Source organism: Homarus americanus, unplaced genomic scaffold, assembly GCF_018991925.1.
Source record: "Homarus americanus isolate GMGI-L3 unplaced genomic scaffold, GMGI_Hamer_2.0 scaffold1024, whole genome shotgun sequence".
In the NCBI taxonomy this organism is placed as follows: Eukaryota; Metazoa; Arthropoda; class Malacostraca; order Decapoda; family Nephropidae; genus Homarus; species Homarus americanus.
In genome coordinates this window covers 1315026-1439726 of record NW_024715228.1, presented here as the reverse complement: position 1 = coordinate 1439726, position 124701 = coordinate 1315026, and the positions used below count along the sequence as shown (strand labels likewise).

Genomic DNA, 124701 nt, shown 5'->3' with positions numbered 1-124701 from the left:
TACAATACACACACACACACACACACACACACACACACACACACACACACACACACACAGTATCTCATCTCATACCAAATACCTCTAAAAATACAATAAATTTAACGAAAAAAAATTACATACCATAATAAATTTTTCCCGGATATGTCACAGTTGTAGGAGACATAACCATTTAAAGTGTGTTGTTCTTGACCCTGCACTTGACTGACTGGCTTTGAATTATGTTAAGTGAGGCGAATGTTACCACCGATCTATCGTAGTTGTCGACACAGGTACACAGAACACAACTCTCTCGAGATTAATAATGAAGTCAGTTTAGTATGTCTGATCAGTTTAGGTTTATGGGTTATTGAAAACTTCTATCATGTGGTAAGACTTTGTTGGTGCCTTCCTTCTTTCATTCGTTCTTTCGTTCATTCTTTCTATTTTACTTCCTTTCTTTCTTCCCTTTTTCCTTCATTCTTTCGTTCATTCTTTCTGTTTTACTTCCTTTCTTTCTTCCCTTTTTCCTTCATTCTTTCGTTCATTTTTTCTGTTTTACTCTCTTCCTTCTTTATTTCCTTCCTTCTTTTCTTCTTTCTTTCGTTTTTTCATTCATTCTTTCTTTTTACTTCAATAAATCTTTCCTCCCTTCCTTCCGTCTTTCATCCTTCCTTCCTTCCGTCTTTCATCCTTCCTTCCTTCCTTCCGTCTTTCATCCTTCCTTCCTTCCGTCTTTCATCCTTCCTTCCTTCCGTCTTCCATCTTCCTTCCTTCCTTCCTTCCTTCCATCTTCCTTCCTTCCTTCCTTCCTTCCTTCCGTCTAGCTAGCATATAGCCTCACGCCCACCCACCTTCCTCTACCCTCATACACTTATTAGCGACGTTACATTCAACAAAGTGCCCCGGGGGAGGATGTCAACCATACTTCCTGTTGACGATAAGTCCCCATGTTACTGTTTACAGGTGACGTGGAGCAGGGGAGGGTATAGCAGGGGGAGGGTATAGCAGGGGACGGTATAGCAGGGGGAGAGTATAGCAGAGGGAGGTGCAGGATTTGGAGGGATTCTGTGCGTCTCAACCTCTCTAAGATAACTTGCTATGCTATCGTTGAAATCTCCGAGTTGGCAACAGTGTAACGAACATACAAATAAACACACAAACACAGACACTAACGAACACACACACATTAACAAACACACAGCCATATAAACATACACTAACAAACACACAAAACAAACATACACTAATAATACTAAAACAATGTGAGTAAAAATGTGTTCCAATATTATTTGCAGTCTTTTATAAATTCCTTAAAAGACAGACATTTCCGCCGCCCTTACTGTGACCTTTCGGTACAGTGCCCCCCCCCTCTCTCTCTCTCTCTCTCTCTCTCTCTCTCTCTCTCTCTCTCTCTCTCTCTCTCTCTCTCTCTCTCTCTCTCTCTCTCTCTCTCTCTACACACACACGTTATACTCATCATCATCATCTAACAAACAGACATATACCAACAGAGAGATACTGAGAGATAAAGAGAGAGATACCAACAGAGAGATACTGAGAGATAAAGAGAGAGATACCAACAGAGAGATACTGAGAGATAAAGAGAGATATACCAACAGAGAGATACTGAGAGATAAAGAGAGAGATACCAACAGAGAGACATATAAAGAGAGATAGACTAAGAGACAGAAAGAGAGAGAAATAGAAAAGGGGGAAGGTGAGAGACGGTCACACAACCTTCAGGAAAACCCAGAAGGGGCGACCAGGTCCTGTTACAACCTGTCTGACTGTCTGTCTGTCTGTCTGTCTGTCCCGCTCTCTCTCTCTCTCTCTGTCTGTGTCTGTCTGTCTGTCTGTCTGTCTCTCTTTCCCTCCCTTCCTCTCTGTCTGCCTGTCTGTCTATCTGTCTCTCTCTCCATCCCTCTCTGTCTGTCTGTCCCTCTCTCTCTCTCCCTCCCTCTCTGTCTGTCTCTCTCTCTTTCCTTCCCTCCCTCTCTGTCTGTCTGTCTGTCTGTCTGTCTGTATGTCTATCTGTCTCTCTCTCCATCTATCTCTGTCTGTCTGTCTGTCTGTCTTTCTCTCTCTCCTCCCCTCTCTCTGTCTGTCTGTCTGTCTGACTGTCCTCTCTCCCTCCCTCCCTCTGTCTGTCTGTCTGCTGTCTCTCTCTCTCTCCCTCCCTCCTCTGTCTGTCTGTCTGTCTGTCTGTCTGTCTGTATGTCTATCTGTCTCTCTCTCCATCTATCTCTGTCTGTCTGTCTGTCTGTCTTTCTCTCTCCCTCCCTCTCTCTGTCTGTCTGTCTGTCTGTCTGTCTGTCTGTCTGTCTGTCTGTCCTCTCCCTCCCTCCCTCTGTCTGTCTGTCTGACTGTCTCTCTCTCTCCCCCCTCCCTCTGTCTGTCTGTCTGTCTGTGTGTCTCTCTCTCTCTTTCCCTGGTCTCAGCTACTAGAGATGGGGGGTGGGTGGGTGATGGGAAGGAGAGGAGGAGGATGAGAGGGAAGGTGGAGGAAAAGTGAGAGGGAGGAAGAGGAAGGATGAGAGGGAAGGAAAGAAGGGTGAGAGGGAAAGCAGGGTGATAGTGGAGAGGAAAGAAGGAGGGGGAAGGAATGAGGGGGGAAGGAAGGAGGGGGGAAAGAAGGAGGGGGGAAGGAAGGAGGGGGGAAAGAAGTTGTCTTTGGCATTTCCTGTGGTGAGGTATCGAGCGTCCTGGACTTCCCTGGGTACTGATAGGTGCCTGGAGGCCTCTCTCACCTTCCAGGATACTGACCTTCCTGTATATACCCGGGGTGCTCTGTCTCTATGTCTCTCTGTCTGTCTGTCTGTCTCTATGTCTGTCTGTCAGTCTGTCTGTTTTTCCTTTCTGTCTGTCTTTCTCGATTTGTCTGTCTCTTTCGCTGTCTGTCTTTCCCTTTCAATCTCTCTCTCTATAATAATAATAATAATAATAATAATAATAATAATAATAATAATAATAATAATAAAAAGAAGAAGATCAAGATTAAGAAACAATATATGTATGTTGTTTTGTCAGAGTAAGAGAAACAATTGAGACCCTGCAATTGTGTGTAAATGAGGCGGAAAGTCAGATCAGCAACCTGGGACTTGGTGCCATATGGCAGCAGGGTCTACCATTAGACAACACATTATGCTAATGGCCGTGTGTTTAATTTTTTTTTATTATGATCGGTAACTGATTTTAATACCTCACGAGACACTGTTGGATGAGGTGGTGGGTGATGTGGGTGGTGGATGATGAGGTGGTAGGTGGTGAGTGGGGTGATGTGGGTGGTGGATGATGAGGTGGTAGGTGGTGAGTGGTGAGTGGTGTGGTGGGTGGTGAGTGGGGTGATGTGGGTGGTGGATGATGAGGTGGTAGGTGGTGAGTGGTGAGTGGTGTGGTGGGTGGTGAGTGGGGTGATGTGGGTGGTGGATGATGAGGTGGTAGGTGGTGAGTGGTGAGTGGTGTGGTGGGTGGTGAGTGGGGTGGACCGGTGGGGTGGTGAGGAGCTTGGTATAGGGTGGTGGTACAAACACCCGGAGGCAAGAGTGTCAAGATGTTTGTTTACCTCATCAGTCAAGAAACACACTAACTGGAGTCTTCTTAATCTGATCTTAACTATGATACTTTATTACATTTAAGTTAGTTATTTAAGTAAGTGTATTAACTATCTTTTACACTCTATTCTAGGCTCAAACAATACTCCCCCAGTCATTATCAGTGACTGTCTGACTAATGGCCGGTTACTGGCTAGTGGCGAGTGACTGGTGACGCGTATCCGTTATGGTAGGCTTGGGGTTATAGCTGTTGGTAAGAGTAATGGTGGTGGTGAGGGAGGATAGAGTATGGTGGGTGGTGTGGTGGCCAGCATGGTGTGGTGGCCAGCATGGTGTGGTGGCCAGCATGGTGTGGTGGCCAGCATGGTGACCACGGTGACCCTGAGCACGTGAGGGCCTTTACTGCTCACCAAGTGGTAATAACGACAGCCTTCAGTGATCACGGTGTGTATCAAGATCACCGCTTCTTCAGTCTCACACAGTCGTCAACAACACAACAAGGGGAGAGTATCATTATCGCATCTCAGCCTCTCGTGTTCTACGGTGTACCGAGAGAGTCAAGCTTGAGGGGCAGACCATAGTGTTAGGCTCACGCTCGTGTGTGCCTCCTACTGTCCATCCTCAAGTGACACGACATCCAGGAATTCTATGTTATTTTTGTATCTTAACTGGAGAAATCCGACATGTAGTTTCGATACAATCTTTGCCTTCATTTCAATGTTTAGTTTTGTGTCAGGTGGTTAAAGTGTTCTTAAATCCCAAGTAACGTGCTGATGGTTGAGGCTGACCCGGGAAGACAAGGCTGGTGAGTGTGTGTGTGCTGAACCATTACACTCCCTCGTTAATGTCACGTTTAGCCGAGCACAGCGACCTTAGCGGAGAATGTTCAGCGTGCAGTACGGAGCGCTGTCAGCGCCTTTCTCAGTAGTGAAGGCCAGCCCGCGGGCAGCGTCAGTACTAGGTTTTGTAATACTTTACCTCTTGATGCCTCTTTCCTCTCTCCTTTTTCTTAAGTTGTGTTGATTCGTTGATGAGGTCCCAGAGTAAATGTTGTTTAGGAGCATTGGGTAGGTCTTAGATATGTGAGAGCTGAGGTACACTTAAGGTCTTAGATATGTGAGAGCTGAGGTACACTTAAGGTCTTAGATATGTGAGAGCTGAGGTACACTTAAGGTCTTAGATATGTGAGAGCAGAGGTACACTTAAGGTCTTAGATATGTGAGAGCTGAGGTACACTTAAGGTCCTAGATATGTGAGAGCTGCGGTACACTTAAGGACAGATAAAGCGAGTGTATGGTATAAGTGGTGGAGAGGAGGAAGGCCTTGATGTAAAACAAAATGCAGAGGCAGTAGAATAACGTAACGATGTTGTTTGTGGTCAATTACTCCTGGCACTTTATATATGGTTGAGTATTATGAGCAGTGGGTCTGTAGGCTGATGATGAACGGCTGTGGTGAAGGAGTGGAGTAAACGCTCGGGACGATGAGGAAGTGAAGAAGGTCGATTGCAGTGCCAGCTTAGTGTCCTTATTGTCCCTTATTAAGCTGTTAGTCTTCTGTGGCTGTTCATATAAGACGAGCAACTTTAACTTCTTGGCTAAACCTGAAGTAATTGTGTGACCTGATGAACTTAGTGAGGAGAACCAAGGTCTATATGTCTATGAAAGTTGTAGTTCTTGTAACCTGATCTAACACCCTGCTGTCTATCATGGCTTAACCACTTTCACTTCTTGACCTAGCGTGGATATATTAGAACCTCACCGAACCTTTAGATTGACCTTTTATACTTTCATTTGACCTCTTCTGACCTGATATAGTGACCTAGCGTGGATATATTAGAACCTGACCGAACCTTTAGATTGACCTTTTATACTTTCATTTGACCTCTCCTGACCTGGTATAGTATCACTTAACCTCTTCTTGATTTATTGACACTAGGACAGTTTTTCCCGCGCCTCCTTCAGCCTCCCCTAGACCAAGTATTTATTCATATTACCTGACCTTAACCTATTTGAGTTACCCATATTGACCTGAATTTACCTGAGTTGAACTATCATGCCCGACTCAGAGACACAGGTGTAAGACTAACGTCGTGGTTTTAGTTCTTTTGTGAGATGGATGTGCTTGTTAGAGAGAGAGAGAGAGAGAGAGAGAGAGAGAGAGAGATAAATGTGTGAAAGAATATTCGAAACAGGATCTGAGAAAGTGTGGGAAATATTATATCATTAATATAACGGAGAATAACAGATAAAGTAAAATTGATGAACATAAATGAACAAGGTGTGAACAAGAGTAAACATGATGACCGACCACCCGATTGGCTAGTGAGCTGACAAGTGACGAAGAGGAAAAGGGTAAAAAAAAAGTAAACCTAACCCAATTATCATAACAATGATATACACTCCGCCCTGGTTACCTGCTTGTAGTGTGTCAGGTGTGTTGCAGGAGACATATGTTTGCTTACTAGCAGCTGGGAGGGGTACATGGAGGTGGTTGGTGGGGGGAGGAGGAGGGATAAACAGACGCTCTACAGGTTAGTAACAGTGAAAGTGAACACTATATTACTGCCTCACTTTCCCTCCCCACTTCACTTCCCCAAACCATCGCCACTGCCTCTGTTTCCGAGGAGACTACTAGCGACTGCTGGGAGCATTCTGAAGGGGGCGGGATGGTGAAAGGGGAGGGTGGGGTATGGAGTGGGTGGGAGGGTGGGGTATGGAGTGGGTGGGAGGGTGAGTGGGAGGGTGAGAGAGAGAGAACAGGAGCAGCAACAACTCCTATAGGTAACAACATAAGCCACAGGAGCAACACAAGACAACATCACCTCACGAAGGAAGACGAAAACACACACACCAGAAGACATAACTAAATTGATTTCCAAGAAGGGATCATCCTCGCCCTTTTGACCTTGATATTTGAGTTATTGAAATGTGGATACTGAAGGACGAGACGACAAACTAATACAGACATAGATAAACGAGTTTTCATGACCTAGACTCCCTCCTACCTTCACTAGGCTCGTCGTCAACAATAAGTCTTCCATGTCGTGTTGTAAAAGGTCAAGCGAAGAACAATATAAGACATTCCACACTCAAGTTCTAAAGGGACTAAAAAACTGTGCGTGTGGCCAAGACCTAAGACTAAACTGAAAGTCGCTTCTGTTTACGATCAAGTCACTAGATATACAGTACCTCGCTGATCTATACATACTTCTGTTTCAGTCACTCGAGTGAAGCTTATGGACAAGTGTACCCAACTACCCATGTACCAGAAGGTTTAAAGGATAAATTTCTGTAAAAAAAAGGCACAGAGAAGTTAGCCTTGGTGTTGGTTGTAACTAAATATATCTGTTTGGGTTTACGACACCAATTGTAAATATTTCACTACTTGTTAACGGACAAATAAAATGTACTATACTTGATATTAAGAAGTCATAAGAATATTACTAAGTATTCAAGAGTAACTATAACGTGTTCTGATTAATTCATTTTACTATTAAACTCCCAGCCATTCCCTAAGACTTACAAAAAATTATCTCCGGTAAATTTTACCTCGTGAGAGGTAACTGTCAGGAAGAAGTAAAAGAGATAAGATAAAGAGGAGAATAAACCTCTATCTCTTTATGAAAGAGAAACAATAAAAAGAAACAAAAAATATAAGTAACTTGCAATATTTAGACACCATCAACTTCTAAAACTGTTGAACTAGTCAGTTATGTGAGGTAACTGTTTGGTCACGAGTGGCAGAGCGGCAAATATCGTTAACTACAGTATGTTATTATCATTACTCAACGGATAATATTTTCTTAATTACCACGTTTTCTTCTCCAACAGTTCATTGATAGTTTTATTTAATTATATATATCTTGAGCTTCCATTTATTAGATAAGATGAATTACTCTATAGCTCACAGGCCCACACATCGGTTGACTCGCGGTGGAGGGCAGTGAAAGTTACTTGACACATTCCCAGTTCCGTTTCCCAACCTCATAAAACAATATTAGCCTCAACCACAGTACCGCAGAAGTCTCCCAACACAATGACTTTATTCATATTTAAGTGATGAATTTCCTTCTTGGTCACTTCTTGCCGTGACCAACTTTGTACTGCAAATATTACATAACCGATGAGTCATAAGTGTGGTGGCAAGACTCGAGTTAACTAATGTATTTAGACAAGATCAAATTTATTGCAGAATGTAAACAAAAGATAAGTATTGATTTATTGATGATGGTTGTACTTAAATATCAATAGGATTATATAGTCTCAACTGTTATGGTACTGGTGATATATTTTCCTTCTCTTAACGCTATAACTTTCACTTATGAGAGATTCTAATTATAACCACTCTTAGGGGAGACTCGAGATGCGTACGGCGCATTTCCTGATGGTATAAGATGAAAAGTGACAGGATGTTTCTCTCAAGCTGGCTGGCAACAACCTGCTAGACGTGCACCAAAAAGTCGGCTTCTCGCTCTCTACCCTCTGAGACATTGGCTACAAAAACTCTCGCAAATTGTTCCAGGGAGACAGACAGACAAGCGACAGTTGATTCTTCTCCCCAGCGCATCTTCCTGGGTATAATTTCAACAAGTAAAATCAACATCTGTTTTAATATTCACCTTGGTCGGGTTTTTTATCAGATGTTCCCTCCTTACCCTATTGTGACCCCCTTCCCCCGACGAGACGACTAATATGTAAACACGATGGTAAATCTATTTATAGCGCGTGTCTTCACTTTCACTCTCCCGCCGACCACTAGACTGTTGCCAGACACTCCCCCCCCCCCTCCCCCCGGACACATCCCCCTTTCTACCATTACCATCGATAGCACTTGACCCTAGTACTCTCTGCCTCTTACTCTGAGTACCAGTTATGAGGCGCAACGATGAAGAGTCTCTCTCCTCACATCAAAACAAAGACGAAGTAAATTAACTGTTAGCGTGTTCCTCGCCCATACATACGTCCACTGAGATTAGGTTAGGTTACCATGATGTTATGATTATGTATATAATTTGCCAGTGTACTGTGCTCATTTGTAATCCAAAAATTAGTTATGTAGAGAGTAGACTAATGAGTGCTGTTTAGTTCTGTAAAATTGAAGGTTCATCTGAAGACTTTACCCTCTTTTATGACCTCATCACTCTTATACTAACTTAATCTAACCGTGGGTCAGTGTTGTGGGGTAGTGGAACCGTGGGTCAGTGTTGTGGTGTAGTGGAACCGTGGGTCAGTGTTGTGGTGTAGTGGAACCGTGGGTCAGTGTTGTGGTGTAGTGGAACCGTGGGTCAGTGTAGTGGAACCGTGGGTCAGTGTTGTGGTGTAGTGGAACCGTGGGTCAGTGTTGTGGTGTAGTGGAACCGTGGGTCAGTGTTGTTGTGTTTCAGAACCTCCATCTCACCCTCTTCCTTCCCCCATGTCTCCTCTTCCCCTACCTCGTTCCCCTTGCCCCTCGACTCTCCCTTCTCCTCGCCCCCACCAGGCCAACAGGTGATCGGGGACTGGACAGTAAACGTGAAGTGGAAGATAACGTTGTGTGTTATCAGCTAAAACAAACTTGAAATTAAGCATAATTAACATGACCACGTGGATAGGGAGGGGGGGGGGGGTATATAAAAGGTATGAGACAGGGTGTACTTCGAAGAATATATGTGTCCAGGTAACAGGTAACTCAAATTCGTTAATAAAATCACCCGAGATTTTGACATGAAATCCAAAAAGGTTCTTGTATTGGCTTTGATTCAATGTGGTTTCGACTGTTTGTTCATAGTGGTACAGTACAGTGCAGTACAGTGGGTGAAGGGTGGGCGGGAGGCTTCGTAAACACCACAGTCATATACACCTTTAATGCTTCTCCCACGACACATGTCAGTTTTAAAACCTTACTTCCTGTTGACTACAGAGTACAACAGCCAACACTTGGGTCTGTATAACATCATCAGTGGTGGTGATCCACAACACCGCAAGTGTCGTGTGGAGGTGATGACGTCATTATTAACACAAATGGCAACATCTTCAGGGGTGAGTACAGACTAGAGAGAGTAATACAAATCAAGGTGTATATATACAGAGGAGGGTGAGACCAGGTCCACAATGGTCAGGTATTAGGTAATGGCCCTACTAATCTTTAAATAGCACACAACGGTTGGTGGTCAGGTCAGATGGTCAAGTGACCCGGCCTTCTCACCTGATCACAAATCTTCTTAATTACAAAATTGTCCAGCTTGTACATGCCGTTACTCAAATTCATGTTAAATGCTTCGGTATGTTTAATAAGACTAGATTCTATGTTTAATAAGACTAGATTATGCTCAAAAATTTGGTATGGCAATGGGTAATCCACTCTCACCTGTATTAAGCAACCTATATATGGAATTCTTTGAAAAGAAACTATTAAGTAATATTTTACCACCCTCAGCAGTCTGGTTTAGATAACATAAGAACATAAGAACATAAGAATGGAGGAAACTGCAGCGGGCCTATTGGCCCATACTGGGCAGTCCCGTTTACACCCAATCCCTATTGCTCATATGAGCATCCAACCTATGTTTGAAGCAATTCAGCGTATTCGAGTTAATGATGATATTTGGTAACTTGTTCCATTCATCCACTACTCTGTTTCCAAACCAGTGTTTACCTATTTCACGCCTAAATCTAAATTTGTCTAATTTGAAACCATTGTTACGAGTTCGCTCTGGCCATGTAATGAGGACCTAAAAGCTTTCCTGCCACAACTTAACAACTTAGCCCCCTCAATCAAATTCACTGTGGAATTAGAGCAAGACTGTAAATTGCCATTCCTAGACTGTCTGATACACAGAATAGGTAACACTTTTAAGTTCAGTATTTATAGAAAACCAACTAATGTGTGTTCATACATTCATTATTATTCTGCCCACCATAATAAAGTCAAACAGTCAGTATTTTCAACAATGTTTTTACGTGCCTTGAGAATTTGCAGTCCGGAATTCATCGATGAGGAATACAAATATATATATAATATTGGCTCAAACCTTAAATACCCTAGATCTTTCATAGACAAATGCTTAAACATTACTAAGAAAACTTTTTATAGAACTGATCCCAAGCCCACCCATGACCATAAGAATATCTTAATATTACCATTTCACAAAAATTTCTCACACATTCCTGCACAGCTAAAAACCTGGAACGTCAATGTGGCATTTAAAAACTCATGCACTGTTAAACAAATGTTAATCAAGAACTCCCCCAACAACACAATTGGTTGCATTTATAAAGTTCCTTGCAAGGAATGTAATATGTTTTACTTAGGCCAGACAGGTAAAGATCTTGCAACTAGAATTAAACAACACAAATACAGTGTTAGGACAGGCCAGGAATCCAATGCTCTGTTTGTTCATTTGAGGGATAACAAGCATTGCATTGACTGGGATAATGCCTCCTCAATATTACCATGTAATTCAATTGATAGTAGGAACATCATAGAATCTAGTCTTATTAAACATACCGAAGCATTCAACATGAATTTGAGTAACGGCATGTACAAGCTGGACAATGTTGTAATTAAGAAGATTTGTGATCAGGTGAGAAGGCCGGGTCACTTGACCATCTGACCTGACCACCAACCGTTGTGTGCTATTTAAAGATTAGTAGGGCCATTACCTAATACCTGACCATTGTGGACCTGGTCTCACCCTCCTCTGTATATATACACCTTGATTTGTATTACTCTCTCTAGTCTGTACTCACCCCTGAAGATGTGAATTACACGAAAGCGCTTGGGAACTTCGTGTTTTCTTCTTTCCTTGTGGTTATCAGCATATACCTGGATGACGCGCACCTACAGTGATTTACTTGCATATATATATATATATATATATATATATATATATATATATATATATATATATATATATATATATATATATATATATATATATATATATATATATATATATGGCATGGTAACTGTAAGAGGCGCAGTGCCTGACACACTATGCACCTCGAAGTAACAATGTTTACTTGGAATTACTTAATCACAAATTACTTTTGAAATACAAAATTTTCTAGTAAGAAACACATCTCAAACGAGCAGATCAAGAACTGTCAATTATATGCCATCTTAAAATAACCTAAGTTGTGGTTATCATAAAAAATCGTTGATCTTCTTGTTACTATCACCTATAAATTTCTAAATTCTCATTTCGTATTTCCAGGCAGGAAACAACTTTTACTTCATTATTTCAGAGAAATATTGTCGTCACTGACGACGCTTAACGAACTTCTTTAGAAATTTAGTTATAACGGGAGCTCCTTCACCCACCTTTGGCTTCTCACAATCCCCACCGAAGTAAGCGTGAACTTTGGCTGGCACGAAACGCTGACGCTCATCTATCATCAGGCACATTCCCTCGAAGACCTCCGTCATGTGTAACAGTGTGTCTTCCTCTCTCCACTGTCTTCCTTCCTTTCGTTTCCTTTCCAATAGCTTCATGAACGAATTTTTGAAGCAGAATCCTGCAGGAATTGGGATTGTCCAAAAGCGGGAGTCCCACCATGAAAATTGATTCTTCACTTCTCTGGGCATCCAGGGTTCAGCCTTCATGTAGGAGAGAAGAGACTTGCCAGCGAGGAACACCTGGCGCTCCTGAGGGTCCAGCTGCTTCACCACCTCCACCTCAGTGGCGGCGAAGCTTCCCCGCCATTTTTCATCCCCAGTGTTGCTGAGGTGGATGACCTGCGAGTCGCCGGGTGTGAGGAAGGGTCTGACTATCTCTTCAGGCCAAGCTGCAGGCAACACTGGCACTAAGTCTATGTCGATCAACAGCAAAGGATACTCACTTCCCTGCCAAGCCAGTGACAGTGCCACTCCCACCTGCGTCCTGATCACCCCAGGTGGCACGAGGCTTAGTCTGTCGTCCTGCAATACGTATCTGCCGAGGCTCTCCCTGACTCGCTCATACAGGTTACTCATCAACTTGTTACCTTCAAGACCTGGGTTTTTTGTCTTAATCTCAACATTTAACTTGTGGCCGCTGAGCGCGATGTCTTTTTGTGGCTGTTCTTCAACTGTAACTGTCACGTTAGAGAACTTCCTGATAATTAGATTAAAATCGAACTCATCAGGGCAGTAGAGTCTTGTGGAGTCTGCAGTACTTCCCAGCAGTGTGAGTCTACCTGTGTACGTCGTGTCAATGTCTGCTACTATGTCTGTAATGGCCTTCAGCTCTTTTGTTATGGCCTCTTTGACCTCTTGGGCCTCACCTTTAGTGTAATCAACCGTGATCTTCCGTACATCTTTCAACAAGTTCTCCAGGTCTTTACGTTTGAGAAGGTTCATCAGAGCACTTGTCTGGTCGTTCTCTATCTGTGCGTCCACAGTTTGGTCTGGTCCACATTTGTGATACATCTCCAGGTACCTTGTGAAGTTATTTCTCACTTGAGTTGGGGTCGTCCCGGCCCTACAGCGTGGTGCTTGCTCCTTTAAGAACTCTGCAAAGAGATCAAAGGTATTTTGGTGGAAAAACATTGCTGCCAGATGAGGCGGCGTTTGACCATAACGGTCTTGGCGTAACGACTCGGCGCCAAGACTTTGAAGAAGGAGGACGCTGCCAGACTTGCCATGAGAGGCAGCCTGGTGGATGCCGGTGGTGCCACTTGTTGAATCCACTTGTGTGTCAACTTGCACTCCTCCCTCCTTCACCAGAAGGTAGATCAACTGTAACATCCCACCTTGAGTCGCCACCAAGAGAGAATGAGCTTTGTCGAATGACTTTTGACATTCGGGTGTGTCTGTGTTCCTCCTGGTCCCAGTTATCTTGTTCCAGTAGGATTTGAAGAGAGTTTTTTGAACACGGAGAAGCTCCTCTACCTGCTGCTGGTCCACCTTGTCTTTCATCTTCAGCTGCAGCTCCTCCAGCTGGTTCCTCTCCTTGTGGTATATATTCTGTCGGTAAAAATAATAGTTAAATAAGTATTAGAGGAGAAAGTTGTTAAAACTCATGGTAGGAGTTCGGTATTAGCAAGAATTATGATTAAATCAATAAAAATCACTAAACATCATCAGATGGGATGTAAACTGCCCACGAACTCTTAGCATGGCAATGCTTGGTTAATTTTGGAGCCCTTTGCACCAAAAGTTGATGATGTGGACCTTGTCACATGTTGATCGAACCATCCAAGTTGGTACAAATCCACTAACTAACCCGTGCCTCCTCCATTTTAGGGTCACACCATTTATCAGTTTATCAGCCGTTCAGGTGGTTGGTCTATCCAGTGTTAGTACAGTAGGAAACTGGATTCGGGGAAACCTGTAAGGATCACACTGGATAACACCCATCTCACGTGTCTGGACCAAGCAGGACTCCAACTATAGTATGTAATATTTGCTATGAGTTTTAAAAGGGTGATGAGATAAAGACACAGATACACACTTGTTCTAGCTGCTGACGGAGATGTGAGGACATCATGGTTGTGGGCAATCGACCTCTTGAGTCAGCTACGTACAGACAGCCTCCCATGTTCTTAAGCATGTGTCTCGTCAGGCTCCAGTGCCCAGCCTCCAGGGCAGCATGTAGAGGACTCACACCGGACTTGCTACACAGGGAGGACTGACCACCAGCCTGATGGATGAAGCTGCAAGTCAAAGTACACTTGTGACGGGCGGCCTGGACCATGAGCTCTGTCAGGTGGACCACTGTCCCGCCACTGGGCCAGCTGGCTCGCCAAGGAGTGTCACTCTTTATGATAGAGATGATGTGATTAACACCTGCCCTGAGTTGTGGCTGGCGTGCCATTATGTCACGTTCAGCCTCCAGTGTGTGAAGGAAGGCCTGGAATATTTCAAATGTTAAAGTTTATTGTAACACCCGTTGTATGACGCATACTACATGATCATTTATACAGTAGTGTGAGGACCATCCTGCCAGTGTTAGTACAGGGGGACGCTGGTACACCCGGAGAAAACCTGCCATGTTCGGTGCTCTCGTGTCTTCCTGTACTAGTGCTGGGGGCTGGGGCCGTGGGGAATGGCCCTCACCTATAATTTATTTACGTAATAACAAGTAAGCCGTCGCCTCCGCCTCGTTGGTAATTAAAATTTAAATCATCAATGGACTGTGTTTGGTTTTATCAAGAGCGAAACACTGAGTAATTGTACCCTCAATTAATGGTTCGTTGCTACAAATATAAGCATAACAATTTTATGTGCATCATGTAGAGTTATCAGTCTCCCTTCACCTGGCGTAAGGAACAATGTTTCTATGAAGGTAGAATATCTTCATAGAAATGTTGCACTTGAAGTCAGGCTGAGGGAGACTCATAACTCTACATGATGCACATAAAATTATTCTGCATATTTCCCTAAAGTAAATGTTCTCAAGATAAGTCTGTCATAAGGATTACTATACTATGCATGTGTATTATGGGTGGTCGTATAGCAGTATAACTTATGAGTAAATGTAAGTTAGGTTGTTTTAATACTGTTACGGAGGTGTTACTGGGGGGGGGGGGGCATTAATAATCTGTCACTTCCTCTGGAGTGTGATGCTGTTCTACACCAACCCAGTACAGTTCTTATTGTGACTACCTGGTGTAAGGTGTACACTTACCCTCGTGATGGTCACCTGGACGGGAGGATTAACGTCAGGTGTGAGCCAAGCCAGGGCCAACAGGTTAAGGCCCTGGCAGGTGGTGGTGAGAGGCGCCCCAACTGCCAGCAGGAGACTGACAATTTCGCGTCGGTTACTCGTTATGGCGAGAGGTAGAGGCAGGGTAGAGCAACCATCCGGGTCCTCCAGAGGGGCACGAGCGTGTAACAGGTCACCAACTCGCTTGTAGTCGTCACCGAGGCTAATAGCAGACAGCAGCTGGTTGAAGAGTTCTCTGGGTGACCCTTGAATCTGTTTTAGGGATACACTTGTGTTTTATCCCAGCAAGAACACTACACCTCTCCTCCCTGACCCACACTTCACCTCTCCTCCCTGGCCCACACTACACCTCTCCTCCCTGGCCCACACTACACTAAAGAATTATAGAATGTTAGTTCGGTAAAGATGATACATTAATACTTACGTAATGGATATAAAATGCGGCCAATTATGGATAAGAACCAGTCAATTATGATGGGTACAGTGAATACAGAAACAATCGCCCTTATTTCGTTTATATTTTATCCATACTTATTCTCTGTTTTTTTACCTTACCTAACTTAACCTAACCCAATGTAACCTAACCTACCCTAACCTAACCTAACCTAACCTAACCTAACCTAACCTAACCCAATGTAACCTAACCTACCCTAACCTAACCTAACCCAATGTAACCTAACCTACCCTAACCTAACCTAACCTAACCTAACCCAATGTAACCTAACCTAACCTAACCTAACCTAACCTAACCCAATGTAACCTAACCTACCCTAACCTAACCTAACCTAACCTAACCCAATGTAACCTAACCTAACCTATCCTACCCTAACCTAACCTATCATTATAGCTCTGGTCAGTCAGTGAACCTTTCCTGCTTCTTGTAGTCTTACTCACCTGTGGGATATTGATCATGTGGTCATGAAGGATCCCGATTACTAGGTGATGACCCGCCCGTACTGCCAGGTCAAAGGGCGTCTCACCAGCCCGGGTCACTGAGTTCGGGTAATGATTTGACCATTTAAGAAAGGCATACACCGCCCTCTCCTGGCCGCCTGCCGCCGCCCAGTGCAGGAGTGTCCGGCCAGAAGCGTCCTGCTCGTGCTCACCTAAGGCGGGGGTGTTAAGTCTCAGGAAATCGAGGGAGTCGTCTTCTTTCATATCCTGTAGCTTGAGCAAATAGGCTGTTTCACAAGTCTCCAAACAAAGCTCCTGTAGACAGTAAGTTTGATCTGTTGTATCTTAAAGTATCAGCGAGACAATGTATTTACCTAAGAGGGTCATAATACAGAGCAAAAAAGGGGGGAAAGATCACACACACACACACACACACACACACACACACACACACACACACACACACACACACACACACACACACACTGTTAAACTGGGTGATGTTGACAGTCGCGAAGTACTGACTGGCATATTCAAGTGTACTTTTAGGGTACTGCCAACAATGCTTTTGAAGAGGCATCACACACCACAAGACATATTCTCCCATTTTTGTTTATTTTCGAAGGTTATACAGTGTGATGGTGGAAACAATAGAATTCAGCTGGTGGATGAAGAAGCCCAGATGAGAGATACAAGTATTATGTCTCACACGAGGGATCATGTCAGGAGGGGGTCACGAGGGGTCACAGGAGGGTCACAAGGGGTCACAGGAGGGATCACGTGGGGGTCACAGGAGGGGGTCACAGGAGGGATCACGAGGGGTGCAGGAGGGATCACAAGGGGGTCACAGGAGGGGGTCACGAGGGGGTCACGAGGGGGTCACAGGAGGGGTGGTGGAGGGGGTCACAGGAGGGGGCTCACGAGGGGGTCACGATGGGGTCATGAGGGGTTACAGGAGGGTCACAAGGGGGTCATGATGGGGTCACAGGAGGGGTCACATGAGGGGTTCACAGGAGGGGTCACTGGAGGGGTCACGAGAGGGTCACAGGAGGGGTCACGAGGGGGTCACAGGAGGAGTACAAGTTTTATGTCCTTCAGTGTTGCAGAGACTAATGAGCAGAGAAGCACCAAGTGACCAGTGGCTCTATAACCTCTCCTTACAGAGCCTCAGAGCAGCACCTCCAGACACAAGCTGTCGGCTACAGGCCTCACGTAAGTCAAGGTACTCAAGTGCAGATACTTATTCATTCCTTGTAAACAATGTAACAAAATTTATAATGGTCAAACTGGCCGTAATTTAAGTACCAGAACAATTGAACACAAGCGTGCTGTAAAGTATGGACAGGTGAACTCTGCCACTTTCAAGCATGTACAAAGTGAAGATCAGGCAATATATTGGAGTAGTCCTTCCAGGATTTTTAAGTCCAATTGTCTTCAGTAGAAAAATTATTGAATCTTCATCTATTAATTCCACACCCAACTTTAACTCGCCATATGGTCAATGGACCCCTGACCTGATCCTGAATACTGTCAAGAAGATTTTCCCTTAATCAAATGAACATTATTGACAGTGGCCAGATGATGGTAGTGTGGTAGAGAAGGAAATACGAGTAAGATATGGAGCTTTAATCCTGACGTTTCCTCACAAGACTTTGAAAGGCCTGGGAACTTTACACCCTTGTGCACGTGATAAATCTAATCGTAAATGCTAGTACAGTACTGGTTACTACAGTGTTTAGTAAGGAAAGGGATACTTTCATACCAAACCAACTCACCACTAGCACCACCGTAGCTGTCTCAGGAGCAGGTCTGGGTCGTGTCAGTTTCTTTAGCCACGACGCTACAAGATGATGGCCTCCCAGTCTCGCCTCATCCCCAGGTGTGCGTCCTGAGATGTGCTTAGCTTCAGGGTCGAGGCCGGCCTCCACCAAGCACTGTGATGTCTCCAGACCCCCCTTCAACGCTGCCACGTGCAATGCTGTGAACTGGTCCGTATTTCGAGCATGTCGATCACAACCGCTAGCTTTCAGAAGTAACCGCACAATACCATGAAAGTTTTGTGCAGCAGCACAGTGCAGTGGTCGATTACCACAGTTATCCTGAGCGTTAACATCAGCTTTAGCACTAAGGAGCATCTTGACAGACGACTCATCGTTAGAATATGCTGCTTGGTGTAAGGCCGTCCTACCTGTAACAAAACTCAGCAAATGTTGCCTTGGTCTTACATATTAAATAACAAAATACAATTTCATGAATTAACCGCTTCACATCCAGGACGTCACCATTAGTATTTCATTTGGCTAACGCCAGACGATTTTATTCAGCAGAGAGGGGACCCGTACACAAGGGGTTCATCATTGAAGAAAATAAAATAATTATTCATATTACTCATATCATATTTATTATTAATATTATTTACATAATCACACACAGACGTCTAGAGTTGTGGCACTAACCATCATTACTCGTGGTCCCCAGGTCGGCACCAGCTGTAAGCAACCACCTCAGCACTCTGGCATTGCTCCAACTTGTCGCGGCGATCATAGGTTTCATAGGTAACTCCTTGAAACCGTTCACGGGAGCTCCCGCTGCTAAAAGGTGAGGCACCAGGTGGTCGTGACTTGACATGATCGCCTTGCTCAGTAGGCAGACATAATGTTTTAAAGCAAAATTCCATATGACCGTGTTAGGATCAGCACCAAGAGTAAAGGCGACCATCACCATCACCTCGTCACCATATCTGACTGCTTTCTTCAGAACCTGTGTGACCACGGTAAAAATTAGCATTGATTGTTCAAGGAGGTGAGAGGTAGAGAGAGAGAGAGAGAGAGAGAGAGAGAGAGAGGATGTGAAGAAAGTCAAGAGAAGACAGAGATAAGGAAGAGAGAAAGCGTTAAAACATAAACGAAGGAGCCACCAAAACCCGCCATTTTCAATATAACGTTACGTCCAAGATAATTTACAGGATCAAATATGTGTGTGTGTGTGTGTGTGTGTGTGTGTGTGTGTGTGTGTGTGTGTGTGTGTGTGTGTGTGTGTGTGTGTGTGTGTGTGTGTGATAACAATAACTAACGATTTATTGAAAAGTACAACAGCCATGAACTGAAAATATACAAATAACGTAGTGGCACATAATGTATACTGTAAAGTAATTATGATGGCCTGGGGGAGAGGGTTATATACGAGTTGGTGATGATTTTTACAATGGTTGGAATCGGGATGTTCTTGTAGCAATCAATACGTGGTTGCATGGGCTGGATGAGGTTATGGTATCGAATATTAAATCGCGGACGAGGGATCTCAGATGGTAGCAAGTAGCGGTAGTGAGGATGGTGCAGTGGCTTCATCCCACACTGACATGAAGTCATGGTGATGGTCAGAGAAAGTTGAGAGGATAAGTATTGTGAGCCTCTTGATATGTGATGTGGGAGAGGGGGGATACTCCTGCACGCCCTCTGCTGCACTTTATAGGCGTCCTTGTTGAGTCGCAATTTAGGAAGAAGACCAGGCAGGGGAAGCATAAGTGAGTTTAGGAAGTATGAATGCTGTGTAAAAATGTCATTGGATGCAGGAACTCCAACGGACTTGAAACAACATAGGGTATGGAGACGATAGCTGGAAGATTTGGCAATTGTACACAGTTTGCTATCTACGAGTATATAGTGAGGCTGAGGAGCTTGGCCTGCAGTTCTTGATGTACGGGCTCTTCGTGCGGGTGGTCGTGGAAGCTGGAGAACTAAAAATATTGATAAGTGTGTACTACAGCCGACAGGAGGCATTGGTTGAGGTGGGAGGTACTCGTCCGCTAAGTCTGTTAAGATATGGTCAAGAGTGCTCAAAAGATTGACAACTGTATACATGTAACCCTGGTGGGGCGTGCAACCGCCTGCTCTACTCACGCAGGTGTAAAAGTGACTACGATTACAAGACACACTTATGAATACGGTTACAGAAATATAATGCAATCTATTACAACAATGATCACATGGCAACTTAGGATAACAATCGTGTTTATTTCTAAAAAGATTCTGAGTCGTATTTCGATTTCTAGTAATAAGAAATTATATGACGAGAATATATCTTTTGGTTTATTGGCATTTTGTCTCATAAACTTGGTAGAGTATAGTTAACATGATAGATAGATAGATAGATATGATTTATTTGATCCTATTATGGGTTTAGTACAAGTAGAAGCTACCGAGGAAAATATCTGCAAAGAATCATAACTGACGGCTGTTGCAACACTTACAGCAGTTGCCTTACTGTTTCTGTTGCTCATTGTTGATCTGCTCTAGATGGCGTCTTGAGACAGCGACATCCTTAGGCAGGGACAACACCACAGTAAGGACGTCGGAATACAATAGTCACTTGGGTATTCACATTCTACTTGTTATCACAGAAAATCTCAAAATTCTTCAGCTTAATTATTTTTTTTCTGTAAGAGCCACAAGTGTTGCCGCCAAGCATCACTACATAACCAAGACTGAGTTACTCCATATCTCCTGCACTTATCACAACGCCCGGATGTGGGATAGATAACACGGATTACCACTGTGTCCATTTAATGTTATTTCTAACTTAAGATCGTCTTAGTGATGTGAAAGTGTAAATCGATGTAGGACTTTTAATGCTAGACACGATTGTATTTTTGAAAACTCAATTTCCACCGAGTTGGAGGTACAGCCAGAGTCACACACTCACGCCCGGATGTGGGATAGATAACACGGACTTTAAAACCACTGAGTGTCCATATTAATGGTTGCATTTCTAACTGGTAAGAGTTCGTCTTACAAGTGATGTGAAAGTGTAAATCGATGTAGGACTAGATTCTTAATGCTAGACACGATTGTATTTTTGAAAACTCTAATTTCCACCGAGTTGGAGGTACAGCCAGAGATCACAGGCCTATAACCACACAATCACTGCCACATGACAAAGCTTAGGGTGTTGTGGATGATGAGTGTAAGTCAGTAAATCAGTTCATAGTTGTCATCAGTGAATGCAGAAGGACTTTTAATTGCTGGTAGAGCCTATTCGTGTCATAGGTGACTTTAAATTTTATTTTGTTTGTGTGCTTTCTCAAGGACTGAAACTGTGCCTACAATACACCATTCACAGGGAGATACATTTCTCTATAGGCAACAGAGAGTAGCTAAGTAAATAGGGTAGGTACAGTAAGAGTCACAGGCAACTACTAAAACAAGTGTGCCGAACGATGACAAATTAACTTTTATATTGTTAGGGAGTTGTACAGGTACAGGGACGGCTCCAGCGCAGGAACAATGTAATAGTTTTTGGAGTCACCGAGAGCCAGGCGGAGGGAACTGTGAGTAAGGAAACACACGATAAGGTGCTGTTTCAAAATATTTGCACAGAGGTTCTGAAGATTCCAGCAACCCCTCAAGATGTGAGGAGGCTGGGACAAAAGCAGGGGGCTAAGCCTCGCCCCCTCAGGATCACACTAGTGAGTGAGGATGAGAAATGGCAAGTTATTCGGCAGGCAAAAAATGCTCTGCTCCTCTAAGCAGGCAGCTGCTCCTTTTCCTGCCCCAAGCACCACGTCCTAACGACCCCAGCATACCCGTCCTGCCTCAGACGCCGCCCCCTGCCTAGCAGCACCCCCAACAAACTATGCCTGCACCAGTCTACCCGCAGTTACCACTGCAGCACCACCTCGCCCACAACATTTCTGGGCACCCTCTTTTCTCCCTCAGGTACCCCCTGCTGCTGTCTTACACCCTGCTGCTGTCATGCACCCTGCTGCTGTCATGGACCCTCCTCCTGACGTGACCCTCTTCCTGACGTGGCCCCTGCTCCTGATGCGGCCCCTGCTCCTGATGCGGCCCCTGCTCCTGACGCGGACCCACACACCCCACCAGGCGCTACTGAGGACTGTGTACCTGCAGCGAGAGAAGCACCATATTCCTCGCCTACAAAACCCTCCTTCTCCCTCTGCTTCTCCTACAGATCTTGTGTATCTAGACAAAGTTGTCTCCCTTAGCGGCCGGCTCATCCACGCCCTTGCTGTTATGTCTCACATGTGGGATACAACCCTGCAGACAACAAGTCTCCTACACCGCCTGGAGGGAAGGGGGAGTATTGTAGTGGATACCTCCCCTACAACCGCCGTTTGTCGCTGACTAGCTGACCCTCTTCGAATTCCCCAGCCTGTGCCTTGTGGTCTAGGTCGGCAACCAGCGCCGCCTAACAAGGCGGAGGTCAACTATCAACCCACGCCTACCCCCGCTATATAAGACCTCACCCCGCCGTGACCTCCCTCTTTCCTCTAGCTCAGCCGCAGCAAGCAACATCCCCTTCTTCTACCTACAGCCACGAGCAAGCAACACCTCCCACTCCCACCAACGACTATGGCGCCCCATAAGCTGCGTGTTCTCCTCTGAGCACCCGCACCAACCAGCTCTCTCTACACCACGCTTGTACCCACGCTGCCTTCCCAGCACCAAGCTGCATTGTATATCCAATACAATATGTATACAGAGAGCACATTGTGAGTTTCCTTTCTCCAACCCATCCTGAGTGTGAACCAATATCTCATAACCCCACAGTGCCAAGTGACTGGAAAATGGTTAATGTGAGTCCTACCCATGCACATTAGACTGCACGCGGGTCGGGTCGTGTTGCGACTCTGTAACAAAGCATGTTCGGCATGTGGGCCTTCGTTGTTGAGTGGCAGAAATTGGACAGTGATTACATAAGAACATCAAGATCGTCTGAGTGATGTGAAAGTGTTAATCGATGTGGGATTTTTAATGTTAGATGCGATTGTATTTTTGAAAACTCAATCTCCTCCGAGTTGGAGGTACAGAGCTGTCAGGATTATGTCTAGTTGGCAATTATGTTTATTGCAATGGTAATTACTTATCTATTTACGTGATAATTTCCGATAAAACTGATGGTACAATAGAAGCAGGTACTGTAAATATAGTAGGTGTTACAAGAAATATTAATATTTAGACAATAGATATTTTTTAAGAGATGATTTAAAGGAAGGGAGTGTACTGTAGTCTTTGCTCAGATGGGTGGGGGTAAGTTGTTCCACACCTTCACACCGTGATATTTTATGGAGGTCTGGGACTGAGAGGAGTGCATGGGGGGTGGTCTTAGTAGCTCTGAGTGCCTTAAGTTGTATCTCTGATTATTCCGGAACTGGAAATAATTATTGTCAAGCAAGTGATTGATAGATTTGTAAACAAAGAGGGCATTGCAGTAGGTGTTAATATCTTCTACGTTAAACATTTTCAATACTTGCAAAGCAAATTTTTCGTTTGTTAGATCTGTTTTTTTTCAAGTAGGTCATTGTCCGTACAACTCTGTTTTGTGCAGTAACCAGAGATTGTGTTTTTGAAGAGCCAGAGGCCCCACATAGTGTGTGACAGTGTAACAGGTATTGGTAAACAAGATCATGACAGATTTCTTTCATTGCTGTGAGAGTGAGTGACTGTCGAGTGTGATACATGTTACCACACTGTTTATAGACTTTGCTGTGAATGACTTGTATGTAGTTTCTCCAGTTAAGTTTCTCATCAACAACAACTCCGAGGAATTTAGTATTTTTGTTCACGTTTGAGGACTGTATTACCAATATACAGGGGGTCCAAGTCTGGGGGTAAGTTTTTCCTTCTGTGAAAGATCGTCTAGTGGGTTTTCTCGAGGTTTAAGGTCAGTTTATTACGTATTACCCAGGTCCTGACTTTAGTCAATTCAGTGTTCATAGTTCTCATCAAGGAATGGATGTCTGAGTTGCTGACTTAGAGATTACTATCGTCTGCAAATAATTGTATGATCAGGGAGGACACTCCACCACACCCACTCCGCGCTGGCCGCCCACTACTACTACTAATAATAAAAATATTAAGTAACTGTATACAAATAACAATGGTGATAATAATGTTAATAATAATGAAACATAAAAATGTAAACATTTATATTCATATTCCCTTTGTATTTTATATTATCTGGCTTGTGATTGGTCAATATCGGCGTGGTGTTTACTGGTGGTGTCGGGAGCCAAGCGGGAAGGCTTCTCGTGTATATTTATGTCCTATCTCCTGTATATCATCATAATGTAACGGTAGACTGTTGTGTGTAAAGGTAATTTGTTGAGTTAATGTAGAACCAACGTGATATAGATGTAGTACGAAGTGTTAATGGAATAAATATACTACATATATTATGGGTTTTAGCTGCAGACAATGGAGTAACCGAGTTTATATATATATAATATATATATATATATATATATATATATATATATATATATATATATATATATATATATATATATATATTATGAATGAGAACAGCACTATTACCAGATTTCGTTCATTTACTTGAACCGAATAGAATCTGACATAACTAACCAAAGAAACCTACTAAACCTTATCTAATTTCCTAGCCGGGGGGCTCCGCCCCCAGATCTTCGCCATATTTAACAAAAAGTACATATTTTGATACATGGTACCAATGAAAGCAACTTTGTTGAAATGTCATGGTGTAATTTTACGTTTTTGTGGACGTGGGTGTACGAACGCACTGAGTGGGTTGGATGTAAACAAACAGAGCAGACAACAACATGCGTTGATAGGTAAGGTCAGGTAGTTAAGTTTAACAAATTTATTGACAAAGCTTGTAGTACAGTTTGCCTATTCTGAGTAATTCAGTCAGGTCTTGACAGGTGGTATCACTTCTCACTGTCACGCAGGACAGAGGTTCACACACAAAGAAATACATCATAGTCATTAACAACTATAAATGTATATAGGTCAGGTTCATATGGATAATGTCACTGTTCACTGCCATGCAGGACAGAGGTTCGTACACAAAGAGTTGCATCATATTCATTGACAGTACATATACATATATGTAAACACACACACACACACATATACATACATATACGTATATACATACACATATACATGTACACGTACATATACATGCACACACGCACACATACATACATATACGTCGGTCAGATTCATGTGGGTAATGTCACTTTTCACTGCCATACAGGACAGAGGTTCGTACACAAAGAATGCATCATATTCATTGACACTATATATAGGTCAGATTCATGTGGGTAATGCCACTGTTCACTGCCACGCAGGACAGAGGTTCGTACACAAAGAAGGAAGGTAGATTTGTTTGGTTGCTTAAGTCAGGTCCTATTTGGTTCTAGTAAATGTCACCTCTAAAAATACTTATTATGATGATAACATTCAGTATTTAAGGTAAATTTTAATTTAGGACATGAGTTCCTAGGGGTTGACCAATATGTTTTTCCAATGCATTATGGTGTGTTTTAAACTAATCTGACCTTCATTTTTGGCGGAAATTGTTAGTTTTTGCCCCACCCCGACCCCTCAACAATAATTGGGAAAAGCCTGGGAAATTGTACTTTTTGGGTGGGGGAGAAAACAAAAACGAGACATCTAACCTAACAAAACTTAACCTAACCTAATCTAACCCAATCCCTAGCCGGGAGCTCCTCCCCCGGACCCCCGGTAAGCCTAGCTCAAACTAACCTCAATGTTTCAGTAGTTAAAAACTTTGGGGCGCACCATGTCCAAAAGCACAATACCTTAGTTAGAAGTGGAAGGACCGTGAATACGTAAGAATTGGATAGAATGATCATCTTTCTCGTAAAATGCGGCAATAAACTTAAAATAATCTTAGGAGCACAAATGATAACCAACCTCGACCACGGCCTTTGTGAGACTGGTCAATGAAATTGCCCTGGCTTTTTTTTTTTACGGGGATTAGCCCACCCGAGCACAGGTCACTGACCCACATCAGGACCTGGGGGGCGAAAATATAATAATAATATTAATAATTAATAAAATCGATAAAAATTATAACCCCAAATAAAACTAATAATAACCATAAATAAATACACAAACGAAAAAGTAAATTAAGAGTGAGAAACGATATGCAGCATGCTGTGTTGCCAGTAGTAAGAGAAACAATTAAGACCCTGCAATTGTGTGTAAATGAGGCAGAAAGTCAGATCAGCAACCTGGGACTTGGTCACAATTTTTGTGATGCCATATGGCAGCAGGGTCTACCATTAGACAACATATTATACTTCCAATATCTTCCCAGGCGGTAGTACCTCCCTGTTTGGTAGCTGCCTACTCCCTACTTAAGGCTGCTTCCTTTGAAAAAAAAAATCAAATGTAATTGGTCCAAAAAAAATTTGCATGATGATATCGATACATCATAGGTCACAACTGGATGACGTCAGTCAATATTGCGCATGCGTGATGCGCTGATAACATCTCCTCACAGAATGAAGACTGAAAACTTTGTAAAATCAATTAAATTAAATTGTGTAGCTATTATCCATTTCCGCCATGTATATATGGGGTTCAAAATGCTCAGAATAGTGAGTTCTAAATGTTAGTAGTAGTTTATAACTTTGGGGTGCACTATGTCCTAAAGTAAAATCATACCATATTTGAAAACATTAAGAGAATCCCTAAACTTATTCTTAGCGTACAAATCATGTACTGTAGAGACTCAATTTAAGTGTCGTATGATCATTTTTTTGCCCTGCAATTCCTCATCCTTCATACCCTGTGCACTACAGGTGATTTATGATTATAGATAGAGAAAAAGGAAACACAAATATTTATTAGTTAATATCATCCAAAGGACAACTGTGGAAAATATGAACGAAATATATAAACGCATTCTGGTGCTAACTCTACTTTTCCTTTACCGTACAGTATTGAGTTTAGTAAAGATGGACTCCACATTAAGCTAGTTTGGCTGTATAGTATCCATTAGAATATCAGAATATAAATATGATAGATTAAATACCGAAGAATTGTAGTGATTTTTTGGGTGTCATCTGCCAACCAATCGGCTGTCTTGCTATAAACTGACTGTAGGCTTCAGTTGCAAGCTTTGAGTGAACAGGCTATAGTTGGATTAGGTTTACAAGTTAATTTTATAGAGTAAGTATCCAGTGTCTGGAGTGGTGAGATGTACACAGAGTAGTTGGCCAATAAGATTCAATTGGCACACAGGTTTTTAGACTTTTTGACTGTTTTACTCATCTCTCAGGTCATATGGGTGATAAAGTAAGGGATTTTTATGTCCATCTGTGATTATGAGTTTGTAAAACCAACTCTAACAATCTACAGAGGAATGTGGTGTATAGTATAAGTATATGGGTGGAAGAATAAAGATGGTTCTGCTTCAGTGATATTTGGTAGTCATTTATGATCTTATAAGCCACAGGTGAGGGAATATGTCACTCTAAGGTGACTCATTGTCTGATGATGTGAAGAGATGATTCTATAATTGGTATTGTATTTGGATTACAGATAAAGGACAGTAAGGAGAATGACCCGAATTGCAGCTTTGAATGATTGGTCGTTGGGGAGCAGCGAGGAGGAGGATATTGGACCTACACGAGAAGCCCTTGAGGCTCAGGCCACAAAGTCATATAATGAAGCTATCAGGTATCTAGCTCACGGAAACCTAGAAGATGCTCAGGAATACTTCTGTCAAGTTCTTCAAAATCCTTATATTGAAAAGGTAGATACCCTGTACACTGTGACATTATTTATACAATATTTTTGTTTTCCTTCCTTCATTATCATAAAGGGTCAAAATATACTGTTTAGAATCAGTTAACTTGTCGTAATTAGCAGGCATCATACAGGTAGTTTCACTGCAGTTTGCCACAGTTGCCTAGTACTGCACATGTAGTTAATTTCTCATCAAAAGGTAGTTATGTAAGTCTTGAAACCTGTTTTTAGGTGTCTTCTTGATATACTGAGTAACCTCCTGATGTTACATGCTTTCCTTGGACACAAGTTCACTTTATTTATTTATCCACATTACAGAAGTTTTCTGGTCCCCAAATTTTCTGTTGATAGAAACTTAACTTAATAAAGTACTGTACATTACTTCTATTATTTGAGATATTTCAAAAGTAACTCCATAAATTCACAACCCATTAAGTCTAGACCGTGTACGGTATTGATGCCAAGGTGTGTGTAAGGTTACAGACAGCTGATTGTTTTGATATGTGCTGACTGGGTCATTAAGGTCCACTGTGGCACAGACAAAGATGATTACTCTCACCTTGGAAAATGCTACTGCAATAGGAGGAGCTCGTGTATATAAATATTTGCTTGTTTCTTGTATATTGGTGACAAACTGATCAACTGTGATATGAATAATGTACTGTATTGGTAATCGCTTGAAGAAAGACAGTCAGTTGTTGAATTGATTTACAGGAATACCTAGGTATGTACTCTTCAAATTTATGTTTACCATTGTTACATAATTGATTTTCCATCCAACAGATCAGTATTAAATAATTAATATAAATTCAAATTTACTTTACTGTACATTTCAGGCATGTTGGCCAGAGGGTGTTGAGCCTGGAGGTGTTTTACCTCAGGATTTAGCACTGCGATACTCGTGCCTCAAGAACCTTGGTAACCTTGCTGTTAAACAAGGTGATAATGATCAGGCAGCCAAATACTACTTAGAGGTACAGTATGCTATAAATGATAAGAAGCATTTTATTTATCATAGTATACACCACACCTCTCCCATTCCGTCTCTGTTTAGTTGTGTGTTTCTTGGTTGTCCGGATGATATCTGAGGCACATTTTTGGCTAGGAAGGTGAAATTTTAGCACAAATTGTATACACCATTGCCTCTACCCTGTTCCATCTTAGGTTTCACACAAAGAACAGACAATCTATGTTGAATGTACAGTACCACTACTTGCTTCATTTAGGTTTAATAGTCCACTGGGGTTGTACCGTGCCTTAACAACTGCGTGTCTGTTACTGTCCACATATTTGCTGTGTTTGTTTCCATATATTCGGGTTAAAATTATAGGAAGCCAAGTATTTTTATAGTGTAAAGCATGTTTAGTGTTTCTGTTCCACTCAGGCAATACTATCATTTAATATATTTAACTGTTTCAGGCTGTACAACTTGACAATACAGAAGTGACTCTTTGGCAGCGACTTGGAGCCACAGCAATCAAACTGAAGGACTTTGAACTGGCTTTAGTTGCATTTCAGGAAGTATGTCCAGTACTGTGCTGCTTTCTTGTATCTTTTATTTCTTATTGGTGAGGTATTTTGGTGAAGGGCAGAGAATGCTTCTTTTGGGGATTTTTGTGAAAATGGGTGAAAATGGGTTTGTGCTTAGCCACTCATAAAGTTGTGACGAAATCATTATATCGCAAGAGTACTGTACTGAATTTTTCCTTCCTGTGTGGGTAACATGATACATTTTAAGCAAATTATTTCATGGAATTATCAGGCATAATATTATACAGTACAGTACAGTACTATAGTCAGTGGTCATTTAGGGGATTTGGAAGTTGCTGGGAGGAGATGGTCCCTCCTGCCTGTTGCAGAATTTTTTTTTTGTGTTATTGTTTTATTTTCTTATTTTTGTAGGTTTTTATGCTAATGTTATTTTATTATTATTTTTTTGCACTTACCTCATCAGTCAGAAGCAATTTACCTTGTTTTCTGCCTACTGTGTTGCCTCCAGTTGGGTCGGGCAGGTGATTTTCATTTCCCATGTGCATTGTGCGGTTCAGTTTATCAAGGTGTTTTATTTAAGTAAGATTTATGTTGTAGGTTTATACAGTATACATACTGTATTCCTTCTGTTGCCCAGTACGTATAGTGTAGTATGTTAGAATATTAAGTCTTTCTGAAAGTTTTTAATCTGAGAAGTCACCACTTATGATGATTTATTTTTTTTCCTCACCACTTATGATGATTTATTTTTTTTCCTCACCACTTATGATGATTTATTTTTTTCCTCACCACTTATGATGATTTATTTTTTTCCTCAGGGCCTTAATGTCAACCCCAAACACTGGCCATGCCTTGACCAGCTGTTATCTGTTCTGTTCATTCTGGAGATGTACATGGACTGCCTTGGGCTGTCCATATCTGCTCTTCACCGTGATCCAGGCTACATCAAAGCCAATGCATTCAAGGATAAGATATTTGAACTTCAGCCATCACTCACCCAAGATGTCAAGTTCTTCTATCATGACAGGTAGGATCCTGTTATCATTACAATGCAATAGTTATATGAGAACATACAGCAAGATCAAGAAAGTACTATGGACCCAAGAGTACAGGGATACCCTTGTTAATAAATGTTTAGGTTAAGGCGCATCAATTTTATGAATAATGATGATGATAAAGCACAACATCAACTGGTTATGTATTTCTAATTATTTAAGTACCATAGCTGCTGTGCTGAAAGAAAGATGAGAATGGGTGATTCATAGTTCAAAAAAAGAAAATCATGAAAAATGGGATGTACAATATATGCAGATGGGATAATGGAGGACTGATGAACTATGTTGGTGGACATACTGTACTGTATTTTCCTATGCTTAACCTTTTTAATTAATTCTTCTTTTCTTACATGTGTTATTACTTTGCAGCTCGATCCTCTTCAAAGGGGTGGACTATGATAAAGCCATAGGAGATAAGTTCATAGCAACATGTGAAGCTCTGCGTCCTCCATGTAAAGTTCTGCGACCACCATCCCCCCTTCAGCTTCAACAGCTAAGGAAGCCTATGTCAAAGCTTTCATGGGCTGACCTTGGACAGGCACTTATCCTCACATATGATCGTCTTGTTGATGCTGACGGATTGGTAAGAGAGAGAAATTTTGTTCACGGGTGGCGGCTGATTATGACAGATGCCAATTGTGTATACTGTAGCTACTTAAGGCTTTGATTGGCCACTATTGGAATGATAAAATGTCAGTGATTTTCACACATGTACTGAATTATTACTTGACTTGTTCCAGCTTATTCACATTACACCATCAACCTGCTCAGTGACTTTAACAATGGAGTTACTGTAAAGTAAATTTTCTGTTCTTTTGCATACTCATCATAGAGGCAGGTCTCAAAATCACTGTTTTCATGGATGATTTAATTCTTATGAGCATGGTTTTGAAATACCTGGTACATATCAATATTATCCTGTCCATAGGTAGGATTTGAAAGGTTGGTTTGATTGTGAAGTTTTAGAGGGTGAGGGAGGGAGGATTTTAATTCTTGAATCTCACTGTGTGTTCCACAACTAAACTTCCGAATGCTGCTTCTCATTCTGAAGTTTCTGTTGAGGGATTTAAATTCAGTTTGGAACATCAACACAGAGACCATGTATAGTCTTAGCTGAGAGAGACGTAGTTAACAAGTGATCGCTGTTCATAAACTATTTTTTTTATTGTTAGTGTACACATTAGTACCAGAAAACTCAGATCTGAAGATACTATCTCTTTTCAGAGCACCACTTCTTATTCCTATCATACTGCTAAGAATTTCCCTGTACAGCTGGACAATCTTACAAAGTAGTTCAGTCTCAAGGAGAAACAAGCAATTATATTTTAAAAACTTGCATTCCATTTCTCTACCTAGAATATAGTCACTCCTTTGTATACCTTATGACTGTACAGTAATGCTTTATTATTCCCATGTTCCCTTCTGTGTTGGTCTAAGGTGAAACACAGATTCATCTCACGCTCTTGCCTTATCCACACAATTGCTTACTTTTTTGCCGGGGGGTGGGAGGGGGGGGGATACTCTGTGTGCTGCTGGGTTGTGTGAGTGACATGGATAAACTAGATGGAGGTCTTAGTGTCTTGAAGGGAACAGCATAGTATGACACTTAAAGAGATTAAGTAATAATAATGTGTGATAGAGTCTGTTTGATCTAGGTCCTGGCCATCCTGTACTATAGCAGGCCCCCCAAAAAAAAGAAGAAGTTTATCTTGACATTTAGTAGATGTAATAATTTATTCAATGAACCATGTTATAGGTATTGTTATTTTCAGGAATTTGCCGCAAGAATTGATGTATTTGACGCATTAAAACCAAAAGAAGAGAAAAATAGTGAAAATGATATTGAAACAAAGAAAAAAGAGACACTTGAAGATACTAATGCAGAGACAGAAGCATTTCAAGAAGGAAAAAGTGATGTTAGTTTACAAAATAGAGAGGAAAAAGAAATGGATGCTAACAATAGGAAAGAGAAACATGGTACTTCCAAAAATGATGAGGAAAATGATCCAAATCACAAATGTCAAGATGGAAAGAGAGATGGTAAACCAGAAGATAAAAATGATTTAGATAAATGCCTGAATAGTGAAGAAAAATGGAATGTATGTGTACCAAAATTACAAGAGGGCTTCCAGGGAAGTCCTCTTCGCATATCAAGCCGTAGATGTACTATTGAGCTCGGGGAAAGTCAAGATTCCTTCAGGGTCGGTGAAAAGAGGAGATCAATAGATAGTGACACATTTTCTCGGCCAGATGATGACTGGAAAGGCAGTGAAGAGGATGATAACCAGCCAGTGGAAGCTATAGTCACTGGTGCTGTTAAGAATGACTTGGAACATGCAAAAAGTGATTGGATGAACTCTCACAAAGACAGCATACAGGATATGCTTAAAGATGCAGAAGCATCAGGGAAGACTAGTCCCTCTAAATCAACTGGTGTAGCAAAGGAAATTACGCCAAATGAGGACTCCTTGCAGAAAAAGGATATTAATGTAGATTGTAAAGTTGATGAGACAGTAATGAAAGATGTGGTAACCAGTAAGGGGAAGAATTCTGAGACACAAGAATGTACAGGAGAGTTAGATTCATACAAAAAGATTCTCAATGTAAGTGTAGAGTCTGAAAATGATTTTCAAGGTTTTGCTTCTGGTGTAACTGATGAAGACAAATTTAAGAATTTGGTTCAAGAGAAATCTATTCTTGAGACTGTGGCAGTGAATAATAAAGAAGTAGAGAAGCAAGATGAAGGGAACAAAGTCGTTTCAAATTCTGAAGTTTTAAGTGAAATGATATCAGTGGCATTAAGTACAACTGAAAATTTTGAATTTCCCAAAAGTTTAAGTAAAGATGAGGACATTGATCACAAGGAAAGAGACATTTCTGAGGAAAATTTAAATGATATTTCTCCAATTGAAAAAGTTGTTGTCCCTAGTAATGATATAAATATAAGAAGTGTAGAAAATTATAAAGAAATTGAAAAAGAATCCAGCTTCCCACAAGACCTTGATAAGGAAAATAGAAACACCAGCTCAAAGAATCCAACAGATGATGGACTGAGTGGGGATGGTAACAAAATGGATCAGATAACAGAGGACATCATAGTGCCTGCTGACATACATGGGGAAGAGGCAGTTCTTTTGTGTGGAGGCTTTGAACTAGAAGATGAAGATGCTGAGGAAGTGGAAGAAGACAAACAAGATGAGGAGGAGGAAGAGGTGGAAGCTGAACCTGAAGAGGGGGACGAAGATGGTGGATCAGGAGAAAATGAATTGTTACAGGAAGAGGAGGAAGGCTTGGAAGAGGAAGGTGTGATGAGCTCGGAAGTGACAGAGACAGAAGCAGCTGTAAATGCGCTGAAAGGTATCATGGCTCTTCAACCAACGGAAATATTAGGACTTCCGGAGACAGACTTTGACTACGACAGCGAATACGTGGAATATTTTGACGGTGGTGTGTATGAGGAAGAGGAGGAGGAGGATATGGGTCAGGAAGATGTTATGGATGGTGAAGAAGGGATGGACCAAGAGGAAGGACTCAACCAGGGAGAAGGAATGGAGCATGAAGGTACAGATCAAGAAGAAGGGACAGAACAAGAGGAAGGTATAGAACAAGAAGGTGCAGACCAAGAAGAAGGAACAGAGCATGAAGGGATGGACCAGGAAGATGGAATGGACCAAGATGATGGGATGGACCAAGAAGGAATAGATCAAGAGGAAGGTATCGAACAAGAGGAGGAAGATACTCAGGATGAAGGATCTGAGCAAGAAGAAGCTAATGCAATGGAGGAAGATTTAGAAGAACAGGATGAAACAGAACGGGAAGGAGTAGAAGAGACTGAAGAGGATAGAGATGCTGAAGAGGAAGATGAAGAGGGCCAAGAGAATGAGAGTCAAGAAGAGAATAATGGGGAGACACAAATACTTAAAAAGAAGAAGCAAGAAGGAGGAGAATCAACAGAAGAAAACAAGAATGACTGTGAGAGTGGTACAGCTCACTTGGAGAATGACATGGGAAGCAAAAACAATGTCACAGAGAATCAGGTTGAAAAAGTAAAAGCAAATAAAACTGCAGAGGAAAAGTCAGCCAGTAATTTACAGAATGGGCAGCCAGATGCAGCAGATGAAAATGTTGTTGCAGAGGCATCTGACAAGACAGAAGAATCACAGTCACAAACGAGCGTAGGGGCCAGTAGAAAATCCAAGCGTCATAAACGAGGCTTAGAAAGAGAACTGGAACAGCTTGATTATTGGGGTAGACGACAAGAACGCGATGCTAAACGGCGCAGGCGAACAATCTCTTCCAAGTTACTAGGAACAGTTGAGGAGGCAGAGTACCTGACCTGGGGAGATCTCTTCCGGAGCTTTGTGCCAGCATCACTCGTGTGAGTATTTTACCTCTCTAACAAAATAATGTTAGTATTATATATTTTATTAATTCTTTGTTTGTGTTATTGCTACAGTATTGTGATTGTGTTTTTATTCATGCCCTAAGTTGAAGGTTCAAGAGAAATAACATGAAATGTAATGAAAATAATGTCCACCAAGATTATGAGTTTATCTTCATCTTAGAGTTCTGTTCTCTCTTTCCTAGTTTTATGTGAACTCAGTGGTAGTTGATTTGAAATATGCCATTGCAAGATGCATCTAATTTAAAACTAGTCATGCAAGTCAGGGGACCAGACCTGTGGTTTTCATCCCTGTAGATGTGGACTAACTGCAATTACCCAACCTGTGCTCAGGTATAAACTAAGATATCAGGATCAGTCCATCATTGTTGATGGTTTTGTTTGTTAAAACACTTCAGAGAATGTATGTATGTGTGTACATTTATACATGTGTGAATCTTTTTGTCTGTATGTGTACCATTTGCAGAAAAACATTTCCATTTCAGCTAGCAATGAAGTTCTTGTGCTAGTTCAGGCATTAATATAATCACTTATTTTTCCCAATAGGAATGTTAGCACTGACGATAAAACCAGAAGGAAGACACTGCAGCAAAATCCCCAACAAGATACCATCAGTAATTGTTCATCTACTCCTGCCGCTGTTAGCAACATTCAGGGCACCACAACTGACCAGCCTGGTGGTACACCTGATGGTCCATGTGACAATAAACTTGGACCTGTGAAAATTGTGTCCAGCAATACAAATAGTAACTGTAAAAATATTACCAATAATGATAGATCTGGTAATATAAATGACACAGTTGTAGTCACTAGTAACATTGACAGTCAAAATAACAATAGCAAGGAAGGGAATGCTGCTGAAGAGGAGAGGATTTCCCCGTCGGCTAAAAGTAAAGAGAAAATCAGCATTTCACCTGATAATACTGATCCAACATCCAAGAGCTTAGAAATGGACCCTGGTACAGTAAAACCTGAAGGCAGCACAACAGCAGAAGTTAGTGATGCTCAGGAAAAAATGGATGTACATGAAGTGCCTGTAAGTGAAACTCCTAAGAAATGCACAGCCAAAGATGAGTGTAAAGACAGTAATGCAGAGATCAGGAAAAAGAGAGACGAAGTCATCATTAATTCATCATCAGAGGAAGAACAGGTAGCTAAAATATTGTTTTTAGTTGACAGTCTGTCTGTGAAAATTACACATTCATAGAGTGTATATAGGAGGATTTAATATCTTCAGGCAAGTATAGTATAGCTCGTGTTGGTCTCCAATACATTATCTCTCACTGCAGTATTATTTTGCAAAATTTCCATGCATATCAGTTTCTGAGGGTTTGAAAGTGCCTATACTGTGTATTATTTTACTGGTTGTAAATTTATGTACAAGATAACCAGGCTAACTTGTCAAATTATGAAAGTGGTAAGCATTATTAATATGGTGTTTTCAATTATATTCTTTAGGTTGAAGCATTTCTTATGCGTCATGAGGAGAATGGTGGAATTCTTGACTTGAGTCAGCAGTTTTTGCGGATACTTTTGAAGAAACACGGAAAACTGTGGCCCGTCATGGCAGCAAAAATGTTCATAGAAATGTATCCTCGGGTCAGGTAAATGTCAGTGGATTGTCATCATTATTAAAGGTTTAAAAAAGTTGCAGGAGCCACATGTGAGTATGGTGAGGATACAGTCCTCCTTCTGGAGAGTGACCATGGAGGTGGTGAATGGTTTTGACAGAATGTAAGACAGAAAGAAGTTAACAGTAACTGTTAGGAAGAGTAAGGTTTGTGATTTTAGCTTTGCCTTAAAGCCAGATGGCTCTCATTACTGTTGTAGTTTTGTTTGGGCTGTCAAGATTGGATCATTGTGATGGTTTGGATGTGAGAAGGATACAAGAGTAGAGAAAAATAAAGAGGGTGTACAGGGGCATTGTAGTGGTTTAGTGGATGGAGAGAGACAGCATAAATCATAGGAGAGAAAGATTGAACAAAACATTCTGGAGAACACGGGGAATAAAGTAAAGGAAAAAAATCAGGGGTAGGGTGGCTTGGAAATAAGAGCTAGACAAGAGAGGCTGTAGGAGACCTTGCAGCCTGGTGACCTGCCATGAGGCAATCATGGCTAATCAACACGGAAAATTACCATAAAATGACCCCCTCCAAGAGGAGCTCTAGAAGAGTGAGACTCTGGAGACTAGAAAATAAGACTTTATACAGCTATGGGGTTTTAATGCAGGGAGTTATTTATTGAGTTGCTGTTTAACAACAGTGTATATGCTTTTTTGACTTGTAATATGCCTTGTAAAATATTTAATATTAATGAGTTTTCCAACAGAAATCACGTGTTTCATGGGTCAGCCTTGAGTCTGAAAGAGGACCAGATAAGGCTCTACCAGGATTCCATCCTCTCGCTTACACATTGGGAACTTGTAGTCAGCCTCCACCTATCCTCTAAATCAAGCCATACATCTGCCAGGTATCTATACATTTGTTTTCCTTCTTAAGTGTTACTCTTATGTAGGGTGGATCAAAGTAAACCAAAACCTCACAGAAAAATGGAGAATAAACAAGGGAGACGGGTGAAATACAAGTGAAAATAGTTCCAGCACAATGCAAAAATTAATAAAGATATCCTCACAAATGTACCCATATCCTCAACTTACCGGGTAAATGTACAATACAGTATGCAAATTGAATCCTTAGCGTTTACATTGATTAAAATGTTTTGCATTAGCTCACTGTGTGCATAGTTGAATCATCAGGTTTGTTCATGTTAATCCCTTCACTACTGGAACACCACTTTTGAGGTACTCTTTGGCTAATGCCAGATGATTTTATTCAGTTCAGAGGGGGACTGTACACAAGGGGTTGTACTTTGCAACCAAATGAGAGTTTACCTTGTTTACAGTAATAATAATACAGTATGTATATCATATCAGTACTCTTCAGTATTTAATAAACACTGTTTACTATTCAGTTATTGGCAACATAAAGAGAAAAGATGTACAAAACCTTTATCAATGGTATCTTAGTAAATTGAAAATTTTTTGGTTCTGAAGAAAATGGGAATCTTGCAGTTGATCTAGATTATTTGTTTTATTGTAAAGGAATGAGTCGATTTTATTTAACTGTTCGGTGATCTTTTTTTCTGTGCAGGAATAAAATCTTCACTGAGAATTGCCATCACTTGGAGGATGACTTGGTGCACCTGATGCTGATGCTGGGGCGTGGGGATGTGTGGGTGGAGGAGACGCCCCAGTTCCACACACGACTACGCTGGCTCCAGTCCCAGATAAAACTTTGTCAAGATGAACCAGAGGATGCTGTGCTGTATCTCAAACTGGTTAGTGGCTGTAGTTTATCCTGTACCAAGCCTTTCCATTGCATTTACAGATAGCTCAGATGTTTATGATATCCACAGAAGGGCATTATTACACAATACACATTTTACATACATGACGGTTACAAATTTGAATACTGTACTGTACTGTAATTATAATATCATAAAAAATAAATAACGAACTCTTTAAAAACACTTACAAACACTGCACCATGGAAGGTTCAAGTGTGTGGGGTGGATTTCAAGATAACATTTTTAAAGGGCTCACTCACTCAACCTTTTATGGCATTGCTCTATGGACAGTTGCCATGTAGATAATTAGTGATGGTTTACCACGAGAAAGGTGGTCTACAGGAATGATGTACCCAAAGCTCAAGTGGCAATCGGAATTACTAGATTTTTCTTGAATTTTTTCTCTTAAGTGATGCAATTTTTGTGTCCGTGCAAATTGGATGAGATTATAATGGACACATGGTATGTGTCATGGTGCCTGAATGTTAATACAAGTATTGGGAAATTTTAGTTACTGAGGCAACATCACCATATTTATTCCCCATGTCATATACTGCATTGTTTTTTCAGTCCAGTTATTAAGCCTGAATTTGTGAAATATGGGCACCAAGCCCTGTAAGAAACAAGAAGAGATATTGTTAAGCCTCATATTTTAAGTAACTCAGATAATCTTCTACATTTATTAATTTTTTTGTGTTATTAAAGCAAATCAAATATTTATTCTTAATTTATATTTAAGTACAGAGTATAGTATAGTCTGGATTTATGCGGGTTTTGTTTGCGCATTTGGTCATTTACGCAGTGCCTTGCCAGAATGAAATGTTTTAATTACGTGGTAAATTTCATCATTTACGCGGCGAGCGGCTGGAGAGGCCCAGACCGCCGCACCATTTTTTACTCACGCGGTCCATTCTTGACCACACGCGGGAAGCGGTGCGGTGAGTGGTGCGCATTAGGCCGCTCTTATGTTATCGCTGACGTCATTTGATGTATCGGACTGTGATTGGGCCATGCATCCTTACCACCCACTCATTCTCTCCGCCGCTAGCTGTGATTGGTCTAATGTAACATGACGTGCCCTGCCACCAGAGGGTAGAAGTCGCTGACCTAGCCGGGCCTGTCTCATTGTTCTCAGTCCGCGTATACAGTTCTCTCTTGTGCCCGCTATTCCCCTCACAATGGCTTCCGCGGGACCCCCACCACCCAAGAAAAACATTGAATTACCTAGACCAAGCCATGATAATGTGAAGGAAATCATCGAGTTGGGGGAGAAAATTAAGCTCATCCTTGACAACGACCCAGACAAGCATCTGTATGAAGTGTCTTAATAACATTCTGTCGAAAGTTATGGAGCCGTATATCCAGATCTATCTCGACAACATCAATGCTAGTCGTCAACGTAGTATTGAGGACTTCCTCGCCCGCAACCCACCACAACCACAACCAGCCCAAGTCAGTGATAGTGATATTGACAGTGAGGATATGGACTTCTAGGGGTTTGTCTGGGAGGCCCTGCAAACCTCTGCGAGTAGTGAAAGTGATTCACCGGAGGGCAACTAATCTGCCCTCTGCCTCGGAACCAGCCGCCATCCACGTGTGCCAACCCAGCTTTTCTACTAACGTAAGTGTTAAAAATTCTAATATTATTGATATTTCTCTTAATTATTAATTGTGTGTGCATACCATCATAAAATTAAGATGTTATTTTTACTACAACGTATGTATTGTGTCGGAAAAAGTGGAGTTTGGGGGTCGGCCTTGTCTCTATTTCAATTAATCTCGTATGTTCTGTTATTTCGTTTATGCGTTTCTCATTTTATGCGGACCTCCACGGGTTCAATTGACCGCATAAATGCAGACTATACTGTACTGTACTAAAATGGAATTGGCTTTTCTTTCTTATTTCACTCTGAAGAACTAAAAGATATCAGCTGCTTATTGTCACTTCATATAAAATCTTGGAGTTATCCATCCAGGGACTTCATATGTGAATCACTTATGGCAGATTTACTAGAACTGTAGATTTAGATTTAAATTACCTATCATGGCTTTCATAAACTTTAAGCTGTTCAAGCTGCTGGGTTATTGCCAGTGCATATTATACAGTAATTTAAAGACCAAAGAAAGAAAATGGACATTAACTTCAATTTGATAAAAATGTTGCTGATAGGCTTTATATGGCAAGGACTGATGTATGGGTCAGAAGTGTGGGCACTTTCAGACGACACCAGATAGAGGCTGGAGGCCTTTGAAATGTGGGTTTATAGGCGAATGCTATGAATAAGCTACACTGACAGGAAAACAAATGAAGAAGTACTAAGATTAGCAAAAACTTCAAGAGAAATACTTGAAATGTGGAGAAGAAGAAAAATTAGATGCCTTGTATAGTACAGTATTTTAGTAATAAAATTAGGGGTGAGGAAATAATAAAAAAAATGTTAATGGGAAAAGTTGAGGTTAAGGGGGAAGGCAGAGACTAGGATGGATGAATGAGATGAATGAAATTAAAAACTGGGTCCCTTGAGAGATAGAAAACCTTAGAGGATTGATAAAAACAGCCCAAGAACATTTAGAGTGGAGAACTTTGGTCACCAGCCCTCAGATATGAAGCTGGCACGCTGATGGATTGATGGTCACACTGTGGCGTCATCTAGAAATATTTATTTATTCCTGTATTCAATCTTAGACACCTCTTAGGCTTACATTAGTATATATATCTACAAAAGTGACTGTTCTCTTATTTACAGCATAAAGATGGAGCTCCTTTACTTATAGAAGTACAGTACTGTACTGGATAATTATTCTAAAGAGGGGTGACACCATTACTGCCTGTATACTGTATGTAGCACTACTGTCACTATTTTTAATGGGGATAGAGCTCCTTTACAGTACTTACAAAAGTACATAATTGTTTTAAATAGGACTGGAATCCAACCTTAATAGAATTAATGGTTTTTATTTAAGATGGTTTTCCTTAATTTAGAATTGTAATTGATTTTAATAGTTTGCTGGGTCCTTATCTGAATTAGTATCATGTTAATCACCTTGTAATATAGGTAGAACATCAAGTTGTACTTTGCAGTGTCATGTCCTCACAGTACAGGTACCAGTGGTTTTGTTCTTAGGTTAAATTTACAGGTACAGCACTGTATTAGCAGTGTTGGCAGAATGATGATGTTATTAGTCCTCACTCTCTCTCTCTCTCTCTTTCAGCTTTTATCTGACCTTGAGTGTATCACTGATGTTGGGGCGGATTATGTTGTTGATCGAGTTCGAATTGAAACTGATACAACTGTTGTATGTAATTCAGAAGTCAAACGACAACTTAACTTCCTACAGCGGTAAGGTTTTTTTTATAATACCTTGCATTAATGATCATATATTGCAATCTACTTTAAGAAATAAAACAAACTTTCAGCCGAGTATGTGAGTGACAGTATGGAAGCAAAACTTGCCATAATCTTATATACTGCACAGTATATCAGAACCTGTAACAACAGGTTGATCAATATAAATGATTTTCACCACTAAATTGGCTGCCTAATTGCCAACCTCTGTGGTCCTGGTTTGAATCCTAGCACCCAGAGGTGAAAATTGTTTACATTGATGTACTCTCTTGATAGGTCTGGGGTAACATGGATGATGCAGGACCCACAACACTGGAAAATCTTCTAAACTGGTTGGGTCTTTGTCCCAAGGATCTTGGATTTGAGGGTCTATACCTGTATTCTTATTGTACAGTGGATAGGAATTTTTCTGTGCCCAATTAGCAACCCTTGTTCAACTTTTTTATGGAAAAATATATATTGAGGAATACCATTGGTGCTTGCATTGTTTTTTTTATGATAGGGGGAATGTGTTGTTAACAGGTGTGGCTTCATGATCCTGGTTTTGTCTGGCATGATTGGTCATTATGGTATTACTGATGTGACATTGGTGCTGGCGGTGAGAACGTCAATTGTGCAGTCCCAGTATTTTTGCTTGTGTATTATATAGTTAACTTAGTAAAGTATTGCTGTAACTAGTGAGAAATTTTTTGTATATCAGAAAGAAAGAAATCTAAATGGTTGTATTGGACAGCTTTTGATATAGAGGAAATAGTTCAGAAATGGGACTCATTCTTCCCAAGACCCAGAACTTAACATAAGAATGGAGGAAACTGCAGCGGGCCTATTGGCCCATACTGGTCAGTCCCATTTACACCCAACCCCTATTGCTCATATATCCATCCAACCTATGTTTGAAGCTATCCAGCGTATTCGAGTTACTGATGATATTTGGTAACTTGTTCCATTCATCCACTACTCTATTTCCAAACCAGTGTTTACCTATTTCACGCCTAAATCTAAATTTGACAAATTTAAAACCATTGTTACGAGCTTGCTCGTGAGTCTAAGCTTATCCATGTTTCGGTGAATGCTATTATATCAATTTTTTTGGTACATATTAATTCCCTGATTTCATCCATTTTGTTTCTCATACTCCTATTGTTTGCGTAGTAGATATTTAAGTTATTCGTGTTCTGAGTCATCTCTTTGACGCGTTTAGGTGTTAACTTCCTGCCTAATTTAGTTTTGTCATCATTCCTCGCACTACTTCGTTGTAACCTTTCACTCTGTTTACCCGCTCCCACTGCAGTCACCTCCACCTCCGTGCCCATACGTTCCCTCGCAGTTTAAAGACTTCGACATCTTTTGAACTGCCCTCTCGAGAGAGCCAGCCAGGGTTGCCACCCCATCCCTAGACAGATGCACCCTATCCCTAGCAAAAAGGTCCCTTCTGCTGTAAAATTAGTCCCAGTTGTCAATGAATGGGAATGATATTGACTTGCAATATTTGTCAAGATGGCCATTGACACCAACTGCCCTTGACAACCATTCATTGCCAACTCTCCTAGGCAGGACACCACATATTATAAGGATCCCTCCCTTCAACCTAATACGTTCTATAGCTGTCTTGAACTTATCAAGAAGCTCTTCACTCCTACACCGGCCAATATCATTGCCTCTTGCACGTAGGCAGATAATGGGTTTGTTCCCATTACCAGACAAGATATTGTCCATCCTGTCAACTATATCCCCCACCCCAGCTCCTGGTAAACACACCCTCATCCTATTTTTATTTTTACCACAAAAGGCTCTATCCAGGTACCGTACCTGGGAATCGCCAACAATTAAGGTTTTCGTACCTTCCCTCTCAGCCCTGTCCCTGACTATGTTAACATCCAATTCGTCTATCAAAGGACTAAAAGAGTTTTTACACTTAGCTGTTGTCGTTTCCTTGGTGTCTTTTCTCACTTCCATTTTGGTTGTTCTTCTCACAACCTTCCATTCGCCTGAGTTTTCGTCAGACACGGGCTTTCCTTGTCTCGTTTCCTCCTTCATCCTCGCTATCACTTCCTTTTAATTTTAAGTTTTCTTTTTGTATCTTCTCTAACTCGGCCCTCAGAAGGGCACAGCCTTGTTCACAAGTAGCACTAGCCATTACCGACAACTTATCCCCGGGAGCTAAGTCTGCCTTGACCTATCCTAACCAAGCCTAACTAACCCTTAACCTAACCATATGAGTTAAGTCAAGACAATCAAATCTCCCCTGAGGAAGAAGGCTGTGTGAAATGTAATGGTTTTATTTTTCCTATCAGATCACAGATGTTGGAGCAGGTTGTTGACAACTACACAGACGGACGTTACCGATTAGTAGCTGATTTGCTTACAACTATATTCCACGAGGCTCCCCCCAAACCGCGACCAGGTGTTACATTGCCCATGAGACAGACACAGTTAGCAATTCTTGTGGACTCTCTGCACAAACTTAATGATCACACGGTAAGGGAACAGAATTTGGTTAAATAATTTTCTTATTGGAGTGTCTTATTATGTTTATCTGAGTTATTTCTGTCCTCCAATGTTTATTATTGGCTTATAATCATTGTGTACACCAATGTCATTAGAAATTTGTTTTGTAGCATTTTATTTTATTTTTTATACCTCTCCCATAGGAATGTATCTCGGCTTTTATAATGGGAACCTGTGGGAAAATATAATCTGATTTGCAAAAAAGTCAGTTAACAATTTTTTTTCAGGACATAAATTGGTGAATGCATGTGTTTCATTTTTTTTTTTTTTTTTTTCACCATTATCTTTTTCTTCTTGGCATTTACCCCATATTTATCATTTATTATCTTCGGTTCCTGTTCATTCTTCATTCTCTTGATAAAGCACAGCATCGCCAGCTTATAAACTTATTAACAGTGGCCACTTTCCACCATATAGTTCCAGATTTGCTCCTGCCTTAATCACCCATGCCTTTTTTTCCCCTCATCACTCCATCTATATATGCACAGCACTGTATATATTTTGAACAACCTTGGAGACATCTCACTTCTCTGTTTCACCCTGATTCCCACTTTAAAGCTCCCACATATTGTTTTCTCTACTATCACACAACTTTTTATTATATAAAGATTTTACTCCCACAAGTAACTTTCCTCCACTCTTTAAATCTTCTACACCTGTTACAGTCCTCATCCACCCAATCTTTTGCTGATTTTGTCTCCTTGTCATGCAGGAGGTTATTGTGTGGGGAGCCCAGTCTTTAGCAGAAGCTTTGAAACGCTACAATCGAGCCGAGGCAGAAGAAGAGAAAAATAGATGGGCAAAAACTATAATGAAAATCAGTGACACCATGAACACGACACTCGAGAACAATATCACCACTAGTAAGTATTAAATGTGCTTGATATAAAAAATAATAATATTGTCCACGTCTTATTGTGGATATGATCTAAGCATTTGTAACTAACATGTAGCTGGCCATGTTAATCTATTAGCAGGTTTAGGTGGTAGCTAGCAAGATGACCTTGTCTTCCCACTTTTATTTTTTTTTATCACACTATTTGATGTCCCTTACAATATTTAGTTATGTAATGGCATTCTGATGCACTCTCCCCATTTTTCACCAGCACAGAAATTGAACTTTGGGTCTTTTCATAATAATTTTGTGCACTAGACACCATAGGTTTAGTCAGGCACCTCTGTTTACATAATAAGGTCTTGTAATGATGGGAAGAAGGGGAGATCATACAAGACATCATTAGTCACCTTTGTTATCTTTGTTAGTCTCATTGCCACCTTGATTGATTTAACATGAATGTATAGGCTACTTTCACCTTTAAAGGAATTCTACTTTTGTTAACAGTTAAGTCTCTAATTTTTCCCTATCATTCAGACACTTCTTACATCATGCAAGGAACCCAGAGAATATATTAATGTCCTTCCATAATTCTTTGAGCTTTACTCTTGCAGTACATGATGTAGACCATGAGCGACTAATAGAGCTGGTGACCACGCTGATCCAGATTCTGGTGATACAACTGGAGAAGCCACAAAGTGCCCAGGTCTTGCCATTTGAGACTCTTACTCCATGGACTCTTTTGCATCGTCTCCTTGCTCATGAAGAACTCCTTCAGAAACAAGTCGATAAAATGAAGACACAAGACACAATAGAAAAAAGAGAATCTTCAGTGAGTGAAGGTAGGTCACTAGATGGGAAGACAACTGATAGTGAAGCTAAGAAAGAAAATGAGAGTGGATCACTGAATAAATCTGACAAGGTTTCCTCAGTATTGTCAGAAACAGGAAATGAAACACAAAGCAAGGGTAATTCAATTATTACATGTACTGGACCTCCAACAGATGAACTCGGCAAAACACATCAGAACTTGACTCAGGTTGTTGTCAGTTCTGTAACTCCTGAGACAAAAGATTGTAGCAAATATCAAGAAAAAGATACCCAAGAGGAAGAAGGCACTGCTGAGAGCAAGGGATCTGGAGTGCCCTATCCATCTACACTCTTTCTTATTACAGCTCATGATGAACTTGGCAAGTAAGTTTAACCGATATATTATCAGTATATTTTGAAAATATGCTTTTGCTAGACCGTTCACTGAGGAAGAAATGGCATTGTACTCTAAAGAATATTAAAAAGTAAATGTTTCACCAGGTAAAGGATGTGATAGTTTTAACATTTTGCTTTAATTTTCTTTTATTATTTGTTCCTAACCGTGATCTCGTGCTCAGGTATATATATTGTTTACCCTTATGGAGGTTCAACCCAAGAAGGAATATTAAGTACTGTACCAGGTAATTGAAGCTTTTGTCAGTAATTTTCTTTTTTTCAGACATTCATGGTGTTGTTATGATGATGGGGTGTTTCTGCTTTACTGTTTGGATGTGCTGCTTGGGGAGCTGCACAGAAGTCTTGAAGACCAACACCGACAGTTGTTGCACCACACGCTAGAGCAGCTGTCATTTTGTCTCTACTCACATCCATCCAAGAAATCTAAGGTTTGTAAGACACAGTATGACCAATTATTTTTAGATTTTTTTTGGTTAATATTTTTAAAGAAAATATCACAGATTAAAGAGAAGTATTAAAGTGAAGTATTTTGTGTGTGAAGTATTGTGGAGGTTAAGGGTTCATTTTGCATGCTGCTTGAGCAAGTTTAGCATATGAATGAGTTGTACAGTATTTATAGTTCTTGTTTTTGTAGCACTTAACTTGTTTTCATGCCACTTATTTGTTATTTTCTGCCATAGTCTTGTTCTTTATTTTTTACCTTTTTTTATTGAGGTTTCAGTATTCCTTGATCCATCTCACCATTTCTAAGTCATTACAGGAATTATTTGTTTTATAAAATCTATTCCTGTATTTTGATTACATTTCATTAATTAAAAATATCTGTACTGAATGAATACAATACTCGATAAACATTCTGCTGTACTGCAGAGCTGTAAAAAAAATAAATAAATAAATATTTATATATAGTATTCTAGTTAATATGATGTTTGATTACACCATTTTGTTTTAACAGCACAAACACCTGCGAGACCATGGAGTGCCTCAGATAGCCCTGTGCTGGGACCGAGCCTTGCAACTGTACCAGTACTACCGTCCCAGCCATCTTCCTGACTTCCAATCATCACAGATCCCATCTATCACTGATGATGTGGCCACACTTCATAAAAGGTCTGCTGGAGCCAGTATCTATGTTATTTATTTATTTATTTATGGGTTTGATTAAATATATGGTACATAGAGTAGGGTATAACAGCTATTTAGAATTTTTAATGAGATAAATTGTAAGTACAGTCGGCCCTTTATATACGCGGGGGTTACGTAACAGAGATAGCAGTGGATGTTAAAAATCCGCGTATATGTGCTGCCCCACCCCAAAAAAAAACCTGGCCCCCATGTCCTTATTTACCGTATATACCTGTGTGTAGTTCGAGTTTTTAAGACCAAATTATTTGGCAAAAAATTGGGGGTCGACCTCTAAAAGGGTAATAGTTTCGTTAGGTTGAAAAATATTTACCAGTAACTACCAGTAAACAATGGAAACAATGCACCAACGCACCACCAGCTGTGAGTGTCGGTACAGTTGCCAGGGCAGATCTATTGCGTCATCATAGCAAGCCCAAAGTAGCCAAATCCATGGTATGGTAGCACAGGACGATGTAAAACATAAAGTATTCATTTATTAAAGTTTATTTATGGATACTGGACATAAATTTTTGTTCATTACATTTGAAACATCAATCTTTGTTAATTAAATTTGAAACAAAAGAAAACTACGATACCGTATTTTCATTAAAATATTACATCACAAGTATATTTTGCCTTAACTGTGACTGAATGAATATACGTATTCTCAGAAATAAATATAGAAATGTAATATTTTTGCTGGAATGACGAACATATTACAGTGGAAAGTGAGATAAAATTATGACGAAAACAATGACTTTCGCTTTCTTTCGTTATTCAGAAGATTTTACCGTAATCGCTTTTCGAATGGTTTTCAGTTAAAAAACTGTTGTACTTGTACGGTATTACAATAATATTCTATCCTATCATTAGCCTTATAATCCCACAACTGAAAACCATTCGAAAAGCGATTACGGTAACATCTTTTGAACGAAAGAAAGCGAGTCATTGCTTTCGTCACTTTCCACTGTAATACGTACATCATTTCAGCAAAAATATTACATTTCCACGTTCTCAGAAATAAATGGTAGATTTTGTATAATATGGACACGAAGTAGTACCTTAAGCTGTGTATTCTTATATGACTCTATTAATTATGTATAGTAAAGTATTACAGAACATGTATTAATCCTATGTAATATTTCCATTTATTATGCACCATGTTATGCATGTGAATTACCATATTTACATTTTATGTATTCAGCTTGTGAATGCTGGCATCTGTACATGCCAGCGCGGAGTGATACAGAGAGTTGAGATCACCAGTCCTTGAGGTGTGGAAGCGCTCTGTCTTATTTGTGCCTCTGTATATCTCCCGTACAAGAATAAGAACCTATTTTCAAGATAACAAGTGTTTGTGTATACCCTCAGTAGTGTAGAACATTTTGGGGGTACCAAAGACAAACATAGAGTTTTGTTGAAACGTAATGTACAGTATTTGATATTAAAATGCAAAAATAGCTATAAAAACAATTAATACACCCGTAATGTACTGGCTGGCATCTCGTCCCTGCTCCCGCGTCCAAGGTCACCACTCCTCCCAACTCGCTCCCTCCCCCGCCTCCACCGTCACTACTGCCGACAACAAACACAAATGTTTTGTGAATAACTGCACCTCCACTTCCTATGTACAGTACTGAACTGTACTGTGCTGTGCATTTTTACAAACAATAAACATGGCAAGAAAAGCTATTAAAAAAAAAGAGATAAAAACTTCACTTTACTGTACAGTTCCTATCCTCGGCGACAGGACGGGGGTCATCGGGCTCATCGTCACTCAATTCCATAACGGGTGGTGAAGTGGGGGCGACGGTGGATTCAGCTGCTTCCTCACTGCCGCCAGTGATTGGTGTTAAATCTCTCCTTCGGTGATCAAAGAACATGGTGATGGGGAGTTGTCGTCTCTTTCATTCATTTCTTCCATGGTGTTTTTGTATGGAGCGAAAACGTCATCTATCCCTCGCATGAATTTCAGGGCACGCACTATGGAGGGGTCCATACTATAGGCCAGGTTTTTCAGTGCCTCAATATTCCTGGTCATCTCCCCCAACTTCTCCAACGTTATTTCTTGGTGCTCTTCTTCTTCCTCATCCTCTTTCCCTTTCCCTTTTGCTACCTCTTCCTCGCCTGAGTCTACTAACTCCTGTAGATCCTCCTCGGTCAGCTCAGTGTCGTGCTCTTCAATTAGCTCCCTAATCTCGTCCTCTGCCATGTCCTGGAAGCCTTCAGCAGCCACTTTCCTTGACAGTGCCAGGGTCTTTCTGAATATTTTCATTAAAATCCATCAAAATCATTTTCCTTGTCATCGTCTTAAGCACCAAACAGCTCCTCCCAGTCTTCTCCTTGAACAGGGCTAGAGGGTACGTGTTTTTCGAATCGTTTTCAATTAAAAAAATGTTACAGCACATGTATATTTTACCTAAACTGTGCCTGAATGAATATATTCTCAGAAATAAATAGTAGTTTTGCTGAAATGTGATGTACAGTGACCCCTCCGTTAACGAACTCAATCCGTTCCAGAAGGTCGTTTGTTAACCGAAAAGTTCGTTAACCGAAACCATTGTCTCAATGGGTTTTTGGGTAATTGGTTCCAGCTCACCGAAAAATTCCTAAATTCAACAAAAATGGTAGAAAAGTTCACTTACTTTGAGGTGTGTATGTAGAAGGCTCCTGGATGATGATGATGGGATTTAGAATGGGGGTGGAGGAGAAGGAAGAAGAGAAGGCATTGGGGTGGAAGAGAAGTCACCCCATGGCGCCATTTCACCCATAAAATTTTAGCTCTCTTGGTGTAATTCAAGATTATTTTCTTTAAATCAACACTGCACTGCATTATATATTGTCAATAAGTAAAATATATTTCAAAATGACCAATAATTTGCTTGGAAACACAGAAAAAAAGCATTTAGTTGAAGAGAGTCTCAAGCAAGATGTTACCTCCAGTGAAAACAGAGAGAGACTAACTCCTGTTTGCTGTGTTAAGAGGCTGGATGCCGCGCATTAAACTAGTCACTTTACCTTCAATTATGTTCAATAATTGTTAAAATGACTAAAAAATTGAATATTAAACTTTTAAAATTATTGAATAGTATAAACTTCTTGATATATACTAAAATAGTAAGGAATTTAAGCCCTAGAACCGATTAATGTATTGGCGGACTGATACTAAAGCTGGTTGCCCGGTCAGTGCAAGCGAAAACATGTTGAGGTCGGTTCGTAAGAACTTCGTTAACCGAATTTTTTTTCGTTAACCGAATTGAAGATCTTTATGGAAGGCAGTTCGTTAATCGAAATTACGTTAACCGAGGTGTTCGTTAAACGAGGGGTCACTGTATTTCAATGTAAAATAGGATAAAATACATGACGAAAAGAGGAGACTTTACCAACCTTCCGATGTTCAAGATATGTTACTCGTTTTTTTAGTAGTTTTTGGTTAAAATACTCTTATATTAGTGATATTCTATTCATACTGTGCTTGATATCATAGATTCACGGAAATGTAATATTTTTGCAACTACAATGCTGATGTCAACACAAGTGTGGTTACAGTGAGACTGACTGAGTGAGGGAGAGCTATGCGTGTGTGTGTGTGTGAGGTTGTAGGAGCGGGCGGTGTCCCGTGTTCAGTGCCGCGCGCAAGTTGAATGTACTTCAATTACTTCAATGTACAGAATATTCCTCCGGCGGGGCAATCCGTGTACCTGTATTATAAACCCGCATATGTTAAGGGCCGACTGTATAGCAATGAAGGAATAAAAGTTAACAATATGTAATGTATTATTAAACATTTACTATGCAGATGATACACCCCTCTTTCTCCTGCATGTCTATTAAAGCTCACCCTTTTTCTTTTTTTTCAGGATCATTGCTTTGCTCCCAGCAGAGGCCAGACCAGAGAACCGTATATCAGATGTGGAAGCTTATATAAATGGAGAAGAGAAAGAATGTAACTACACCCCCTTCACTCCACCCACAGATATAATTCGTGATTGTTTTTATCTTTTGGGGGATTATTACTTTAAGAATAAGGAATGGACAACTGCAATTAAATATTACAAGTTAGATGTAACCATAAATCCTGATCGATTAGACTCCTGGGCTCCACTTGGTTTAGCCATGAAAGCCATGCTTGAAACCCAACTCAACTCATGTGAAGTTATCCAAGATGAAGAGGCTTTCTTCTCTCTTGCCCAAGCAGCTGTCAGGTGCCTCAAGCAGGCATTGAAGCTAGATGAATACCACACCAATCTTTGGGTGGAGTTTGGAGGTTTAGTGTACATGGTGCACTCTCATGCTTCAAGGCTCCTAAAACAAGATCTCAATCCTGACATCAGCCTTGAAACTTTTGAAATGCTTGAAAAGCTGAAAGGGCAGATGCTAAGTCAAGCAGAGCAGTGCTTCACAAAGGCTTTGGATATACGTGATGAAGGCTGGGATGATGAAAATTTACCAGACGAGAGATGGTTATACTGTTACATGTTAGGTAAAGTTGCAGAAAAACAAAGCAAATCATCAGAGGTAATATTACAAAATTACCTTAAAGCTGGTGAACATTTACATCAGATACAGGCAAAATATCCCATCAAAATTAATTATAACAGTCCCCAGGAGTATTCAGTAGAGGCATTAGAAATGTACTATCGTCCACATGCCTATATGTTGAAATACTTACAGCAGAGAGAAGGAAAATGTGTTGAACAAGATATTCTGAAGATCTTTGATAAATATCTTGATAAATTAGCTGCAGGACCCTTTGCCTCCTGTCAGGAAAAGAAGAAAGTATGTGATGTTGGTGTCAGTGAAACGCTTGGTAATGATGGTTCCACTGTCACGGAATCACCTGAAATAGATGAATCGCCTGTTAAAAGACCTATAGATGAACAAGAAAATGCGAATGAACCGCCAGCCAAGAAAGTGGCCATAAACAAAGAATCAGATGATGTTAGTGGCATTGTGAAAGAAGTTATCAGTGGTATAGTCAATGATGCCGTTTCAGAATCCAACCACAATTTAGAAAACATGAATACGGAAAAGGAAAGTGATATGAAAAGTGGTGAAAATACTAGTGCAGAAAATAAGGAAACTGTGAAAGAAAAAACTAATTCCACACCTGCCGCATCAACTGCTGAAAAGGACAAGAGAGACAGTGATGATGAAATACAAGTAGTGGAGGAAAAAGTGATAGAGAAGAAGGATCACATTAATATTATCAGCAGGTGTATCACATCTCTAAAACTCTGCTTGTCCAGATTTCCTCAAAATTATAAGGCTCTCTATCGTTTATCATATTATTATAACACCTCCAAGTTTTATAAGGATTGCAGTCGTGCCCGAAACTACTTACTGGGGTGTGACTACTGGCAGAGGGTAGGGTACATGCCAGTTAATGGTCTTTTTAATGAGCGCAAAGTATGGATTCAGCAGCCAAAGAATTCTAACTTTTTCCATGGTGTCTGGCGAATTCCAAATGACGAAGTAGACCGTCCTGGGAGCTTTGCAGCCCACATGTATCGATGTGTGTCCCTAACCTTGGATATTCTACCACAGATGAAGGACTTCTTTCCAGTCTTACAAATAGCTCTTGCTCTCAAAAACTCTCCTGAAAAAGACAAAAAATACTTGAGGGATAATGAGCGTGAATTGCTGTCTGAACATGCCACTCAGGTTGGTTTACAGGCTATGAAAGATAAGTACAAAGTGTTTTTCAAAGGAGCCTCCCCAGTGCACGCCAATCGTCGTCTTGCTTTTCTTCTGGATGTTTATCGGTCTTATAAACAAATAAGCAAGCATCTGCCAGGTTCAGAGCCCCATCTAGCAAAGATGCTGTCTGAAGCTTATGCAGCATACAGAGGTATAAAACCTGATAGTCGTTCAAACATACTAAGGGAGGCAGATGCTTTCTGCAGTAGGAACCAACACTTTCAACATCGCATTGCACCAGTTGTACCTAGTATCCAGGGTAGTACAAATATCAGTGTTAGTGGTGATTCTCTAATGTCTCGTAGAGGACGGCCCCCTGGAACGGGACGTGGACGAGGACGAGGTTCCATGTATCCCCTTCGACAGTCCCCTGGTATAATAGCAATTCAGGAAGCATACAAAATATATGAGAATTTAATTCAGGCACAAACAATATTGAACAATAAAGAACTTGACCATGCAGCTTTATATACTCATCAAAAAGAACTCGAGTACTTCCAGTCAGAGCTGCTGAAGTACTTACGTATACCTAGTGTTTCACAGTATTTCCAGGCCTCCTTACAAGGCTTAGGGACAGCAACAGCCAAATTACCACCTCCACCTAAGAATTCCGCCACGTCTGGAGGAAACACAAGCGGTCGGCAGGGTGCCAACATTGCGACACAAATATTGTCTACAGCACATACAAATCAAGCTACTCAACCAACTCGTCCTGATGAGCCAAGATCTTCACTGTCTGCCCTCTCTGCCAGATCCCAGGTTCATGGCATCTCTATTACTTCTGTTCCAGCTTCAAAGTCCACCTTAGTAACAAGCAAACCTCTTAAACCTAGCATGTCAGTCACTGTTAGTCCGGCTAAAACTGCCTGCCCACCAGCCTTGCAGGGTCGTGGTGATATTTCTGTGGTATCTGTGTCTCGCCCTACAGCATCTAGTAGAACAACTGTAACTGCCACCACAACATCTGTATCAAAACAAACAACTTGTAAAACAGTTTCTCCCACCACCCCACTACCTAGGCCAACAGCCATCAGAGCAACAACTTCAAGTGCACCATCGTCTAAAACTCCTGCCAGTGAAGCCATCACTCTCAGTACAAACACAAGCAAGACAGCTACTTCAACCGTGAGCTCTGTACCCAAACTACCAGCTGGGACCACACTTACCCGCCCAAGTGATACATCTGTCAACAGAGGCTCAGCACCTCGTCCACAACTACAGGCTCAAGCTCGTCCTGCTAATAACCTGGTGTCTGACTCTCCAGCAAAGAGCTTAACTGGTTCCATAAGAAATGTACCAGCTGAAATATTGAGCAGCACTGGAGCCCCAATTACCCGACCAACTACTGTTCTCAGCAATACAAAATCTACCAATTCAGTACAGGCTAGTAAACCTTCTTTACCCAAAGATATGACAATAACCCCTGCACCACGAGTTAAGTCTACCCCTGCACCACGAGTTAAGGCTCATCCAAAGCCACAGTTATCTGTCAATAGGACAACACCATCATCTTCCTTTTTAGGAGCTTATCAAGCATCTCTTGGATTGATAGGAACCAAGAATTCCCCAGCAAGAGTGTCAGGATCAAACAACCCTCGCAGTATGAATACTACAACAACTGGATCTGACGGACAACATCCCTCATCATCCCAGTCCAATAAATCTGTTCGAGTTACCCACCTGAACACTTCACAGCTGATGCAATTAGCTTATGGAAAAGGAGGTACAGGAAATGTATCTGGAGTAATAAGTCAGTTAACAAAGACACCACAACCAGTACGTGGTCAGTCAAGGACACCGGCTTCTATGACAAACCAACCTCAAACATCTATGCCTCAACGTTCACAGGCATCTTCATCCCAGAGACCACAGGTTTCAGGATCCCAACGACCACAACCTTCTGGAACTCAACGACCACAGTCTTCTGTACCCCAGCGACCACAAGGCAACCCATCACAGCGATCCCATTCAAGAACCATTCCACAAACCAGACCAGGACAAGCCCAAATGAGGCCATCCACATCAAAACCAAACCAAACCAAACCTGGTCCTGGGCAAGGTGGATCATCAGATGATATAATTACTTTAGATTGAGCTAGAGAGACTTGGAGCCTGAGCAGAAGTGTGTTAATTCCGAGACTTTGTCCCCAAGTGAAGTGTATGCATTCTTTAATATCAATATCTTTCATAGGGGATACAAACGATGTTTACATGAGACAGCATTAATATACATTGATGTGATTTCTTTATCTTTTATTATAATAAAAACTCAGCTGGAGTTTCTGTGGCAGAATGTAAATTGAAATAATGAAAGCTGAGACAGCCAATGGAAGTACTGTATGTGTACAGTATTTAATAGATCTTCCTACCTAAGCATTTTGTTTTTTCTTGTAAATTTTCTTGATGATAGACTATACATTTCTGAGATTTTATATATTAACTAAATTTAGTTCTATTTAAATATGTGTATAGCTGCAGCTTCTTGGGTTGCATTTTTAAATTTCCACTTTTACATTACTTTAAAAAGTGACAAGATATGACCAAAAAATAAATGGTTTATATAAAATGGCATTCTTTTATTTAAAATACTGTAATCAAAGCAACAATGGAAATTATTTGAGGTCATAGGTATCTGAAACAGGGAAACCAGGGCATTTGGAAATTCAATATTTTTTTATCAATGCCCCATGCCCACCCACCAAAGGAGCTAAGCATGAACTACTGGTGGTAATATATTGTTACTAGGTAGTAGGCAGCTATCAAACAGGAAGGTACAACCGCCTGGGAAGATATTGGAAGCATAATGTGTTGTGTAATGGTAGACCCTGTTGCCATATGGCATCACGAAAATTGTGACCAAGTCCCAGGTTGCTGATTTTACCGACTTTCTGCCTCATTTACACACAGTTGCAAGGTCTCAATTGTTTCTCTTATTTTGACACCACAACATATATACTGGTTATTTTTCTTAATCTGTTTTATTTTTCCATTTCTGTATTTTTTATGGGTCAATTTTATTATTTGGCCCCCCCCCCCCCGGCCCCGATGTAGGTCGGTGATCTGTGCCCAGGTGAGCAATCCCCATTAAAAATAAATCGATCTTCCTGTGTAGTATTCATATCATAATCTCTCCCGTTACCATACAAAGGCATAGACACAGTACTAATATCAAGATACAGCACTTACTCAGAGTCTACTGTACTGTTAAAATATTGTCCTTGCCACTTTACAAATTTTTTATTTAGCTTTATGTACATACATTAGCTACATGGTCACTCCCTTGAACTCCTCATGTGAGGGACGAGATCCTAGTATGCAGCATTCAATTCAATTCAGTTCAATAGAAATCACCGTGTGTGTGCCTACTGTATGGTATACCTGTATGTGTTTCTGATATCCTGTTGTGACACAAGTATCCTAGAGGCTGTGGTGAAAACTATGATCCACTGCCTTTATAAGCACTGCAGCACCTGTATCTACGAAGCATTTTTTCTTCAGAGCTTGTAGAATGAAAGCCAAGTCTTGTGTCCCTATGCAAACAGTACAATGTACTATAGATGACAGTAGCACATAACTGTAATCACTATTGGATGCCATTTTTTTTAATTCTAAATGGTGGTGTTTACAATTTGTTACATAAGTTGTGAATTTCCCTGCTCCTAATTCTTTGATATAAATAATGTAATGAGAAAACACGACAGGAGGAGCCCATAGGCTTAAATAGTCCACCTGAGTCGCCCTACTTGCGGTACTGTACACTGAATGTTGGATCAGGACCAAGTCTCAAAAATTTGTATGCGACTTTTCTTTGTTAGTGATGCTAGTCTAAGAGTTAAATGACGAGGTGATGTAAGGAACAAAATACCAATATAGTTGATAAGGTAATATAAAAGAGATATAAAAAATAAACTGAATGTGATGTAGTTGAACCATATGGATAATCCTATTAACCCAGATCTATCAGGTGATTAGTACAGGTCACTTCTGTTCTTTGTGACTGCATTCCGTCTAACAGGTAGTGCTGGTCCTGTACTAATCACCTGATAGATCTGGGTTAATAGGATTATCCATATGGTTCAACTACATCACATTCAGTTTATTTTTTATATCTCTTTTATATTACCTTATCAACTATATTGGTATTTTGTTCCTTACATCACCTCGTCAGCCTTTGGCGCTAGACGATGCTTCTACCAAACGTTACGATCAATACTCCAGTTCGTTCAGTACCTTCCTTATCGCACGGCATTATCATCCCTTGGACAGCTGGCGATAAGGTTTAATTTTCCCTTTTACATCTTTGGTTTCGAAACCGTCTCATTCTCTGCTGATGGCCCCACTCCTACTGGCACGCCTCCTTCGCTAGCCAATCACACAGCTACAATTCTATGACGTCATGGGAGTGTCACGTGAGCCAGCACTAGTGAGCCGAGCCAGGCGAGCCGAGCCAGCGACGCGTCAGTTAAGTAATGGCTCTCGTGTTGGTCACATCGTTGCCTCGCACTCTCGCAGTTCGTGTTAGATATGGTGTAAAGTATCCTAAAATATGCTGGAATTTGAACAACAGACCCGTCATCGGCGTGAGCGTTCGACACAAGTCGACGCCTGCAGCCGCTTCTCTGGTCGGAGAAAACAATGGTGTGGACACTGCCTCCCATGATAACGAGAAAAAGGACCCACTTGACCTGACCTTCTGTGACCATGAATCCGCCTTTAAGAGCAAGACGACCTGGGAGGTGTTACGTGCGCTGCTAGTCTTCCAGATGTGTGGTATTCAACCTCTAGTGAAAAACAACGAGAAGGTTCGTGGCCAGCCTACTTCGGGCCGCCACGGACGACGCCAACTTTGTCATGTCACATTACTAACCTGGTGACCCCCAGAGTGCCAGTGTCCTCATCTGCGGAGCCCCGTAGCTTGACCTGACCACACCAGAAATCAGGGCAGGCCACAACCTAGTAAGATGGGATAACATTGTAGCATTTTCTTATCAGAACGATCGAGAAAAGCAAGGATGAATTTGTTTACTCTTTTATCTTGGTGACTTGTTTGTAATTTTTTCTTTCTGTGAGTAATTATTGATGAGTTATATGTTTTTGCTGTTCCTTAAACATTGCCGTCAGTACTCAAAGGTTTAAGATAAACAAATTAGTCCGTCAAGCTTTGATCACTGAATTCTAAAATCTAAGTTTCATTGTTTTGCTGGTTAAGTATTAAACAGGTAAGTTGAGGCTAATTATCATTGATTTGTCATCCCTGACACGAGTCTTTCTTAGCAGTGTAATGTGACATAAGAAGTTTGCATCGTCCGGGTTTGCTCTTATTCATCTCCATCGGACTTGTTAAACTTAGCTGATATGAATGATATGAATTATTGCCTCTGCTGGATACCAGTGTGCCAACATTGTAAATATGATAGTCTTTGTTTTTAAAGACACAAATACTGATATTGATTAATACCTCAAGGCCTCTGAGCATGATACAGTACATCCAAAGCTGTTCCCAATTTTCACTGATCACCTGGAGGTCTGTGTATAAGTTTATTTATTGCTTGAGATCAACCGTTGTCAGTAAAAGTATTCATGAGACCAGATTTGATTGATTGTTTTCGTTACTTGTTTTATTTTTTGTGTGCAAACGATAGATATGATAGTAACAATTTGATGAGACCAAACAAAGCCGGAAAGGATTCTTGAAGAGAGTCGTTCAGCAGCGTATTAAAGCGTTCCAATTTTCTTTAGAACTGCAAGTCCATTTTACTAGACCTGGTAGAAGGCAGATCATTATTTTTAAGGTTTATTTATATTAATTATCTTCTAAAAAACGCGCGTGCCATTATTTGCCCCTAGCAAAGTTGTTTAACATGTCATTAAAAACAGGTGTAGTACCAGAATCCTGGAGGATAGCGAATGTAATACTGATTTTTCAAGAAGGGGGATAGATCACTATCCTCTAACTACCGCCCAATCAGTCCAACGTCAATAGTAAGCAAATTACTAGAATCAATCATTTCAAACTATTCGAAACCTCCTGGGGAAGCACAAGTTGATAAATGATTCCCAACATTGCTTCACAAGCGGGCGTTCATGTCTAACTAATCTATTAACATTCTTTTCATCAGTTTTCGAATCGGTGGACGAGGGGCACAATTATGATGTGGTATATCTCGACTTTAGCAAAGCCTTCGACAGAGTCTTCCACGAAAGACTAATTAGAAAGGTAGAAGCACATGGCATCAAAGGTAATATCCATAAATGGATTAGGGTGTGGTTACAGGACAGGAAACAGCGAGTGAGCATAAACGGCACTAAATCCCATTGGAGCAACGTCACTTGTGGAGTTCCCCAAGGCTCAGTACTTGGACCATTATTATTTATTATATACATAAACGACATAGATATCGGCATAGACAGCAACATAAGTAAATTTGCTGATGACACTAAAATAGGACGTGTAATTAAATCTGACGAGGACTCTGCAGAACTACAGGAAGATCCAAACAAATTTTTCGAATTGTCGGAAAAATGGCAGATGAAATTCAATGTGGACAAATGTAAAGTACTCAGTATAGGAGATGTAAACAGGGAAACCAGTTACCAGATGAACAACGATGCCATTGTGGAATCCGACTGCGAGAGAGATTTAGGAGTAATGATAAGTAGGAATCTTAAGCCAAGTAAACAATGTGTATTTGCTCGTAACAAGACTAATAAAGTATTTGGGTTCATAGAAAGGTGTGTTAGTTACAAGACTAGCGAGGTCATCTTAAAATTATATCTAGCGCTTGTGAGACCTCACCTGGATTACGCAGTTCAGTTCTGGTCACCGTATTACAGAATGGATATAGAATCCTTGGAAAGAATCCAGAGGAGAATGACAAGACTAATCCCGGGCATCAGGAACCTTGAGTACAGAGACAGGTTAGAGCATCTTAATTTGCACTCCCTCGAGAGACGTAGAGTGAGGGGCGACATGATATAGGTGTATAAATGGAAGTCAGGGTTAAACAAAGGGGACATTACAAAGGTACTCAAACTATCCAACCAGGAGCGAACTCGTAACAATGGTTTCAAATTAGACAAATTTAGATTTAGGCGTGAAATAGGTAAACATTGGTTTGGAAATAGAGTAGTGGATGAGTGGAACAAGTTACCAAACATCATCATTGACTCAAATACGCTGGATAGCTTCAAATATAGGTTGGATGCTTATATGAGCAATAGGGGTTGGGTATAAACGGGACTGCCCAGTATGGGTCAATAGGCCCGCTGCAGTTTCCTCCATTCTTATGTTCTTATTACTAGTAAAGCTCTGCACGTTATCTTTCGTTTGTCCCTGTAAAAGTTGTAACCAAATAGGCTGTCATCTATGAGACAAGACTAATGATGCTTGGGACTAGAGTTCACTGTATCACCTAATAGGGTTATGAAAATTAGGAACAGATGCTAATAATTTTCAGTCTGTATATTGATAAGCAACGTAATTTTTCCTTTTAAAAAATCAGATCGATATTACATAAAAATCAGAAACTTTAGATTATCATGTGTTCCTAAAACGCATGATTTTCGTGACTAACATCAATGCACTTCGATAATTATCACGTTTGCAGGGGGGATCCAGGGCGGTCCGGACCCCCCTTTTCATCAGAAAATTTCAATACTTTTTCTTTAATGCAGTATTGAATTCAGGCATTTTTGTTTAGTAAAAAGTAATTGCTATTGAACTCAGAATATCTCCTAATATCAAGTACACATGGCTTCAAAATGGTCTCAAAATGCCCATGATATTGGTCAGATTAAAACAAATTCTGGGTAGGCTTACACCGCCCTCCCCCCGCCAAACCTGAGCGCCCTACGATGGATTATATCCTGAATCTTTGACAAGAAGTTAGAAGGATGAGCCTTATTAATTTACTATCCAAAGGTCAATGATAGGAAACTAAAGTAATAGTGTAAATAACAGCATAATTCTTTAAAACAATGCATCGGATTTTTTCCTCTAATTTTTGCAAACCAAAAACTAACCATTCTTGATAGGTAGACCAAGACTCATTCATAGGTTTTACCTTTTTTCAGCTTTCTTGTGTATAAAATTCAGTCTACGACGTTGACACACACACACACACACACACACACAGACAGACAATCAATGATTGATGTAACCCGCACGGCCATGGCATTATCCCAATTCATCTTCATTACTTTAGGATAAAGAGACCAGACTGATTTTTTTTTACTACAGCATTGGCCTCGTGGATTTTCGTGATTCAGTATACTGATAAAGGCGTAACCATTTCAGCTTCTGATCCCGAAACGGTGCGCAGTTACAGTAATCACATGTGTGGATGTCAACAAACAATAACAGTATACATACCGGCATAACCATAGCATTTGTGAATGATTTATCCACTACTAATTAAACATTTGCTTCATACCTTTAGCGAAATCCTTTACTTTTCCCACTTTTTGTCATATTCACTCTTTCTTAAGACTTGTTCAAACCTTTTTTTCTGTCAATTTTCTTTGGTTTTCTTACATGCCTTTCCTGACACATTTTTTCTTGCGGTATCCATCATATATTTCTTTCCTCTGCTACTTAATTCGGCAATATCTGTCAGCGTTCGTGATGGATGTTGCTGTTACATTACCACCGTCTTACAGTACTAATGGTCTCCACTTGTCACTACCAATGGTGTCCAGAGTAACACCAAGTGATTTTCAGTAGTGCCAGAAGTAGTACCCGTATTTTTCAGTGGTACCTGGGACAAACACCAATGGTTTCTTGTTGTATCCCGGCTCCTAGGTAATACCCATGATTTCGAATGGGACTTACTCGTATACCATTAATACCTTGTGGTACCCTTAGGAGCCAGTGGTACAGTATCTAGGATAAACCATTGGTACTAGAAATAATAAATACGATATCCTCTTTATCGCTATTTATGTGATGAATTTCGTCAGCGAGAGCAGGAAGTTCAATGTGTAGCCTACCAGCTCTCCTACTCGTTCACTCACTCTTCCATCCCCACTCACTCTCCCATCCCCACTCACTCTCCCATCCCCACTCACTCTCCCATCCCCACTCGCTCTCCCATCCCCACTCGCTCTCCCATCCCCACTCATCCTCTCACAGCAAAGATCTCTCCTCTCCTGACCTCTTTCCTCTTGTTTTCTCGTCATATTATCCTTCTCCTTCACAATTCCTTTCACAGTCCCCTCCCAGCCCCCCTCTGACCTCTTTCCTCATACCTTTCACCCCCTTCCCCATTTCTCTTAGCCTTCCTCATTTCCCATTCTCTCACCCCTCTCATGCCCTTTCTCACCCCCTCTTATATCCCCCCCACCACTCCTCTATATCTGTCAACTGTACGGGATTTTTGTATTAGTTAGACAGAACCTACTGTATGTGTACCGGATATATATAATTTGTATATTTATTTATTTTTTTATATATTTAGTCTAATTTACTGTTTTAAGAAATCCAGAGGAAGGAATTGCGTTTGTTGGGAGTAATTTTCTTTTAACTAATGACAATAAACCTTAGACGGTGTGATTTTGAGTGGCATAACAAAGCGATTGGTTAAATATCGTTTGAAGCTCCTGTGGTGGTGTGGTTTAACATGGCCAGGCTCTGTATATTGGTGTGGGGGTGGAGGGTTAGTATGACGGATGTTTGGTTTAGTGGGTGTAGTTTTTTTGTTTACGTCAAGAGGTTTATCATGTTAGGTTTTAAATGAGGGTTTGTTTTGACATGGTTTGGTGTATCGAGGAGGGGGGGGGGGCTGGGTTGGTTTAACGCGGTAGAGAGGGCAGGGTTGGTTTAACATGGTAGGGGTTTATTTATCGAGTTTGGTTTTAAAGTTGGTTAGGTTTGGTGTATTGAGGTGGGGGTGGCGGTTTGGCGTCGTGGTATAACAGAACCGAATGTGGTGTTTTTTTCTGGTTTTATTTTGACTCTAAGCTCCGTTCCGTTCTGACCGCGTGCCAGGGTTTAACGTGGAGTGAAGTGGCTTGACGTGTGGAGTGTTGCAGTGGAGGAGTAGCAGCAGCTTAATTTAACAAGTGGAGAGGGAGAGTGGATTTACAGAAGGGTGGCTTAGCTCTAGTGGAGGACACGAGTGAGGGCGTGTGTGGGTGGAGGTGGAACGAGTGGTTTTAGGGGGTCGATGAGAAAGAAGAGGGAAGGACGAGAAGAGGCAAAAGACGTGGAGTGGAGAAGGAAGGAAGGGGAGGAGGGGAGAATAATAAGGAGGGTATGAGAGGGAAGGAAGTCGGGAGGAAAGATGGAGGAGGGGTGAGAAGGGAGAAAAGGACAGAGAGAAAGAAACACAAGGAAGGGGGGGGGTTAGGTTTTAAGTTAGAAGGAAATATGTTTGATTATGCTGTATAACATTTAATGGGTTGAGTGTGGTGTGACGCTAATTTGAAACACTTAACAGTCAGCTACTTAAAATGATTTACCTAATTTCTGTTACGCAAGTGTGTGTGTGAGAGAGAGAGAGAGAGAGAGAGATTTATACTGGGTGTTCCTTAGGTGACAGACAGGGTGTTGGGTTAGGCTAGAGTGTAGTGGGTGCAGTAAAACACACATGCCAAGCGGGTGCAGGTGACGGCGTGCTGGTTGAGACAAAAATAGTATCAGCTCTTGGACACTGGCATGACGCTAGTCGAGGTATACTGTACAGGTATAGGCATTCCCGGGACGCACCAGCCACCCAGACTTAAAACTTCCTCTCCTCGTGGATGTGTGTGACGGTCAGGGTGTATTTACTTGCCTGCCATGGCCACAGTAAAATATTAGCACGGATATTTTTTCACTATTTACATTTGGTGGGTGAGGGTTAATTTGTTTGTCAGCTGATATTGTTAAGGTTTAAATTTGGAATAAGTTGAACGACACACACACACACACACACACACACACACACACACACACACATACACACACATATTCTCCCAAGGTCTCAGTAACCAATGGTCTCTTTAGGTAATGAAGGCAACGAAACCATGAGTCACACGTTAACTAGAGTCAAAACACATGTGACTGTAGTATCGGTGTGCTGCGGTGGTGAAGGGTCGATACGTGACCAAACAATATATTCTGTCCCAGACTTCAGAAGAATAAAGCTCACACTATCATCAAGTACAGTTCAGAATTATTTAGTGTGAGAGTTCACCATGAGAGACTAAAATACAGTTATATACAGGAATTATCACACAGGTTAAACATAATCACTAGAGTATTATAATTATCATAAAGATTTAATGGTTACTTAACAGGGTGATTATGGTTACTGTACTAATGTGGTTTAGTTCCTCCCATGTATGTGTTCTATACAGGTAAAGTAGGAGACTAATTGCTACACAGAAATACCGTAATTAGTATATACAGGTGGGATAAGGTCATCTTGCAGGTGTGTTAAAATGTTTTATCATTGACCTCCACTCAAATGTTGGCCTAAATTATCCATCACCACCACCACGTACCACCACCACCACGTACCATCACTACCACCATTACCCATCACCATACCCACCACCATTAATGCCCCCTTTAGACCCACGACAATCACCACCCACCATCATCACTACTCATCTCCACTCACTACCACTACTATCCCTTATCGCCTGCACCACAACACTACGAATTTTTACCCCCATCCGTTTTCACCCATTACACCATAAATACGACTCTTGCCTGTCACTACCACCACCCGCTGCGACATCACCATGGTAAAGTGTTGCTACACAGACATGAGGGGTTATATGGGGGGGCAGGATGATCATCATGGTAAAGTGTTGCTATACAGACATGAGGGTTATATGGGGGGGCGGGATACATCATCATGGTAAAGTGTTGCTACACAGACATGAGGGGTTATATGGGGGGCGGGATGGGGGGTACATCATCATAAAGTGTTCGCTATACAGACATGAGGGGTTATATGGGGGGCGGGATGGGGGGGCATCACCATGGTAAAGTGTTGCTACACAGACATGAGGGGTTATATGGGGGGCGGGATGGGGTACATATCATGGTAAAGTGTTGCTACACAGACATGAGGGGTTATATGGGGGGCGGGATGGGGGTACATCACCATGGTAAAGTGTTGCTACACAGACATGAGGGGTTATATGGGGGGCGGGATGGGGGGTACATCATCATGGTAAAGTGTTGCTACACAGACATGAGGGGTTATATGGGGGGCGGATGGGGGTACATCACCGTGGTAAAGTGTTGCTACACAGACATGAGGGTTATATGGGGGGCGGGATGGGGGGCATCATCATGGTAAGTGTTACACAGACATGAGGGGTTATATGGGGCGGGATGGTACATGGTAAAGTGTTGCTACACAGACATGAGGGGTTATATGGGGGGGCGGGATGGGGGTACATCATCATGGTAAAGTGTTGCTACACAGACATGAGGGGTTATATGGGGGCAGGATGGGGTACATCATCATGGTAAAGTTACACAGACATGAGGGTTATAGGGGGCAGGATGGGGCATCATCATGGTAAAAGACATGAGGGGTTATATGGGGGGGGGGATGGGGGCATCATCATGGTAAAGTGTTGCTACACAGACATGAGGGGTTATATGGGGGGGGATGGGGTACATCATCATGGTAAAGTGTTACACAGACATGAGGGGTTATATGGGGGGGCAGGATGGGGGTACATCATCATGGTAAAGTGTTGCTACACAGACATGAGGGGTTATAGGGGGGGATGGGGTTCATCATGGTGTGCTACACAGACATGAGGGTTATATGGGGGGGGGATGGGGTACATCATCATGGTAAAGTGTTGCTACACAGACATGAGGGGTTATATGGGGCGGGATGGGGGTACATCATCATGGTAAAGTGTTGCTACACAGACATGAGGGGTTATATGGGGGGGGATCATCATCATGGTAAAGTGTCGCTATACAGACATGAGGGGTTATATGGGGGGCGAGATGGGGTACATCACCATGGCAAAGTGTCGCTACACAGACATGAGGGGTTATATGGGGGGGCGGGATGGGGGGGTTGTGGAGACGTCTGTTGTTGACTTTGTGTTCCCCAACAGATTCTGAAGCTTGGTCAGAAGGTGTTTGGCAAGCGGCTGTTCGCCGCCCTCATGAAGGGCACCTTCTACGGTCACTTCGTCGCTGGTGAGGACCAGATCAAGATCCAGCCCACCCTGGAGAGACTCCGCTCCTTCGGCGTCAAGTCCATCCTCGACTACTCCGTGGAGGAGGACATCAGTGCCGAGACTGCCGAGGCCCGCGAGATGGAGTGAGTACCACACACACACACACACACACACACTAGAGCCCCCTCTGTCTTAGGCTCAGACACACGTGTTGTCCTTGAGGTGAACCTGGTGTTGTTGGTCCACGTGTGCCACAGCTCCAGAGCCACCACATGTGCCACACCTCCAGGGCCACCAACCACTGCCACCTCATCCCTGTGTTGTTTCTCACTACTTGGCAGCCAGCCTTCACTCCTCCCACTGTTATCTTGTATATCTTACAGGTGTGTCTCCTGCTCCACCACATGGTCTCAGAGGCACGTGGTCTTGCTTGCCTCACGCAGTATTATTTTCCTTCCCCTCAGTTTAGGCTGAATATGTCCAGACTTTATTAATGCTGACGATACTGTAGGTTAAAATGGTTTAACTCGCTGTGGATGTTCACTGTAAATACTGTTTCTATTTTAAGGTTCTTATTAAGGTGTGTTTCAGGTGTGTCACATAACTATTGTATGACGGTGAAAGGAAAGTTAATGATTTCTTTTATTTTTAGAAAAAAAAACAAATGCATTGTGCTGTTGCGTGCCGGGAGTTAAACTTTGTGGGGAATCGGTGTTTGTCAATGTGTCTCGTCTGGCACTCGCGCCTCGATTATACGATTTGTTTTGGATTAGAGCCAGCGTGTGGTGTGGTGTCATCTGGTATGGTTGTTTAGTCTATGTCACACGACTTGGCAGGTTCATCTGAGAGAAATACCCAGCGTGTGTTGTGTCATGTCGAACTCTCTAGCTCAGTCATGAGGCAATATCTCCTGACATATTTTCCCCGTACCCTGGCCACCATTGATGCTTCTACCAAAAACATTAAGTTCAGTTTATAGATGTTATTTGTCTTCCGCCGTGATGCAGTAAACGCTTATGGGGAGGAGCTGATCTGACCTTGTGGTTTTGGTCTTCAACACTTAAGCTTTTGTTATTACGAGGTAAACGTCTGTTGTGTTTACACCTGAGTTAGGGCACGTATGGTCATAACTACTGTATGTGTGTACCTGAGACTGTCTATGTGTACCTGTCAGTAACTTGTGTGTGTGTGTACCTTTATGGGCGGTAGTTATGGGGAAATTTGTTTATTTTCCTCTTCACTATTCTGCTGTTTTATTGACAAGAAAAACCACTATTGTATGTACTGGTATATATTTGTTTTGGATTAGAGCCAGCGTGTGGTCCCATCTTGGCAGGTTAAATACCCAGCGTGTGTTGTTCGAACTCTCTAGCTCAGTCATGAGGCAATATCTCCTGACATATTTTCCCCGTACCCTGGCCACCATTGATGCTCTATGTTCAGTTTAAGATGTTATTTGTCTAAAGAATTTTGTAAGAGTTCCTAGGTTGACCACCGACACTAGTCATGGTGGTGGCAAACAAACGCCAATGTATACCTATATTTGCAGTAACTTGTGTGTGTGTATACCTGTTGTGTGAATTTGTTGTACGAAAAACCACTATTGTATGTGGTATATATTCACAACCACGTGTATGGTGTTTTAAGGTGACCGATAGCCAGGCTGCCGCCATTGATTCTTAACGTGTATAACTGATCTGCTTTATGCGATCATAGTCTTTGTTGTTATGCACCAACTCCTCGGACACCAACCATGAGTGGCTGAAGATGCCCCTCCACTAACTTTGTTTTCCTCAGAATTTTGAAATTTCCTCATAAGTAAACATCATTACATTTTCCACACTTCAGTTCAATTTATATATGAGCTATTGTTGACCACCAAGGACACTAGTCACGGGTGTGTGTGTCACGTTCCTTTACTTTTGGCAAACAATGGACGCCAATGTATACCTATATTTGCATCTTGTGTGTTTGTAATATACGTGTCTCGTGTGCTTTACAAAGAGAATGAACCAATGGGTGCCAGAGGGTGCCAAGTATGAGAGTCTGATGTCCAGGCGAGGTTCCAAGTGGGGCACTACCTCTCTCATGACGTAAACCACACAAGCCCCCCCCATCCCAGGAACACGGCACACCTATACGCTTACCCACGTACACACATCACCTTGTACTGGGGGATCAAGGTACACACACACACACACACACATTCATTCATGTGCACGTAGATCTAGATACACACCTATCCACATATGTATGGAACTTTAGGTACACACACACACACTCTTAGGTCCATGTACTGTACACATACAGTATATATTTAAGTCCACAATTGTATGAGTTCATATACACATAGGTGGAGGTACAGGTATGCAGCGGTTATGTATACATAGATCAGAGTACACAAGAGTCCACCTACTCCTATTTATAGTACTCAAGGATTCATTGGTAAACTTATCGAATTTTAGAAGGAAAATGTTTACAGTATTAATTAATTACCAGATACGTATTATTATTATCCAAATGAAGGTACACACACGGTTAGATATCCCTAGAGTTGTGTGCAAGAGGGCGCCCCTAGTGCTCTTCTTTACAGTACGAGTCCTGTCTAGACCCTGGCAGGCGAGGAAGAAGACGCTGAAGGTGTGGTGGTGGGGAGTATGACTTGGGGTGTTTACGTGCAGTGGTGAACGGTGGTTGGGCGGACGAGCCACCACCAGTCAAAGTGTGTGTTTATTATTTTTCTAGTTAATAATAAGATGTTTGTAAGAAGAGGTGAATTTAAAGGCCACCAGATGTGTGATAGTCAACGATCATTAACAGCGCTGCCAAATGTTATTATAGTTAGAAGGACAAGTTGCCACGTCCAACACAAGATGCCAAGTGTTGTTGAAATGTTAGGACGAAGGTTATTATCGTGTTTACATAGTGACGGAGGTCGCTGTTGTCTCCTGGTTATGAAGAGTCTGCGTTCACAGTTTGGAGATAGATACATCATCGTACTTATTGTAAGTTCTCATTCTTGTCTTCAAAACATGGGTAAATTTTGTGGTCGTGGGAAACGTGTAAGGGGGGAAGGGGTGTGGGTGTACAGTATAGGTGTGTTATGAGTCGTGTGTGTACAGTAACTGGGTCAGGGACGGTGGTTATGTGTGTGGACTAAGTATAGGATAAGGCTACACACACACCTGCTGGGATTACGTCATTCAACACCTGTTCAGTTTTTAAGAGGGAATGAATCTCCGAATTTACTTACTCTCGTCTGGTTAATGTTGTGTTGTTATTTATCTCGTGTGGGAGTCGATGCTGGGTCATTTTAGGAGCGAACGAGCGAACTTTTGACTGTACAGTACATGCTTAACCAGTCGAAAATGCGCACCGCGAGAGAACAGAGGCCGACCTAATCTAACCCAGTCCAACCATGACCTAATCGAACACAACCCATGTGTAGTTAAAGAATATGTCACTTGGCTGGCAAACAAACTAACACGTGTTGAAGAGGATGAGTGAGCCACTTAAATTTTGTGTTATGTGCTCAGGAGAGACCGACAAACATTAAGGTACACGCGAAAGTTGGTAACAGCGTCACCCAACTTCGTCATGCACACTCCTCACCATTCTTGTAATACCGACTGTAAGGGGGCGGTATAGTACGGTATATTCAGCCAGCACCTCCTACAAAGGAACCCACCCACGTAAATGCCAGAGAGTTTAAGTCAGGTGTTTTAACTCATGTGGGTGGTGGTGAAGTTTCCCTCTCGGCATTATTAGTAAATTACTTTTCCTCTTGTCGTCTCCTGGAGAAAATACTGGAACTGACTCGGCTAATTAATTACTTTTTCTCTTGAAAATAAACGGGAAATAGACTCATAAATGGCTAATAAATTACTTGTCCCGTGTCTCGCCATTAAGAGAGAGTGGGAAAATAGTTCTTTATACTTTTATGATTGTGTAGAAGATAAGGTTAATGAGTTCGTTAGTTCGTGGCGGAGGAATACACAGGGGTCAGTGAGAAGGTATAGATGGTCAGGTGGTAGAATGTACTTGCTCATGTGTACAGTATAGTCCCAGGCTGGAGCTTCCTTTTATCGTTATTAAGTATAGTTAGGTAATTTCTCTCGCTCTATATCTCTATCTATTTCCTTCTCTCTCTCTCTCTATGAAATCCATGGCTACCACCACCTCCCCTGACCACATAATCTTTCCTTCATCTTCCTCACCGGTTTTACTGTTGTACGTCCTCAGTGTTCCGTGTGTGTGTATAGCCAATCTTCTCCAATTATCTCAGTCACTAGCACAAGCCATTAACAACCAATTACTTAACTCTTGTTATTGTCAGTGATTCGTTACCAAGTTAAACACATGAAACCCTTAGCTACTACAAGCGTTCCTTTATCATGTTCGACACTTGTGTGGTGAGCCAGGTTTAGTAAGGTAGGGTTTAATGTATATGTATTCGTTTATAAGTCAAGGTTGGGTGCTGTATAGGCCTATTGCAGACTCCGTATTTACTTATGTTAAGGGGGCTTTAATTAACGTGTAAAGTCGGTTTCATTCTTCCTCCTTGTATAACGTTATGATGTTATTACTGTTCTTCATCAATTAACATCTTTAAGCGCGTGCGCGTAACAAGGTTAACATCTACACCAGTTCAGCACGAGGTATGCGAGGCCAGTTCTTTGCTCTCGTTCCGCTGATGTGTATCACCGCACGTAACACACACATACACAATGGCGTCATGACACTTTACACACCAAGGAGAGCCATGGGAGTGTACACAACACAGCAGATGTTACACACACATTTTTGTAGAATTATCTGGCTGTTGATAACGGGGGAGAGTGACAGCTCCACTTAGCCAGTTTGTGATGGATATTTGTATCTAGTCACCCCCTCCCCCCGTTATCAACAGCCAGATAATTCTACAAAAATGTGTGTGTAACATCTGCTGTGTTGTGTAACATCTGCTGTGTTGTGTACACTCCCGTGGCCTGAAGAGTGTGATCACATCGTCAGGAACCTTCCCGTCCTCTTCTTCACCATAATGTGTTTCTCGCCTCGAACATTCGTTTTACGGAAGAGGCCGTACACTGGCTCCACACCCGCCCTGTACACAACATGTATGAAGACATCGAGACTATGACGCATGACAGTCATGTATGAACTAGTAGACTACATGGGGAAAGAAAATTACAATATTGCTTAAGCGCTTTTGTGTATTAACGAATCTTCAGAAGGAAATTACACAAAGATACAGTCAGAGAGAGTTACATGTTGTCTGTGTCACCCAGGGCCAGGAGGCGACTACTCCACCCAGGGCCCTAAAGGAGGGAGTGGCAGGTAGCTACAGTAGGTAAAGTCAGGTCAAACTATTACTCAGGTCACATTGTCAGGTGAGGTCTGTAATTTTCTTACATGACTCACCAGAAACATTTCCATTATACTGTAATACTGTACTATCAGGTGTGAGCAAACCTCTATTTATATTTATATTTTGTGTCTGCCATATCACAAAGCCTTTGAGACTTGTTGTACCTATGTTAAAATTGTTGGATGTTAAAGCAGTCTTTTCTTATGAAAATACTGTGAAAAACTGTTGATTAAGAATTGTCCTTGATGATGTGACCTGATGATTATGTTGACCTGACATTACCTACTGTAGCTACCTGTCACTCCCCTCTTTTGTACCCTGCGTGGGTCAGTTGCCTCCTGGGTGTGACAGAGACATACTAACAAACATACGAGTGTGTTTAGAACATAAGAAAATAAGGAGTCTGCAATAGGCCGGTTTGCCTGTGCATGACAGCTCCTATCATCCATGTAGGCGAGAAGGATTAAAACCGAGATAAGGAAAGCAAAGAGGAATAATGAGGTAAGGATAGCAAGGGAGGCGAAGACAAACCCCAAAGGATTCTACCAAATGTATCAAACTAAAACACAAGAAAAGATTGGACCAATACGGTCAGACTTCGGCGAGCTCACTGATAACGACGGAGAAATGAGCAATAATTTGAATAAATATTTTTCAACAGTTTTCACCACCGAAAATTTAAACATGATACCCGAGGCACCGACTCTATTCAAAGATAGTGAAGAAAACAAATTAAGTGAGATAGTAGTGACTAGTAACGATGTTAGTAAGCAAATAGACAAACTAAAGCCTAATAAGTCACCTGGTCCCGATGAGATATTTGCCAGAGTATTAAAGGAATGTAAGGAAGAGCTTAGTATGCCCTTAGCAAAGTTGTTTAACATGTCATTAAAAACAGGTGTAGTACCAGAATCCTGGAGGATAGCGAATGTAATACCGATTTTCAAGAAGGGGGATAGATCACTATCAGTCTATCAGTCTAACATCAATAGTAGGCAAATTACTGGAAGCAATCATTTCAAACTATTCGAAATCACCTGGAGAAGCACCGATTGATCAATGATTCCCAGCATGGCTTCACAAGCGGACGTTCTTGCCTAACTAATCTATTAACATTCTTTTCATCAGTTTTCGAATCGGTGGACGAGGGGCACAATTATGATGTGGTATATCTCGACTTTAGCAAAGCCTTCGACAGAGTCCCCCACGAAAGACTAATTAGAAAGGTAGAAGCTCATGGCATCAAAGGTGACATCCTTAAATGGATTAGGGCGTGGTTACAGGACAGGAAACAGCGAGTGAGCATTAACGGCACTAAGTTCCATTGGAGCATCGTCACGAGTGGAGTTCCCCAAGGCTCAGTACTTGGACCATTATTATTTATTATATACATAAACGACATAGATATCGGCATTGACAGCAACATAAGTAAATTTGCTGATGACACTAAAATAGGACGTGTTATCAAATCTGACGAGGACTCGGCAAAACTACAGGAAGATCTAAACAAATTTTTCGAATGGTCTGAAAAATGGCAGATGAAATTCAAAATCGACAAATGTAAATTACTCAGTATAGGAGATGTAAACAGGAAAACCAGATACCAGATGAACAACGATGCCATAGAGAAATCCGACTGCGAGAGAGATTTAGGAGTAATGATAAGTAGGAACCTTAAGCCAAGTAAACAATGTGTTTTTGCTCGTAACAAGGCTAATAAAGTACTTGGGTTCATACAAAGGAGTGTTAGTTACAAGACTAGCGAGGTCATCCTAAAACTGTATCTTGCTCTTGTGAGACCACACCTGGATTACGCAGTTCAGTTCTGGTCACCGTATTACAGAATGGATATAGAATCCTTGGAAAGAATTCAGAGGAGAATGACAAGACTAATCCCGGGCATTAGGAACCTTGAGTATAGAGACAGGTTAAAGCATCTTAATTTGCACTCCCTTGAGAGACGTAGAGCGAGGGCGACCTGATAGAGGTGTATAAGTGGAAGGCAGGGCTAAACAAAGGGGACATTACAAAGGTACTCAAACTATCCAACCAGGAGCGAACTCGTAACAATGGTTTTAAATTAGACAAATTTAGATTTAGGCGTGACATAGGTAAACACTGGTTTGGAAACAGAGTAGTGGATGAATGGAACAAGTTACCAAATATCATCATTAACTCGAATACGCTGAATTGCTTCAAACATAGGTTGGATGCTCATATGAGCAATGGGGGTTGGGTGTAAACGGGACTGCCCAGTATGGGCCAATAGGCTCGCTGCAGTTTCCTCCATTCTTATGTTCTTATGATACCACTCTATCATCCATGAATCTATCTAGCCTCCTTTTAAAACTCCATCACTTTCTACAAAGTTGCTAAGCTTGTTCCACTCGTCCACCACCCTATTTGTGAACCAGTTCCTTCCTATCTCCCTCCTAAACCTAAACTTATCCAACTTAAATCCGTTGCTACGAATCCTATCCTGCTCGGATATTATAAGAACTTTATCTATATCGCCTTATCATATCTCCCTGCACTCTTCGTCGTTCTAGGGAATGCAAGTTTAGCTTCTTTAACCTATCTTGATATGGAATGACGATTTTGAAAATACGTCAACCTTGGTGGGTTGATGCTGTAAATATTTCTGTGTGTGTGACCACCACTGAGAGACCTATGGCATTTTGGCAGACTCCCAGCCTGGCTCATACAGTGACTCCCTTGGGAGACAATTAGCAGGGCAAAACAATGCCAGGTTTCTTAGATGAGAAACTATTGCATCAGAAGGTCGATCTTTTAAGGACACTGGCTGACGAATAATGCATTCAAGGTTGTGGTGTGGGCTGCAGTCATAAAAGCAGGCGTCTCTGGTGGAGTGTCCTCGGTGGATAACAGAGGGTGAGAACTGTAAAAGCCTTGTGATGCTCGCGTCACTTAGCGTCGTATGTGACCGTAATAACAACAGTTCTGGCCCTGAGTGACGGTTTGGTAATGCATGTGTTGTAAGTTTGTAGCTGTGAATAAACCCGGTGGACGGGGTATAACTGGTACCTGAGTATAAAACAAGAAGCAGCTCTTTTATTTATGTCACAGAAACGACGTCAAGGTAATTCTCCCTCAACTGACACATTGGTTATAGGTTTTCCGTGTTAATGATTCCTTTTAACAGCATCCTAAAGTGTGGTAGAGGTGTTGTAGGTGTCTAGAGGCCACAGGTTATCGCTTTCCGGAGTAGAAGTTTCCATAAAGTCATTAAAGACGTGAAACAGAGGTAGCATTTATCATAAGAACATCCACAAATCTATCTAGCCTCCCTTTAAAACTTTCCAGTCTTCCAGCACTTATTACAAAGTTGCTAAAGTTGTTCCACTCGTCCACCACCCTATTTGTGAACCAGTTCCTTCCTACCTCCCTCCTAAACCTAAACTTATCCAACTTAAATCCGTTGCTTCGAGTCCTATCCTGCTCGGATATTAAAAAACTTTATCTATATCCTTTATTGATTCCTTTCACCCACTTAAAACTTCTATCATATCTCCCCGCACTCTTCGTCTTTCTACGGAATGCAAGATTAGTTTCTTTAATCTATCTTGATAGGGAAGGTTTCTAAGTCACGTAATCATTTTCGTCATTCTTCGCTGCACCGACTCCAGTGAATTGATATCCATTCTACAATAAGGGCACGAGAACTGGATAGCATAATCGAGGTGGGGCCTGACTAGCGCAAGATATAGTTGCAATAAGACCTCTGCACTCTTATTACTTACACTTCTAGATATAAAACCCAATACTCTGTTTGCCTTATTTCGAACATTGACGCACTGTTTTCTAGGCCGTAGGTCCGGGCTTACAAGTACCCCTAAGTCTCTTTCACAAGTCGACTTCTCTAGGTTGATATTGTTAAGACTATACATTGACAGTATTTGGCATTCCAATATTAAGTATGCTGCACTTGCTAGTGTTGAATTTCATTTGCCATTTTTCTGACCACTCCTGCAGTTTATTTAAATCCTCCTGTAGTGCATTTGCACCCTGCCCTGAATTAATCTGCCGCCCTATTTTGGTGTCATCTGCAAACTTGCTTATGTCACTGCTGATCCCAGTATGTAGATCACTTATGTAGATTATGAACAAGAGTGGGCCCAGTACTGACCCCTGGGGAACCCCACTGGTTACACAGCCCCACTCAGATTTAACACTATCTACGCTGACCCTCTGTGTTCTATCAGTGAGCCACGATTTTCTCCAATTTAAAACTTTCCGCTCGATACCATGAGCCTTAACTTTTCTCAGAAGCCTCTGATGCGGTACTCTGTCAAACTCTTTGCTAAAGTCTAAGTAAATACATCGTAATTTTCGTCATTATCTGCTACCCCGAAGACTTTCCTAGAAAATGTCAGCAGATTTGTTAGACAAGATTTTCCCTTTGTAAACCCACATTGAGAGTCGTAGATTAATTTGTTTTTCTCTAAATGCGATTGGATGCTATTTGCTATAATTGATTCGAGAAATTTCCCCACTTCTGACATCAAACTAAGCGGCCGGTAATTTGACACTGATGCTCTGTCTCCCTTTTTTAATATGGGTACTACATTTGCCTGTTTCCAAAAGAATGGCGCAACTCCTGTATCAAATGATTTTGCAAATAGATTTACGAGGGTCCCACCAATCTGTTCCTTACACTTTCAAAATTCGAGGGAAAATTTCATCCGGCCCTGGGGATTTTGTCTTCTTGAATTTATTTATCTTCTCAAGAACATCCTCTTTTCTGATAGTGATATTCTTTAATATCTCTTCTTATTTCCCCTCAATATCAGTTTCACCTCTGGCATTTCCTCGTGAATTTCTTCCGTGGAAACTGATAAGAAGTAGCTGTTTAATGCTTTGCTTATTTCCTCACTATCATCGATCACTTCCCCTCTCTCTGACTTTAAAGGTCCCACTTTGTCCTTTACCTTAGTCCTATATACCTGGAAAAGTCCCTTAGGATTCGCCTTGGATTCTCTTGCTATCCTGATTTCGTAGTCCCTCTTTGTCTTCCTTACATTTTTAACATTCCTAGATAGTTAATTATACCTATTTCTGAGCTGCTCCTCCCCTCCCTTTAATTTTTTATAAATTCCTTTCTTTATTCCTATGTCATGTTTAAGTTTTTTGGTCATCCACCTTGGCACATTCTTATTTGACCTTTTTTATGGTATATTTTGTTCTTGTGCTTTACGTAGTATACTAGTGAATATATTATAGTCATGATCAATTGTTGTGTCGCCGGTGACCTCATCCGATTCTACTGGGGATTGACCTGACTGTTCCCAGGCGACCTCACCTCATAATCGGCCGATCGAAAGTCTGGGACTCTTACCATATTGTCATTGTTTTTCGTTTCCCAATTTAGGGTGAACCGGATTTCTCTGTGATCACTGTTCCCCCACCAATCTTGAGTTAACTGTGATGGTTATATTTGCTAGTGTTAGGTTGAGCACCGAGGCCAGTCTGCGTATACCCTTAACCACACCTAACTATATATAAAAAAATAGTCTTAACACTTTAGCACACACACACACACATGAATGCTCAGACACATTGTAAAGTCGAGCTGACAGTCACATACTGAGGAGAGCTTAAGGTGGTGGACATTCGGGCGCAGAGGAGAATATAAGAATTGTATTATGGGCGGTCGTTTAAAACTCCTGGTGGCGTTTGTTGTGTGGTGATGGTGGTGTTGTGTGTGGTGATGGTGGTGTTGTGTGGTGATGGTGGTGTTGTGTGGTGATGGTGGTGTTGTGTGTGGTGATGGTGGTGTTGTGTGGTGATGGTGGTGTTGTGTGTGGTGATGGTGGTGTTGTGTGTGGTGATGGTGGTGTTGTGTGTGGTGATGGTGTTGTGTGTGGTGATGGTGTTGTGTGTGGTGATGGTGGTGGTGTGTGTGGTGATGGTGGTGTTGTGTGGTGATGGTGTGTGTGGTGATGGTGGTGTTGTGTGGTGATGGTGGTGTTGTGTGGTGATGGTGGTGTTGTGTGTGGTGATGGTGGTGTTGTGTGGTGGTGTTGTGTGTGGTGATGGTGGTGTTGTGTGTGGTGATGGTGGTGTTGTGTGTGGTGATGGTGGTGTTGTGTGTGGTGATGGTGTTGTGTGTGGTGATGGTGGTGGTAGTGATGGTGGTGTGTTCTTGTATTGGTGGTGGAGAGAGTTTTTGGGTGTGACCTTCCTGAAAGGTTTTTTGACGGTAAAGAGTCAAACCTGTTACTTTTGATAGTTGGGTAAAGGGGGGTGCGTGAGTGACCTTGGAGGGAGACTTGGTAATTTCCTCGTTCTAACCACGCTGCAATCTGGCAACAGTGTGAGGGGCAAGATGCATGTCCGCAGTGCAGTTTATTACTAAAAAATGGCCGGATGTCGTTCATTATCAGTTGTCGAAATTAAAATTCCTTTGTTTATGAATTGTTCTCATTGTATGTATTATTATTATTATTATTATTATTATTATTATTATTATTATTATTATTATTTTTATTATTATTATTATTATTATTATTATTATTATTATTATTATTATTATTACGGTAGATAGTAAGGGAAGGAGAGGGATTGGTTTGTGGGGAGGGAGGGATTGATCTGTGAGGAGGGGGGGAATAATCAGTGGGGAGGGTATGGAGATGTGGGGAGAGGAGGTGGAAGGGGAGAAACGCGGTGTGACGGAGATTGTGTGGTGAGGGGAGAAGAGTGAGGTGTCTGGCTGGCTGGCCCTGGCGGGAGCGAGGTAACCATGGCAACGTCAGGCAGACGCTCTCACATACTGTATACAATTGCCTCACGCTCCTACCAGGTACACATGTTAGTTTAGTTAGTATAACACCGCCACACACACACAGCTCAGCATTGCAGGTATACAAACATTAGTAAACAGTAAGTGGAACTAAACAAGGATGGCCTATGAAACCCGATTTAAAGTTTAGTTCCACAAAGGACTGTCATCACACACCTTGGGTCAGTGAGGTGCACTATTTTGGGGACCCAGGTGTGGCAGGAACCGGTGAAGCAGGACTAGTGTTGTGGTGATAGTATTGATACTGAAACAGTTTATTTAGCCAGAAGAACACAGATACAGAGTCGATTAAAAATCATAATATTATCATGGCTAAGCCAGTTGAGAATCTCAGCTCTCCTGTAGGCACCTGATATATACTGTACATTTATCTCGAGGAAGTATTATGTAACATTTAGTATCATCTGGAATAGTACAATTGCATGGTGGTAATATGAACATCTCATAATGTTACCATGGTTATCACTTCAATATTTATTTATTTTATTTATTTATTTATTTTTACATTTATATTATAAGTATATGCAGGTACATAGTTACAGTGGAATTGATGAACATAAATATGATAAGGGAAGGAAGCAGTGCAACATGGGTTATATTAAGGTGGAACAAGAGGACAGAGCTGTCACTATTATGTCTATAGTTGGCAAATATATTTGTTGCAATGGTAATTTCTATCTATCTACACGATAATTTCTGATAAAACGGTTTTGGTGGTACAATAAAAGCAGGTGTATAAAGAAGGTATTAAAAAAAAATATTAAATCTTAGACAATAGATATTTGTTAAGAGATTATTTAAAGGAAGGGAGTGTAGTCTTTGCTGGGATGGGTGGGGGTAAGTTGTTCCACACCTTCACACTATGATAGTTTATGGAGGTCTGGGACTGAGAGGAGCGCATGGGGGGTGGTCTTAGTAGCTCTGGGTGCCTTAAGTTGTATCTAATAGTTCCGGAACTGTAAATAATTGTTGTCAAGCAAGTGATTGACAGATTTGTAAACTAATAGGGTACAGCAGTAGGTGTTAATATCCTCGAATGTTAACAATACAATTTAGCAAATTGTTCGTTTGTGTGATAAGGTTTTCAAGTAGGTCATTATCCGTACAACTCTCTTTTGTGCAGTAACCAGAGATTGTGTTTTTGAAGAGCCAGAGGCCCCCCATAGTGTGTGACAGTGTATCAGGTGTTGGTAGACAATATCTTAATAGATTTCTTTCATTGCTGTAAGAGTGAGTGACTGTCGAGTGGTGTTGTGGTGTTTGGCCTAGAAAACAGTGCTTTAATGTTTGAAATAAGGCAAACAGAGTATTAGGTTTTATATCTAGAAGTGTAAGTAATAAGAGTGCAGAGGTCATATTACAATTATATCTTGCGCTAGTCAGGCCGCACCTCGATTATGTTGTTCAGTTCTGGTGCCCTTATTATAGAATGGATATCAATTCACTAGAGTCGGTGCAGCGATGAATGACGAAAATGATTCCGGGACTTAGAAACCTTCCCTATCAAGATAGAGTAAAGAAACTAAACTTGCAATCCCTAGAAGGACGATGAGTGCGGGGAGATATGATAGAAGTATTTAAGTGGGTGAAAGGATAGGACTCGTAGCAACGGATTTAAGTTGGATAAGTTTAATTTTAGGAGGGAGATAGGAAAAAATGGTTCACAAATAGGGTGGTAAATGAGTGGAACATGCTTAGCTACTTTGTAGTAAGTGCTGGGACGCTGGAAAGTTTTAAAAAGAGGCTAGATAGATTCATGGATGATATCGAGTGGTAGTAACTCTCGACAGGAGCTGCCGTGCACAGGCCAACCGGCCTATTGCAGACTCCTTATTTTCTTATGTGGTGATAGTAGTGTGGTGGTGGTAGTGGTGTGGTGGTGCATTGGAGGTAAAGGTGGTATAGTGTTGGTGTTGCAGTGGTGATGGTGGTTGTGTAGATGGTGAAGTGGCAATGGTGTAATGCTGTGGTGTTCATGGTGAACTTACTGGCTAGACTAGGAGGAAGAGGAAGTGGTGAGTGAACGTACGTCGTGGTTTACCTCGGCTAACAACACCTTCAGTTTTGTACCCAAGCTGAATACAAACTCAAAGCCTAAGGGGGTGATGGAGGTGAGGAAAGTAGGGGGTGATGGAGGTGAGGGAAGTAGGGGGTGATGGAGGTGAGGGAAGTAGGGGGTGATGGAGGTGAGGGAAGTAGGGGGTGATGGAGGTGAGGGAAGTAGGGGGTGATGGAGGTGAGGGAAGTAGGGGGTGATGGGGTGAGAGAGGCATAAACAACAATTCCCTCACTATTTTCATATCAGTTTATAAGACCCTGAAAAGATATCTTATTACAGTATATGACCCTCCTCACCCCAGGGCTTATTAGGTTAGACAGACTAGATTGGTTAGGTTAAGTAGACGGGATTGGTAAGGTGTAAAGTTACACTCAGGCTTGATTTGATTAATCTGTCACATTTGATTAGGTCAGATTAGGCTAAGTCAGGTTTGGTTTGGTTAGATTAGGCTAAGTCAGGTTTGGTTTGGTTAGATTAGGCTAAGTCAGGTTTGGTTTGGTTAGATTAGGCTAAGGTTTGGTTTGGTTTTTTAGATTAGGCTAAGTCAGGTTTGGTTTGGGTCAGCTAAGTCAGGTTTGGTTTGGTTAGATTAGGCTAAGTCAGGTTTGGTTTGGTTAGATTAGGCTAAGTCAGGTTTGGTTTGGTTAGATTAGGCCAAGTCAGGTTTGGTTTGGTTAGATTAGGCCAAGTCAGGTTTGGTTTGGTTAGATTAGGCTAAGTCAGGTTTGGTTTGGTTAGATTAGGCTAAGTCAGGTTTGGTTAGATTAGGCTAAGTCAGGTTTGGTTTGGTTCCGGTTAAGACTTGAGTCAGGTATTTGTTTATGTTGCCTTTAGTATGCTAGTAATTTTTAATTCCCGAAGTCAGTCAGGATAATGTCAGAGCGAGTCCTTCAATCACGCACAGACTGGGAGCGAGAGACAGTGTGGATGGGGATGGCCATTGTGTGAGTGGAGAAGTCTGTGTGGGTGAGGAGTTTTAGTTTAGTTTAACAAATTTATTGACAAAGCTTGTTAGTACAGTTTGCCTATTCTGAGTAATCCAGTCAGGTCTTGACACTGAGGGTGGTCTCACTTCTCACTGCCACGCAGGACAGAGGTTCATACACAAAGAAATACATCATATTCATTGACAGTACATATACATATATGTACACACACGCATACACATATACACACATATACATACGTATACACATATGCACACACACACACACACATACAAATTGAGAGGAGGAAGAGGAGTAATATGAAGAAACTCGACGATGACAAATTTTGGAGAGAGAGAGAGAGAGAGAGAGAGAGAGAGAGAGAGAGATATGTTTTAGGAGTGTGAGGTTTTAGAGGTTTAATTATAGAGGTAAGATGTTAGATTATAATAAGTAGGAGGCCGATATAATGTTAGTTATTTGTATATGAGGCTTGAGAGTGAGGTTGATTATGAGGTTAGGTCCGGTGTAAGTGATGAAGTTTGACACGAGAGGCTACTGTGAGATGTTGGTAATAGGAGTATGAAAAGGTTGAGAGAGAGAGAGAGAGAGAGAGTGTCAAGTGACGAAGTTTAACACTAGGCTAAAACTGTGCCCCCAGACGTTTGCCATCGTGTGTGGTGCTCATAGCTTCCCGCCATATATACAACGTCTCCCTCTGTGTGTATTACTGGGCTGGTGAAACAGTAATTACTAGAAGATATGAAGGAGAGTGTTAGTCAAGGGAAATTAGTGCGTTTTCTTCAGGGTTTATCAGTGTATTATGTTAAGTACTCATAATGGCTGGCGCTGCTAAGAACAGGCTAGCCGGCGGCGCTGTTCTGTTCCCCCTGGTAAGCTCCTCTCTCTCGCCCTCGCCGCCCCCAATCTCCCCCCTCCCCCCTCCCTCCCTCTCTCCCTCCCTCCAGAAACCGGTTCGAACCAGCTGATGTGTTTCCTCCGGTTTACGGCATGGATACACGTCATGCGGAGCTGGGTAGGTGGAGCCTTAAAGTTATGACTCTGTGGTTATATTCGTCAACTCTGTGTTATGGTGTTATGAGGTGGGTAATGTTATGAGTATTGGTGTGTGTCGGTCCATTACTCGTATACTGCTACAGGAGGTGGCTGTCGAGGTTTCCTTTGGTGCATATCAGGAAGGGAAATGCCTCTCTGTGTGTGTCGGGTGGTGTATGGCAGTCATCGTCTGTGAGTAATGTATTGATTCTCGTGTGGTGGTAGAGTAATGTATTGATTCTCGTGTGGTGGTAGAGTAATGTATTGATTCTCGTGTGGTGGTAGAGTAATGTATTGATTCTCGTGTGGTGGTAGAGTAATGTATTGATTCTCGTGTGGTGGTAGAGTAACAGTTGAACTCTTTATCAGACTTTTAGTTCTACAAGTGTTGTATAGATAATTTCGAGTCGGCAGTTGGTTATCTCCTCTTTAACTTTGTGTGGACGAGAAGAGAAGACATGATGTTTGGAGAAAGTGAGTGAATAGGTTCAGGGTCACAAGTCAGGGTGAATGAGGGGACATATTCTACACCACCACATGATCGGGACCACTACATCCACCTCACGTATCCGGCATGACATTAATACCACTCACTATTAATGAGTTCCGAGGCCTGAATCTTAAAGCGATTTTCACAGTTACCTCGTAGCTTTATGATTTGCTCTCTTTCAGTCGCTCTCACTCACACTCGCTCCGTCTCTCTCTCTCTCACACACACACACACACACACACACACACACACAGTCTCTAGCTCTCTCTCACACACACACACACACACACAGTCTCTAGCTCTCTCTCACACACTTGCTCACCGAGAGAACTTTTTTGTCCTGGCCCACACCGTATACAACGACCCTTTTGTAACCATTACTTATAAATTTGGACCTCAGTTTGCCCCCAAGCAGTTGTTGAATTAAGCAAAGAGATCCTGGTAGCGTTAACCTCATTGTGAGCGGATATTGTTAACAGAACTGGGCATTAAGACTTAGCTACACATTACAGTTAGGGATTACGAATTAAGTTTGTGCTTGGCATAATAATCACATCCAGAATACACATTATAATCACCAATAATACCGTGGTAATAAATTGAACACCGTTACTATATTGTATTTGTGGATTTACACTACTTCAACGGTGAACGTAAGAACCGCCGCCATACTGTAGAATAAAGTAATAAGTACATCATCTTAACAGCGCCACAAAAATAACGCGGAGGTAGAGGGGAAGGTGGCAGCCGCACAACCGGCTTTTGGACACTAGGAGGAGTGGGTGGCCACGTCACGAGCCTCACGACGCCGGGCAGTCCACTCGAGTTTTGAGGAAAGAAAACGATAAATCTTTGTTCCTCTGAAGAAAAGTATAATTACTACACCCGCGAGTATGAATTCCCATAACCAATTGTAATGTTTTCCTTCCTTTTCTTACTGTTGTAATTTAACTAGGCAAGGAATCCTTCACATAAATAAATAAAATTAATAAATATTGAAGTGATAACCGTGGTAACATTATGAGATGTTCTTATTACTACCATGCTATTGCACTATTCCAGATGATAAAATGTTACATAATACTTCCTTGAGATAAATGTATAGTATATATCAGGTGCCTCAAAGAGAGCTCAGGTTCTCAACTGGCTCAGCCATGTTAATATTGTTATATTATCCACTCTGTATCTGTGTTTTTCTGGCTAAGTAAACTGTTTCAATTCAATTCAACCTTACTCAGCTGGGGCCAGTTCTGGTGAGACGACTGGACAAGAAATAGGCAGATTCAATCGGAAGCCCTTGAATATAAGTGTATTAAAATTAAGTCCACGTGAAACGTCGCTGGCGCCTCCCCCGCAGTGTAAAACAGAGACGTAGTAGATTTTCTTGGCTCTCAAAATAGTTAATAATTCTCCTGTTTGAATTCCATATATTTGCAACAGTTTGTTTCCTAGTGAACCAAGCTACACCACCCAGTCCGCTCACACCACAATTTCCAGGGATTTCCAGGTGTGTGTGGGTGGTAGTGTAGCTGCCGCGCACGCTCCAGCCTACTCCAAGAAAAGCCGCCATTATTTCTTTCAACCATTATATAACTTAGTGGTAGGACTTGCTTTTAATATCTGGCTTTCATTCTAGGGGAAATCAAGCAAGGAAAAAAAGATGCCAATAATTTTATATATACAAGTATACTGTAGTATCTCGTTATCTCCTTGTATTCGTTCTTCTTTACATATACTTCTACGTGTCGGAGCTTCAGTGAGGAGTGTAGGTTATTAAAGTTGTATTTCCAATAGACGTGGGCAGCGTGGAGATCCGTTGTTTACGTCACCCCACCCATACTTGAAGCCGGATTTAAAATTTCGTTTTCCGTTTCTGTGTTGGTTTCTTCGATTTAGGTTGGCCGGATATGGAGGTAGGTGACCGTGTCTGTGTGTGTGCCTCCGTGAGGTAGCAGTGGTGGTGGAAGCGACCCGCGGGATATTGATCACTTGACCTGACTGTTCCCTCTCCTCCCCCTCTCTCTCTTCTCCAATTCCTCTACCTCCACCTCCCATCCCCAAATCCTCTTCCTCCGTCTTTTCCCTCACCCCTCCTCCGGCACCATCCTCCCTTCCTACTCCTCAACTCTACTCCTACATACTTCAACCACCTGAGCTCACTCTTCTCTACCGCCAAGTTCTTAATAGTTAAGATTGTTCGAGAGTATGGAGTGTGCTGCAGAAGTGAGGTTTGTTGAGTGTGTATGAGGAGAGTTGGTTTAGTGCAGTGGGGTCCTAAGTCAGCTGATCTTTTAAGAATCCAGTTCGTTAGGATTAATTTAGTTACCAAGAGCTGACGAGTTCATTGTTGGGATCATGTAGAAGGTTTACCGAGTCGTCTTGAGCTGGCCGGACAGGTGTTGTGCAGCCGTATTCGTTATACTGTACACAAGTCAAGCAGTGCTCTTCAGGGTACCGGGTTCGTTTCAAGGCTTTATCGTCGGAGATTTAAGGGCTGATAATAAACTCATAAATGTGAGTTAGGACCATCACAAAGTTTTCACGTTGTGGCTCATCCAAGTCGCCTCCCCATTTCTCTAACAATTATGGCGTTTGATATTGTTAAAAGAGAAAATTGATAATGATTTTGAGGCAAGACTGAATTTTTCTCGGTCAGTTTGGGGGATGAGGTTGTTGGTGTCTTCAAGAGCTTGTGGTGAGGATAACAGGCCATTTTATAACCCAACAAAAATAAAAAGATTAATCTGAAAAAGTTGTAACGAATTAGTTGCTTAATTAAGTCTGACGTAACCATTACCTAATGTAGTATTAGCCTCAATACTCTGCCATTAAGTTAAAACTAGTATCGCGTATCGTAACAAACCAAACTCCAGGTTAATAGTTAATGAGGAGAAGGTGAGGATTTGATTCACCTGTTGGTAATAGACTGAGAGTAATAATAAAAGAATAAAACATGATGGTAAAACTTGTTGTAAAAGTAATTTTAATTAGATTTTTCCATGTACAATTATATGTAGGAATTCCGGGCGTGGGCTACTTATCTGATGGTGGGGGGAGTTGTACAGACCCCCCCCCCCCCAAAAAAAAAAAAAACCATGCTAGGTTACATATATTGAAAAAGTTAACTGGTATACCTGGAGGCCATAAAATATAACCTTATAGACCTGTGTTGTTTTACTCTTCCCATAGGGACCGTGGTGAAGAAAGTGGAATAGAATGTGGAATATACTCAGATCATGTGTACAGTATATACTTTAGATATTAAGCTCCCAGGGGCTTTCCACCCCAGGATGCTGCATGGTGGTTTAAGGCAGCCACCTTGTCCCTCCTATGTCTCGACTTTTGCCACATGTGTTGCTCTCATCCTGTACCGTACTGCATCAAGAATATTTATGGCGTAGACGTGATGGTTGGCGTTGTTGAATGTGATTATGATTAACGCCAACACGTTCTTATTGGATACAGATATCGACCGTCATATAGCTTAGCCATATTGATGCATGAATTTGTCACCTGTTATTTATTTTTTATCCCCCCCAAGCCGAGGATGAATTTGTGCTGTATTTGTGTGGTAAGTGGAGCCTGACTTGCATGCTGAATAGATGCATCGGCGTTTCTATTTTCCCCCAATTGTCATATGCTTTTTATTCTTTTATGCCCAACTATACGTAATAAACATTATTAAGCACCATATAAAGATACTGCGTTCCCACCTACCTAGTGCTTACATGTTTGGCTTTCCGTTCTACAATTAATTTCTCATTGTTTCTGCCCCTCGGCCTGAACACGTCAATACCCCATCCAGCACCTTTATGTAAACAGTTCATCCTGCCACCAGATTTGCCCCGGAATCTCCTCTCTGATTAAAATAACCACTTCCTATGGCATAACACAATTACTTTACATAATTAACAAACGTATCTAATATTCCTCATGCCATTTCAGTATGTCCTTTATGTAACTCGGCTGCTTTACATGTACTGTACTGTTATAGACGAAAGTAACTTAGTTGTTTAGCGAGATTGTGGGGCAATATATTACACCTCTGTGGTAAACTGGTAAAAAGATACCCACAGTAACTGAAGTAGGGTACATGACTATATATATTATAGTCATTCTTCGTGCGACGTGCTTATTTCCTAGTGAAGGAGGAACTTTGTCGCATGAGTCTCCTGCGCCAAGAGTTATGTTAATTCTACACTTCATGAATATGTATATCAAGGGAATTTCACGGAGACATCCCTGAAAACTTTTGTTACCTTGAGAAAACATGTATGTTTGTTTAGTTATCGTATTTCGTGTTGTGATCTTACAGCACAAGGACCACCAATCACTAAGAATACAACCAGGCATGTGTTGTGAGTTGGCGCCACACCATACAAACAACATTACTACTGCTAGCCTAACCTATAGGTAACAACAATATAATACCCGGCTATGTTCTATGCTTACAGTAAGTTCCAACAAAGCCTAGTACCGAATACATCTACAGGTACAGTACGTATAACACAGCACCATACACACACACACACTCCTACTTATCAATCTATATGTTGTTAACTAAATAGCATAGTAGTTAGTATTTTAAACATGCTGGACGTTTCATGTTTTAAGTATTGTACACAATAAATTTCATGCTTCATATCCGCAATTCTGATTTTTCTTTGAGGATGAAAAACAATATATAGTAATCCCCAGCAGCCAAAGCGAGAAGGTTAATTGTACACGTTAAAACACATCCTTCATATCTTGGAAACATTTATACAGTTTAATTAGACTCTGCACTTATCGTTCTTGCTTTCCTCACTGACTGTCTGTCTGTATTTTATAAACCTTGATTACGACCACTGAGTTTAACGCCGTTGTGCAGGGTTTGTGTTGTTTCTGTGTAGTGGTGCATGAGATAATGATCAGGTTGGTGTTTTGATGCCTGGTGTGGTTGACGATTGATGTAATGAGTCACTGTCACTTTAAACTGGTTGATGATTGATGTACCGACACTTGAATTAAACCGGTTGATGACTGTTATATCGTTACTTTAAACCGGTGGATGACTGTTATAACGTCACTTTAAACCGGTGGATGACTGTTATAACGTCACTTTAAACCGGTGGACGACTGTTATAACGTCACTTTAAACCGGTGGATGACTGTTATAACGTCACTTTAAACCGGTGGATGACTGTTATAACGTCACTTTAAACCGGTGGATGACTGTTATAACGTCACTTTAAACTGGTTGATGACTGTTATAACGTCACTTTAAACCGGTGGATGACTGTTATAACGTCACTTTAAACTGGTTGATGACTGTTATAACGTCACTTTAAACTGGTTGATGACTGTTATAACGTCACTTTAAACCGGTGGATGACTGTTATAACGTCACTTTAAACTGGTTGATGACTGTTATAACCACACTTTAAACTGGTTGATGGCTGTTATAATGACACTTTAAACTGGTTGATGGCTGACGTAACTTAACAGCACTTACAATTATCCAAGAGTGATGCATGGTGAGAGAGTTATACCTAGTGGCTGTGATGCTAACTTGACCAATATTATTTTTTTTGTAGTATTATGATGACCTACAGAGTAATAGCACTGGAATGAATGCACTAAAATGTTGATAGACGAATACTGTTATAGGTATAGAAGACTTAAGGTAAATCTGCATGATATGTAAAGATTAGTATTGGCGGTGTAATCTTACCGTCACCGCTACAGTATTTTGTGATATTATTATTATTATTATTATTATTATTATTATTTTTTTTTTTATTATCATTATTATTATTATTATTATTATTATTATTATTATTATTATTATTATTATTATTATTATTATTATTATTATTATTATTATTATTATTATACTGCATTTTCTTGTAATCAATTTAGTTATCAATATTTTGCTTCTGTGTCTTTTTACCATTATTTTTGTTATTTGTAAAGGATAATCTCGACTTTCCTTTCACACCATTAAGTAATTATATGTCACCTGTAGCACATAAAGAGTTTGTTTTGTTGTTTGTTTGTTTATTTAATGTCTTGGTATTCATACTGTCTTTTGGTTCGAAATACATACCTTTTAGTTGTTGCCTTCGACCTCTTAGTCCCTTCACTTCCCCCCTCTCTCTCACTTCCCCCTTCTCTCTCACTTCTCCCACTCTCAAACTTCTCCCCTCTTTAACTTCCCCCCTCTCACTTCCCCTCTCTCACTTCCCCTCTCTCCCCTCCCCTCTCTCTCTCTCACTTCTCCCCTCTTTATCTTCCCCCTCCTCTCACTTCCCCTTTCTCTCACTTCCCGTCTCTCCCTCCCCTCTCTCTCCCCCCTTCCCTCTCACTTCTCCCCCCCCTCTCCTCTCTCTCCCCTTGTTTCACTCTCACCTGTCCCAAACCCTCTCTTTGTTTCGCACTCTTTCACCCATCTCTCCCCCCCATAGTTTCCCCCTCACTACCCCCTCCCCCCTCACTAAGAGAGGAGGGGGGAGGAGTTACTGAGCATGTAATAATAATTTGCTTGTTCTATTCTGGTCTTGCTTACCATGGTCTGATCTTGAGGACGAGCTGAGGTGAGTCACGCTTCAGCTGTTCTTTATCTCTCTAATCTCTCTCTTTAGCTGTCTAATGGGTTTCTCTCTCTCTCTCTCTCTCTCTCTCTCTCTCTCTCTTTAGCTGTCTATCTCTCTCTCTCTCTCTCTCTCTCTCTCTCTCTCTCTTTCTTTAGCTGTCTATTGGTTTCTCTTTATTTCTCTCTCTCTCTCTCTCTCTCTCGTTTTATCGGCCCCTTTCCTTCTTCTTCTCCCTGTGCTTTTAATTTTTTCGTTATTTACCCAATTTATATTTTTTCTGCTTATTTAAGGCTATTTCTGCCTTCTTATTTATTTATTTGTTATTTCTTCCCTTATTTTAATTTTTATTATATTTCCTTAATTATTCGTTACCTTTTCTTCCTTATTTCCCTTTATTTCTTCTTCCTTATTTGTTTTACTTCATTCTTCCCTCATCTTCCTCAGGATTGTAAACGGGGTCTTCCTCTAGTTTCATTTCTCCTTCACTTTATGGCAAATTACTGAGGAAAAGTAGGAAGTGTTGTTGTGGTAGTAGTGGTGGATGTGGTAGTATTGTAGTTGTTGTAGTAGTGGTGGTAGTTGTTATGGTAGTAGTGGTGGTTGTGGTGGTAGTAGTGGTTATAGTGGTGGTTGTGGTAGTAGTAGTGGATGTGGTGATAGTAGTGGTTATAGTGGTTGTGGTTAAGGTAGAATAGCCAGTGGTATAGTGATTATGATGATAGTAGTAATGGTTGTTGAGTTTGTATAAGCAGATTGGAATTGGTAGTAGGTAGTGGTTTGTGCTGGTTGGGATAGTAGTTGTGGTAGTAGAGTGACATTGAGTTAACTTATGAGTCTGTAGTTGTGTTGTAGTGTGTGTGTGTGTGTGTGTGTGTGTGTGTGTGTGTGTGTTTAACCTTGTACATATTCCGGGTACAAAGTGTGCATGTGTCGCCTTGTGGAGCTGTACTGACTTTGATATTTAGTGAGTGCTGGTTAAGAGTTTTCGCATTTTTTGATGGTTGACCGCGCTGTGTCCGAGTGTGTTGTGGCTGGCGAGGATTAACTGTGTCGTTTTGTTTAGGACTGAGTTTTGGTGTGTGTGTGTGTGTGTGTGTGTGTGTGTGTGTGTGTGTGTGTGTGTGTGTATTTAGCTTTGCCGGAGTCACTGATTTGCAAAAAAAAAAAATAATATATTTGCGTTTGAGCATTTGAATTTTAGTAAATCCTTAAGCACGTTGCGTGTTTAGACATGCATAAGAATGGAGGAAACTGCAGCGGGCCTATTGACCCATACTGGGCAATCCCGTTTATACCTAACCCCTATTGCTCATATATCCATGCAACCTGTGTTTGAAGCTATCCAGCGTATTCGAGTTAATGATGATATTTGGTAACTTGTTCCATTCATCCACTACTGTTTCCAAACCAGTGTTTACCTATTTCACGCCGACTGACTACACTGAGTGTGTGTGTGTACTGTGTTGATATCTGCTTGAGTCATGCTTTTACTGAAAGAACTGCTGTTCTAAGCGGTGCAGCGTTGGCGTTTAATGCTTGACGCTTGAGCATGTTGCCCAATTGTTTATCGTTTGTAGTGGTGGGGTGATGCGTCCAGCCATGCGTGTGACTGTGTGGTGCAGGTCTTGGCAGGAATAATTCTTGCCCAGGTGTACGTGGGTTGTTTTAATTAACCTGCTAACCGTTATGGTTTAATTTACCGTGGCTGCCTGAGGGAATATTATGCAAGTGTGTGTGCGTGATGGGATCCCAGCCGAGGTGTATAAAGCAGGAGGACCTCTGCTTACCAGCCGTCTCCACTCTCTCCTGGAGAATATATGGGAAAAGGAGGAAATCCCCCAAACTCTTAAAGACGCCTCCATCATCAATATTCATAAGCTCAAGGGAGACCGGCCAGACTGTGGCAACTACTGCGGGATCTCGCTGCTGTCCGTAGCTGGCAAGATTATCGACCGAGTCCTCCAAAACAGACTTCTTCCTGAGGCGGAAAACTTCCTTCCACAATCTCAGTGGCTTTAGAGCTTCACGTGGCGCCACTGACATGATCTTTGCTGCCCGCCAGATACAGGAAAAGTTCAGAGAACAGCGCCGTGACCTGTACAGGGCTTTCATCGACCTAACTAAGGCCTTTGACTCGGTCAACAGTGAAATCCTCTGGTGGACCCTCGGCCGTTTTGACTGCCCACCAAAATTCATCGCCATTGTGAGGCAACTCCACAATGGCATGAACAGCAGTGTCCTGCACAATGGCACCCAGCCTGAGTTCTTCCTCATCCAATCGGGGATTAAACAAGGATGTGTACTGGCACCAACTTTATCTCTTCCATTTTCCTGGCTGCCTGCCTTATTCGTGCCAGCGTCAATCTAGCCGGCGGGGTGGACATCGAGTACCGGATGAAGGATCTTTTCAAAATAAGACGACCCCAGGCAGGAACAAAGGTGTTGGCAGCTTCCATTACGTAGTCTACTTTCCATCCTCCGTGTTCGCTGGGAAGACAAGAGAACAAATGCCAGAATTCTTGCTGACACCAACTGTAGGAGCATCGAGGCTACCATTATCCATGAACAACTACACTGGACTGGCCATGTTACCTGCATGGATGACAGTAGACTGCCAAAGCAGCTACTTTATAGTCACCTAACGAATAGTAAACGTAACGCTAGTGGGCAACTGAAAAGGTATAAGGATAGTCTTAAGGCAAACCTGAAAAAGTGCCAAATCGACCCCCTCACCTGGGAGACGATTACTCCACACCGTAACGCTTGGAAGATCACCACATAAGAACGTGTCAATACTTTCGAGTTAGCCCTACTGCATAACGAGGCAGACAAGCCGGAAAGACGCTGCCGCCGCCCCTCCCGCACTAGATGTAGCCCCCCACACATGTGCAACGTCTGTGATCGACCCTGCCGGTCCCGTATCGGCCTCTTTAGTCACCTCAAAACTCACCAACCTAAGTCACTTCCTTAATAACTCATATCATTGTATCATAGCAGGATGATCGTCATACTCGATTCCGAGTGACAGCAAAGAAGTAGTAGAAGTTGTGTGTGTGTGTGTGGACTCTTAAGTCAGGTGGGGTGGCTGAGAGAGCACTACTCACACTCATTACAAGGACATCTGGCAAGTCAAATTCATGGTGGACAGATCATTATCTCCTCTGCTAACAGAATGTTCCCGATGCAGGCAACACGCAGGCATTATGGTTAAACAGTTGTCATGTAGGACACACTGGTCATGCAATACTGTATATAATTGTCAGTCTTCACAGTAATCAGGCAACATACGGTGGTCATGCAGTGTCGAGTTGTTACACAGGACACAGACAATTGACTTATCACCAGGTACTTGTAACTGACTCAGGGGGATATGAACGATCTATTTTGAACTAGGATAGACTCGGGCCTAACACTGTATATAAACCAGTGTTTGGCCAGAGAATAATATACTAATCCATTTAGTATTAAGCATCACCCGAGCGGATATAAACCTTGCCTGTGAACCGTTATTATGGCAGGCTAATTGTCGAAATAGTAACGCTGTTACTTTAGTCATCGCTTGGGGCTGATGGTCTCATGTCTTTGTGTTCCTTAACCACCGAAAAATCCTGTCATAACACGAACTGTTATTGTGGCAGCACTTGGTCAAATTGGGTCGTGTTTTGTACCAATAGATTATTACGTGGATCTTGTCGCATGTTGATCAAGTCTACCTAGTTTGGTGTAAATCATCAAACCCGTTCGTGAGTTATTTGGGGAAACACAGACAGACAGACGGTAAAGAAATACTGTAGTGAGTGAGATGTTGCGAGCTTAAACTTCTCGTATATCTCTCACTCGTCTGTGTATCAAGGCATAACTTTACGTGTCTAGACCAAGTTTGTCTTCCTTAGTAGACGTGAAGCTGATAATTATGAAACACCCACAGTTTAAAGTATTCCCGTGTGTTGAGAAAGTACCTGTAATTTTATGTGTTTATGGGACATCAAATGAGCCTCCGTTGGAACTGTTTGTTACATCGATCGAAATACGAAGCCAAAATTCTTCACGATTGAGGTGATATTACCGTGGAGTTTATTTCTGGAGTAAACTTTTCTTTCATTACCCGTGGCGCTCTCCAGACGCTTAAAAAACAAACTCCCTCTGCGTAATTAGAAAATCTGGAAAAAAAATTATTGAAAAAACAAACACTTGGTAGACAGAGACGTGAGCGAGGTGACACGACCAGCAAAATATGTTACAGACGCACCAGACTCGACGAGGATTTGGCGGGAAGCCTTAGCTTAGCGTCACCAAAGCGAGGTACACGACACGGAAGTTAATACAGTATAAACAAACACGAGTCAAGTTTTTATCTATTTTAAGACCAGAAAATCATGTTAAGGGGTGACGACTCAACCTAATTCCTACTGTTACCTCCCCAGTCCCTTCTCTTTAGTATCTCCCCATCTACCCAGTCCCGTATCTCCCCCAGCTCCTTCTCCCCCCTAGTTCCCGTTCCTTCTCAGTTTCTCCCACACAATCCTCCTCAGTTCTCTCTTACTTCTCAACCGCCTCCATTTCCCCTTATAATCTATCTCCTATTCCATCCTCCCTCTCTTCACTTGACCTTCCCAGTGGTGAAGGTGGTGTATACTGCGGCTGTAGAAGGGTGGGGAGGAGTGTAGGATGTGGCGTGTGTGTGGTGATGGCAGCGTCAGCATGCAACATTCCTCCTCCCTTCGTCGCCATTATATTGACCAAACACAGGAACAACAATACATGCGCTGCCTTGGTGCTGGACTCTGCCGTCTTGTGTGTGTGTGGCAGTATCCCCAGGACCCCAGATATGTCTTACAGTTAACAATCCAATCCTTAATGTGGTCGAATCTTATATAACCAGGAAGCTCTCGGTTGTTTTTAGTGGTGAAGAATGTAGGTCATGACTTGTGGTTGATGACTTTTTAGCCCAGTCTGGGTGATTAACATGGAGGACGGGAGACTGTCGAGATATAGAGAAAGTGAAGGCAGCAAAGGGGGTGCAAGAGAGAAAGGGGGAGGCCGGTAACTGTCATAGAGACTGAGGATGTTGTGCCGGGTAAAACATCACCTGTCTTCAACATAAATCAAAACATAGTAACGACGACTACACATACTGGCTGGCCCCCGCGGTTTATTACGGCTATTGAGTAACCACACCGAGACGGCCCCGAGTCATGGACCAGCACCACAATTCGTCCTCGATTGTTCACACCCAGTAACAGAAGCGGGCATATTTATTTCCTCCGAACGATTGAGGCCAACCCATTCTCACACACGTACTGTACACAAGTTTAGTACAGCTACACCCAGGTATTACAATGCGGTGTTATACCTCTTATGTTTACGATGACTGATCACACTGTTCCGTCAGGATACTCCCTTCCCCCTACGCGTAATTAGGCCAAGGCTAGGCTGCGGACCCTGTAGGACGAGCCCATACGACCCACAACCTTGGTATCAGACCCGAGGGTTCTTGTGGGTGAACTTCCGACCAGATGAATTTTCCAGCCTGAATACCTCATTCTACGTCAACGATCGACATGGTGCAGGTATCACGGGTTGTCTGTTCCCCACGATGCCACTGGTGCCAGAAGCGAGGACAGCGTCACGTGTGTATTGTCACGTAGGCAGGTATAGTAGAAGTTGGTTCACTCTCTAAGCGCTGCTGAAGTGTGGTGATGGCGTAGTATCGTGCTGAGCCAGGGTGCGACAGAGCCAAGGTATTGCTCAAGGTCAGTAAGGTGGTGTAAAAGAGCAGGCAGGTTGTGGGGGACGTCGCTTGGTGCAGTAGCGTGCCGTGACTGTCGACAGCTGCCACGTGACATAGCTGTGTGACGCTGGCCGCTTGGTGAACAGAAATGTCTTAGCTCTGCCCTAAAGTACGACGATTGTGTGTGTGTGTGTGTAATTTATTTTATTATAATAGTACAAAACACAAGAAATATTACCCAAAAAGTACTTAATGAAGGAAGTAATAAGATAACGACATGAACCATTTCTCTAGGGAGTCACTTCACCCCTTGTGTTCTAAAGGGCTAGTGTCCGGCCTGTAGGTGTCGCCACTGCAGCTTTAACACCAGATTCAAGAGGTCGAGAGTCGTAACTTTTCTTTACTATTTCTTGTTCGAACTTTGTACTCAAGGTCGTTACAGTGATTTCTTCGGAGTCGCATCTTAATGTATAAGCGTAGGGATAAGTTTATACATTATGAGAAGTAGCTATGTTATTTCTTCATCTCTTATCCTCGCTTTTTTTATCCTCCAGCAATCAACAGTGGACATGCAGGTCGTGTTGTTTATTACATGTCAGGCGTGTGTACCTATGCGTGACTGCCTCTCTCACTAGTGGTTTTGGTGGAGGGGTCGAGCCCCCTTCCCCCCCCCCGTTTGGTCTTAATTTTAAATTTAGTTTTAACATTATTTCCACCACTTAGCTTCAGCTTACTAACGGTTCGGTATGTTCTTAGTGACGATCGTCATTGTCCAGTGTTAGTACAGGAGGAAACTGGAGTAAAGCCGCGGTGTTTGGTAGAGTTAAACTGGATAACACCCTTTCCACACGTGATCTGGAGCGGGGACTGAACCCAGGACACAAAGGTGAGACCAGATTACTCCATGACCAGCTGGAGGTCACTTGCCGCCCCGGGTTCACCTTCGATACAGCATTATGAGCTAAAGGCATCTTGGCAACGTTGATTGGTTCCTCAATAGTGTAGGAGGGCATGATGGTCCAGGTGATTGGCTATTGACGAGCATATGATCTTATTAGACCCTCTTTTAATAGTTCACTATAGATTATGAATTTTGTTTTGACATGTAATGAGTTACTTTGGAGACGTGACGGTGATCGTTCCTGCAGGAGTCCTTTGGCCAGTCGCCCGGTGCTCGTGACGGATCCTAAAATAAACTCGAGAGGACGTGGCGCCGTGTCATTGGTCATTGAGGCGAGGGAGCACCTCATGGCGCCTGTACTGTAATTAACTATTTCATGAATTTGATATATTTCACGGTTAATTACCTTCTGGTTGGTCGTTTGATGGCTCGATAGTTTTATAGCGTTTAATGGGAATTTGCCTCACGACTGGAATGGACAACATGGGTGCTGTGAGTTGTGGATGACGCTACAACAGTCACCACGGAGGAGAGTTTGCAGGTTGCACGATGGTTGTAAATAAATGTAAAAAAAAAAAATATGTGCAAACGACAGATCTGTAATTGGGTAAATCATTTGACTTAAGGTCGTTTTTCGTTGACCAATAACTGATGACGGTAGTTAATGACGTGATTCAGTACGAACAGGTGATGTGATCCTCAAGAGTGGTGGTTGATGATGATGATCCTAATCCTTAAAGCCGAGTGGTGGAGACAGTAAGACTCTTGGTGCCTAGCTATTGATCCCCGGCAACCGGTTATTGCAGTGTGGGCTGCCGCACAGTCCTCTCGAGCGGCCGGTGGGCGTGAGAGGGGAAGGAGGTGTGTGTGTGGGGGGGGGGGGCTGATAAACTGGCAGGTCGCCATCTTCATCGCCGAGGAGAGTTAACTTAAAGCTTAATGACCAGAAACTTGATAAGGCGTCCTGTAAACACCGGCATTATTTATAGAGGACATCACACTGCGGAGAATACTGCTACCTGTACTCGACGCTCGAAGGAAATCTATTATTAAATTATTGGGTAAACTTGATTCACCTGTGAGTCGTAGGTACATACCTGGTTGGTACATAACAGTAGATGATAGATTCAGTGTGTGTGTGTGTGTGTGTGTGTGTGTGTGTGTAGTCAACTCTTCCATTCTAAACATAGCCGCAGCTTTGTTCGATCTTTCTTTTCATACTCTCTAAAGGTCAAGGCCTCTACTACCACGCTTTAGTTGTAATCATTCACCCACTTTTAGCATTCTGGAAGTTTACTTGACATTCTCCTGCAACGCTAAAAATTACTTCATTCAATCCTGTCCTTGTCCAAGTTTACTCCTAACATGTTTGAACTTAATTTTCCTCACTTCTGTTATTCTAAATCTTGCTCCACTCACTCCTAGGATTCTCAAACTACCTTCACTCTTTACTCACGTGCTAAAGTTCCTGCCACTCCCAGAACGGTAAAGTTTCACACACTCTTGCTAAAACACTCCTCCAGCACGTTTACTTCACCCTCATCCCAACTCACTCGGGTGTTGGTAGGCCACTCTGCTTTCAGGGGTTGATGATTCAGTTCATGCCCCTGGGCTGTCGCGTTGACCTCAGCTTGAAATATGCATGGAGGTATAAGCTAACTCAGTCGCCCCTAAACACGAGGAGTTGGCTGAAATCCCCCCTCACGCCCCTTCCCCTCTCACTGTGTAAAATAACCGGGGTATTAGATCACCTGAAGATTAGCCCCTTAGCTTATTTCACCTTAAGATTAACCACCCTAACTCTTTAACTTGTTGCTGGACATGTCTGGATCAGTACACCCTGGTCTCTTCTACACACACATCGGCTAAGGGATTGGGTTATTTACGTCTACACAAGGCTAACGGATTGAATTCTTTACCAAAGTTTCGGGGTCCAGGCAGAAAGTTTCATTAGTTGGCTTAGTGTTCTGGCCATTTGTGCCCAATCTGTAAACATTTGGTTGGGAAAGTTGACCTTATACGTCGACCTTGGTGGGTAGATAGATAACCAGCCGTTCAGACAGCCCGTGGCACCCTGCATAGACGCCTCATCACCCTCACATGGGAAATTTCACATCACCCGACACACTTTTTACAGAATCACTCTTGTGCTTTCCTGGGGCTTTTTTTTTTTACAGCATTCCTTGTCGTTGCCACCTGATAACACGACGTAATAACGTGGTGGGTGTCATCTCATCACCTCACTTAACCTAATTCATTGGTTAATATGACAAAATCTCATCAAATCTTTACCTTACCTGAATGACTAGGAAGAATTTAAATTGATGGTATATTTGATTGTTTCATCACAGTTGTTTTGACGGACGAGTGTGGTTCAGGGACGCTTTGCCTGGTGAGAATTTCTGGATTCCATTTTTCCCACCCATATATTAACTACCTTGATGCTTTATCACGTACAGCCAATGTGATTGATGCCTTACAGTACACTCAGTGCCCTCCACTGCCCTCGTAATCACCTTGGTTACAACACCTTTGAAAACTTTCCAGGTGTTCAGATTTGTCATTTTTTGTGTGTTTAGTCTGAAGTACAGGTGAACACGGTGTGGTTTATTGCATATCAGGTAATTATATAATGTGTTTTGCCTCGAAGATAAATAAAAAGTGTATCGTTCACATGCTGGTGTAGCTCTCACTCTCACACGAGGTGTTCTCTGTCTCTCACGACTTGTACCTGAAACCTAGTCATTTATTGTGCTCATATTTTCTTCATTATAATTCAAGAGACTTTAATGTATGAACTCACGTCACCAACACCAGTGAACGTGATGAGTTGCCAAGACTTGTAACATGTAACAGTGCACGAGACTAGGGTACAGTCACAGTGCACGAGACTAGGGTACAGTCACAGTGCACGAGACTAGGGTACAGTCACAGTGCACGAGACTAGGGTACAGTCACAGTGCACGAGACTAGGGTACAGTCACAGTGCACGAGACTAGGGTACAGTCACAGTGCACGAGACTAGGGTACAGTCACAGTGCACGAGACTAGGGTACAGTCATAATATATAATACATTGTTTAAACTGTACCAGAAGTTGACATTGCTGTAACTTTACAATAACTGTGTAGTGACTCGGTACAAAGTATTGGAATGTAAACAAACTACAGTACTACAGTGTATACTCTTCAAACAACTTTTGTATTCTTCGTAACAATGTGGTGAGAATGTCACACCGCTCATTGTTGTTACTGGATGGTGAATGTTCAGACGACAGAGAGAGAGAGAGCGTTTGTGTTGTCTGATGAGCTCACTCCACCCAGGGGCTTCCTTGTCACTGTTCGGTATACAGGAACACACGTAAACATTTTACTCTTGTTCAACTGTTATACTGTGGTCCCCGCAACACACACACACACACAGCGGGGGGTTCTCTCGGCTGAATAATATTGTCTGGCAGAATAAAATACCAACGTGTGCCGCTGCCCTACGAAGAGTTAAAGACGAAGACGTAATGCAGATATGAACCGTGGTTATGGCGGCCATCTTGTGGGGAATTTTTAAGTATTGTCTTACTGTTAACATTGTGTGACAAAGAATATATAGCCTATATATATATATATATACACACACACACAAACATACACATACACATATACATATAAATTACAGTGGAATTGAAAAACACAAGTATAATGGGGGAGCAGTACAACCTGGGTTGTACAGTAATAAGGTTGAACAAGAGGACAGAGCTGTCAGGATTATGTCTAGTTGGCAATTATGTTTATTGCAATGGTAATTACTTATTTATTTACATGATAATTTCCGATAAAACGGTTTTGATGGTACAATAAAAGTAGGTACTGTAAATATAGTAAGTGTTACAAGAGTTTGACCCCCGACACGTAGCAAGGGACCGAGAACCTACTATGCAGTGTTAGTCATCGCAGTTGGCCAAACACGCTAGGTGTCCCTCAATATCACAACCATCGTTTCTTGCGTGTCAGGGTAATTGGGAAATATTGTGTGTAGAAGTTGTACTGGGAGGTAGTTTTTGTAGTTTTGTTCCAGCAACTTCTAGGACACAGTCGCATGATACACTTCTCCACAAGTACCGTAGCTACAGCTGGCGCATAAGTGTACCACAGTCACAGCATAAAGTGTACCATTTACGTAAAGTTTATGGAGCCATAAATAAACTCTTGGATATAGAGCACAAGATACTGTGTCCCTCTTAAGAAGACTTGTATTTAAAGAGTCATAACACAGAGCTCTTAACGAAGCTGACACACGTAGAGGCAAAACAAAGGGAGTCGGAACCAGCTGCGTGATGTAATTAAGAGAATTAACAGAAACAGCAGTGAGGTTAACGAGCCTGGCGTGGCACCGTATCTGGAGGGAGCTGTGGTATACCCTGGTGTAGTGTTAGGGGGTAAACTCGAGTGAATGAGGTAATGCAACACTTCGGTCTGGCTCGGGATGAAGAGTTGTTAGTCAATATACTGTAGATGCCAAAATTCACGTTGTTTACCAAGTATGCAAGTTGACGATATGACCGAGTAGAGTATGTGTGGATATTTGTACTTGTAGAGTCTTACCCGTTCTCTGTAGCTCCCCACACTCATCCTCCCCACATTATTCTCCCTTATTTCAGGTTTATGTACCCTCTTGATCCACCCCTCACACAATATGGGAGATTAAGAGGCTGTAGTAGGTGAAGTTCTTGTAGTTATGAGCTTATTATTATTGCTTTATCTTCCAGGAGTTGATCATTTGTGTTAAATCTTCATCTTGTGATGTTACGATTAGCCTGTAGTGGAGTGTGATGTTACACACACACACACTCGGTCTCATAACTAAACCCTTCCTGGTGTTGTGTGATCCAGGGGGTGCGAGTCCAAGGCGGAGGGAACGAACAAGATGGAGAGGTACACGCCGCAGCGGAAGTTTGCCGATCGTCGCTACCAGGTGTCGAGTGCCAGGACCTACTTCTACGTGAACGAGGCGCAGTGCGAGAAGAACATGGAGACCTTCATCAACTGTATCGACGCCGTGTCTGGTAGGTACTTTCACTTCACCGCTCATTGTCTTGTCAATGCACGAAATTGTACAGTTGTAGTAGTTAGGTGATCTGTAGTTGGATTTGGGTGTACTGTATGTAGATATGTGAAAGAAAGAAGTGTATGCATGTATGTAATAATAATAATAATAATAATTAGCGGTTTATTGAAAGAGCATGGCAGCCGGAAGGCGGAAAATATACAGTTACATAATTGGGGAATGGGTCTCTTGATTTACAAATAATATACAAGTAACATAAGTGATACAAATATGATATATAATAACTAGGTGGGGAGAAGGTTATACTGCAGGGGATTTCAACATAGTGACTGCAAAAATGTATGTATGTAAAATAACATGTTTACAGTGTGCTTGGTAAAAGTCGTGTAATTGCAGAACTTTCAACACACCAGGAAATTAAAATGCCCCTCTACCCCTCCACCCATGGCCACCGCGTGAATCACCATGGTCACACCCCAAGGAGAATAGCAACGGCGCCTTATATCCTTGGTAGTAGTGGTGGTTGTTGGTGGTTGCTGGAGGTAGGTGGTGGTGGTGGTGGTGGTGGTAGTAGTAGTAGGTGGTGGTGGTGGTGGTTGGTGGTAGTGGATATTTAATTTTAAGGTAATAAAATGGCGGCGAAGGTGTGGCTATTGGGGGAGGATGGAGGCCACTTATAAAAAAAGTGGTGGTTGTTAGTGGTGGTGGGGGGTAATGGTGGTGAACATGTGACGAGTGGCTGCCTCAAGGAGTGGTGAAAGTTCATTTTATTGCACATTGCATAACGAGTGTCTGTCGTTCTGTCTGGCCTTAGAGTATATTTCATCCCTGTCAAATCTGCACCTTACAACTCTGTCTTCATCATATTTCATTACGTTTGTTTCGCTGCGCGTGTGTTAGTTATTGGAGAACCTATCACGTCTGTCGGTCTTAACAAACAAAGATCACACGTGGAGAGAACATAAGAATGGAGGAAACTGCAGCGGGCCTATTGGCCCATACTGGGCAGTCCCGTTTACACCCAACCCCTATTGCTCATATAAGCATCCAACCTATGTTTGAAGCTATTCAGCGTATTCGAGTTAGTGATGATATTTGGTAACTTGTTCCATTCATCCACTACTCTATTTCCAAACCAATGTTTACCAATTTCGCGCCTAAATCTAAATTTGTCTAATTTAAAACCATTGTTACGAGTTCGCTCCTGGTTGGATAGTTTGAGTACCTTTGTAATGTCCCCTTTGTTTAGCCCTGACTTCCACTTATACACCTCTATCATATCGCCCCTCACTCTACGTCTCTCGAAGGACCACACGTGGTCATGGGGTCACCAGGTGGTGTGGTGTTCACGTGGTGCAGAGAGGTGTGTTCAGCCCTTGTCAGCAGGTATTATAACTAGCTAAGTAAGGGTCAACACATCTTGAAAGCCGCCGTATATGTTGAGTGTGTTAGGAAGTTATTTACCATAGATGATATACCTAAGTGAACCATAACAGATAGGTGTTTTGAGGAGTGTAAGTTAAAGTGGAGGGATGTGTCAGTGTGTCGAGGAGGGATGGCGGTGTCTGGCAACGAGTTGAATTCACTTCCAGCTGTCCAAGAAACCAAGGCATCAAAAGTTCTTCTTGTTCATTTACATTTCCCTGGGGAGTGCCAAACAGAGAAGCTCATACAACTACCCATAAAAACGACCTTATGACGTCTACACATCCATTTATCTTGGCTACATAACCCCTCCCTCTTCTTTTTTTTTGCCTTTCCACTGCCTTAAATCCAAGATGGCCGCGAAGAACCAAAGGACTCGATTGTATTAAAACAAAACTATATAGACATGATGTAACGGTCTTGAAAATGTTGTTTTGGTGTCTAGTTAATAACTTTATATTGTAAACAAATAACAATTATTAACCTGACCTAACCTTAGCCCATAGCTTAGCTTTGCCTAGCCTTGTTTAACCTATAGGTAACCTAGTAACCTTACCTATAGCCTAACCTAACCCGTAGTTAGTGTTGTTGAAGTTACAGTGTTCATTTGTGGTGGATATCAACGAAATATGATGCGAGAGGCTCAGACAATGACACAAACGATGTTGCTCTTTCCAGTATATTTCGGGACCATCCATACAAACATAACATGCGCATGCAGTGGCGCTTTATTCCACAACTAACACAAAACATAATAGAACATATTCACATAAATATGGGGTAACCTAGTTTATATCTAACAAGTGTATAGCAATAAAAATTTATAAACAAGTAAATTATCCTTCGGAAAAATGGCAGTTTTATTTTTAAGCTTTATTGAACGATTATATAATGCTCCCTTGTAGTGTTGTGTGGTGTTTAGAGTTAAAAGTGTTAACCTTGTATTAACAGACGCGACGCACGGCACGGGTTTCGCAGCTATCAAGATGACAGCCTTGGGTCGACCACAGCTGTTGGTGAGTAGCTTGTAGCGTAGTCCCTCTCTTACAGTAGCCTGTAGCCCCCCACCCCCTTACTGTGTCGGGTACCCGGGTGACAAGTATGTATATATATATATATATATATATATATATATATATATATATATATATATATATATATATATATATATATATATATATATATATATATATTATGTAATAGAAAGACGGAGTGAAGGAAGGGTGCTGGAGGGCTGGTTATCCATGGGTTACGGTGACCAAGGTCTATGAGGGTGACAAGCCTTGGCACTCAGCATGATGTGAGTTCGGTGAAAGAGAGAAAGAGGAAGAATTTTAGAGAGAGAAGAAAAAAAAAGAGGAAAGCGAGGAAGGAAAGGTTGGATAGATGGAGGGAGACGAGGATGGGGGTAGAGGGAAGGAGAACTTGGGGAGAAGGATTTTTAGTTTAACAAATTTATTGACAAAGCTTGTAGTACAGTTTGCCTAGTCTGAGTAATTCAGTCAGGTCTTGACACTGAGGGTGGTATCACTTCTCACTGCTATGCAGGACAGAGGTTCGTACACAAAAAAAAGAAAGAAATACATCATATTCACCAGCAGCATATATAGGTCAGTGGTTCACATACATTGGAGTCATATTCTAAATTGAAGACTAATCAGTGTGGGCTAGCAAATTTGGGATAAACAGCAAGAATGTCCTCAAGCATCCCCGATGAGAAGGAGATGAGCAGGAGGGAGAGGTGGTTGTCATGGGGACGGCAGCCTCTGCACACCCTCGAACGTGGTGGCCCTGTTGTGATGCCTCAGTGCACCACCGGGGTGATATACAGGGAGCTGAAGGGTTATACAGGGAGCTGAAGGGTTATACAGGTTGATGGTGGGTTATACAGGGAGATGGTGGGTTATACAGGGAGATGGTGGGTTATACAGGGAGATGGTGGGTTATACAGGGAGATGGTGGGTTGTACAAGGAGATGGTGGGTTATACAGGGAGATGGTGGGTTATACAGGGAGATGGTGGGTTATACAGGGAGATGGTGGGTTGTACAAGGAGATGGTGGGTTATACAGGGAGATGGTGAGTTATACAGGAGATGGTGGGTTATACAGGGAGATGGTGGGTTATACAGGGAGATGGTGGGTTATACAGGGAGAGGGTGGGTTATACAGGGAGATGGTGGGTTGTACAGGAGATTGTGGGTTATAGAGGGAGAGGTGGGTTATAGAGGGAGAGGGTGGGTTATAGAAGGAGAGGTGGGTTGTACAGGGAGAGGGATGGGGAGATGGTGGGTTATACAGGGAGAGGGTGGGTTATAGGGAGAGGGGTGGTTGGAGATGGAGGGTTGTACAGGAGAGGGTGGGTTGTACAGGAGAGGTGGGTTGTACAGGGAGATGGTGGGTTATACAGGAGATGGTGGGTTGTACAGGGAGATGGTGGGTTATACAGGGAGAGGGGTGGGTTATACAGGAGATGGTGGGTTATAGAGGAGATGGTGGGTTATAGAGGGAGAGGGTGGGGTTGTACAGGAGAGGTGGGTTTTACAGGGAGATGGTGGGTTATATAGGGTAGGGGGGGTTGTACAGGAGATGGTGGGGTTATAGAGGGAGAGGGTGGGTTGTACAGGAGATGGTGGGTTATATAGGGTAGAGGGGTTGTACAGGGAGATGGGGGTTACAGGGAAATGAATGGTTGTACAGGGAGATGGTGGGTTATAGAGGGAGAGGGGGGTTGTACAGGGAGATGGAGGGTTGTACAGGGAGATGGGGGGTTGTACAGGGAGATAGAGGGAGGCATGGCAATAAACAGGGAGAAAGTGAGAGGGCAGGGTAGACATGTCACCCTCAGCACTCTGAAGACTATTTGTCGATGTGTGCGCACTTACACCCATGTAAGAATACATGCATACACACATACTGTACAGTGTTGATATACTGTATATATCCACAAGCTTGTGGATGCTTAGTTTTGCTCCCAGATGCACCAAGTTAATATGACAAATATTAAACATATAAAGACCTTCAAGGCAATCCTTTCCTTAAATTTCATACTATAACCCTTGCTGCTTTAATGTCAGAATTTAAGTATTTGTCATACAGGTATACGCCCGATCCAGCAGGACAGCAAGCCGGCCATGCCGTGTATTGCCAACATTGAATTATCGACCAGACAGGGACCCTGACGATAATGGTGAGGCAGAGCAAAAAAAAAAAATAAAGAAATAAAATAAAATAAATAAATTAATTAATTAATTCAAAACCTTCTAATTACCGTGTAAAGAAAGGACTTAGCATATTACTTTTCTAAAAAATCCTTGACGGGGTTGGAGATGGTTATAACTTCTTCACAAGTTGTCATGACTGAAATGTGTCCTCCTGGCTTTCTATATAACCAATCTGTAAGGTGTAAGACTTACATTTTTGGTGGTTTTTGGCCAAAAATTAGATTTTGCTGAAAATCACAGTATGGGTACTCCTGAGCTTGCTGCTTATGAATATATGGTCCACGATTTGATTGCATAGTAGTAATTAGTGGCCAAAATGACCCTTGAAAGATTTTACTGACATTTTTCAATGCTAATTACTTATCAACTATGGGTTTCCAAGGTGTGATTTATGGTGTGTGTGTTATTCTGAAAGTACTTAATTAGTTAAACCCCTTAAATTTCAATTCTGAGAAAAAAAGTATATTTTGGTCAAAAATTTTGTTTGGTGTAAGACTTTTGATTATGTTTACAGATTCATGAGTTGCTGTTCTATAGAGTGATTCTTTTTACTCATCGCACTGGACTTTAGACCCACACCTACCAAACTCCCTCATTTAAATAAGAACCTGTAGTAATACCAAATGCAAATTTAGTGTGGGTAGTTGACTTATAATTTCAAGAAGGAGCTTTGCATCACATAATATCCTCACTGAGTCTATTATCAAGAAATGTTGATAACAGGGGTGGATCCGGGAATATCAAAGGGGGGAACATGGTGAGCACAGTGAGCCAACCCAGCTGGAGAGTTTGGGGAGAGAGGGGGGGGGCGCTCTAAGCTACCCCAGAAAATGATTTGGAATCTAACCAATATTATGGACGTTTTCAGGCCATTTTGAACCCATATGCACTGATATTAGGAGACATTCTGAGATCAATAGTACAGTACTGTAATTACTTTTTACTATACAAAAATGCCTGAGTACAATACTACATTAAATAAAAAGTATTGGAATTTTCTGATGAAGAGGATGGATCTGGACCCTCCAGAAACCACCCCCCAATCCACCCTTGATAGATTATTTATTTTGATAATGTTACATGTAACCCACTTCTGGCTGGGTGCCCAACTGTTATCAAATTGGTCTACACTGCCGCCACCCTCGTCTCATCGTAATATGTTGGTGGCATGCCAGGATGTGGACATGGGCAGGCAGCTTGGTGGCTCAATAACCAAGGTTGTCTTGGGGAGCGTGTAGCAGGGGACATGGGTGTTGTGAGTCGTAGAGCTCGTTGTGAAAATGACTCCTCACATGGTGTTATTATTTAGTGCTATCATACTTAATTGTGTTACAGGGGAGGTGTATTGACAGTGTTACATCAAGCTCTGCCATGTTGAAAGAGGAGAGCAATAAACATCGTCATAACATACTGTATACTGTATGTTAGAGGGGAGGATTATTGGCTGTTACTGTACTTGATTACTAGGTTATGCATAAGGAAAGGGATATTAACTTCGTTATATTGTATCTTGTTATAACTGTTACATGATATCATCATGTTACAACACACTATACGTAGTCTGTTCACTCGAAGCCTGCTATTGAGTCCTGGCCCTAGGGTTAGTTTGTTGCAAGGAAGCTGATTAACTGGTCGGCAGTCACCCAAAGAGTCACTACAGCAAGGTACTGTACATAATAAAGATTAATTTTTATACGAGTCATTTGTAGCACACGACAAGATGTGAAGAAAATATAATGTCTTTGAGAGTCATTTGGATGTGTTGGGTGTCTACAAATCTATTAAAGAATGAGTGGGTGAACATTTATGGAATATTTATGGTCAATGATTTGCGAGAAATTCACTCCACATAATGTTATATGTACAGCATTTCTGCTTGGTATTGAGAGTAAAAAAAAATTATTTTGGTTTTAGTACATATCAACATTGTAGAAGCTGTGGGAAGCAAAATGAAAGTGTTCATATATAATAGCTGTCATCTCAGAACTTTTTTGTGTTATAGCAATTGATGTATGATGCAGTCAACAGTTTTTAAAAAAATATTTCGTGTAAGACTAAAGTCATTATTAACTTTACTTAACTTATATCTTCAGATGCAACTTTCGGAGGTGATTGCTCGAGCCCGACAGTACTTCACCCAAGTTACAGGAGAATCTGGCCCCATCCTCTTCTCTGACATTAAAACAGATGTGTTTGAGAAGCGGTTCCGTGAAGAAAACATACTGACCGATAATGTCTCCGTGAGAACTTGGCTGGACAACATGACCTATGACCAGAAGGGTCTCATTCATCTGTTCTCGTGGTCAGGTCTGATTGATGCCAACATCCTCTTAAGTGACTTGTTCCAGTGTCCCAATCTCCAGAGTGGTCATATGGAACCTATGATCTCAGCACTTACAAGGGAAGAAGAGGAGATGTTTAAAAATATGATGCGTAGACTGCACACTATTTTCCAGGCAAGTTTGACCTCTGAATGGGTGTTATCATTGACAATCTATCTTCAGAAATGTGTGAATGAATTAATTTGGGTTACACTATTTTTAACATTTACTGATACATGTTGTTACATTATAATAAAATAGAGACTTAGTACATTAGATGCTCTAGTGCAATTAAAAAAGAGATTCATGGTAATTGCTGAAGACATGCCTGTCACCCAATTTTCAGAGAAAATTAATTTAAAAATGCTGCAATTTCACTGTGTTTTCCAGTGCACACTGTCGTAGTTTGGGAAAATGTGTTAAAATGGAATTACAAGTATTTCTAAATTTAACCTAACTTAACTGATAAATTTTTCCTTGCAGTTCATAATCGCTTTGATAATTAAAAATGTGGTTTTCCAATAGTTTAGATGATTCTAAGACACTTTTCTTCTGTGGCATTTCTCTTGCAAATGATCTAAAATAACCTAACCTAATCTAACCAGGGGCTCCATCCCCCCTGGACCCCCTGGAATATATTATAAGTCAATTGCTAGGGAAACAGGTCAAGTAACATTGCTTGGAAAGCCCTGAATCATATCAACCCCTTGACTAGTGATACTTTTTTGAGGGACTGTACATTCTAGAGTCAGTACATGCCCAGTATTTACCAACAGTGTGTAACAGAGACATAACTGACTATCCAAGCAGCAAAACACTGATCACTGGTGAAGAGGTCAAAGTAAAGATATGAAACTCAAATGACTTATGTTGTACTAATTTGAAACAGTTTTACTGTAATTTTGTGAAGTATATTTATATATTTGTTACTCTCTTATTCAGTTTATGTTTCTGCATATATTTCCAGATTTAATGTACATTATTAGCATCCTTACAACATTCTCAGTTGCCCATATCTCTTTCAGTATGCTAAACAATGCGATGTCCGAGTGATGGTGGATGCAGAGCAAACTTACTTCCAACCTGCCATCTCTCGCCTCACCTTAGAAATGATGAAGAAATATAACCAGGAGAAAGCCATAGTGTTCAACACATATCAGTGTTACCTGAAGGAAACCTTTAATAACCTCTCCCTTGATCTTGAACAGTCATATCGCCAAAAATTTTATTTTGGTGCCAAGCTGGTGCGAGGGGCATACATGGAACAGGTTAGTCTGACACTGACTTGAAGTTGTTTGAATACAGCATTGTATTTTTTAAACAAGTTTCATGTTTATTAAAAATTTTTGTGTGAAGGTGAAAGTGGGTCCCACAGGCAATGCAGATGCAGCCCATTGACTGTATACAAGGATGCAGTGTAGCTTCACTACAGTGGACAGACTTTACTTCCCTAAACATAAAGTCAGGTACCCATTCACAATTGGATGAACAAGCAACCAGTGGGACAGAAGGTGAGCACTACATCCACTCAATACATCTCTATGTAGTGTACACATTGCTCCTCACACTCATTACAATTGTTAGTTACCTCATGTGTGGGCTTTTGCAGTTCAGGTACCCACACTATGTTTTTATTTTCAGGAACGTGCCCGTGCTGTAGAGCTTGGCTATGAAGACCCAGTAAATCCCTCGTACGACGCTACTACCGAGATGTATCAAGAATGTCTCAGGGAATGCTTGCGAAGAATTAAAACTAACAAGTTGATTGGAGAAACACAAAGGGTAAGTTTTTTATGTTTAGTAGTAGGTGTAAGTCATTGTGAAGCATACATGTTAATGAATGAAACAAATTGAGGATATGAACCTACCTTTGGGAGTAATTCATTCTTGTTCATAAATGAATTTGAGTTATTCCAGAGATCTTTCATTTAATTCTATTGATGGCCTATGGATCATCAATAAGTAACTTGAGAGATATGTACCATTAAATCACCCTTGGTATGTCATTCAAATGGTAGGTTTGTGGAGACCAGAAATGTTACTTTCAAATGTTGCTATTAGTGAGAGCTGGAACCTATTCATTGCAATTAACTAAGGATAAGTTTAGTGTGCCAGGAGACAGATGTAACTCAGGTTATTTCCAGTAGGTTTTTATAAATCCACCTTTTGTATTAACAAATATTTCACTTGTTTTCTTTAATTAACAAATTATAATCTAGTTTTTGTAAGCAAAAAACTTGTACAGCTTGTCCTTCATTCTGGGGCAGTTTGGAGACCACATCCTCTAACAGTCTAATATATTTTCTATTCTTTATTTAATACTGTACTTCATGTACTGTACTCTATATGCTAGGCCTTCTATTTCCAAAGTCTAGAAAATTCCTGAGTCCAGCTCATTTCCAGGTTACCAGACAATTGATATATATATATACAGTACTACCAATAATTTAATGCTAAATTCTCAAGATATCTTGCCCCATTTTTTGCTTTTGTTTACTGCAACACAATGACTCCATGATTTACAAGGTGGTTACTGAAAGTTCCTGAAAAGCAGCACATAAAGTGAATCCATATGAAAAAAATACTGTGAACCTTTGGGAAACAAGGGTTTAAGTTTCAAGCTCTCAATAGCTTCCCAGGATTGGCTGCAGGATTTGTGGATCTTATCATCAGCTGGCCATCAATGTCCCCTCACTCCAATTCTCTTCTAAAGAAGCTTTTTATTTTTTCTTTTGTTGCATTCTACAAGAATTAAACTTTCCATTGATACAAAACAGCACTGAAATAAGAAAAAATACAGTGTTAAAATTAATTTTAATTTCTTTCCTACGGCATCTGTCGTAGCTGTATGGGAGGTGTACTGGGATGGGGTCACAAAGTTAAAGCACATACATCTCCCAAGGTGACATACTTAGTACTACACTGAGGGAGCAGCCACAATAATAGTCAGTATATTGGGTACATATAGAAAAGTGAGGATCACAGATTTTCATGTACAGGGTATTTCGTTTTAACTTAGATCATATATTTCAGGTCATGTGAAATTACATATATGTACTATATTTGAGGCTAAGTATAATTTAGGGTTGAGGTATGTCTTTTGTGTTCAAGTAAAGTAAATTTTTGTGATAATATAGCTTCTTGCATTGATTTACTTGTACCACCAGATTGCCATAATGATAGCATCCCACAACGAAGACACTGTTCGCTACACGGTCAACAAGATGACTGAATTAGGAATCGATCCTTTGGACAAAGTACTCTGTTTTGGTCAACTTTTGGGCATGTGTGATCACATCTCGTTACCTCTGGGTAAGTGTATATTCTTAGTTGATCTCTATAGATAGTCCCCTTTATAATTATGGAATAGCTTTCCAATAATCGCTCCTGTTCAGGTTGTTTTTCACGAATACTGTGTATATACAAAATAATATAGTCATCAACAGGCCCGTTCTTTTGGGGGGGGGCAAACAGGGGCGACCTCCCGGGGCCCCGTGTGTGTGGGGGCCCCGTGGGGCCCAACACTAGACCCAGTGACCTCGGACACATTACCTGTTGACTGGTTAATCTGACCTGACGGCTTACGCCACCATCGCAACCGTGGCCTTACCATCCATAGCGACAGTCCCATGGGGGTTGGTGGGGCCCCGCAGTGGCTGAGTTGCCCCGGGTCCTGCACCCCCCTAGGGACGGCCCTGGTCATCAAGCATTCTTCAGGATACTTAAATCCCTCAAATCCATGACACTTCTGAATCTGAGATCACATTACAATACATTGGACCTCATATGGATACTTGTAGTTGGGTCTGGAAGTTGGAACCCAAGTCCAGGTTATGGGGAAAAATTGGGATTCACATACTACAGTATCAAATGACATGGCCAAGTGTGTGAGGGGAGGGAGGAGTCACCCAAGTGGCTCAGACAGGTTTCATGTGGCTACTGACCCTTTCTCACAGGCTGAATCAACTGGATTTCTGGTTCCTCTTAGTAGTCCTGTCTCCTATTTAATTTACTGTACAGTACACTTGTGTAGGTTGAGTACACTTGTGTAGGTTGAATTCTTAAATATGTTTCTGTGCTACACAGTAGTGAACTTTCAAATGTAAGAGTAAGTAGGTGTAAGTGCATGAGCTTCACTTTTGCTTCTCCCCCCCCCCACAAAAAAAAATCTAGTTTTATTTTTTTTGAAGACATTAAACTTACTTTTTTTTAACAGCAACTCAGGGTATCTTATTAAATATTTTAATATATGTATCTTCATTCCACAGGTCAAGCTGGCTATTCAGTTTACAAGTATGTTCCTTATGGTCCAGTGAATGAGGTACTACCTTATTTATCTCGGCGTGCTACAGAGAATAGTTCCCTTTTGGAAAAACTAGATAAAGAAAAAACACTGCTGATGCGAGAATTGTGGAGACGCCTCACCTCAGGCCAGATATTTTATAAGCCAAAAGGCAACTATACACCAGTTGGTGCTCAGAAGTATTAGAATGACACGGTATGTCAGTGGCAAACAGATAGGGCCCGGGGTAATTTAAGTCATGCCATCAGTATTTTTAAAATTATACAATACTATGAAAACAAAGTAAGACATATATGACAAGGTCACTTGGGGTTTTTGAGATTATCCCAAATGATGTCAGTTATCATGTCATATTTTGGGGGTAAATTAATTGTACTTGTGATGATTTAGTAATGGAATTTGGGGATATTTCTAGCATTGTGGTTTTAAAGAAGAATTCCATGTTATGTGATAAGAATCTTTTTTACAGATTATTACAGAGGTGGAAAGTAACTAAACTTGGCTTGTTTTCTGAATATGAACAGATGCAGTTAATGTTTTATGTATTACATCAGCATTCTTGTTAGGTAATACCATTACAGTACTTCAAAGACAAGCCAGGAACATTCCTTCTTGATGTATAAATGTGCAACAAAATGTGCTGGGATAAATGAGGTACAATGTGAATACAGTATATATTGTTTTTTTATAAGTTGTTCGGTGTTTGTTTTATCTTTTACTAATGCCTATATTTATATAGATTCATTATCAAAATTATGGTTATCAAGGACACCAAATATACAGTATTTCATTATATTCATGTACTGTACTGTATTTGTATATGGATGTATACAAATGATCTCCCAATTTTAAATATTTAGTAAGAAAAAATTAACAATGCTAAGGCAAAACTTTTACATATACAGATACACAAGAACTCCAAGTTTTATTTTAAATTTATAAAATTTCAATACGGGCTCCCTTTGTGGCTCTGTAAACATCATAGTGGTATTCTGTTTCCCTCCATACATTTTGTAGAATATTATACTAAATTTTTGGAACAGTGTCATGGACGTAACATGTTCTTCAATTGTTCCAAAGTTGTTGCCATTGGTGGAACGAAGACTTCCTTTTTGACATACCCTCAAAGGAAAAAGTCAAGTGGGGTGAGGTCAGGTAAACGAGCTGCTCAATTAATGGGCCCCATGACCGATCCAACAATTGGACAATTGTTCATGCGGGTACATTTTCACTGCATTGTGAAAATGTAGTGGCCCACCATCCTACTAAAGTAAAACATCCACTTTATCCTCCTGCAACTGAGGCATCACTCACATATTACAGTGATAATTATAGTACCATTAACTGTTTTTTCAGCAGAGAAGAATGAACCTTACACTTACTCACTGGGCAAGATGTTATCTCAGAATTTTCCACACTGTTGGCTGAGGTACATTAAGTTCACGACTGGCACGATGTGTAGACTTATTTGAACTATTGTACGGATAAATTCTTCTTTAATGTTGCTGAAATAGTAGCAGGCCATCCTGAGCTTTATCCCTCTGCAGATGCATCTACAGTAGTGTCGATACATTTTAAATACAACTTATGAGTTAAATTTCCACTTGGTGGACCTCTTCCATATGTCCTTTGAAATTGTCACTGAACAGTGATCACAGATTGTGTTGCATGATACTTGATCACCCAAAACGCCATTCTCTTGTGATGCCATTTTGACTACTGGGCAATCGGTACCATCTAACATTGTTAGTTTTTCATAAGAAATATTTAAAATTGGGAAGATCATCTGTAATTACCCTGTATATACAGTAAACTATCCTCACTCTAGTCTGGCACACTTGGTTCTGAAGGCCTACCGGGATAGTGAATTTTTAATACTACCATCCCCCCCCCCCCCATCTACAATCTGGTATGCATCACCGATAAATCTTTAGTTAATAATTGGCAAAAGGTGACACTGATGCTTACCTTCATCTGTATTAGAATTTTTTACCAACTTAATTAAAAAAGATTACCTAGGTAAAGCTTTGATCTTTGCTTGCCCAGATGTCTCCTACAGTATTGTTTGTACATCACTGTCTGGGATCATCATTTGTGGTATTCATTGGCATTAGCAGAGGTGTATGGAGCAAGCCTATTTTTCCCACTGGCAATACAGTAAGTTGTATAGGTTTTATAGTGAATAATATAAAGTTAACACATGACTGTGATTAAGCCAGTTTACTCATGCGATCGGGAAATGGCAAATGTGCAGAATGTTTCAACTAGTTGCAGCTTAGCAATACCAAGTGCCAACTGTGAGGGAGAGCATCAGCCAGTCTTTCTGAGGCCAGGAATGGCTTACTGATGTGCCAGAATACAAAGAGGCTAATGTATTACATACAGTATGTACAGATGCAAGGAGTTTAATTCGTGTTCAGTGTACACTACTGTACTGTAAATAAGTGTAAGAATTGCAAATGATGGGCAGGTTGTGAGGGTATTATTTTATTGGTTTTACAAGTGGTTGTTCTGTAATTACATGTCACTACTGAGTGGAATTATATTTTCTATGATTAAAATTTATATATAGTATTCTTGACCCTTTGTATAATTATAGTCATACAATAATTCTACTTTTTATATGAATTTGAATAATTTAAAAAGACAACACTAGTCTTGAATTTATTTTTTCACAGAATACTCCAAAAAATTACCACTGTTGGAAGTTAGAATTTTTAAAGTGAAAGGTGAATGGCAAATTTTAGTTTTCTTAATGGATGTTGAACTCAACTATTTATAGGAACTTTTATCATGATTAATTCCTCAACTGTATTGGATACAGGTCCAGACCACATTGTTTGGAAAATAGAAATAATAATTCCAACTCTTGGTTCATGAATAGTAACCAGCAACTACAGTAGGTATGAGTCATTGTATTGCTTGAAGTAACCAATCATGCTTCCTGATTTTCTTGCTAATAGCAGATCGTGCCATTTTTATTATCAACTTGCCTAGGACACAGCTTGTAGAGATCTGTCTATTATCATTAGGTTTGAGAAAGACATTTTCTGGTAATTATCAACATAAATGTTGAATACAGTACATTTAATGACATACTAAAATACTATAAACATGTGATTAGACCAAGATAAAATATTTTAATATCATAAATTAAGCCACCTTGAATCCCTTAGAGATGGAATTTTATGACTTGAAATCTTTAAGCAATAGTAAAAGCCAAAATTATTTATTTGGCTTGAGTACTGTAGCACAAAAACTTCAGTTCAGCACAAGGTGATTAAGAATATGACAAAATATTACAACCTTATGTGTCCTTTGTCACTGCATGATTGTTGTGGAAATTTGTTTGAAGTTATGATCAACTGAAGTAACACTTTCTTGGAATATATTTTGTGTGGACCATGTTAGATAGTTGAGTTTAAGAGAAACCATCATATTATCTGACTGTTATATATTATTATACAGTTACTGTGTCCCTGCCATAAGGTTTATAATTATGTTTACTGATTACATTAGAAATGGTGGTACAGTATGCATACAGTATTTATCCTGACCACTACTGAGTGATTGTAACGATTGCTGCATTTTTACATTTTCATTAAGAAAACATTAACTTTGCGATATTTCTTAATTTCTTCTTTTTATTTTTCTCTTTACCACTTGTAGGTCACTCCCATACAGTGGCTAGCTGGGTTTTTGTTTTTGTATATAATATTGTTGTAACTTGAGACACGTCCAGTAACTACCTTATATTGTGTGTTATATTAAAATTCAGAGTTAAAATTGGTGACTACTGTACCATACATTAGCTGTTTCATTATAACAACATATGTATTAATGAGAACCTGTGTTTAAGAGAAGACTTTTGACAGCTACAGTATTGGGGTGGTATGGTGGGGAAGCTTGTCTGGTAGATGTAGTTTGTGATCAATCTTGGTTTTAAGTGAAGACAGTATTGCATCATTCATTAGTCTTGTATATAAACCATCACATTATGCATACATATTGGGAGATATTTATATTTGATAGACCTATTTTATTGACAATAAATTTATCTCTTGTACACCAGTCACAATGAAATTGATTATAAATTGAGAACTGAAATTATTATTAACTCACACTGAATCAGTCTTACTTCCCTCCATCAAGACTACTACAAGGTAAGTAAAAGTTCTCCATTGCTCAAGGCTTTCATTAAGTAATTAAACTAGAATAAACCAACAGTGAGACCTTTTGATAGGTAAAGAAAATTATATAATAGACAGTCAGTCTAAATGATTGAGTTTTGATAGAACTTTGAATTATATTTAGTAATAAAAAATAGCTTGCAAAATTGGGTACCCATAAAGAGGGTTAATACAACACTCATGAAATGCTAGATACTGCATTCAAATTTTATAAAAATAAGTTACTAGTTTTTTAGTTTTTCGTGAACACATTAATGTGTATCCCTATCTAAACTGCTGATATTAAAGAAATTTGATGTACACATAAATATCAAAGAAAAGAGAATTAAACATGTAATTGGTTTCATAAGGAATAGCTAGTATACAGTACGGTATTGTGATGGCACCTGTCTATAATGTTAAGTTCCTGGTAATCCTGTTGATTATTAACTGTAGACTAGCAACTATTGCTAAAGCATCATGTATTTGCAACCTTTCTAATTAGTTCAGGTAAACTTTCAGCTAACCAAACTATAGAAAAGAGCTCAACCTATTCAGTTTAAGTTGAGTTTTAGTAATTAGAATTACAGTAGCTACTAGGAGTATAACGTCTTAGTGAGCACTGTGCTGTACAATGGCCAAATAACCACATATGTGTGGAAGTATGATATACTGTACATTGTTTATAAAAAATTCCACACAGTTTTGATATAACTGCAGTACAATGTATATCATTAAAACATTTGCACTTAATATCATACCTTTTCCCATAAATATCAAAGCATTATGGCACACCCAAAATTATCCAATACATTTTTAAAAATTTCCCATGTCCACCTCTTTCAAGTACTGTACAGTGTAAAAGATCCATCACCAGTGCTCAAAATTTTAGTCGATTCATAAATTACTATTAAACAACTGCAATAATATACATTGGTCTCTCGGTTAACGAGCACAATCCGTTCTAGAATGTTGTTGGTTAACCGAAAACTCGTTAACTGAAACCATTGTTTCAATGGGTCTTTGGGTAATTGGTTCCAGCTCACCGAAAATTGCCAAAATTCAGCAAAAAATGTAGAAAAGTACACTTACTTTGAGGTGTGTATGTAGAAGGCTCCTGGATGATAATGATGATGATGGGAATTAGAATGGGGGTGGAGGAGAAGGGAGAAGAGAAGGCATTGGGGTGGAAGAGAAGTCACCCCATGGCGACATTTCACCCATAAAATTTTAGTTCTCTTTGTGTAATTTAAGATTATTTCTTAAAATCAACACTGCACCGCATTATATATTGTCAATATGTAAAACACATTTCAAAATGACTAATAATTTGCTTGCAAACACAGAAAAAAAGTGTTTAGTTGAAGAGAGTCTCAAGCAAGATGTTACCTCCCCTGAAAAGACACAAAGACTGACGCCTGTATGGTGTGTTGAGAGGCTGGATGGCGCGCATAAAACTAGTTTCATTACCTTCAATTATGTTCAATAATTGTTAAAATGACTAAAAAATTTAATGTTAAACTTTTGAAATTATTGAATAGTATAAACTTCTTGATATTTGCTAAAATGGTAAGGAATTTAAGCCCTAGAACCGATTACTGTATTGGCGGACTAATACTACAGATGGTGGATCGCCAAATGCAAGCGAAAACATGTTCAGGTCGGCTCGTAAGAAACTCGTTAATCGAGGGATTGCTCGTTAACCGAAGTTAAGAATCTTATGGAAGGTAACTCGTTAACCGAAATCTCGTTAACCGAAGCGCTCGTTAACCGAGGGACCACTGTATGCTTCAACATTCTCTCAGGTCACACAAGAGTGAAGGTTAAAGAAAGTGAAGAGGACAGAATTATTGGGCAAAGGTTAGACGAATGAAAATTTCTTCTTTAAATGGTGTGGTGTTTGAGCAGGTTTGCCATACCTCGCATATGAGGCGTCATGAGAAGGATGGGCGAATTTGCCACCATCTATTTTCCGTTTTCTCTCTCCCCTCGCAGGCTGAGACCTGTAGAGTGAGTTGGTGGGGTGAGCCATGGCAAAAGCAACCTTCATTCCAAGTAGCGTAAGGGACAAAGTTGATGCGTAATTCCTAAGCATGGTGTAATATCAGGTCTAGCTTACCGAGTAGAAAGGAGGAGCACTCCAGCCAATCACCTCCCATCCACCCGCAGCCTTCAGCCAATGAGCGTCATTCTAGCACGTGCAGTCTAGCACTTCACTCATGTGCTGGTGACATGCTGGTTTCACTCCATTATTTCTCCTATTTTCTTAGGTTTATATACAGATAAACCAATTTTACACAGTCAATGGCAGCAATACCTTTTTGTATACTTTTATGTGAACTACTTGTGGTATAATTTTCATTAGCATATTCCACATATAGATTAATGGTAATTAGTGTAGGTAATTACAACTAATTGTAAAAAAAAAAATTGGCACAAGTTTCTTTCAAATCTAAATAATAACACCAAGATGATGGAAATTTTGTAATATTTGAGATAATTAAGCATTTCTTAACTTTACCTCCATTTTACTCAAATTGTAATTTTGCCATTTTGCCCTCCTTCCTGTGACACCTCATATTGCCTGAGGAAGATACAGCATGTATACAGCACCACCCTTGTCTGAAGGAAGAAAAAGAGTACAGTATAATATGATGTAAGGGAAATCTTTATGATATGCTAGAAATATTTTATGGTAATGAAGTTAAAAGTTTTGAGGAAATATACTTTACAGTCATGTTCATTTGGTAAGATTGGTGTGATGCAATGTGTAACCAATATGATTTATTCCATTTATCACGTATAGTTATTACAGTGAAATTAACAGGAATGCACATAAAACCCATGTTCAGAATTGTATAACACAGTAAAGGTGCAGAAATTGTTGTTGTTGACTGTATATAGCACTTTTTCTTGATGTACAGTAGTTGTGTGAGTTAATGTTACTGTCAAATTGTATTACAGTACTGTACATTTAAAATTTACTTTATTCAGAATTTATTTCAATATCTATATACTGTAGTATTTTCAAATAGCAGTAATTGTTTCCACGAAAAAATAACTAAAAAAAATTAATTACCATACAGCAACTTTCGCCAATATCTCGAGGGTTTGAGCCTCGGCCCAGACACCTGTGAGAAGGGTGTTATCCAGTGTGACCTTCACTACCAAACATCACAGGTCTCCCGGTCTCTGGTTTCCTCCTGTTCTAAAAACTGGACAGACCACCCGAACGGCTAGTAAGCTGATAAGTGGCAAAAATGATACGGTACCTGAAATTTAAATTCTCAGAATTTTTCCAGAATATTTCTCTCAATTCTGGGTCTGTCACAGTTTCCGAGGTTGAAAATCAGGTGATTATCCAAGAAAATTCCGGAAAATCTCCCCCTAATTTTTTTTCCGAGTCTGGGAGCAAATTCCGAGGATGAAATAATGCGTAATTCTAAAAAATTCTGAGAAAATTCCAGAAACTCCATTTTTTAGGATAAGGGATTCAATTCTGAGGATGAAATATTGTGCAATTTCAAGAAAATTCCTAGAAACTTTTCCCAGTCGGGTACCTGGAAAACTCCCAGGACGTTGGATTTTTCTGGGTTTGAGAGAGTCATTTCGTTATCCACAAATCTCTCATCCTTGGAAGAGCTCTGCACCAATTATTCCGGCTTTGTCTAATGGTTGAAGCATTTTGCTTCATTTAATTCATTATAAAAATGCTTGATAAGGATAGTTAATTTAGTGTACATACAAGGAAAGAATTAAAAGCTATAAATCAGAAAGCTATACGCATATCATTGCTGTACAGTACTTGAACTCGGTAGTGTGAAACAGACTCGGTTGATGGTACACAGTGAATTCCCTGTAATGTATGTTCAAGAAAAGAATTACCAATGGCAGACAGGATAATCCTGGAATTTGTACCATGTAATGTTAACAGTGGGTTAACCAGACTAAAATTTAATATAGCTGGATTCTCACATAAAGAACCTTTATTCTTTTTGTATAGGGAATATATAGTGATACTGTACACTGTACTGTAGTTTACAAATTCTTGATAATAAATTTGTTATATCATTAACATATATAATGTACAGTATAAATCATACAGTATTCAATGAGTTGCTGCTCCCCACCATACATGAGGCACAGTAGGTTATGCAGATATTCCTTCAATACCTCACTACAGCACAACTTTGCACACTCATTCATTCAAGCACCTTCCCTTTTCTCACATCCCCTGTGCTGTCTGTACACAACATAAAGTAAAATTCGGTAACAGGACACTGTAAAATGATAGATACCCTTATTGATAATTTTCTGTAAACAGTATAGTATTTATTTATTAAAATTAGATTTTTGCTCTGCACAAATCATCCTTATATGAAAAAAATACATACGGTAATCTCATTGAAACTCTCTTTATTCTAGATAGAAAAATACTGATTGTAAATGGGTATCTAAATAATCATACTGAATTCTATGGCCTTAAATCACAACTGGCTTCCATTGTTATATTACATAATTACATGATAAATATATTCCTGTAAATATTAAAAAAAAAAAATTATTTGCTGTGTGCTTCTATGGCTAAAGCCCCCTGCATTTTGTGTAATACAGTACTGTATGGTGGACATGAGTTGTTAGTGTTGTTTAAAGTCATTGTATCCACTCATTTACATACAGAACTACAGGTACAGCAGTAAAGTTCTCGACATGGAAGTGTAGAAGGTAAAGTTCAAACTTCCAGATTGTAGTTCCTGGATTAATAAAAGTATATCTAATGATGTCCAAGTTAGAAAAGGCCCGGTTGGAGAAGATAGACAGGTGAATAGAATATTTTTATCTATTTAATTCATTTTATTATTCATTGAACACAAAGGGTGTGATGTAAGAAAGAATGTAGAAGAAATCCTCTATTTCTATTTGCAATGTACAAAGTAACTGTGTAAGTAATCTCACAAATTTCTGGAACAAATAAATGTGAAAGTTTTAATCGGATGAAGTTTTGGAATTATTTTTTAACCTTATGTCTGGCTCAGGTGACTTAAGAAGTATAAACCCATCAAGTCTGTGTAATAATTCCATAAGCAGCTGCAGCTGAAAATAATTCATTAAGTAGCCTCCCTCTTCCCATTTGCAAAATTGATAGTAACTAAGGACTGAAGCCTGGAATTACAACATAAATGGTGACTGTTGTCTCTGATACCTTTTCAGGGACTGCTGTGATTGGAAGGTATATTTAACCATTGGATTAGTCTGAGCCACCATTGTCAAAGGATTTATGGGTTTTAACCCTGTAGACTTGGTAGGATCAATACTGTACTTCATTTATGTAAAATAATAGGCCCTTATGTTCCACATCATTATAAATGGCAATAGAGGATATGTATGGTATATTGTATTAAATTAAATTTATTCTTAAGATACAGTGTACTTCTGTCCTCTCCAACTCTGAGACAGTATGAAGCTATGAGGCAAAAGACTACCAAGTTCAGTACAGTATAGTACATGTATGTACTGTACTGTACATGTTTATAGATAGACCTTGCAGCAATATGCATTTTTTAATTTGTTTAGCTGATATAACTATAATTTTGGCCATGATATATCATGAAAATAGTAAAAAGCCCTCAATAAATAATTTAGTGAAGGTGTTAGTCAAATACTGTATGTGCAGTGTTGTGAATGATGTCTGTATTACAGGTATCTAGATGTATGCTGAACCTTGCATGACTATAAGAATAAAAACCCAGGACTGGTTATATTGTAGCTTTGATGTAAAGTAATACAACATGTATCTTGGCCCTACTTGACAGCAACAATATTTGACCCTTATTCACTAATTTTCATGTTAGTACTGAATAATTCTATCATTGATAGTGTTCTTTGCTTGGAGAATATCATTATGAGTAATTAATGACTTATAATTTGGTGTGTCCAAAATAATTTTTATGGGAATATCAGACTGAAAAATAGAAGCTTTAGGTGCCTTTGTTGATATTAGTGCATACAAATGTAAGAAAACTAGGGATGTACATAGTAGAATTTAGCTGACGGTTGTCCATCATTGTTGTTCAGTGAGAATGCTGCATCAGACACTGCTACATCAGATGTAAACTCTAAAACAAGGTATGTACTGTATACTGTACAGTACAGTACAGTATATTTAAATGGAACAAAAGAATAATTACGTGTGATAATCTGAAGACAGACCTGAATTTTTTCAACAATTGTGAGAGGTGTGCAGTACCACTGTACACTTACATTATTGAATTAAAATATGTAATAAAGGAATTTCTGAAAAAAAAACATTATTCTGTATATGAAATATAAATGTATCCAAACTATTGAATTAATCATGCCAATGCTCTATACAATTCAAAACTTATAACAATGTTTGTGATAGTTTGTACATAAAATTCAAATGCAAGAGACAAAATGCAGTTACTTGATGAATTGCAGAGGTTTAGCTGGTGTCTGACATCTCACACTGTAAATACTGTATATGTAATGTCAATAAAATTGCAAAGTAAACAAAGATCGTGGCTTTCATTTTAATGTTTTACATTTATTCAGTTTTGCATACAGTACTGTGCTGTATTTTACTATAATTTATTTATTCTAAGCTGGAGAGATCTTGGCATTGTGATAGGTAATTCATTGAAGACGGTGCAACAAGTGAGGAAAAGAAGCAGAGATTTGAAAATTGGTCCTTCAAGTGTACAAATCTCAAGTATGCCCCAGTCTTGATTACTGTATACAGGCATGGAAACCTACCTTCAGAAAGATCTAACAGCCCTAGAAAAGGTGCAACACAGAGCGACTAAAATGATTTCAGAACTATGTCATCTCAATTATCCATGTAGACTGAGGGCCTTAAGACTAACAACTTCTCGGACAAGGCACAATATGACAGATCTAGTTGTAATACCTGGATGAGCAAAAGGCCCTCCCAGTGGCGGCGGCACTTCAGGGGCACTGCTAGCGGCAGCATGTTCCCCCAGGGACACTCCCAGGGGTGCCTGCACTCCAAAGAGCCCTCTCAGGGTCTGCAGCAACCCAAGGAGTCTTCCCAGGGCCGGCAGCGCCCCAAGGAAACCCAGAGGCGGCGGTGCCCCTACAGAGGCTGCAGTGCCCCCAGGGGCCCTCCCAATGGCGGCAGCGCCCCAGGGGCCTTACCAGAGTGTCCCTCTCCCAAATGACCTATAGCTTGTTTGGTGGTGGTGTTGTACAGTACATATTGCATACGTCCAGCAATCCCTTACTTAACTGTGATTGGTGGACTAAAATGTAAATCCACCCAATTACAGCCAATAGGAGAACAGATCAGTCAGTCAGCACAACACCCTAACTTATGATTTCCTGTTGGATATTTATTCTCCTTTACATATTTCACGATGCGATAATACTGAAACTGGGATGGGTGGTGTATTTATTTAACGTCATATCTCCCATTGTTCCTAATAGTGCAAAAACAACTACCCCCAGGGGCCCTACAGGGGCAGCGCTCCATGGGGCCCTCCCATTTCCATTTCCAGGTACAGAACCTCCAGGGGCCCTTCTTGCAGCGACAGCGACCCCAGGGGCCCTCCGAATTGCGTCGGGAACCTCAGGGGCACTCCTAGGGACGTCGGCGACACAGGGGCCTTCCCAGGGGCACCTGCGAAGCCAGGGACCCTCACAGTGGCCTGCACAGGGGCTGCAAAGCCCCAAGGGTTCTCACAGAGGTGGCGTCGCCTCCAGGGCCCATCCCAGGGGCTGCAGCGCCATCCAAGGGCCCTCCCAGCGGCAGTGGCGCCGCAATTGCCATCGCAGGGACCCTCCTAGGGGCGGCGAAACCCCAAGTGGCCCTCCCAGTGGCGGCGGCACTTCAGGGGCACTGCTAGCGGCAGCATGTTCCCCCAGGGACACTCCCAGGGGTGCCTGCACTCCAAAGAGCCCTCTCAGGGTCTGCAGCAACCCAAGGAGTCTTCCCAGGGCCGGCAGCGCCCCAAGGAAACCCAGAGGCGGCGGTGCCCCCAGGTGCCCCTACAGAGGCTGCAGTGCCCCCAGGGGCCCTCCCAACGGCGGCAGCGCCCCAGGGGCCTTACCAGAGTGTCCCCCTCCCAAATGACCTATAGCTTGTTTGGTGGTGCTGTTGTACAGTACATATTGCATACGTCCAGCAATCCCTTACTTAACTGTGATTGGTGGACTAAAATGTAAATCCACAAAATTACAGCCAATAGGAGAACAGATCAGTCAGTCAGCACAACACCCAAACTTATGATTTCCTGTTGGATATTTATTCTCCTTTATTCATGATGGGATAATACTAGAAATGCGATGGGCGGTGTATTTATTTAAAACGTCATATCTCCCATTGTTCTTAATAGTGCAAAAACAACAACCCACAGAGGCCCTACAGGGGCAGCACTCAAAGGGCCCCCTACATTTACACCTGCTGGGTACAGCGCCCACAGGGGCCCTCCCAGGGGTGCCTGCGC

At 41.1% G+C, this 124701-nt stretch overlaps 4 protein-coding genes across 5 annotated transcripts in view; 3 read left to right on the top strand and 1 right to left on the bottom strand.

Moving 5' to 3' along the window:
* Positions 1-11468: 11468 nt before the first annotated feature.
* On the bottom strand, positions 11469-20546 carry LOC121855309 (ankyrin-1-like). The gene is made up of 7 exons (XM_042350198.1): positions 20306-20546; positions 18513-18816; positions 17832-18244; positions 16057-16371; positions 15124-15414; positions 13948-14346; positions 11469-13460 (listed from the first exon to the last, which is right to left on the bottom strand). The coding sequence occupies exons 1-7, from the start codon at positions 20333-20335 to the stop codon at positions 11775-11777; spliced, it is 3438 nt and encodes a 1145-aa protein (XP_042206132.1). The 5' UTR covers positions 20336-20546; the 3' UTR covers positions 11469-11774.
* A 3498-nt stretch (positions 20547-24044) lies between these two features.
* LOC121855286 lies at positions 24045-55456 on the top strand. Of its 2 annotated transcripts, XM_042350173.1 has the most exons (19): positions 24045-24168; positions 27408-27621; positions 28451-28588; positions 29034-29135; positions 29924-30132; positions 30530-30743; positions 31933-34538; positions 35109-35712; positions 36021-36166; positions 36891-37031; positions 37712-37898; positions 41121-41248; positions 43549-43732; positions 44475-44625; positions 45212-45439; positions 45602-45791; positions 46087-46252; positions 46780-46934; positions 50810-55455. In XM_042350173.1, exons 2-19 carry the CDS (start codon positions 27427-27429, stop codon positions 54741-54743), a joined length of 9678 nt encoding a protein of 3225 aa, XP_042206107.1. In that variant the 5' UTR covers positions 24045-24168; positions 27408-27426; the 3' UTR covers positions 54744-55455. The 2 variants fall into 2 exon arrangements, with proteins under 2 accessions (XP_042206107.1, XP_042206101.1); XM_042350167.1 differs by having other exon boundaries at positions 45212-45791; positions 50810-55456.
* A 1662-nt stretch (positions 55457-57118) lies between these two features.
* LOC121854911 (proline dehydrogenase 1, mitochondrial-like) lies at positions 57119-114614 on the top strand. The gene is made up of 9 exons (XM_042349721.1): positions 57119-57451; positions 65727-65935; positions 100604-100776; positions 103155-103219; positions 107519-107881; positions 108772-109014; positions 109388-109528; positions 110914-111058; positions 112015-114614. The coding sequence occupies exons 1-9, from the start codon at positions 57119-57121 to the stop codon at positions 112233-112235; spliced, it is 1893 nt and encodes a 630-aa protein (XP_042205655.1). The 3' UTR covers positions 112236-114614.
* A 6384-nt stretch (positions 114615-120998) lies between these two features.
* Positions 120999-124701, top strand: part of LOC121854899 (collagen alpha-1(I) chain-like) — a 7185-nt gene continuing 3482 nt past the window's right edge. Inside the window, exons 1-5 of the mRNA XM_042349712.1 lie at positions 120999-121039; positions 121430-121448; positions 123082-123400; positions 123754-124311; positions 124591-124701. The exon at positions 124591-124701 is cut by the window's right edge and continues 96 nt beyond it. Of these exons, the coding sequence (XP_042205646.1) occupies positions 120999-121039; positions 121430-121448; positions 123082-123400; positions 123754-124311; positions 124591-124701 (1048 nt within the window). The remainder of the gene's footprint in view (positions 121040-121429; positions 121449-123081; positions 123401-123753; positions 124312-124590) is intronic.

Bases quoted from the DNA above. Each gene is read 5' to 3' on its own strand.
- LOC121855309 (XM_042350198.1), bottom strand. From the start codon at position 20,335: ATGAGCAACAGAAACAGTAAGGCAACTGCT. The intron at 18,817-20,305 runs GTAAGTGTTGCA...GTGGTCACACAG, and splicing joins GAAACAGTAAGGCAACTGCT to GTTCTGAAGAAAGCAGTCAG. The intron at 18,245-18,512 runs GTTAGTGCCACA...GTTTTGTTACAG, and splicing joins GGGGACCACGAGTAATGATG to GTAGGACGGCCTTACACCAA.
- LOC121855286 (XM_042350167.1), top strand. From the start codon at position 27,427: ATGACCCGAATTGCAGCTTTGAATGATTGGTCGTTGGGGAGCAGCGAG. The intron at 30,744-31,932 runs GTAAGAGAGAGA...TGTTATTTTCAG, and splicing joins TTGTTGATGCTGACGGATTG to GAATTTGCCGCAAGAATTGA. The intron at 37,032-37,711 runs GTATCTATACAT...TTTTCTGTGCAG, and splicing joins TCAAGCCATACATCTGCCAG to GAATAAAATCTTCACTGAGA.
- LOC121854911 (XM_042349721.1), top strand. From the start codon at position 57,119: ATGGCTCTCGTGTTGGTCACATCGTTGCCTCGCACTCTCGCAGTTCGT. The intron at 65,936-100,603 runs GTGAGTACCACA...TGTGTGATCCAG, and splicing joins GCCGAGGCCCGCGAGATGGA to GGGGTGCGAGTCCAAGGCGG. The intron at 111,059-112,014 runs GTAAGTGTATAT...TTCATTCCACAG, and splicing joins TCACATCTCGTTACCTCTGG to GTCAAGCTGGCTATTCAGTT.